General features: G+C 42.3%; 4 protein-coding genes across 23 annotated transcripts; 2 read left to right on the forward strand and 2 right to left on the reverse strand.

The window, feature by feature from the left end:
- Window positions 1–2,000: 2,000 nt before the first annotated feature.
- Window positions 2,001–23,327, reverse strand: LOC310635224 (ankyrin repeat domain-containing protein 40-like). 2 transcript variants are annotated; one of them, XM_083353946.1, is made up of 5 exons: window positions 22,959–23,327; window positions 18,430–18,578; window positions 16,963–17,430; window positions 12,237–12,418; window positions 2,001–4,810 (listed from the first exon to the last, which is right to left on the reverse strand). In XM_083353946.1, the coding sequence occupies exons 1-5, from the start codon at window positions 23,090–23,092 to the stop codon at window positions 4,664–4,666; spliced, it is 1,080 nt and encodes a 359-aa protein (XP_083210072.1). In that variant the 5' UTR covers window positions 23,093–23,327; the 3' UTR covers window positions 2,001–4,663. The 2 variants fall into 2 exon arrangements, with proteins under 2 accessions (XP_083210072.1, XP_083210071.1); XM_083353945.1 differs by having other exon boundaries at window positions 2,001–5,340.
- A 2,058-nt stretch (window positions 23,328–25,385) lies between these two features.
- On the forward strand, window positions 25,386–50,651 carry LUC7L3 (LUC7 like 3 pre-mRNA splicing factor). 19 transcript variants are annotated; one of them, XR_014491362.1, is made up of 14 exons: window positions 25,386–25,616; window positions 33,412–33,478; window positions 34,550–34,589; window positions 34,763–34,928; window positions 35,375–35,452; window positions 35,536–35,640; window positions 37,165–37,326; window positions 38,670–38,744; window positions 40,897–41,174; window positions 41,374–41,534; window positions 48,413–48,553; window positions 48,659–48,764; window positions 49,079–49,234; window positions 50,213–50,651. XR_014491362.1 is itself a non-coding variant. In XM_083353940.1 (13 exons), the coding sequence occupies exons 1-13, from the start codon at window positions 25,518–25,520 to the stop codon at window positions 49,125–49,127; spliced, it is 1,527 nt and encodes a 508-aa protein (XP_083210066.1). In that variant the 5' UTR covers window positions 25,386–25,517; the 3' UTR covers window positions 49,128–50,651. The 19 variants fall into 19 exon arrangements, 16 of the variants coding, with proteins under 16 accessions (XP_083210066.1, XP_083210067.1, XP_083210054.1 ...); XM_083353940.1 differs by having other exon boundaries at window positions 49,079–50,651; XM_083353941.1 differs by lacking the exon at window positions 49,079–49,234.
- Window positions 50,652–58,044: 7,393 nt separating this feature from the next.
- Window positions 58,045–68,080, reverse strand: LOC310634866 (ankyrin repeat domain-containing protein 40-like; the record flags this gene model as incomplete). The annotated part of the gene is made up of 5 exons (XM_083353403.1): window positions 58,045–58,414; window positions 61,340–61,515; window positions 62,507–63,013; window positions 64,049–64,197; window positions 67,962–68,080. The coding sequence occupies 5 exons, from the start codon at window positions 68,078–68,080 to the stop codon at window positions 58,268–58,270; spliced, it is 1,098 nt and encodes a 365-aa protein (XP_083209529.1). The 3' UTR covers window positions 58,045–58,267.
- Window positions 68,081–104,815: 36,735 nt separating this feature from the next.
- On the forward strand, window positions 104,816–115,713 carry WFIKKN2 (WAP, follistatin/kazal, immunoglobulin, kunitz and netrin domain containing 2). Its single transcript, XM_083357237.1, has 2 exons — window positions 104,816–105,206; window positions 114,159–115,713. The coding sequence occupies exons 1-2, from the start codon at window positions 104,997–104,999 to the stop codon at window positions 115,677–115,679; spliced, it is 1,731 nt and encodes a 576-aa protein (XP_083213363.1). The 5' UTR covers window positions 104,816–104,996; the 3' UTR covers window positions 115,680–115,713.
- Window positions 115,714–144,179: the final 28,466 nt, after the last annotated feature.

Here is a 144,179-nt window from a genome sequence, read left to right on the forward strand (position 1 = left end):
GTCATCCCTTGTCTTCCTCCAGCAGCGTTCTAGACATCTTTTAATCCTTTTCAAAACCTGCAGCTCCTCCGTGAAACAGAGGGAGGGGTGGGAGTGAAGGGTTAAAAGAATGTGCACAGGCACGATCCTGTTTAAAGCCTCAGCCACCCTTTGATTCCAGAACATTACCAGAGCTTCGGCAGGACTGTGCAGCAAAGTTCCCATCAGATCCATCAGTCACTGGGGGAAGACCACTTGAATGGATCCAGCCTCCCTGTAGAGGGAGGGTAGCGTAAGAGAATCTCGGGGACACCAAGGCATGACCTGACCATGACAAGGGGGAAACCAACAGGCCTCCCCACCAGGTGATACTGCCATTGCTCCAACATGAAAATCATATCCGCCACGTGGCTGTTAGGACCGAGTCGGAACTGAGATGATCTGGGATAGGGCCATGGCTGCCATGGGAGTCATAAACTCCTGGGCCGCTTCCGAGACCAAAACCAGGGAAAGCAGATTAAAGTTCTCTAGGACCATAAGTCTAGGGTACTCCATCGCCAGCAGCATCAAGCAGGGAGGTTGCTACGCAACAGGGAGGCTGGTACAGTAGCAACAATCGCAACTGATTTTGTGAACCCAGCTTCAGGTACAGTGTCTCACAGCCAGAAACTTGGGGAGCAAGGCTCCTGAAGACTAAGAGACTCCCGGATGATCACTGCCACCCCACCTCCCCTGTCCTGGGGTCTTGGCTTGGGCAAAAACCCTATTTACATGGCTTAGCTGCTAAACATTTTAGTAAAAAAAATGCTTTATATATATATATATATATATATATATATATATATATATATATATATATATATATATATATATATATATATATATATATATATATATATATGGATCTTTGGTTATTCGGGTTTTTCCCCGCGTAGAACTAAAGGTGTAGGTGCAACGTTTCGACGGAATCCCATCCGTCATCATCAGGCTGGTGGCTTTAGCTTCCTTCTTCTGGGAGAAGCAGGAACAAACAGCCACATGCTTCTCCCAGAAGAAGGAAGCTAAAGCCACCAGCCTGATGATGACGGATGGGATTCCGTCGAAACGTTGCGCCTACACCTTTAGTTCTACGCGAATAACCAAAGATTTTATATATATATATATATATATATATATATATATATATATATATATATATATATATATATATATATATATATATGTAAACTGGCATTCCAAATATTGTTAGTTACCTTTAATCTAAGCAAACCTTGTCTTCCTACTTTCTCTAAAAAATGTCTAGCCTACACTTCCATCATTAGAGCAATCCCGAAGGGAATCTCATACTTAAAATCAAAAACTGTTTATATAGACTGTTCATCAACTTTAAGTTGCCTTCATAAAAGACCAGATTTTAAAGATAAAATAAATCATCAAATTTTGTCAATCACTGTGATTTAAGCCATTTTGAAGTTCCATTTTGAGATGGGCAATAATTGGAAAAACTGAAAATTCTGCATCCCCTACTTATAATTTTATCCAGCTTCTTAAGGGTTTGGGGCAGTCTTAAGGATGAAAATGGGCTTCCTTATCTCATCCTGCAGAATATGAAGGAAGAAAAAACTTTGTCACTGAAGCGCAATCAGTTTGCTAAAAAGGCAATGTGATTTCACTGAGGGAGAAAGCAACATTCTGCCTATGGATTTCCTACCTTTTAAAACCCAATCTTAAACAGATCGTGTGACCAACATGGATCGTTGAGGTAAATGATAGTTTTTCATCCATATGTTTGTCAAAGCATGAGAGGAAGCAATGTAAGTGCAGAAATCAAGAACGGGATTCAACTTCTCTAAAAACCCTGCCCATGATAGGGAAAAGTCTTAAGCTACTGCTGGACAAGCTGAATAACAAAGAACCCCTTCATAATGAAATAGCAGACATTAAACACAGAGCACAGAATCATAGGGCTGGAAGGAACTTCAGAGGTCCTTCAAGTCCAAGCCCCTGTTCAAACAGGAGACCTTATACCAGGGGTAGGCAACCTTGGCTCTTTTATGACTCATGGACTTCAGCTCCCAGAATTCCTGAGCCAGCATGGCTGGCTTAGGAATTCTGGGAGTTGAAGTCCACGAGTCATAAAAGAGGCAAGGTTGCCTACCCCTGCCTTATACCATCCTGGTCAAATGGTTATCCTGTCTAATTTTGGAAACCTCCAGTGATGGAGCACCCATATATAAATTAGCTGCTTGAGAAAACATTGTACCTAAGTACACAGAAGAGCTCTTCTTTCCAGACTGTTCCTTATAGGATCCAAAAGGGGAAAAAACTGAATACACTGAATACATTTTGACCCTGCAGGTTCCAAGAACTGATTCCATAAAATATGTTCAATCAGTTTTACTAGCAGGTTAAATTCACGCAGAGGTAAACGAAAGCAATGACCACAGAACGGAGGGCTGTGGTTCCTATAGACCAGAGGTCTTCAAACTTGGCCCTTTTGTGACTTATGGACTTCAACTCCCAGAATTCCTCAGCCAGGCATGCCTGGCTGAGGAATTCTGGGAGTTGAAGTCCACAAGTCATAAAAGGGCCAAGTTTGAAGACCCCTGCTATAGACCATCCAGCTCTCCACTTAATGGAAGAAACGTACAGCCTCAAAGTTCTTTCTGGCTCCACTTCCCAAAAGCAATGGGGAGAGGATAGACGAGACATAAGAATCTCTACCTTCTCCCATCCAAGGCACTCTTTCTCCCCGCTCCTCTTTAAGGTAGCATGGAGAGGATAGAAACTGGAAGACTGAGCAGAAGCAGACGACCAAATTTAATCCTGCAGACCATACAGTCTAACTCTTCTTACTATGAAGACACGGATGGAATCAATTTTCCAACTTCATTGTTTAAAGCCTGGTAAATATAATCACAACTCAAGACTTGGATTGGCAAGTCTGGCATTTGTTGTTTGTTTTTTTCCCCACTGGGTATTCTAAAAGCCTGTACATGTTACTTCTTTCAGGTCTGTCTTAATTCTCTAGTACTAGGTCAGCCTTTTTTTTTTCCAGAAAGGAAGGGCTCAAATTTAGGTTCACGGCACTTGTACATACATTCCTGAATCTGTAAACAAGGAACACTGACATCTGGTAAATGAAATGAGCAACTACATACACTGGTTAAATCTAACTGCCCAGGCAGCTATATAGACCATCTATATTATAGCATGTAGTTGTTGGACTACAAATAAATGAATTGATATCAATCCACTAGCTACACAGAATCCTAAAACTAGGTTAATAACTTATTCTTAATTGTAGTACTGTATCCCATGCTTTTTCATACTGTTTATTCTGGGATTTGGCATCAGAACATTGTTACAGAGCTTGAAACAGCAAGATGGTGAAAAGTTTAGACATGCCTATATGAAATGCAAGCAACCCTGAAAAATGCATAGAAATTCCAAGATGTAATATTATTTATCTTGATATTAAAATACTTCTGCTATCTAAGATGCTACAAGCTTTCCTTTAAATAAATAACAGTTCTAAAGAACCTGAGGATAAACAGGATAAAAATTAGAAGCAGAAGAAACTTGTGCTAATGTCATCTCTGGGATCTGGCTACTAAGTAGACATCCTGATTGCTCCACAGGAAAACTCTCCAGGTTAAATAGACAAAAGAAGAGCAAAGAAGGGAAATCAGTCCAAACAGTACCAAACATTCTGCATTATTTACTGCTAAGCAATTCTTGGTTAGACTCACACACACAGGGTTTTGGTTAGCACTATCTTTAAAGTCTGGATTAATACAGTAAAGTATATTTTCTAACATTTTATCTGAGCACCATTTCAAAGAAATCACAGCTGATTTAGCTCCTTGGCTAGATTTTTAAACCAGTCAATGTGCTTCTTTCTGAAATACAAATTTTCCTAAGAACATTGGCAGCATCCCTTGTTGCAGTACATCAACAAATGGAAGGAACCACTTCTTTAATTTCCAGATTGTACAGCCTCTGTCTCTTACAGAAGCTCTTTGATGCTTTATCCCAGGCAGGAACAGTAAAGGTAGCAAAATTTCACAAACTCTGGGATCACAAAATTAGCTGCTCCTCTTGCAATCAGCAATGGCAGAACACATCCCACTCACATATTTGCAAGGCTCTGCTGCCAAAAATGTGTAAATGTGCATTAGTGTGATTACCGTAAAATTTATCTTGATTCACTAGGCCAGTGTCCCAAAGTTCACATCTCTCCTTCCTGTAAAAGTATCCCAGTTTCTCAAGCTGCAAATTCAGATCTACTGAGACAACTGCATTTGAAACATCCTTTTACCAACATTAAATGCATTACTTATTTAGTCTTTCAATGTACTGTGCCTCATTTTTACTAGTTAGCAATTATTAGAACAATTAATTTATTTCCCTGAGAACTTTTATTTTGTTGTACTCCAAGAAGAAACAATTTCATGGGTTAGGATATTCCACTTGTCAGTTTATGAAATGCAAGTATGATATTATCACCTTTAGCATTTTAAATTAAAAACAAGTCCAACTGTTTTAACTGAGCTTGTTTTCAAAGATATACGCTCAGTTGATTAATTATAGTTTCCAAGGTAGAGTAGAAGTTAATAATATAGCCCTTAAAGAATTCTAGGTTTAATAGTTAAAGGATAGAATGAAACCTTTAATTCAATATTTAGTAAGTTAGTTTTGATGCCTTCTTGTTATAACAAGGCCTTTCAGTCAGTGTTGGTGCTGCATTTTTAAACATAAAGTCATTATTACTCATCATTAGAACAAGCTCCAGTTCTTGGAAATCTTGAAGTCTTGAGATGTCTTTGTCCTTAAAGAAATTAACATTGAAAATTAGAAGCAGTGCTTAGAGTCAGCAGAAGGAACACAGTACCAAAACATTTGACCATTTTTTTCACGATCTGCTTGGCTGGAACAGACATTTTGCCCCTCTTTAAACTCTTTTAATTCCACAGTTGTTCCTAGTTATATTTTTAAATATACTTCTGTGTATTGAAGAGGATTAAATTTAATTGGAAAATTATAAATCTCTGGTGCAGCAATCTAGAGCAGTAGTTCTCAATCTTTTCTTCACCATGGACCCCCTTTAAATACCACAAATCCCAAAGACTTAAGATTGAAATCATAACATTTCTTCAGGCCTTTGTGGACTCTCTGTGACAAGATTGTGGGCCCCCAGGGAGCCACGGACCACAGGTTGAGAACCACTGATCTAGAAGAATATGAAATAAAATAATTAGAAAAACATTGCCTGTTACTTTCTTCTTTCTGTCCCCTTCTCCTTCTGCAAGTCTGAACTAGGTTTTTCCAATTTTTCCAGTTTGTAATATGTTTTAGATTCTTTATAAAAAGATTAGGTTGTTAGGTATTTGCACTTAGATCCTCCTGAAATCAATCTGAAAATGTTAGTTGTGATTGAATGAATTTCTGTGAAGTTTTCACCAAACTTAATTTGGAGTCAAACAAATGGCAAACTTAATCTATGAGTTGGAAAGAAATAATTGAAGCAAGATTTTGGTGGTAAAGCATTGGAATGTAACAAAAAAAGGATAGTTATGCAGATATGCACTAGTTATCGTGAATGCCTTTGGGGCTCAGTTTCAACTCTTTGATATGTTGTTCTTACAAGTTATGAGCTTTATCTAGAAGCGAATGCTTGCAAAATCTAAAAACAGCCCTGTAAGTATCACCATGTAAAATAACTACTGAAGGACAAAATTTCTTTAAAAGGTGGGTTATTATTCACATGACAATACTTCTCCCATGTCTGCTAATTTTTGTAGCATTTGCACGTGTCAGTCTATTTCTCTGGAAATAATTGCTCAAAATTTTCCTGCATACAGGTTGCATCATTTAGCGCAGGGGTGTCAAAACTCAATTTCATTGAGGGCCGCATCAGCATTGCGGTTGCCCTCAGGGGACCGGGTGGGTATGGCCAGGTTGGGCGTGGCCTACTGGGTGGGCGTGGCTAGAGTGCGTATGGCCTACTGGGTGGGCGTGGCCAGCTCCACATCGTTCGCATCAAGGGTTCCTATGGGGGCCTGGGCAGGAGTGGGACAGATCTGGGGGTCTCTGGCAGAAGGAGGGTCTCTGGGCCAGGGCCAAGGCAGTGGGGGCCGTTCCCTCCCTGTTTCCAGGATGGCTTCGCGGGCCACATGAAACCACTTCGTGGGCCGGATCTGGCCCCCGGGCCTTGTGTTTGACATGTCTGATTTAGCATATCCACAAATCCCTTATAGAGTTCACTGAAAATAAAACACGAGCTTGAGCAAAATAATGTAATGTTTATGCATAACAAATCCACTCATAAAAAAGGAATGTTTACTGAGACTGCATCCAAATCTTTCATTTTTAGTCACTTTTATGGCAGAATTCCAGTTCCAGACTTTATAAACTGAGGTACTACGTATATCACAGTATTTTGGACACTGATATTTGGTATTATTACCGAAACCTGGTTGGGCCCAGAGGGTGGGGTCCCTTTGGTTGATCTTTGCCCACCAGGTTTCCGAGCGTTACACCAGCCTCGGGCTCAAGGTAGGGGCGGGGGAGTGGCGGTAGTTATCAGGGAGACCTTATGTCCGCGGGAGACCACCGTTCCTCAGATAGTCGGGTGTGAGTCTCTCTTTTTGAGGTTTGGTTCGGGGGCGCAGTTGGGCTTGCTGCTGGTGTACATTTCGCCTAGTCACACAGCGGCAGCCCTGCCTGAGCTACTCGATGTCCTCTCCGGTTTGGTGATTGAGTTCCCCAAACTGTTAGTTTTGGGTGACTTCAATCTACCATCCCTGGGAGGGTCATCTGAGTTGGCTCGGGAGTTCATGGCTTCCATGACGGCCATGGACCTGACGCAGGTAATTTCTGAACCGACTCATGAGGGAGGCCACACCCTGGACCTAGTTTTTTTATCTGGACGATGGTTGGATGATCTTGGTGGGGGCTCTCCATTTATCATGCCCCTGTCATGGACCGATCATCACCTCCTGCGGCTGGTCTTCCGTTTTACCACCCCCCGCCGTGGGGATACGGAACCAATTAGATGGTACCGTCCCAGGCGCTTAATGGACCCTGATGGGTTCCAGGCGGCGCTGGGATCCCCACCTGCCTCCGTCGCTCACAACTCGGCGGATGCCTTAGTGGAAGCCTGGGAAAGGGCAGCCACTGGGGCACTGGACCGAGTTGTACCCTTGCGGCCCCTGACCCGGTGCAGATCCCAACGAGCTCCATGGTTCTCCGCGGAGCTCCGGGAGATGAAGCGTCGGAAACGGGGCCTAGAGAGCTGCTGGAGGTCCAGCCGATCCGAATCCGACCGGTTGCGGTTAAGAACCTATATTAGGTCTTATCTCGCTGCGATGAGGGTGGCGAGGTGTAATTACTACTCCACCCTCATCGCGTCCGCAGATAATCGCCCGGCCGCCCTGTTTAGGGTGACTCGCTCGCTCCTTAATCAGGAGGTGAGGGAGGATCCCTTGCAGGGTCGTGCCGAGGAGTTTGGTCAGCATCTGTCGGATAAAATCGCTCGGATTCGGACCGGTTTGGACTCCAGCTGGGCAGAGTCTGGCGATCAGGACACGGGCGGTCTTGTCAATGTTACCTGGGAGGAGTTTGATTCTGTGACCCCTGATGAAGTGGACAGGATTATGGGGAGGCTGAGCTCCACCACATGTTTATTGGACCCGTGCCCTTCCTGGCTGGTTTATGCAGCTAGGGAGAGGACACGAGGCTGGTTCCAGGCGGTGATATCTGCTTCCTTGAGTGAGGGTAACTTCCCCTCCGTCTTGAAGGAGGCGGTGGTGAGACCCCTCCTCAAGAAGCCTGCCTTGGACCCAGCTGTGTTGAACAACTTTCGTCCAGTCTCCAACCTTCGCTTTCTTGCGAAGGTTGTTGAGAGTGTGGTGGCGCATCAGCTCCCTTTGGCCCTGGATGAAGCGGATTATCTGGATCCGTACCAATCGGGTTTCAGGCCCGGGTACAGCACAGAGACGGCATTGGTCGCGCTGGTGAATGATCTCTGGAGGGCTCGGGATAGGGGATGTTCCTCTGTCCTAGTCCTATTAGACCTCTCAGCGGCTTTCGATACCATCGACCATGGTATCTTGCTGCGGCGTCTCAGGGGATTGGGAGTGGGAGGCACGGTCCTTCGGTGGTTCTCCTCCTATCTCCTGGGACGCTCGCAGTCGGTGTTGGCAGGGGGGCAGAGATCGGCCCCTAGGTCTCTCGTTTGTGGAGTTCCTCAGGGGTCGGTTCTCTCGCCTCTCCTGTTCAACATCTATATGAAACCGCTGGGTGAGATCATTCGTGGTTTTGGAGTTGGGTATCATCAATATGCTGATGATACCCAACTTTTCTTTTCGACCCCAAACCACCCCAGTGATGCCCTCGCTGTGATGTCCCGTTGCCTGGAGGCGGTTCGGGTCTGGATGGGGAGGAACAGACTTCAACTCAACCCTGACAAGACTGAGTGGCTGTACATTCCGGCATCCCGGGACATTCAAAATGTTCCATCTCTTTCTATGGGGGGTGAGTTGTTACCCCCCGTGGATAGGGCTCGCAACTTGGGAGTCCTCCTAGACTCACGACTTACCTTGGAAGAACATGTAGCAGCTGTGACTAGGGGGGCTTTCGCCCAGGTTCGCCTGGTGCGCCAGTTGCGGCCCTATCTGGACCGGGATGCCCTGTGTACGGTCACTCATGCGCTCGTGGCCTCTCGCCTTGACTACTGTAATGCTCTCTACATGGGGCTTCCCTTGAAGACCACTCGGAGGCTCCAACTGGTACAGAATGCGGCCGCGAGAGTTGTCTTGGGAGTTTCCCGGTACTCCCATGTTACACCTTTGCTCCGTGAGCTGCATTGGCTACCAGTTGTCTTCCGGGTGAGGTTCAAGGTCTTAGTGATGGTTTTTAAGTCCTTACATGGCATGGGTCCGGAATACCTCGGGGATCACCTGCTGCCGGCGTCAACTCCCCTCCGCCCAGTGCGTTCCCACAGAGAGGGCCTCCTCAGGGTGCCTCCGGTCAGAGAATGTCGGCTGGTGGCCCCCAGGGGGAGGGCCTTCTCTGTGGGCGCCCCGGCTTTGTGGAATCAGCTGCCGGTGGAGCTCCGGATGGCACCGGATCTCCGCTCCTTCCGGCGTGGGTTAAAGACCCACCTATTTGAACAAGCTGGCCTGGCCTGATGGGGAATTAATTTGGGTTTTAAATATTGCTATATTTTATTGTTTTATCGTGGGCATTAATTTAATTCTATTTTAACTTTTGTAGTTTTGTATTTTTATTATATGCCCTGTACACCGCCCTGAGTCCCTTGGGAGAAGGGCGGTATAAAAATTTAATTAAATAAATAAATAAATAAATATTATCACCAAATATTATGAACTCCAAAATGACCAGTAATCACTAAAGAAGAAATGAGGTTTATGAGTAATCCATTACATTAGTATTTAATTAATCCATTTTTGTGCAGGAAATGCCTCACTATATGCAATTAATTATGCAATCTTTGACATACTGATTTGTTTCCCATGGCAACAACTATATATAAAATTAACCTTAGGTTCCTTATAATGACAAAGTGCAATATTATCTATTATTAAGACTGACAAAAAGACCAATAGAGCAGTCCCATACAATAGTTATTGGCTCATGATCAGTTGTTTAATGATGATTCAGTCATACCAGCTTCAGGACAGGTGTTTTGCCGTCCATTAAAGCATTCAGAATGGGTCCTTCACAGCTCGTAATACTTCTAGTCATTGTAAAATGTCATGCCAGCCCCTCATCTCCATTACATAACCACATTTTTGGTTCTCCACAACCTATTCACATTTACAACCAGTTGCCAAATGACCTGCAATCGTGATTGTCATTTGCAATCTTCTCTGCCAAAAAAACAACGGGGAAGCCAGCAGGAAAGATTGCGAGCAGAGGGGAGAGTGGATTTGGGGTTCATTTCCCCAGCACGCCAAATGATTAACACACCATTCGGTGCAGGGGGGAAGGTTCTTCTCAGGCACTGGAGGAACAGAGCTCAAATCTGGTGAAAATGTTAGCTAATGCCATTATTCTGGAAGACTCAGAATGCTGGGGTTCACTACCATTTTATTTATTTATTTATTTAGTTATATTTAGATACCGCCCTATTCCCTGAGGACTCAGGGCGGTTTACAGGGAATTAAAAATCCAAAATACAAAAATTAAGAACCAAATTAAAAAATATTAAATTGACCCTGTACTCAATTAAAAAGAACCCCAAATTAAAAATTTCTCCTCAGTCTGGGCCCAAGAGCTCGAAGAGCCAGGTCTTCAGGCCCCGGCGGAATGATCGGAGGTCGGGGGCAGTTCTCAGCTCCACCGGCAGCTGGTTCCAGAGGGCAGGCGCTCCCACCGAGAAGGCCCTATCCCTGGGTGTCACCCGCCGGCAATCTCTTACCGGCGGGACCCTGAGCAGACCCTCCCTGTGGGAGCGCACTGGGCGAAGGGCGTTTGATGCCGGCAGTAGGTCTTCCCTCAGATATCCCGGACCCAGGCCATGTAGGGCTTTATAGGTGATAACCAGCACCTTGAATTTCACCCGGAGGGCAACCGGAAGCCAATGCAGCTCACGGAGTAGAGGTGTTACATGGGAGTATCGGGAAACCCCCATTACAACTCGCGCGGCCGCATTCTGCACCAGTTGAAGCCTCCGAGTGGTCTTCAAGGGTAGCCCCATGTAGAGAGTGTTACAGTAGTCCAGACGGGAGGTCACAAGCGCGTGAGTAACTGTGCGTAGGGCGTCTCGGTCCAGATAGGGACGCAACTGGCGCACCAGGCGAACCTGAGCAAAAGCCCCCCTGGTCACGGCTCCTATATGGTTTTCGAAATTGAGCCGTGAATCCAGGAGGACGCCCAAGTTGCGAGCCCTATCGACGGGGGGGTAACACCTCACCCCCCATCATTAAGGATGGAATAACTTGGTTAACCCGAGATGCCGATATGCACAGCCACTCAGTCTTGGCGGGATTGAGACGAAGCCTGTTTCTCCCCATCCAGACCTGAACCGCCTCCAGGCACCGGGACATCACGGAGAGGGCATCACTGGGTTGGTTCGGGGTGGAAAGAAAAAGTTGGGTATCATCAGCGTACTGATGATACCCCACCCCAAAACCACGAATGATCTCGCCCAGCGGCCTCATATAAATGTTGAACAGGAGAGGCGAGAGAACCGACCCCTGAGGAACTCCACAAATGAGAGACCTCGGGGCGGATCTCTGCCCTCCTGTCAACACCGACTGCGAGCGGCCCTGGAGGTAGGAGGAGAACCACCGTAGAACGGTGCCTTCTGGAGGGGTGAGAAGACCATTCACCAAAGCACTAGTAAATGCCAGCATTCTGAGCCTTCCCTAACAATGGCGGTCACCAGCATTTTTGCCAGATTTGAGATCCATTCCTCCAGCAGACTGAGATTTCCTCAGGGAGGGGAGGGGAAGCCCTTCATTCCAATGAAAGAATGGACCTTAAATCTGACAAAAATGCTAGTGAATGTGTTTCCCTCCGAAGGCTCGGAATGCTGGCTTTCACCAGTCTTTTCTCTAGCAGAGGGGAAAATATTAGCAAACGCCTTTGTTTGAAAAGCTCAGAAGGCTAACATTTGCTAGCATCTTAGCAAATGCCACCATCTTCACCCTTATGAATTTCTCATGGCCATTCCCCCTGTGGAGCAGGAAGAGAGCCCAGGCATGAATGCCAGGGAGGCTCTCTCCTGGGCACTCTGCTTAACAACCTGCATGGTCACTTAATGACCGCAACTGGGAGAGTCGGGATTGTGTTCGCTGAACGAAGTGATCGTATAGCATCCTACTCAACAGTCAAATTCTGGGCCCAACTGTGGTCGTACGTGGAGGACTACTTGTTCGTGATTACTGGAAAGATCATCATAAATTATTTAGAGGGGTTTCCCCTCACATAAAGGAGGGATCAAAATACCATATGGACATTCAGACCCACATATATATTCATTGTAGCCCTTAAATAGATAACGAAGACTGCCAAACGGGATTCACTAAGTGAAATGCAGTCCTCCATTTTGGCTGGCCTGGCCAAATGCTTCTAGGTCTGTGCAATCCTCTTGAGATTTCAAAACCCACAGAGTCGTGAAACACTAAACAGACCACAACGCATACCTGCTGGACTGGACTGCATTTGACTTAGAAAGTCATAAATTCTCCCAAGCCACTCATAACTAACTTGAAATAAAAACGTACCTTTCTTAATACAGTATTTGGAAGCTTCCTGATTTTCTCCACATGTTCGGGGTTAACTCCCAATTCACAGCAGCTCACCCGAAGCAGTTCTTTGTACGTCAATTCTTGTCGATCCAATTCAATTTCAATGAAGTCATTCTCCTTCAGGGCACGGTTTTGAATTCTGACCTTAAGTACCAGTTCTAATTAAAATAAACCCAAATAAAGACAGTCATTAGTAGACATGTAGCAGTTTTTTCAATCTTAATTCCATTTTAACAATTTGCCCTATTTATTCTGACAAGGACATGCCAATGAGATTCCCAAAACAATCCTACACCATAGAAAGCAGGCAGAGGAAATTTGTGACGCTCTAAGGACCCCGCCATCCTGCACTCTGGGTTACGTTGTGGATCAGCGAATCTGGAAAAAATCAGTTTCCCCACCTCGGAGGGGGCAGAGGTTATATTTGTAGTACAGATAATCCTCGACTTACAACAGTTCATTTAGTGAGTGTTCAGTTACAACGGCACTGAAAAAGCAACTTATGACCACTTTTCACACTTACAACAGTTGCAGCATCCCCCGTGGTCACGTGATCAAAATTTGGATACGTGGCAACTGACTAAATATTTAGGACGGCTGCAGTATCCTGAGATCATTCATTTATTTATTTATTTATTTATTTATTTATTTATTTATTTATTTAATTGCATTTATATACCGCCCTTTCCCTGAGGACTCAGGGCGGTTTACAGGGAGTTAAAAATCAAACATACAAAAGTTAAAAACCAAGTTAAAAAATATTAAATCAACCCTGTACTCTTAAAAACTCCAGTTAAAAAATTTCTCCTCAGCCTGGGCCCGAGAGCTCAAAGAGCCAGGTCTTCAGGCCCCGGCGGAATGATCGGAGGTCGGGGGCGGTCCTCAGCTCCACCGGCAGCTGGTTACAGAGGGCAGGCGCTCCCACTGAGAAGGCCCTATCCCTGGGTGTCACCCGCCGGCAATCTCTTACCGGCGGAACCCTGAGCAGACCCTCCCTGTGGGAGCGCACTGGGCGAAGGGCGTTTGATGCCGGCAGCAGGTGTTCCCTCAAATACCCCGGACCCAGGCCATGTAGGGCTTTATAGGTAATAACCAGCACCTTGAATTTCACCCGGAGGGCAACCGGAAGCCAATGCAGCTCGCGGAGTAGAGGTGTTACATGGGAGTATCGGGAGACCCCCATTACAACTCGCGTGGCCGCATTCTGCACCAGTTGAAGCCTCCGAGTGGTCTTCAAGGGCAGCCCCATGTAGAGAGCGTTACAGTAGTCCAAACGGGAGGTCACAAGCGCATGAGTAACTGTGCGTAGGGCGTCTCGGTCCAGATAGGGACGCAACTGGCGCACCAGGCGAACCTGTGCAAAAGCCCCCCTGGTCACGGCTCCTATGTGGTCTTCAAAATTGAGCCGTGAGTCCAGGAGGACGCCCAGGTTGCGAGCCCTATCAACGGGGGGTAACACCTCACCCCCCATCGTTAGAGATGGAATAACTTGGTTAACCCGAGATGCCGATATGCACAGCCACTCAGTCTTGGCGGGATTGAGACGAAGCCTGTTTCTCCCCATCCAGACCTGCACCGCCTCCAGGCACCGGGACATCACGGAGAGGGCATCACTGGGTTGGTTCGGGGTGGAAAGAAAAAGTTGGGTATCATCAGCGTACTGGTGATACCCCACCCCAAAACCACAAATGATCTCGCCCAGCGGCTTCATATAGATGTTGAACAGGAGAGGCGAGAGGACCGACCCCTGAGGGACTCCACAAATGAGAGACCTCGGGGCGGATCTCTGCCCTCCTGTCAACACCGACTGTGAGCGGCCCTTGAAAAGCTTTTACGACCTCCTGACAGGCAAAGTCAATGGGGAAGCCAGATTCACTTAACAACTGTGTTATTAACTTAACAATTGCAATGATTCACTTAATAACCGTGGCTGTAAGAGTCGTAAAATGGGGCAAAACTCACTTAACAAATGTCTCAATTAACAACATAAATTTTGGGCTTAGTTGTGGTCATAAGTCGAGGACTACCTGTAATAATATCCATGGTGAAAAAGCAAGCATTGACCATGTTGTAAAAGTAAATCTGATTCTTTCAGTTGGCCCATTTCATGGATTAATGTTTGATGGCTTGTCATGGGGGCAATGGGAGCCCACAACTCACAGAAGGAAATGTAGGTCTTAAGACTTACAAGGTAGTGCCTGACAAGCATAGGACCCTAATTCCTGTGGGGTGGGAATGGGGGTAAATCATTCCTTTGTTAGACTAACTCTCTTCTTAGTAGGAAAAAGGCTGCATGTCAGCAACGAGACCCAGATTTAAACAACAGTAATAAAGACTTATGAGCTTTGCTCTTTGGAGAAATGGAAATTTATTGCAATGAATCACTGGCACACTGACAGCCTTCAGTTTAGAAGTTGGCCATAAATGCTTTATTAAAAGCCCTGAAAATTCAGTTCCCACAAAGGATGATATCTATCTTAAATGTACAGCATTTAATACCAACATCTTATCTATCAAATACACAATAAAGGTAAAGGTAAAGGTTCCCCCGCACATGCGTGCTAGTTGTTTCCAACTCTAGGGGCCGGTGCTCATCTCCGTTTCTAAGCTGAAGAGCCAGCGCTTGTCCGAGGACGTCTCCGTGGTCATGTGGCCGGCATGACTAGATGCCAAAGGCACACAGAAGGCTGTTACCTTTCCACCGTAGTGGTCCCTATTTTTCTACTTGCATTTTTATGTGCTTTCAAACTGCTAGGTTGGCAGAAGCTGGGACGAGTAAGAGGCGCTCACTCTGTTACGCAGCACTCGGGATTCGACCCACCAAACTGCCGACCTTCTGATCGACAAGCTCAGCGTCCTAACCCACTGAGCCACCGCGTCCCTCAAATACACAATAGTATAAGTAATTACCAACGATAACAAAAATCATGTCACGTTTGTGCTCAGATTTTAGAATGGGCTTCTCAAAGAGGTTTAATTTTAGCTAAAACTTTTTCCAGTACCAGCTTTTTACAATGTTGTATTGCTTGTGTTATTTTTCTTTTTTAAAAAAAAAAAAACCTGGATTTTAATCTTAGATTTTTAAATATTTTAATTACCGTAAACCTTGAAGCACACACACAAAAAAAGCAAGCTGAAATATTTTATAGACTAGATTCGATTTCCCCCCTTTGTCCCTGGCTACCTGTCAGGAGAAGATTTTAGATTAAGGATATTTAAAAGCAGTGAGCTGGATTCCTGGTTTCCTTTCTGCTATGGCAGGGGTCGGCAACCTCGGCTCTTTTATGACTCGTGGACTTCAACTCCCAGAATTCCTGAGCCAGCTATGCTGGCTCAGGAATTCTGGGAGTTGAAGTCCACGAGTCATAAAAGAGCCGAGGTTGCCGACCCCTGTGCTATGGGATTCATAGATAACCTGTAGTGCAGCAATTAAAGAATTTCATTGTGACTGGGAAGACCCAGGTTCAAATTACCCTTAGTGATTATATATTCAATCGATGACTTGGGGTTAATCACTCCCTCTCAGTCCAAACTGCCTCCCAAAATTGCTATTATAGGAATAAAATGCAGGGAGCTCCCCACAGTAGCTGCTATGACCTTTTGTAGGAGGTAAATGAAAAAATAAACTTTAAATAAATATAACCAAATATATTTCTACCTTCTATCAGGAATGCTTCCAGCAAAAATCACTGCTGCCATTTTGTTTTAAAGAAAAGCATGGTTCTTTTTTTTTTTATCAAAAACCTGTGGCATGCATTGAAATGACAAAAGCAATAAAATACAGAAAATAACACCCCATAAATACACTGATTAATTTGGGAGGTCCAGGACCAATTCTGATTAGTAGCTGAAAAGTAACTTCTCATGCTAAAAGATTACATTAAAATGCCAAAGTGTCTGAAAAAAATATATTTCACAACACTAAGCAGCTGGTTTCCTGTGCACCAACCAAGCACACCTCTCAAAGCAACCTGGCTAGGTTTGCAAAAAAAAATATAGATCCTCTTTGAAAAGAAATGCTTATTAATACTTATATGTGTTATAAAGCCTTTCTTTTGAAGGTTTCCCACAGCCCTCTTATATAGAGCTGCTTAGCTAACAAAAGATACAAGTTCCGCAACTCTAAAGTAGCCATATCGCTCTCTGTGGACACACATACACACACTTGAGCTAGTAGTATCAGATGTTAGTAGCTAGATCTTCTGAGGGAGAGCCTGTGATCAATTCCCATGTACATTTAATATAACCCCTGTAAAAAATCTGAATGACAGATTCTGCTCACGTTTGCCTGTTCAACGGGTTCCCAATCATGCCTCAGACCTCACATACATAAACCTTTTTTTTAAACTTTTTTACTTCCTAAACTCTTTCAAGCATCAAACTGAATATACACAGAAATGAGAAATAGAAGTTGTGCATATCACAATCCTTTTGCCTGCACATTCAGATCTATGTAGGAATGTATGAATAATTTTGAAGTGACTGTTCTCTCAGCATATCACCAAAAAAAAAGGAACCAGAAACTCTACTGGATTTTACTTACAGTTACCTAAAAAATCTTATCCCGACTACAACAGCAGGCAAAAAGTGGCAAAAGTTCCAAGTGAAGAAATAAATTTTTTGTAGAGTTTTGTGAAATGGTGGTAATGATGCATGTACTTAAGTTGTCTGGAAACCGCACAATTTCTCTACATGAGGTTACCTTGCATATTATTAAAGGGAATTGCTCCGGTAAAGAAGAAGGGCTGAAATGTTGGGACAGCTCCTGTGTAAGGGCCACTGGGTTTCTGGGTTTCTGGCTGTGTAGATCCAGCTGGGGAACAGTGTGTCCTGCTTGGAGGAACAGAGAGCTGATGAGCATGACCATTCTGAACAACGGGCTCCAGGCATTCTACAGCGATTGCTTTTGTCACGTCTCCATCACATCCTACAGAAGCTTTTCCATGCTGCAATACTGCTGTGGCAGATGTCTGTGCTGGAGGCAAAGAAACTGGAGGGTCCATGTTGTGTTTTTCTAAAGGAGAAAGTCTTCCATTCAAAGAGGAAGCTGAGGTGCTGCTAGTGCTACTATTCATGGAGTTGTACACATAAGGAAAAGGCGGGTTAGATAAATAATTTGGGATAATTGGCAAGTCTTTCTTCACATCCAAAAGCTCATCAACATCTTCCACTACAGAAGAAAAAAAAGAGGGGGGTTGGTTACAATATGTACATAATAATAGATGTTATTTATGTTTAACCACAAAGGTTATGCTACAATAAAATCCTTTTGAGAAAATAGGTATTAAATATACAGCACATATAATATATTTATTTTTATTTATTTTATTTTAATCCCATTTATATCCCGCCCTTCTCCGAAGACTCAGGGCGGCTTACAATCTAAAGCACAAATCAATGTGCTTAGCAATAGCCTTCATTCTATGTATATGCCTGCTTATATGTGTATCTACTACTAGCCTGGTTTTAGCAAATTAAAATTCAGCAGTCCATATCTGATTTTTTTTTAATAAAACTGTGAGAGGTTCACATACAGGAAGTCCTTGACTTATGATCACAATTGAGCCCAAAATTTCCGTTGCTAAGCAAGATAGTTGTTAAGTGAATTTTGCCTTATTTTATAACCTTTCTTGCCACAGTTAAGTGAATCACTGCAGTTAAGTTGTTAAGGGAATGTGACTTCCCCATTGACTTTGTCAGAAGGTCACAAAAGGTGATCATATCACCTCATTGTGAATACCTATCAGTTGCCATACATCAGAGATCTTCAAACTTGGCCCTTTTATGACTTGTGGACTTCAACTCCCAGAATTCCTCAGCCAGTGTGCCTGGCTGAGGAATTCTGGGAATTGAAGTCCACATGTCATAAAAGGGCCAGGTTTGAAGATTCTTGCCATAATCATATGATAGTGGGGAGGCTACAATGGACGTATGAAAACAATCATAAGTTACTTTTTTCAGTGCTGTTATAACTTTGAACAGTCACTAAATGAATGGTTGTAAGTTGAGGTCTACCTGTAGTCACATTACTAATAATTCTAATTCAAGGTCACAAAATAAAAAGTCCACAAGAGAACCCATAGAGAATCTCGGTAGAGATTCAAACCATCTCCTTGGCATTCTGATTTTCTATGATATATTTGAACTGTCAAATTATACGGTATTTTACCTCCCAGCATCTTCCTAATTTCCCTTTTGGATGTTAACTGGAGTGCTTTTTCTTCTTTAACAGTGAGGATGTCTTTATCTGCGCCAGCCTCTAGAAGGTATGCCACCACCAGGGCATGGTTTCGTTTACAGGCCCAGTGCAAGCAAGTCCTGTACAAGAAAAAGATAGAGACTTATTGAGTTTTATTAAGGGAAAAGGGAAGGATGACCCCTTCCCTTCCACTACTAAGCCATTGTGTCATAATTTAGATATCCTTATGGTGACACCTACTGGACAACTCTCAAAAAACAAAAAAAGATGGTGCTAGAAATGTCATGCTTGCATCTTAGCTCTTCAAGCAGCAAGAATAATGTATTTAAAGTTTTCCCATATCTGAGGCACGCACTCCTCATTTTCATTCCATCCCAAATGAAAATTAAAAGCACACTTCACCCCAGAAGGTTTGTTTGTATCAAACAGTTCAGTTCAGAATGTGAAACTTTCACATGTAAAGTTATATTTTGCCAATAAAACTCTTTAATTGATCAAGATGCATTTTTTTCCAGAATAGATATTTTCCCCACTGCAAATCAATCATTCTCAGTTCAACAATCTCAAATTATGTTGGATAGCAAAATGTTATACTGCTGGGGGAAATTCCCTTTCCCAATTTAAATCCTCAATGTTTGAGCTAACTGCTAATACATATGTTAGTCTTATATCAAAATGTTTTGAAGTAAAATGACTTTCTTTCGGCATTCTCTTTCCTTAATCTTTTTTCTAATAGTATTTGGATTTAGAGGTTCTTCCATGAAAACCAGTACCTTACTGGTGGACACAGAGTCTACTTTAGCTAGACCACGGGTAGGGAACCTTGGCTCTTTTATGACTTGCGGACTTCAATACCCAGAATTCCTGAAGCAGCCATGCTCACTCAGCAATTCTGGAAATCCACAAGTCATAAAAGAGCCAAGGTTCCCTACCCCTGAGCTAGACAACAGTTTGGAAACAAAAGGACTGAAGAAATTACAATTTCTGTCAGCCTAATGCAACAATCCCTCCAGCAACTTTGTTCCCTTTCAATCAGCCTCCAAATACAAATACAAATAATTCTAACAGAAGAAAATATCTGTAGCTCAGGACTGGATTGTGGGATCCTTGGTGCTCTCTGAGCTTAGTTGTTTGCTTGCAGACATTTCATTACCCAACCAGGTAACATCATCAGTGCTGGCGTCTGTGAGGTTTGCACCCTGTTTATGTGCAGCACATATAGTACATATAGCCTTGGGGTTCTAATACTATTTTGGTTGTTTCTGATCTGCTCTTGATGTACGGTAGTGTTATCCTTTTCATAGTTGGTGTTAATTGCACTATAGCAGGTTGGGTGGTCAGGCACTTTTTGTTTGGATATCCATTTGGTTGGAAGATTTGCTTGCAGTCTGTTTCCTTTTTGTTGTTGTTGTTGTTATGGGGTGCTGCAGTGCATTTGTACTAATTTAAATAATGTTCTTTACACAGCTCCTGTGTGAAATTTGGCTGTTACTTTGGCAAGGGAGCATTTGGTTAGTGTGGGTTGGTTTTTTTTTATAGTCTTGCATTTCTAATTTGCCATTATTTCCTCTGCTGATGACAATACCCAGAAAGGTAGAGTGTTATTGTTTTTTTTCTTCTGAATATTATTCCCCTGAAGATGTTTTTTCATGTGTCTTCTCTAGTTGTTCCTTTATTATATGACAAAGGTGTTATTTACACACCTGAGCCATACTTTTGGTTGTATGCGTGAGAGTGCTAGAATTTCTAGATGTGGCATTGCAGTCTTCGCTATAAGTCCTGAGATTAGTGATTCCAAGGGTGTTCTTCTGATTTGTTGGTATATTTTTCTATCAAATTGAAATTAAATTAGTGAGGTCCATGATTCTAGGTATTTAACTATTACTGTATTTGTCTAGGTTAGGTGTGTTGTGTAGTAGTGCTGCCATGAATATTTTCTCTAATTATGGAACTGAGTGTAAAGAGTGCTGTGACATAAAAAACGTAACTTCAACTTCTATTTTTAGGTCTCTGATTTTCTAGAGGCACTTTAATGAGGAGTTAATAGAACAGGGGTGTTAAACTGCCAGCCGGCGGATTGGATCCATCACACTGAAACCATGCCCACCCCATTGCTGGCAATGGGGAAAAAGTCATGATACATCACAACATGTAATGTGACATTGCAAGTTTGACACCGCTGTAATAGAATATCTGTTCCCCTCTATGGGATGTCTAAGCTCTTTAGTAAGTTCCTTGGCTATTATTATTATTATTATTAATAATAATAATAATTTCATTTGTATACCGCCCTTCTCCCGAAGGACTCAGGGCGGTGAACAGGGCAATACATATTAAAAAAACAAGATACAAAAATTAAAAACGATTAAACAAAATGCCCACGAATAAGTTAAAACACATTAAAAAGTAGGTTAAAACAGATTAGTAAAACCCAACGCCATCCCATCAGGCCAGGCCAGCTTGTTTGAAAAGGTAGGTTTTGAGATCGCGCCGGAAGGAGCGGAGGTCAGGCGCCATCTGGAGCTCGACCGGAAGATGGTTCCATAAATCCGGCGCGCCCACAGAGAACGCCCTCCCCCTGGGGGCTATGGTGTATGTTGGGGAGCCTGGTAACAATACAACTGGGCAAAGAGGCATGTCAGTCTTTTTGTGTGTCCACAAAAGAGCAGAAGGACAGGTCCTACATAAGCAGAAATTAACACAAGACAAACAAGCAAACAGAAAATAATACTCTAATCAAAGAAGTACCAAACAGAAAATCACACCCCCGTCAAAACTGGCAGAGCAAGTTTACTGTGTATAAACAGAGAGCAAACCCACATTCAGTTGCACAGATGATGTTATCCAGTTGGTTTATGAAATGTCTGCAAGCATACAACCAAGCTCAGACAGCACAAATAATTATGCTAGAGCTGCCTGATGTAGATGGTGAAATGGAACCACTGAGCTGAGACACAACAGAATGATCTTCTCTAATGTTATCACCCTGCTATCCTGAAAAATTATTTCTTTCTGTACTATTTGCACCCTTCCTCTCCTCTGAAAGCTATGCCACATATATTCAATTCAACAAAATTAATAGATAGTGCTAAATGTCAGCCAGGTAGTGAACTTGCTAAACAAACAGGTATTTGAATGTAATTATTTCTGCTTAAAACTGAATCCTTTTTCTTGTTTACAATTACTATATCTAGAAAGGTTTTTTCCTCTTCAGCAAGAAAATGGTAAAATTTAACTAACACTGTATATAAAAAGTTACAAATATAAAGCTACTGTTATTACTGTTGTTATTGTTTAATAGCAATAGGGTTTCCTTTGAGACTACCAAAAAATTACATCAACTTTCTTAAAACACTAGATAAAACCATAAATGTCTAACCAATTCTGTGTTTTGTAAGGAATGTGCAGTGTTATCCTATAAATTATTAACAATTTCATATCAGAATTATTGTGCAAGGATCTCACTAGCTAATAACAGAACAGTACAAGGGAAGAAAATGATTAGCAGCAAAATGGATGAACTTGATTGCAGTGGCCATGGGTATACTGTTGGAACATCTAAAGGGCCAAATTGGGAACAGATCATCCTGGAAGACTATTGATACAGTTGCTTAAAGTTGATTTGATGGCACATAATCAATTTATAAACAATTACTTAATCTCTCAATTTTTTCCAAAACGTTTGATGTGATCAAAATTATCTCAGAATGTTTTATAACATGTACAAATCTTTTTATTTATTCCTTCCATTTCTACAACTATTTGGCAATACATTACTAACAGAGAATATTCTGAAATTAGCTCTCCATATAACATTACAAAACTGTCACAACTTTTGCAATGTATTAATTATATAAAGGACACACTGACTGAATATATACAGCAAAAATAGATATTATCTTTACATTTTCTAGCATCAAGATATTATTAAAATCACCAGAATATCAGATTCACCCATAAAACCTAACAACAGAAATCCTGACAGATTTATCTTTTAAAGTTTAGATTTGTTTTGTAATTCTAGATCTTCTGAAACATATCAGGCACTTCTAAAAAGCTTGAAAATAATTTTAAAAGAAATAAACCAGAAAATATATTTTAAAATTTCCAATAATTACTGCATATTTTCCTTAACTATGAAAATATATAAATGATTAGCTCTTTGGTATTACTCTTATTTGTATTATTATTAATAATACCACATTATTCTTATATTGTAATATAGGATTACAACCAAATGTAAGAAACCAACTTAAATAGATTTAAAAAATACTTAAATATAATATGCCAAGTTTATAAACCAGCAAAGGGCTTAATCATTTTTTTCCAAGTTATGTATATTTAACATGGCAAAGCTGAGAAATAATAAAAAATAATTAATTTATTTTTAACAACCGAAACTAATTGAACAAAAATACTGCCGAAATGCGTTTTCTAAAGCAAGATTACCATAAGATGAACCGGAAACTTGTGAAGTAATTTACTTGCCAAATACTTACCAGCCGTTGATTTCATTCTGAGAGTTCACATTCACTCCAAAATCCACCAATCGCTGAACTTCCTCAATATCCCCCAAAGCAGCAGCTTCTCTCAGTCTCTCTTGTAGCTCTTTTTCCTCTATTGCAGAAGTCATGTTATGAAATTCTCTCCACAGTCAACTTTAGGGTTATCAAATGCCTGCCTGCCTGCCTACCTACCTACTGTAGATGATGGATCATTTTATCACGCTAGTCAGAGGCCGACAGAATCTATCAGTTCCCTAAAAAAGAAGATCCACGTTTTCTTCTTTTAATCATAAGCGCGTCGGCAATTCTTTTCTATCTACTGCTCATAAATCAGTCTGACACTTCTGAAGGCCATTTTCCCTAATTGCATAGTTAGAGTAAATCTCGGTCGTTTCTGCTTCCGTTTTCTCTGGGGGACTCTATTAAATGAGACAACAGCGACCTGCACATTTCGTTCCCACCAGTCGTCCGACGCATAGACCGTCGACGCACAGCAAAAGGGGGGAAAAAGGGGAATAAATAGTTTCATTCTCCGTTTGATAAACCGAATGGCTGTTTAAAACATATCTACTTTACCACAATCAATTCTCTATACTATTGGCAAAGGAGCTTTTGCAATCTGCATTTGGGCTTTTACTGAGACAGTAAATTGCTCGGCAGCTTCCATTTGATCTGCCTCAAACTGCTTCCAGCAGTCTGAAATGTAAAATAGACTGAGTAAATTAACAGAAAGCCGCCTGTTTTGAAACAGTGTGGTAAGCTTAAAAATACGTTTCCACCAACGTATTGTACTGTAGTGAGTCTTTCCAGGATTGTTTCATTTTGGTGCTTCTTATTGCAATCAATAGAAAGAAGGATGCTGCAGCTCACAAAAGTTTATGCTTTTGTTAGTCTAAAAGGGTGCTACCGTGTTTCTTTGGACTTTTGCAAGCAGCACAATGTCTAATTCCCCTCTTTATATAGATCTCTTAATGTTTTTGTTAACTGCTAATTGTAGATACTCCAATCTAATTTTAAATATGTATCTCCACAATTAGCATTTTGCACATTCGGTTTTTCAGAAAAGGATCTCCCAATTTTATTGCCATTGCAACTTCAGAGCAGGATAATTTTAGTTCTTAATAACCTTTTCAAGAAATTATGTGAAAGAAGTACAAGGAGTACAAGTGACTGAGGTGTAATGATAGATTTTAGTCTTTTGGTACAACATTTAACACAGTGCTTCCCAAACCTGGGTAAATTACCCAAAATTGCAAAAAATAAGTTTTTCTTTGGATTATAACGCACAAACCAATTACCCAGTCACAACATAGGTATTTAAATAATGACTTTATGATAACAAGTTTTGAGTAATGAAGGAAAGTTTGAGAAGCATTAAGCTAACATTTACTGTATAGTGAAGATGCAGTTTTCATAGCATTCCCAAGCAATACAGGGATAGGACAAGAAGCATTTTCTTGACAAAGTAGAGGGATGGCCATTAAAATCTTCTGTTTTTGAAAAGTATTTTCCCTATTATGGAAAATTAAGTGTACTTACTGCCATATTTACTCAAAAGTAAATTCTATGGAATTCAGTGACACTAGCATCATGGTATTTAGAACTTACAGCTGCATCTAAAATGTACTTCTCTTGAGACAATTTCTAGCAGTTCCAAACCAAAAACAAATTGCAAATTTTATTATTTCCTTCTTAATAAGGGAAAACACAAGACAAAAGCCTCGAAAATGGTAGGCAGTGAAATCTGTACCACTGTAAAGAATCACGAACAAGACTGGGCAATAACACACTTTAGAAGTGAGGATCATTAGTTTTATTATTTAAAAAGCTGAATTAAAGTTAATAGTTAATAAATGTGTTCAGATTCTGACTTACAGTTATTTCTTTTCAAACTTTTTCTTTAATATTTATGGGGTGGTGCCTCTCTTATTTTGAACTCTTCTGGATTGAACCTTGGTGTCCGTAGGAAGCAAATTATTTAAGTTTTATGTGAAGCAATGTAGGATTTTTCTATAAAGGTCTGAAGAACGTGCGATGCAAAGAATGAAAGCTACACTGTGTATTTTTTAAGATCCTGGTGAAGTTTTGAAATGCAAGATTTTGATTTTTCTAAATAATCCCGAATCGACAAATAAAGGCGAGTCGTAAAGAAGGGTATGAGTATTCTGCATGAAAACCTTGTCTGCAATGTTCAAACTTCTTGTGGGGCAATCTGTGTTACAAGACTCTGCAGAGAACGTGTTTGGGCAAATCTGTGATATGGTAAATAGCTGCCGGTTTCGTCTTGTCCCGCAGATGAGAAGGGAAAGTAATAGATCAGCCGCGCCCGTTCCATAGCGACGCGGACAGCTGTACAGACGCCTCGCGAGCCCTTGACAACAAGCCCTGGGGGGCGATTATGCGAGGGAAGCGCAGTGCACTGTGGGAAACGCCCGGGCTCGACGTTGCCGCCATTTTGTCTCTGTCACTCTCGGAGTGGCGCGGCTGCAGCGTTTTGTCGGCGAGTGGAAATAGTCGAGGCGGTAATAATTGGGTCGGTGGCGGAGAGGCACCATGATTTCGGCAGCCCAGCTTTTGGACGAGCTTATGGGCCGAGACAGAAACCTCGCCCCTGATGAAAAGCGCAGTAACGTGCGGTGGGACCATGAAAGCGTGAGTGTTGCTGAGCTTGGGCCTTCGCTGCCCTTTTAGGCCTCCTTGCTCTCGGTCGTTTTCGGATGTTGGGGTAGGAAGAAGGAAACGCGGCATAGTCCTAAATTTGCCTGGGCGAGCCTAAGGTAGGAGGAAAGAGAACCCGCACCCGTTTTAACTGAGAAGTATAGCGTGGCAGAAGGCGATTGCGCGGGTTGGAGGGCGTTAGGCCTCTCGAGGGGAGAAAGAAGTAATGGGGTGGGGGGGGAGAAACTCGGAAGGGCTGTCTTCTAGCGAGCGGCCCTGAAGATGGAGGACGAGCCAGGCAACGAGGCCCATCGCGCACCATATATTGAATCGCCGTATATTGAGACACTGTACATTGAATTATTTGTACTTTGGAAATGTGGCGCCTAAGAACGCGGGGTGGAGAAGTAGGTGCGCGCGAAAAAAAGGAGAGTGAAGGTTTTGAAGCGTGCGAGTCAGTTTCAACCGCAACCCTTTTCTTCTGTTGGGGAGGGAAGGTTATTTCACAACCGTAAATCTTTTTATCCTTCTGCGTGTAAAAATATGAAAGATAAAATAAGTCAATAATCAAACAGATACCAGAATTTTACATCGAGGAACATTTTCTCCTACCCGTTATGCCACTGTGAGGGTTACCTCAGAAAATTCTCAGATGACTCCCTTGAATTAGGGAAAATGTTTCTGAATTTGAGATGTTCGTACAACTAGGTTCTAACCTACCATAGAATAAGTGTATTGAAGTCTTTAGGATAATAGAAAAAAGATAACACGTTTCACTTATGAAATAATAACCCATGCATTTATTTCAGTATATATTGAAAAAATGAGATACCATGCCTTGGAGTGATTTATAGTACTAAACACTGGAAGATAAATTATATTGAATTCATTGAGAATTTTTTCCAAGCAAGTGTATGGAATCCTAACCTTCATTGTCTCAAACAAATGAACCCAATTTGAAGTATGACAGCATTTGCCTTTATTTGTTGTTCAAGGAAGTAGAAATCTTAATAGGCAGTGAAATACTTGCATAAACTCTTGTAGTAGCACTTCTCTGATTCAGAGTGTTGATTAAATTAGACTAATTAAATTTAAATGGGGGGCCCTGAAAGCCCTAATAAGCAGGCATATACATAGATTGAAGGCTATTGCTAAGCACATTGATTTGTGCTTCTTAGATTGTAAGCCGCCCTGAGTCTTCGGAGAAGGGCGGGATATAAATGGGATTTTTAAAAAAATTATCTAACCCTAGTAGTTTTAAAAGAAATTTACATGGTTTTAAGTCCCCATTTTTAGACTAGATAAATGGGTTTTTTAAATAAATAAATAAATAAATCAGTACCTGGAATTAGTTCTACTATTTGCACAGTGAATAAAAAAGTCACATTGCTTGTAACTGCTTTACTGTACTACCTATCTCATCATCTTTTTGTCCATCAAGTAAGAGGGAATGTGCATGTTTATTTTAAATCTTAAATGCTTGTTGAAGGTGTCATTTTATAAGGCTTTGACTTTAAAACTATGCTATTCAAGTTTATCACTACATCAACAAATAATAAACTCTAAAAATATGGAAATATTACAGCTTCTTCACAGAATTATATAATTGGAGGGTACTTTAGGTCAACTCTGGGAATCTAGATAAGGTTCAGCGAACTTCAATTCAACTGTACCAAGATGAAGTTACTTTGGTTCTTGATTGGACTGATGGCTCCTCATCAAAGTGCATACTATACCTTCATGTGGTGTACCAGTTTTGCCCTTTTCCTGGATCAGGAGGCACTGTGCTCAGTCATGCTTTGGTCACCTCCTGAGTGAGTTCAGGTAATTCATTCTACATGGGACTGCCCCCAAAGAACATCTAAAAGCTTGAATTAGTTCAGAATGCTGTAGCATAAGCAATTGTAAATATGTCTTCACTTTTTTCACATTATACCTTTGCTTCTCAAGCTGCACTGGCTTCCAGTTTGCTTCTGGTGCAATTTAAGGTGCTGGCTGTTACCTCTAAAGCCCCAATGGCATGGTACCAGGGTATTTGAAAGACTGCCTCACTTCCATCATTTGTACCTATCCCATTAGGTTGGGCAGGAAGGACATAGATAAATGCATATGGGTTGCCAAGTGCCCAGATCGCAATCACATGACTGCAGGGGTGCTGCAATAGTCACAAGTTCAGGCAAGGGTTGTAAGTCCATTCAGCACTGTTGCGATTTTGAACAGTTACTAAATGAATGCTTGTTAATCAAGGACTACCTGTGTGATAGCACTGAATAATTTAATTTAATTTAATAATATTTATATACCGCCCTTCTCCCTGAGGACTCAGGGCGGTTCACAGGGCAGAATAAAATACTAAATACAAACGTTAAAACAAGATTAAATAATTGCCCATATTAAAACAGTTGGAATCAAATTCTAAAACACCAAGATTAAAATTAAAGCACAAGAATAAAAACCCCACCAATCCCCATCAGGCTAGGCCGGCTTGAACAAACAGAAACGTCTTGAGATCGCGACGAAAGGAGCGAAGATCGGGCGCCATCCGGAGCTCTACCGGTAGCTGGTTCCACAGCTCCGGAGCGCCCACAGAGAAGGATCTCCCCCTGGGGACCACCAATCGACATTCTCTGATCGGTGGCACCCTGAGGAGGCCCTCTCTGTGGGAACGCACAGGGCGCAGGGAGCTTGATGCCGGCAGCAGATGTTCCCTAAGGTACTCCGGCCCCATGCCATGAAGGGCTTTAAACACTGTTACCAGTACCTTGAATCTCACCCGGAAGACAACTGGCAACCAATGCAGCTCACGGAGCAGCGGTGTAACGTGGGAGTATCGGGAGACTCCCAACACAACTCTCGCGGCTGCATTCTGTACCAGTTGGAGCTTCCGGGTGGTCCTCAAGGGCAGCCCCATGTAGAGAGCGTTGCAGTAGTCTAGACGAGAGGACACGAGCGCATGAGTGACCGTGCACAGATCATCCCGGCTAAGATAGGGCCGCAACTGGCGCACCAGGCGAACCTGGGCGAAGGCCCCCCTAGTCACAGCTCCTATATGGTCTTCCAAGGTGAGCCGTGAATCTAGGAGGACTCCCAAGTTGCGAGCCCTATCCACGGGGGGTAATAGTTCACCCCCCATAGCCAAAGGTGGAACATCCGAATAAACCCGGGATGAAGGTATGCAAAGCCACTCAGTCTTGTCGGGGTTGAGCTGGAGTCTGTTCCTCCCCATCCAGACCCGAACCGCCTCCAGGCACCGGGACATCACGTTGAGGGCATCACTGGGGTGGTTTGGGGTCGAAAGGAAAAGTTGGGTATCATCAGCGTACTGATGATACCCAACTCCAAAGCCACGAATGATCTCACCCAGCGGTTTCATGTAGATGTTGAACAGGAGAGGCGAGAGGACCGACCCCTGAGGAACTCCACAAATGAGAGACCTCGCGGTCGACCTCTGTCCTCCTGCCAACACCGACTGCGAACGTCCCTGGAGATAGGAGGAGAACCACTGTAAAACTTTGCCTCCCACTCCCAATCCCCTGAGACGTCGCAGCAAGATACCATGGTCGATGGTATCGAAAGCCGCCGAGAGGTCTAATAGGACTAGAACAGAGGAATATCCCCTGTCCCGAGCCCTCCAGAGATCATTCACCAGCGCGACCAATGCCGTCTCCGTGCTGTGCCCGGGCCTGAAACCCGATTGGTACGGGTCTAGATAATCCGCTTCATCCAGGACCAGAGGGAGCTGATGCGCCACCACACTCTCAACAACCTTCGCAAGAAAGCGAAGGTTGGAGACCGGACGAAAGTTGTTTAATACAGCTGGGTCCAAGGCAGGCTTCTTGAGGAGAGGCCTCACCACCGCCTCTTTCAAGACGGCGGGGAAGCAACCCTCACTCAAAGAAGCCGATATAACTGCCTGGAACCAGCTGCGTGTCCTCTCCCGGGCTGCATAAACCAGCCAGGAAGGGCACGGGTCCAATAAACACGTGATGGTGCTCAGCCTCCCCATGATCCTGTCCACTTCCTCCGGAGTCACAGAATCAAACTCCTCCCAGATGATATCGACAAGACCGCCAGTGTCCTGATCGTCAGACTCTGCCCAGTCAGAGTCCAGACCGGTCCGAATCCGAGCGATTTTGTCCGACAGATGTTGGTTAAACTCCTCGGCACGACCCTGCAAGGGATCCTCCCTCACCTCCTGATTTAGGAGGGAGCGAGTCACCCTAAACAGGGCGGCCGGGCGATTATCTGCGGACGCGATAAGGGTGGCGAAGTGGTTAGACCTCGCCTCCCTTATCGCAGCGAGATAAGACCTAATGTAGGCTCTTAGTCGCAATCGGTCGGATTCGGATCGGCTGGACCTCCAACCGCTCTCTAGGCCCCGTCTCCGACGCTTCATCTCCCAAAGCTCCGCAGAAAACCATGGAGCTCGACGGGATCTGCACCGGGTCAGGGGCCGCAGGGGTACAACTCGGTCAAGAGCCTCAGTGGCCGTCCTTTCCCAGGCTTCCACTAAGGCATCTGCCGAGCTGTGAGCAAGGGAGACAGGTGGGGACCCCAGCGCTGCCTGGAACCTCTGGGGATCCATTAAGCGTCTGGGGCGGTACCATTTAATTGGTTCCAAACACCCACGGCGGGGGGTGGCAAAACGGAAGACCAGCCGCAGGAGATGATGATCGGTCCATGACAGGGGCATAATAATTGGAGAGCCCCCACCAAGATCATCTAACCACCGTCCAGATAAAAAAACTAGGTCAAGGGTGTGGCCTCCCTCATGAGTCGGTCCCGAAATTACTTGCGTCAGGTCCATGGCCGTCATGGAAGCCATGAACTCCCGAGCCAACTCAGATGATCCTCCCAGCGATGGTAGATTGAAGTCCCCCAAAACTATAAGTTTCGGGAACTCAACCACCAGCCCAGAGAGGACATCGAGCAGCTCAGGCAGGGCTGCTGCTGCGTGACTAGGCGAAAGGTACACCAGCAGCAAGCCCAACTTCATTGAAGTTACAGCAGTTGCAACACCAACATGAACAAAATTCAGGCACTGGGCAGCCCGCCCACTCTTACGACTGCAGATGGACTTCAGCTCCCCACCACCACCATTTCTCTCCATTTGGTGCCTTGCACAGCAGCACTCTTTGACAGCACTGGGGCTGAAGTAGAGGCCTGGGCCTTCAATAGTTTCAGCCATCCACTGTCCCTGAGCCTTTACTTTAGCCCCAGTGCCACCGCCTGGAGATTCTGTTCTCAGTGCAGTGGCTTTTTTGAGCAGCTGTCCTGCACTGTGTGTTCATGTTAAACTTGTGGTTGATAAACACACCCAGATTCCTTTCTCAGCTGCTGCATCTAAGCCAGATCTCCCTTATCCAATATTAAGGCTTTACATCTTTCCTTATTCAATACTTAGGCCTTATATTTCTCCCTGTCAAATTTCATCTTAGTGATTTAGCCCATGTGAAACTTCACTGATTTATCTACATTTTTGTTGGTCTACCTATTTATTTAACATGATTAATTGGCTTTTATAACATTAGTCATACTTAGAGATGTAAAATTTCCAGAAATTTTGAAGCCCATGAGAAAAAACCATTTCCCCTGTTTTTTTCTGGGAAAAATAGAAATTTTGGAAAAATTGGAAAGTTCAGTGTGGAGTAGTTTTACAAATTGCCTGAAATGCAGTGTATATAAAAATATGCTTGCAAAAGAATAGATAACCACCCCCCTTTCCCTCAAAAGCAACAAAAAAAGCAAGAAAGCATGAACATGGAAACCAAACTGGAGCCTTTCCCCTGCAGTGCCCTCTAGTGGCACAAATGCGTATTTCTCTTGTATGAGAACTGCATAGAGAAGTAGAGTGTTACTTGAATTGTATTTCAGGATTTGCTTGTCTTCAGCTGAGAGAACTTGCAATATTTTAAGACTTTACAAAATGTCTCAGAAATCTTCATTAAGGTCTTCATGTTACATAGTTTGAATACCATGTCATAATAGATATATTATTTATCATTGGAAAAGAACATATTCCACATTCCTTTTTTTCCAATTTTTCCGGGGGGGGGAATGGCTTTGGGGGAAAACTGATTTTTCCTCAATACATAGTGTGTTAACTCATTTAACACCATCAAACAACATCTGCCTATCCCTAGTCTTTTGTAAGGGCTTAGTAGGTGGATAAAAATGTCAAGTTCAGTCTAAACATCTGGCTGAATAAATTAAAAAAATACATACAATCCAGAATTGAGAAGACAGCAATAGATAGCAAATGCTGTCTCTGCAAAAAAAAAAAGCTAAAGAAACAGTGGACCCCACCTAGTTAGCTGTTGCAGGAATATTGCACAGACTGACTACAAAGAACATGACAAAGTAGCAATTGGAATATCTGAAAGAGATACCATTTGCTTACAAGCAGGAACCGGTGGGAGCATAAAATAGACAAAGTAATAGAAATTAAAGACACTAAAGTGCTCTGGGACTTTAAAATTCAAACAGACAAGCATTGCTCACATAATACCCCTGACTTGACAATTGTTGATAAAAAAGACAAAAATCTTAGTAAACATGGCAGTACCAAGAAGAAAAGAGAAAAAAATGGGAAAAATCACAAAATAAAAGACCTGTGAATAGAAGTAAAACAGCTTTGGCAAAAGAAAGCAAAGATAGTGCCAATAGTGACAGGTGTCTTGGGTGCAGTTTCAAAACAAGTGGAACACTGCTTGAACTCCATTGGCATTGATAAAATCACCGTTGCAAAAGGCAGCTTTACTTGTAACTGCTTGCACCCTGCAATGATACCATCAAACAACAACATCCTTGGGAAGGATTCAGTAAGTGGGAAGAATGTCAAATCTAGTCTAAACATCTATCCAGCTGAGTATGCGGCAAAATTCACTCCATGTCAAACAGTAGAAGAATTATTAGCACAGGTATAGTAATGGAAGTTGGCCTAGAGAAATGCACTAAAGTTGCAATAAACCAGGGTAAAATCACAGATAGTAATAAAATTGAAATGCTGAATGGCCAAATCATCAGGAGCCATCAGGATGAAGTTTACAAATATCTGGGCATTTTACAGTTGGATAACATCAAGTATGGACGAATTAAAAATGTGTGTAGTAAAGAATATATCCAAAGTGGGAAAATTACTAGAGATGAAATTAAACTATGGAAATACTATCAAAGCCCATCAATAAATGAATCATACCCGTGACACAATACACTGCTGGAATTATTAACTGGACATAAGCTAAAATGGACAATTTGGATTGAAAAGCAAGATAATCTGTGATTATGCATTACATCCCCATAATTGTATTGATGGATTATACTTGTACCTCAAATAGATGCAGAGGTTTACTTTAAGTCATACAAACTGTTAAAGAAGAAAGTATGAATTGGCTGATAAAGACAGCCAAGAACAAGCACCAATGCAAGTTAAAAATTAGAACTTACTGAATGTACAGAACACAAACATGAATATCGAGAGTTATGTAATAAAATCACAAATAGAATGTAGGCAAGGAAAAGCATTAATTTCTACAAAAGGTCAAGGGTAAAATTGATAAAGATAAAACCAGTGGGTTACAAGTGAATAATACCTTCCATTTCCAGTAGATGCAGAGCCCAGTAGATGCTGCTATTCAGTAACATGAGCTACTCTATAGAATAGTGTCTTAGAAATGAGACCAACTCTCAGTGCAAAGGGGGCGGGGATGGCAGTGGTACATTGGTGATTTTATTTGAGTAAATCTAATATTGGCAAAAAAGTAATTATAATCTTGTTCTTACATTTCAGGTTTGTAAATATTACCTCTGTGGATTTTGTCCAGCTGAATTATTCACAAATACTCGTTCTGACTTAGGTGAGTGTGTGTTTTCTCTTTATGCAGTAATTGATTTAAAATTTAATGATAGGTATAACTTCTCTATGTCTTTAAATTATTTTAAAATTGATTAAAATCTAATTATGCAAATGTTCTTAATAGATTACATTCTAAGAACATTCTAGAAGTTTGTTTATTTTTAATATGCATATTAGGTTTAAAGCAACAAAATGTAGTTTTTGTTTTGTTTTGGAAATACCATTTAGCATTAGCTTTTCAATCTATCTTTCACAACCTTTCTCCATGTACACTATGTTCTGATGGATTGTCCTAGTCTTTGAATCATGCTTTAGATCTAATAGCCACAAAATTATATCCCAGACTTAAGGTTTGATTCATCAGTATACTAATTCATGATATGGAGATTGCACTAAATACTATTGCACACAGCTGTTTTATTAATTAATTGGTTGATTAATAAATGTATTTAAGCTTTTGTATAACAATAAAATATTAACTATAAAATGTAATAAATGTCTCAGTATAATATTAGAATCAAGACACTGAAAAATATATTTGTGTATATATATCTATTCATAACTATAGCTTTATATCATTCTCATAGTGTAGCAAGAGACTATTATAGGTAGTCCTCGCCCTGCAACAGTTCATTTAATGACTGTTTGAAATTACAGAGGCACTGAAAAAAGTGACGTAAGATCATTTTTCACTCTTAGGACTTTTACAGCATCCCCATGGTCGCATGATCAAAATTCAGACTCTTGGCAACTGACTCATATTTACAACAGTTGCAGTGTCCCAGGTCATATGATCTTTTGTGACCTGACAAAGTCAGTGGGAAACCAGATTTGCTTAACAACTGTAGTGATTCACTTAACTGTGGCAGGTTGTAAAATGAAGCAAATTCACTTAACTGTCTTGCTTAGCAACAAAGATTTTGGGCTCAATTGTGATCATAAGTTGAGGATTAGCTGTATTGTTTAAACATTGTGTTGCCAAAAAATTAACTTGCTTAAGGAAAAAGTTTTTGAAATTTTGTGGTCTTTGTTTTGCACAGTATTATTAATTATATTAATAATATTTTTTCAGGTCCATGTGAAAAGATTCATGATGAAAACCTAAGAAAACAGTAAGTATATGTGTAATTTTGCTTTAAAAGTTTCTAATAGGTATAGCTAAAAAGAATAATCTCAGTACAAAATCCCCACCTAATATTAATTGAAATTGAATCGCTCATAGTTTCTTTATGTATTTGCCATGTATTTTGGTTAAACATACACTGTCTTTATTATTAACCTTCAGATACATTTTGGACATTGATAGGTATGAGAAGAGTTCTCGATTCATGAAAGTAGGCTATGAAAGAGAGTTCCTTCGCTATTTACAGAGCTTGCTTGCTGAAGTTGAACGTCGAATTAGAAGAGGCCATGCCCGTTTAGCATTATCTCAAACCCAGCAGTCCTCTGGTGTAAGTATAAAAATGATAACTAACCATTTTGCATTTTTGAATTCACATTTTTTCACAAGTTTAAAGTAGCATGATGTCACATACTATACAGTACAGTATAGACTTGCCTGGGGCTGTAGCATAATTATGAAAAACCATTTAATTTATTTAGAAAACTCCATTTTACTTATTACATGGGTAATAGAGTAGTACCTCAGATTTACTGCATTACACATGACTTCCTTCTAATTGTGTTGAATTTATGGGAAACAGATCAATATGAATTTTTCAATTGCTCACCTAGAATCATTGTCCCCAGCACCTCTCATTTCTGAATAGATACAAATAGAACTATTTTTTCCAGTTTATGCCAGCTTTGTATTTAAAATGAGTAGTGTGATAGACATAATAACGATTAGTAAAGCAAAGGACTTTTATTTGGATAATAATTACCTTTTTATATTTAGCAGGCAGCAGGACCTACTGGCAAAAATGAAGAAAAGATTCAAGTCTTAACTGATAAAATTGATGTACTTCTGCAACAGGTAGAATTATCTTAACTATATTTTTAAATAAAAATTATATAGAACCTAAATTAAAGCTTAAAAGCTTTTTTCCTTTCTAATAGATTGAAGAACTAGGTTCTGAAGGAAAAGTAGAGGAGGCTCAAGGCATGATGAAACTTGTTGAACAGTTAAAAGAGGAGAGAGAACTGCTCAGATCTACAACTTCAGTAAGTAAGCGTCACAAAGAACTATTTTACTTTAAGATTAAAAACCGTTATCAAATGAAATCAAATCTTAGCTATTTAGTAAAAATGTTTTTTCCTAAGTTTATGTAAAATGTTTATGTGTGTGTTTCATATAAATATTTTTATTCTTCACAAATCAGACAGTTTTTATATAAGCTCCAGCAAAATAATCTGGTAGGTATTCTGTAATGGATGGGCATGAGATGAAAAGACCGTATATGTATGTATGTATGTGCTAATCTAACTGGAGTCAAATGCCGGCAATGTATAAACTTTCACTGCAGTTCTTGAAGCTGAAGTAAATTTATGTGATTTCCATAATTCCAAACAATTTGTCTTCTGAAAGGATTTACTATGATCAGAATTCCATGATTCCTTTAAACCATGGTGTGGATCTCTTATTTCTAATTGTAATAATAAAAATGCATTTTTGAGATTGTTCCATTTGGTTGTTCTAATTAATTAAGTATTAAATTCTCAAAATTGGAATAAGGCCAATGAAGTAGAATTCATGCAAATTGCAGGTACAGCATGTCAGGTTTTTCACAACACTAGCATACAAAGTGTATCTTTCCTTCAATTATTGTCTCATAAGTGGGTTTTCTGTGGCATCTTTTTAGGAACCTAGCCCTATTTGCTATGATTGAACTTGGATTGTTTCAAACCATAGTGCTTTTCACAAAAATCCTGAAAACAGCAATAATAGCACCGAAAGAGATGGGATCTCTTGTTCCCATCTCTTTCGATGCTGCTATTGCTGTGTATTCTTCTTTCCAAATCTCCCGACAGTCTGCTAAAATTGTTCGCCCTCATTATTGCTGATCTTGAACTTAGCTGGTATAGTCCCCCCCCCCTTTTTTTTTTTTTTGAAATTTTAAGCATATGGAGATACTAATGTCTAGCTTTTGGTTACCATATTTTGGAATCCCTGAATTTTAAAATACTTGAATTGGTATATACTTATATTATGGAGATTGACTCTTGAATGAAGAGTCAAATGCTTAACTGCTGTTGTGTGGCTCTTCAAATTAATGCCTGCGAGTTTCTGATTTCATGAAACTAAAAGAAATGTATGTTCTATATTGTGTTAGGAACTGCTGAAAATGCTTATGAGCAAAATTTCCATGTCCTTTGTTCTTCTGGACATCTTCAAATGGTCTATAATATATCTTCAAAAATGCTTTCAAATTGGCTCACACAGTAGAATTGAACATAAAGATAACTTCTTCATAGTTAAATATCTATTGTAAGGGAGAATTATCATGTAATGAAAGTTCTTATGTTTGGGGCCAGCAAGCCCCAATATTATGCTAGTTGTGTTCTTAGGGAAATTATTTTGAATAACTTACATTTTTAATGTAAAATTTTAATTTTTCAATTCAAATATCAATTCATAAATAGGACATCTCTTTTGTTGTAATTCTAGAGCAAATTGAGAATTTTAGAGCACAGAAATGAAAAAACTGAATTCAATGCTTAAGAGAATTTAATATATTTATTTTCCAGACCATTGAAAGTTTTGCAGCCCAGGAAAAGCAAATGGAAGTTTGTGAAGTCTGTGGAGCCTTTTTAATTGTAGGAGATGCACAGTCCAGAGTCGATGATCACTTGATGGGGAAACAGCATATGGGCTATGCTAAAATTAAAGCTACAGTAGAAGAATTAAAAGTATGTTGTGCTATTTTTTCATATATATATAAAGATTTGTCCCATGTTTGGGGCCTAGCAAGGTAATCTAAATAGTTAACAAGCATTTAACATACACACACACAACAGAATGTGTGTATGTATGAAACAGAATGTGTTGCTCATTGAATATTCTGTTTGGACTAGTGATTATTGCTAATATCTAATATTTCCAGTATATAAAGGTAATCCTCAATACCAGTTGGGACTAGAATTTCTGTTACTAAATAATGCATTTGTAAAGGGCATCACTTAGTGATGCTAATCTCTGCAGGCCTTTGTTGCCTTTGTTAATTGGAAGTCACTGTTAGGCAAGGAACTTCCTGCCAGCTTCCCACAACCAAAGTCAGTGGGGAAGGCAGTAGGAAGCTGCAAGTTCCAGTCCCACAAGCGGGTAATTGGCTTCAGTTGGATGGGGGTGGGGGGGGAGAGCATGGGGATGCAGGGGAGGGCCAGGGAGGATGTAAAGGGGTGTGAAGATGGCCAGCACTACATGAGTGCAGAAGGGTTGAGGTAGGATGCATGGGTGTAGGAGACATAACCCTGCAACCTTCCCTGCTAGCATCCCTATTGATTTTCTTGGGAATTCAGCAGGGAAGTTTGTAAATGATGATCATGCTTGGCAACCAGTCATAAGTCCAAATGGATTGCCAAGTACCCAGGTCACAAATCAGATTGGCTGCAGGGTGCAAAGATAGCTGAGGACTGGTTGTAATCACCATTCATTCAATACCTCAGTCATGGTCTGAATGGGTATAGGTCGAGGACTACCTGTGGGGGGAATGCCATTAGGAAAATTGTTTTCGCATACGCTACTTTGAATATTGAACCTCGGGCCCTTGTATATAGGTGAATTCTATATACTGTGCTATACATAGAAAATTTGTTATTCTATTTTAATCATATTCCAGAAAAGCTGAAATATTCAGTATTTTGAACATAAAAATAATTTGTACGCTGCATAAGTTGTGAAGACTAGTCCAATAGAAATAATTGGGCATATATATATTATATATATTATATACATATACATATACATATACATATACATATACATATACATATACATATACATATACATATACATATACATATATATATATATATATATATATATATATATATATATATATATATATATATATATATATATTATGCCCAGTTTATTGTGTGATTAATTAACAGGATTCCAACATCTTATTTGGTTGACTGACTGCTGTATGCAGAGTTTGTGAATATAACACAAGCAGGAATTAAATAATTCTTATTTCTTAAGACTTTGATTATGAAATCTAATACAAATTTTATCTTTGTATTATTATTAGAGTTGCAAATCTGATAATGGAATATGCTGGGTTTGTATTTCATATACAATTTTGCACAATGGCAGAATTATGAAGGTGTGTCTCTGAAAACTAGAAAGATTTTCCTTGTTAAATTTAAATTCAAAAATTTTAGCTTTGTAAGCAGTGTTGTTGTTGTTAGCTGCGAAGTCGTGTCTGACCCATCGCGACCCTATGGACAATGTTCCTCCAGGCTTGCCTGTCCTCTACCATCTTCTGGAGTCCACTTAAGCTCACGCGTAGTGCTTCAGTGACTCCATCCAGCCACCTCGTTCTCTGTCGTCCCTTTCTTCTATTGCCCTCAATCTTTCCCAGCATTAGGCTCTTCCCCAGTGAGTCCTTCCTTCTCATTAGGTGGCCAAAGTATTTAGCTTCAGGATCTGGCCTTCTAAAGAACAGGCAGGGTTGATCTCCTCTAGGACTGACCGGTTTGATCGCCTTGCAGTCCAAGGGACTCGCGGGAGTCTTCTCCAGCACCATAGTTCAAAGGCCTCCATTCTTTGGCGCTCAGCCTTTTTTATGGTCCAACTTTCACTGCCATACATTGCAACTGGGAAGACCATAGCCTTGACTATACACACTTTTGTTGACAGGGTGATGTCTCTGCTTTTTAGTGTGCTGTCTAGATTTGTCATGGGTTTCCTCCCGAGGAGCAAGCGTCTTTTAATTTCTTGGCTACAGTCCCCATCTGCAGTGATCTTGGAGCCCAGGAAAATAAAATCTGTCACTACCTCCATTTCTTCCCCATCTATTTGCCAGGAATTGAGAGGGCCGGATGCCATGATCTTGGTTTTCTTAATGTTAAGTTTCAATCCAAGTTTTACACTCTCCTTCTTCACCCGCAACAAGAGGCTCTTTAGTTCTTCTTCACTTTCTGCCATTAGTGTGGTATCATCTGCATATCTTAGGTTGTTGATATTTCTCCCTGCAATCTTAATTCCAACTTTTGATTCATCTAGCCCTGCCTTTCTCATGATGTGCTCTGCATATAAGTTAAATAGGCAGGGCGGCAGTATACAGCCTTGCCGGACTCCTTTCCCAATTTTGAACCAATCAGTGGTTCCATGTCCAGTTCTCACTGTTGCTTCTTGGCCCACATATAGGTTTCTCAAGAGACAAATAAGATGGTCTGGTATGCCCATTTCTTTAAGAACTTGCCACAGTTTGTTATGATCCACACAATCAAAGGCTTTAGCATAGTCAATGAAGCAGAAGTAGATGTTTTTCTGGAACTCTAGCTTTCTCCATGATCCAGTGTATGTTGGCGATTTGATCTCTAGTTCCTCTGCCTCTTTGAAATCCTGCCTGTACTTCTGGTAGTTCTCGATCCACATACTGCTGGAGTCTAGCTTGTAGGATTTTAAGCATAACTTTACTAGCATGAGAAATGAGTGCAATGGTGCGATAGTTTGAACACTCTGGCACTGCCTTTCTTTGGAATTGGAATGTAAACTGATCTTTTCCAATCCTGTGGCCACTGTTGAGTTTTCCAAATTTGCTGGCAAATTGAGTGTAGCACTTTTACTGCATCGTCTTTTAAGATTTTGAATAGCTCAACTGGAATACTGTCACCTCCACTAGCTGTGTTGTTGCTCAGCTTTTCTAAGGCCCACTTCACATTCTAGGACAGGGGTGTCAAACTCAATTTCATTGAGGGCCGCATCAGCATTGCGGTTGCCCTCAGGGGGCCGGGTGGGTATGGCTAGGGTGGGCGTGGCCTACTGGGTGGGCGTGGCTAGAGTGCGTATGGCCTACTGGGTGGGCATGGCCAGCTCTACATCATTCGCATCAAGGGTGCCTATGGGGGCCTGGGCAGGTGTGGGACAGATCTGAGGGTCTCTGGCAGAAGGAGGGTCTCTGGGCCAGGGCCAAGGCAGTGGGGGCCATTCCCTCACTGTTTCCAGGATGGCTTCGCGGGCCACATGAAACCACTTTGCGGGCCGGATCTGGCCCCCGGGCCTTGTGTTTGACATGTCTGTTCTAGGATGTCTGGCTCGAGGTCAGTGACCACCTCATTGTGATTATCAGGAACGTTAAGCTCATTCTTGTATAGTTCTGTGTAATTTTTGCCACCTCTTCTTAATCTCTTGCCCTTTTCAACTTCTTTAAAATTAAAGATAAAGACATTATCTTTAATATACTGTAGTCAAATTCTGTACAGTAGTCAAATTTTGTTCTAGTAATATTTTGGGGAAATTTCTTTTTCAAGGAAAAATTAAGAAAAAGAACTGAAGAGCCTGAACGCGATGATCGATTAAAAAAAGAGAAATTAGAACGAGAAGAGAGAGAGAGGGAACGTGAAAGGGAAGAAAAAGAAAGAAAGCGACGACGTGAGGAAGAAGAAAAGGAAAAAGAGAGGGCTCGTGACAGAGAAAGACGAAAAAGAAGTAGATCACGAAGCAGACATTCAAGCAGAACTTCTGACAGGAGAGGTAGTCGGTCAAGGGATCATAAACGGTCAAGAAGCAAGGACAGAAGACGAAGCAGGTAAGTATCTAGGAAGCGGCTAAAAACATTACAGTGATAGAAAATGAGGAAATACTGAAGTTTAATGCTAAATGTTTGGATGAAAACTGGCCTAAGAAATAGAATCCAGTTTTCTGAGGACTTTCTAAACCCTCTTTAGATGACAAGTTTTTAAATTCTTGTGGTAGATATTTAAATACAATTACATTTTTATTAATAGAAGTCGGGATCGACGCAGAAGCAGAAGCCATGACAGGTCAGATAGAAAACACAGATCACGCAGCAGAGATAGAAGACGGTCAAAAAGCCGGGATCGGAAATCATACAAGCACAGAAGCAAAAGCAGAGACCGAGAACAAGAAAGGAAATCCAAGGAAAAAGGTTAGTTCATCTCAATGCTATTAAAATTGGCTGCAGAACTATGCCACCTCTAGGTGGACACAGGTGCTCATTTTCTCATAACTTTCTGAACTGTTGTAGCAAACTCTTGAAACAATTTTAACCTTATTCCTAAGCACTGCCACATATTGCACAAGACTTAGATTGCAAGTAGATAGGTTTAAGTAACGGTGTCATATGTTATAGCCTCTTAGTTAGCCAACAGCTAGCTTTTACAACGCCTCTCAACTTTTATATTCATCAGTATGTATATTTACTCAGTTGAACATTGTGTTGCTATTTGTCCTCTATACAAATTTCATAGTACTGAAATCTATTGAGGTATGGGGATTTATGTTTTTTTTTGTTTGCTTATTGGCAACCACCTACAGCTATTTATCTTTTCATGCAGTTTCACTTTTCTTCCCAGCACATCACTTTTTCCATCCTTGTCCGTGGCATTCTAAAAAAAAATTACAATAGACTGAAGATTCTCTTGTTAAATCTTTATAAAAATTAACAAAGCTAGTAGCTTTCCTTATGGTGAAGACTACATTTCATTCATTTCTTGAAGGTGTGCTGTTCATACTTTTTCCAAACAAAAAACCATTAACTTTTCAGTTGTCAGCATATAGTATAATTTAAAAGAATACAAGTATAACTGCTTTTTTAAAAAGAGGTACTTTCCTCCACCAATGAACTTTTTAATGTTTCTTCTCCAAGGTAGTTCTCTTAGTCTTGAGGTTAGGTATGCTTACAATTTGCAAGTTTTTATTTTTTTCAAAATAATTTAGAAATAGCCTCCTGCTTTGCTAAGTCTTGATTATATATTCACTGTTAGCCCTGAGCTTCTTTTTTCATTAGGTTCTGTCTTGATATTTTGGTCATTTGCAATGCAATTCTGTACATTACTTGTAAATAGACCCCACTAAATAAAATTGGGTAGACTTCAACTCTATAGATTGCAGCCTTTAATTGTGAGCAGTTTCATTTACTCATTGTGTAAATTGCTTTGTAATTGTTACATTAAACGTATACAAATTTTGGTTATTTTCCTGTCATGTGGAATTTTCATCTTAAGTTTTTTTCTTCAGTTTGGGTAATAGTTAACAGAAACGTAGCAGGTTACTTCATTGGATATAATTCTGTCTTTGCATTGCCTTCTGATTAAGCCAAAAAATTAATTATTGTAATAATATTTTAATAATGGCTATAATTTGATAGAATTGTCTGCTATTGGTCTCCGGAATCACTGTGTTTGAAATTGGAGTTGCCTATTCCTTTGTATTAATCTCTATCTTGCAAAGAAATCAATAGCAACATTCTCAAATCTATAATGAACCAAAGCAACAGCCACATGTTCAATTGGTAATAGAGCCTTGTCTGCATGTGGAGCTTGTACTAGAAGACTTTGCAACATGATACCAACACAATTGGTAAAATGTTTAGCAGTTGATTCCCTTAGTAAAGATACTGCTGAGTTGAAACAATAAATGAGGCTTATGAGAAAGTTCTACTAGTATTATTTACTGTAGAAATAGTAATCCTGATTGCATTTTTACAGCTTCATTCCCTGTAAGTGAATTTTTGTTCAGAATTTGGAAGCATTCTCAACTACTTGAATTTGAACTATTTCACACTTAATAAAGCAGTTCACAGTATTAATTGAACAAAACATTAGGTATCTAAATAAGCTAATAAAGGGGGTTAAGTGTTTCAATTAGTTTCTTTTACTTGAGTTACTATAACTAATTGGCTACTCTTAAATATGAATAGGGTGACCAACCCTTCTGCATATGTGTGACTTCTCACTTCTGTTTTTCCACACCAGCTTACTGTTGTGGGGACATTTCCTAATTGATTTCCTTCCATGATTTTGTTGAAGCGCTTGTTAGTCATTGCTATGCTAAGTTGTTTGAATTTATGTCCTTATTGCACATAACATTATGTACGTCTAGCAGTAGATTTTAGTAAATGTCATTGAATGCAGCTTTCTGTGGAACATTTTAATGAAGAAAAAAGAACACAGAAATATTCCCTTAGTTTTGAATAGGAGAACTGAAACATTAAGCAGAATTCTCTTCATTGGCTTGCCTAAAAATGTAACCCCACCACCACTATTCCTGCAATTTGAAATCCCACTTTATCAGAACAGCTAATAGAAGAAGAAAAATAAAGTCACATGTTGATGAATGGGCATATTTATCTACTACTAAAATTGATGTCTAAACTTTAACTAGGAAAAACTGTGCATTATAGGACAAAACCTTCTGAACCAAAATAATCTCAAATGGGTGAACCTAGAGAATGTGTCCAAAATCTGGGACCCATGACTCCTGTGGAATTGAAATTTGGCAAATTTTATAAAACATTTTATGACATAAAAATGATTATAACGCATTAATGAAATATAAAATGTCACAAAACATTTCCTGTGGTCAACTCCTGATGTTTAACTGTGCTATACAGTTCAACATGGGCTACTTTCAAGACAGATACATCTCTGAATATGTCCCTGAATTTTTAAGAACTTTTCAAGTACTTTAGAAGCTCTGCCATTGTTGAAGGCATTGAAGAATCTGGTAAGGAAATATTTCTGAAATGATGGCACAAAGGGATCATGCATTGTCTAGTATGTATATACAGTGGGACAAAAAAGTATTTAGTCAGCCACCAATTGTGCAAGTTCTCCCACTTAAAAAGATGAGAGAGGCCTGTAATTTTCATCATAGGTATACCTCAACTATGAGAGACAAAATGGGGGGAAAGAATCCAGGAAATCACATTGTAGGATTTCTAATGAATTAATTTGTACATTCCTCGGTAAAATAAGTATTTGGTCACCTACAAACAAGCAAGATTTCTGGCTCTCACAGACCTGTAACTTCTTCTTTAAGAGGCTCCTCTGTCCTCTACTCGTTACCTGTATGAATGGCACCTGGTTGAACTTATCAGTATAAAAGACACCAGTCCACAACCTCAAACAGTCACACTCCAAACTCCACTATGGCCAAGACCAAAGAGCTGTCGAAGGACACCAGAAACAAAATTGTAGACCTGCACCATGCTGGGAAGACTGAATTTGCAATAGGCAAGCAGCTTGGCGTGAAGAAATCAACGGTGGGAGCAATAATTAGAAAATGGAAGACATACAAGACCACTGATAATCTCCCTCGTTCTGAGGCTCCACGCAAGATCTCACCCCGTGGGGTCAAAATGATCACAAGAACGGTGAGCAAAAATCCCAGAACCACACACGGGGACCTAGTGAATGACCCGCAGAGAGCTGGGACCAAAGTAATAAAGGCTACCATCAGTAACACACTACGCCGCCAGGGACTCAAATCCTGCAGTGCCAGACGTGTCCCCCTGCTTAAGCCAGTACATGTCCGGGCCTGTCTGAAGTTTGCTAGAGAGCATTTGGATGATCCAGAACAGGATTGGGAGAATGTCATATGGTCAGATGAAACCAAAGTAGAACTTTTCGGTAAAAACTCAACTCGTCGTGTTTGGAGGAGAAAGAATGCTGAGTTGCATCCAAAGAACACCATACCTACTGTGAAGCATGGGGGTGGAAACATCATGCTTTGGGGCTGTTTTTCTGCAAAGGGACCAGGACGACTGATCCGTGTAAAGCAGACATGTCAAACACAAGGCCCGGGGGCCGGATCCGGCCCGCGAAGTGGTTTCATGCGGCCCACGAAGCCATCCTGGAAACAGTGAGGGAACGGCCCCCACTGCCTTGGCCCTGGCCCAGAGACCCTCCTTTTGCCAGACACCCTCAGATCTGCCCCACTCCTGCCCAGGCCCCCATAGGCACCCTTGATGCGAACGATGTAGAGCTGGCCACGCCCACCCAGTAGGCCATACGCACTCTAGCCACGCCCACCCAGTAGGCCACGCCCACCCTGGCCATACCCACCCGGCCCCCTGAGGGCAACCGCAATGCTGATGCGGCCCTCAATGAAATTGAGTTTGACACCCCTGGTGTAAAGGAAAGAATGAATGGGGCCATGTATTGTGAGATGTTGAGTGAAAACCTCCTTCCATCAGCAAGGGCATTGAAGATGAAACGTGGCTGGGTCTTTCAGCATGACAATGATCCCAAACACACCACCCGGGCAACAAAGGAGTGGCTTAGTAAGAAGCATTTCAAGGTCCTGGAGTGGCCTAGCCAGTCTCCAGATCTCAACCCCATAGAAAACCTTTGGAGGGAGTTGAAAGTCCGTGTTGCCCAGCGACAGCCCCAAAACATCACTGCTCTAGAGGAGATCTGCATGGAGGAATGGGCCAAAATACCAGCAACAGTGTGTGCAAACCTTGTGAAGACTTACAGAAAACATTTGACGTCTGTCATTGCCAACAAAGGGTATATAACAAAGTATTGAGATGAACTTTTGTTATTGACCAAATATTTATTTTCCACCATAATTTGCAAATAAATTCGTTAGAAATCCTACAATGTGATTTCCTGGATTCTTTCCCCCCATTTTGTCTCTCCTAGTTGAGGTATACCTATGATGAAAATTACAGGCCTCTCTCGTCTTTTTAAGTGGGAGAACTTGCACAATTGGTTGCTGACTAAATACTTTTTTGTCCCACTGTATGAATATGCATTTTTTTTAAGTTTGATTAATTTGATACTAGGATTTGCATTCCTGTCTCTCAATTTGAACACCTCCAAAGAAATATGGTACTGGCATTTCTCTTACTTCATCAGATAGCTTTGACACATATAAGTTCTCATAAGCATAAATTTATCTTCAAGGAATAATGTAAAATAATGTAGATGCTATTTGAGAAAAGTAATGCAGTTAGTAGTCTGCAATTCTAAACTAGCTACTATAGATGCACAGTTTTCTTATTCTAGATTTATCTTCAGCCCTGAGGTTATTCATTCATATACTGAACAAAGGATCCTTTTCCATGTGTCCAAGCTCAAAGCAACCCTAAAACAGCTCCAGGAGACTTGTTCTATCTATTTTTGAAGGGCTGTTAAACACTATTTAATCTAAAAGATAGGATCATTGAACTGGCTGGACAAGGCTGCTTTTCTGCACTGGATCTATATTTGACTGCTATTAAAGCAAAAATGGATCCATTAATACAACCTACCTCATACAATTATCACTACAAAGCAAACGAGTTTCAGTGATAATTGGACTTCTGAGGCTGTTTTTCCTTGAGGTTTCTGTTATTCCTCCTTTCTCTTAAGATTTTTTGAAAGTTACCTATGTAATAAAGTTGCTTTAAGTTTTTTTTTTTAGCAACAGGAATTGAAGCTTTCTTAAGATTTTTTTTTGTTCCTTTGTGAAACCAAAATGTTTAATTTTTCTTGAAGCTTTACTCAAAGAATAGCTTTTGCCTCCAGATCTCAAGCAACTGCATATTCCATTTGGCCATTTCAACACTTATGAGTGCCATGCTTGTAGAAAAAGGTGATCTAAAAAATTACAGTGTAGTCCAGATATATCACATGCATTCTTACAGAAATATTTATTTAAAGGGATAACAATCTAATAATAATTTCTCATATGAAAATTTTCTTGCGGGTCTGTGTACTGAGCCTAATAAGAATGCACTTTATAATAAGAAACAGCTAAATTTTATTGCCATTGTTTAGCCAGAGTACATGCTTGCTTCTGGCTTTACTAATTTACTGATGATTTAACAACACTCCATTGCTAAGAGTGTCTCCTATTACTTCCTAACAATTTGACAACTGCTTGAAATTGTTTTTTAAGGACCCTATTTGAGTTCAAATTTCGGTTCAAATATGTGCTGAGCCATAACTTGTACATGTTTTGCATGTGAAAATTAGGGACAAGTTTGCAAATAAGATGAAAATAGCAAACATATTGCTGCTTTGAAGGTTACTTTTTTTGCTCCCCACAGTCATGGATTATTAAAATATCAGCCTGATGGTGCATCTACACAGACTACTTTCTCTCTTCCTGGCAATGGTGCACATAGGGAGATACTCCTCAGCTGTTGGTGAGGTGATGGGGCATAGCAGGCAAATAAAGGTAAAACAGATGTGGGCTGGGCTGTGGAAGATAGTGAAGAGGAAGCAGTCACTAACAGTTGGGGGCTATACATGAACCTAGGGCTACTTCTGGGAAAGCTTGTCACCAAAATTACTGATTATTAAAACAATTAGCAATCTACTTGTTATTGCTCTATAAAAATAACGTTAAGCCTAAGACCAGGGGTCTTCAAACTTTGCCCTTTTATGCCTGACTGAGGAATTCTGGGAGTTCCACAAAAGGGCCAAAAGTTTGAAGACCCCTACCTAAGACAGTAATATGCATGGCTGATTTAAATAGCCAGATTGAAAACTTAACATCCATACGCTCCTAAGATTTACCTACATGTTAAGCTGTGCCAAACTGTTTTTGGCATTTCTTAACATTTTAGAATTTCTAAACTTTTTAGAAAAATGGTCATTCTGTTCACAGATTATTGGTGTTGTTTCTTAGAAGCAAATCTCAGGTAATACTTTGTTCTGAACTAAATCTAAGTGATTAAGTGTAAGACTTGGTTCACATATATTTTTATGCTAGCTATCTTGAAAGTCGACTGTTTGGATTTGATAGCATATACATAGCCCATGACTTTGATACAAACAAATCACTGCTTCCTGCAGTGTAATTGAAACAGTACTATCTCGCCTCCTTGTTATCCTGTCCACTTTTCCTGAGCTCAGCATTTGCTCTTTCTGAAGGAATGACTCTTTTAACATTTGCACTAAATTTTACAGCTAGCTGATATCTCAGCATGTACTTTTGCAACTATAGTTGATATCTCAGCATATACTTCACACCAAAAGAAATGTGTGTGATTACTGTGAAGTCCATAGTCAATGTCTTCTTTCATGGCAGAAAAGAGGGGATCTGATGATAAAAAAAGTAGTGTGAAGTCCAGTAGTCGAGAAAAACAGAGTGAAGACACAAGCATGGACTCCAAGGAAGGCGATGCTAAGAATGAGGTCAATGGGACCAGTGAAGACATTAAATCTGAAGGTGACACTCAGTCCAATTAAAACTGATCTGATATGACCTCAGATCAGACAGAGGTAAGTGCATTATTTCAAACTTTGATTAGGGCTTTTTGTTACTGTTTAACAGTGCAGCGTAAGTATGTACAGATGAAGATGGATCTAAGACAAGTAAGAAGAGATACTAAAGCAACCTCTGAAGGAAAACACAGTGTAGTCCTGCAAAATCTTTTGAGGTACATTGTTTTGTATCGGCTATTTTGTAGCAGATTCATATCCCCTTTAGTGTGCCTCTTGGGAACCTATTTGTAATTATAGTCACCATAGAATTTAATTATCCTATTTTTATTTTTAGGGGATTTGTTATCTTTTTTAACACTTGATCTGATTTTGTAATTAAGTCCATATTGTGTTCGTGCATCAGAAACATTTATTTTAATACTTAATATTTGAGGCACATATTGGACTATTTTGTTTTTATATAAACTGCTAGTATTTCTTTGTCAAGGATGTTTCTAGTTTTTTTGCTTTGCCTTGCATTCTAATGCAGTTTGTTCTGTAACTCGAGAGCCAGTAGCATTGGATTGATGGAAGTGTAGGGTTTATGAATAATTGCAGCTGACTACCATACCTCACACAGCGTTGGTGTTGTGAGCGGCCCATGAAAAGCCAAATTAAAAATCAAGGATTCAGTCAAACTAAGCAGGTACTCATGCCAGGTACTCCTTTCTCTACCCACATCCATGTTTGAATGCTGTTGCCTGTAATCTTTACGCTTACTGTTGTGTGTTTTATTTACAAAAAGTGAAAAGGAATCTTTGTGAATATTTTGTGAAAATTGTTAACCTGATATTAACTTGATTGGCATTTTCTTTCAACTGTGTGTAGGGATGCAGTGCTGCCCAGAATTAGATATCTTTAAAGAGTATTAAATGCAATAAATACTACCTAATAACCGCCTTGTTACATTCAATGCATTTCAAGTCTTTAAGAGGTATGTGTTTATAATTTCCTACTGCGTAGGAGAATTGCCAGGCAGCCATGGCACACAACAATATATTATTGGCTGATACCAGACTTGGGAGGCAAATGAAATAAAGGCCAATGTTAGGAACACTCAGTAGGTATATATAACTGCCAAGAATATTCACATTGCTTTGTTAAATGGAACTCAATTTAAATATAAAACACCTATTTTTGACTTAGGAAGGATTTTTCAGGGTCATTCCTTTTAAAGAATAGACCCAAATAAAAGAAGCAGTCAAGCATTCACATCCCTTACAACATAGCTTCAACACATCTCAGAACTGCTAATCAGTTACAAAGCAGTCCTGTGCATGTTTACACAGAAGTAAATTCCAGTGTGTTTTTATGGGCCTTACTCCTAGATAAGTTGTGCATAGGTCTGTAAACTTAAAGAGGTACAGTCCTCCAAGCACTGATGTTCAGTCTCTAATCATTCTTGCACCTGAACCTCCATGGAATTACATGAAGCTTCCCAACAGCACTGATTGGTGAACTATGCTATCATTTTTTCCTTATCGCCACATAGGGGCTTTAAGTGTATTACTTACGAGATTTTTGAAGGTAGAGCGGGCAGCAAGCAGGCAGTAGGAGTGACACAACAAAAGTCACCTCTGTTCACATGATCTGACTCTTTCTTCCCAACATTTTTGCATTATAGGACAACCATGTGACAAGCCTGCGAAGAATCCTGAAGACTGCTTAATATGAAGATCTCCTTTAAAATGAGGTGAAAGAAAGCTGTAGTGGCATAGAAAAAAATTAAAGTTCTGTTAGATTTTTTTAATTAAAAAAATAATAATTCAGGACTGTTATGACATCTCAAAATACAAAGAAGTTAATAAGCAAGCTACTGAAAATTTAAGTCTTTTTATCATTTTTTTTCCTATAAGACTTTTAAGATGATAAACAACACAACCTGAACACGAGGCTTGCTCAGTGTTTAATTGCGAGTTTTCATTCTTGAACTACGAAATACAAAAGTAAATGTTTAGTATTCGTGTGACTGAGATTAAAACAAATCCCATTTTTACAGGCAAGCTATATATTAGCTTCTTGATATATTCTAATGGAAATAAAGTATCTGAATTTCTGTTACACATTTGATTGTCATTGAGTGTTTAATATTAAATAGACTTCTTTCCATATAAGTGTGTTCTAGCTCATTCTTCTCTATTCCCTATCCTCTGATTAGGAGAATTTAGGAATTTTCTTAGAACTATTCAGTGGAATATTTTTTTAAGATCTTACATAAAACCATCCCTCTTTATCAACAAAAAATTACAATTAACAGTCATTAATTAAAAAATAGAAAAGCAAAATTATATACCAATAAAGAAGAATATTTGTAGCTCAGGGTTGAGATATGGGGTCCTCGCAGACATTTCATTACCCAGGTAACATCATCAGTGATGACGATAATGATGATAATAATAATAATAGTAGAATTGGAAGGGACCTGGAGGTCTTCTAGTCCAGCCCCCTGCTCAGACAAATGTCTGTCCAGTCTCCTCTTAAAAACTTCCAGTGTTGGAGCATTTACAACTTCTGGAGGCAGGTTGTCAGGGAATTTCTCCTTAGTTCTACAGTAGATTGCTTCTCTCTTTGGTTAGTTTCCATCTGTTGCTTCTTGTCCTGCCTTCAGGTGCTTTGGAGAATAGCTTGACTCCCTCTTCTTTGTGGCAACCCCTGAGATACTGGAACACAGCTATCATGGCACCCCTAGTCCTTCTTTTCATTAAACTAGACATAGCCAATTCCAGCAACCGTTCCTCGTAAGTTTTAGCCTCCAGTCCCCTAATCATCTTTGTTGCTCTTCTCTCTACTCTTTCTAGAGCCTCAACATCTATTTTATTTTGTGGTGACCAAAACTGGATGCAGTATTCCAAGTGTAGCCTTACCAAGGCATTATAAAGTTGTATTAACACTTCACATGATATTGATTTTATCACTCTGTTAATGCAGCCTAGCACTGTGTTGGCTTTTTTGGCAGCTGCAGCACACTGCTGGCTCATATTTAAGTGATTGTCCACTAGGACTCCCAAGATCCCTCTCACAGTTGCTACTATTGACCAAGGTACCACCTATACTATACCTGTGCATTTGATTTTTCTTGCCTAAATGTAGAACCTTACCTTTTTCACCATTGAATTTCATTTTGTTATATAGCGCCCAGTGTTCAAGTCTGTCAAGATCCTTCTGTATCTTAAGCCTATCTTCTGGAGTATTGGCTATTCCTGCCAGCTTGGTGTCATCTGTAAATTTGATGAGTTCCCCATCTAAGGTCCCTTTGAACTTTACTATTATGATTATGATCTATCCCTTCATCCAAATCATTGATGAAGATGTTGAAGAGCACTGGACCCAGAACAGAGCCCTGGGGCACCCCACTACACATTTCCCTCCATGTAGATGCAGTTCCATTGAAAAAACTGCAACAAAACAAGCACTAAGGATCCCTCAGTATTATACACACTTTAGTTCTAGAATAGTCCTTAGTTTACAAATGCCTGACTGTAAAGGTTCTTTTTTCTTAACTAAACAGAACAACCACTAGTGGACCATGAGGGGTTTCTCTAACTAATCTTAATACCCAAGTTGGAGGAAGGCAATATTCATAATCTAGGTTCTAAGTTGTTAGGGGCTTTGTGAATACATGCCAGTACATTCCCAGAAACCTGTAGGTTGTATGACACAGGGAAAGTTAAGGGGTGTATCCCTCCTTTCCCACTTCCCTCTGGCCCCTGTGTCCAGTTGGCTGGTAGCAAAGGCACAACAGGTGAACAGCAGTTGGCTGCTTTGGAACCAAGGCTGCAATTATAAATAAATTCCATACAATCAGCCCAATATTAAAATGAAAGTTTAACATTTGAAATAGTCAACTTTATTATGGAATGGAAAATGGAAAAGATTTTAATTTTTCAGCAACTATTGAAGAAAAGAAGTAATATCTGAATTTCTAAGGAAGAGTAATTAAACAAAACTAAGGATTTCTCCACTACGTTTTCTCTTTTGTTATTCACTTAGTCATTTAAGTTCAAATTCAAATTAATTAAATTAATATTTTAAATTAAAATTAAGTGTTAAATTACTTCCCCACCCTTATTGCATCTGCAGGGACCCCGGTGGTAGTCCTGTTTCAGGTAACCAGGTTCCTCCTGGGTAAGGAGTAAGCAGGGGAACCCTTGCAGGGTCATTGTGAGGAATAATCTTAATATCTATATCAGATAAAGTCACTTGAGTTTGCTCATACTCTGGCTGAGCAAACCCCTTGGAAGTGACAAAGACATATTTGAGCCTTGTTATCTGGGAAAAGTTTGAGCTAATTGCTCTTGAGGAAGGGGACACGGTCCTTGGAGCTGTGATTCCGGCCATTTGTGTTCACAATCCATGCCCCTCCTGGCTGGTTAAGACCTCCCAGAAAGTAACATAGTTGGATCCAAGCAGTGATTAATGCCTGTGCAGGAGGGGATGGTACTGCCTGCCCTGAAGGAGACAGTGGTCCCCTTGTGGCCATCTTTGGAACCCACAGTATTAGATAACCTTCATCTAGTCTCCAATCTTCCCTTTATACAAAAGTTTACTGAAGGATATTAGCAGGTAGCTACAGAGGGCCCTGGATGAAGTGGATTATCTGGACCCTTTTCAGTCTGGATTCGGACTAGGGCACAACTCTGAAACCATATTGGTCACACTTGTTGATGACCTTTGGAGGGCTTGAAATGGAGGTAGCAGTGTAACCTTTCTGGCTTTTGGTACCATTGACAATAATGTTCATTTGGACTGGCTTTGAGGGGTTGGCAGTAGGACACAATGGTTTACAGTGTTTCTTCTTCCTCACCTGCAGTGAGGTGCCTGAGTGCTCGGTCCTCTTGATCCTTTTTAGTATTCATCTATTGGTATGTATTATGTACCATTGGTATGCTGATGATAATTACATATTTCCACCCCTAGCCAAATAAGTGATGCAGTTGCAATGGTGGCTGAGTGCCTGAAGGCTGTAAGGGTCTGCGTCTGGAGGAACTGGCTTTGGCTCATCCCTGGCAAGTTGGGTGGGGTTGGGTTTTTGGCACCTCCTGGACCAGATGATTCTTCATCTTTGACTCTGCCTTGGTCACCTTCCATCTGGATTACATTCTATACCCTTCAAGACCACCCAGAAACAGAATGCAGCAATGCATAGAGTAATAGGGGCCCTGAGTTTTGTCAATGTAACGCCTATTGTACAAACTGCACTGGTTCCAACTTCATTCTGGATGCAATTCAAGGTGCTAGTCATCACCTTTAAAGCCTATATGGCCCAGGGCCAGGCTACCTGTGGAATCATTTGTCTGAGTTACCAGATAGATAGGGTAGGCACGCTTAATCCCTTTTCCCAAGTATTGTCATCTGAGAAGGAATAGGAAGCATGACTTTTCCATGGCAGTTCCTGCCCTATGGAACACCTTGCCCCATGAGGTTTGGCAAGTTGGGAGATTAGATGATTGATTTATTCTATTTCTATAGCCACCCATCTCAATTGCTCAATTTTTACAAATAAGGCAGCAAATACAACACATTTTCCTCCTTTTTCCTTTACAACCACCACCCTGAGATGGGTTGGGCTGAGAGTGAGTGACTGGCCAAGGTCACCCACCTGGCTTTCATGGCTAAAGTGGGACTGCCTACTTTCTAGCTTGATGCCTCATTAGTCCAAATATATTTGTGTGTGTGTACATATACACACAGTACAATTAAAACATTTTAAAACAATAAACATCCAAAATAAAATAGCCAAAATATTTGGCCAATAAAGCCAGAAAACAGGGACCTTAGGACATTCAGAACCCTAGGTTCAAGGACACTGCCAGGTTTTTAGAGCTTTACTAAAGGCTAACAGGGCTGGGGCCATTCTAATCTCCAAGGGGAGGATATTCCATAAAGCAAGGACTATTGCAAGGAAGGCCCATGATGAAGGGCCAGTGCTGATCTGCATGATGGGCTGGTGCCAGTTTTTTCTTCTCATGTTTTAACAGTTTTATAATTTTTACATTTTTATAAGTTAACTTTTGATTTGGACTTACCCAGAGTTGGTTGAAAGATGGGCTAGAATTATTTTTAACACTATAGACCAGGGGTGTCCAAACTTTTTTCAAAGAGGGCCAGATTGGATGAAGTGAACATGGTGGAGGGCCGAACATTTTTCCAAACATTCTTTGAACAATTGCAATTAAATGCAAATGAATTATTTTATGCCAAGTTAATTGCAAATGGCATACTTTTCATTTTATAACATTAAGATCAACTGTCAGAACCAGCGCCGCACGCCCACCCCTTGCCTGGCCTTGAGGCTGCTGAAGGGTAGAGGGTGCCCAGGTAGATGGTCACAACCAATTGTTTCTGGCTGACAAAAGAACCATTGCACAAAGGGGCTCTGAAAGGCAATTTTCTCGGCTGCCACATACCAAGGGCTTCACCTGCATTCCTGGTTAGCACTTGAGAGGGGACCAACCAGAAACATCCGGGAAGAATTCAAGCCGAGCCCTTTCCGCAGCGGACAAGAAAATTGCCACTCGGAGCCCGCCTGGCAACCGAGCGGTGCTCGCAGCGCAGAGAGAATCCGAGGGCGCGGCAGGCCCTTTTTCCCTGGCCACCGGGGCGTCTCCGGGGGCGGGAAGGCCGTTGGGGTCTTCCTGCCACCAGCTCAGAGACTCCGCCTGCCAGGCCCTTCTCCCGCTCGGCCAGGCCAGGCGCGCACCGTCAGCCTCGCTGCACCGGCTAAGACGCCGCGCCAAGCCCGGGGTGGGGGGAGGAGCGTGGCGGTTTGGCCAGCCAGGAAAAGGTGCGGGAAGCGGAGGCTAACCCTGTCACTGCCCTCCCTCGTGTGGCAGGCCCTTTTTCCCTAACCCTCTCACCACCCTCCCTTGTGTGGCAGGCCCTTTTTCCCTAACCCTCTCACCGCCCTCCCTCGTGTGGCAGGCCCTTTTTCCCGGGCCCTCTCACCGCCCTGCCTCGTGTGGCCGGCCGCTCCCTCGGCGCTCTTCCCTCACCGGTCCACGGCCGCCTCGCCCTGAGCGCTCGCTCGCTGCCTCCGCTTCCCGCACGTTTTCCTGGCTGGCTGAACCGCCACGCTCCGCCCCGGGCTTGGCGCGGCGGTGCAGCCAAGCCCGGGGCAGGGGGAGGAGCGTGGCGGTTCGGCCAGCCAGGAAAAAGTGCGGGAAGCGGAGGCAGCGAGCGAGCGTGCGCTCAGGGCAAGGCGGCCGCGGACTGGTAAACTGGTAAAATTATTTAATCAAGATAGGAAAGTCTAATTTGCTACATCAAGTTAAATCAGTTGACAGACTGTCATTTTAAGACACGTTGGCTTAATGTTTCACTGCCATTTTGGTAGGGTATATTAGTGTAAGAGGCACTATTTTGTGGCTTGTTTTGATGTTAATGCCGTCAACAAGTCACAAAGGCATTTCTATTAAAATATGGGCAATCTTTAACTTTCTCCAGTTCTTCCCTTTTGCTTCTGACAAATTCCCAGGAGTGCCGTCTATTTTACTTCCTCAGGCTTCAGTCCCAACATTTGCTTTCACACCAACCCAAATTATATTCAATGCAAATAAATTAAAATGCAACTGAAGTGAAGTGTTTTAACTGCATTTTCCCCCAACTCTGGAAATGAGAACCTGGAAGAGAAAATTATCACTTCAAAAGACCATGTCTCTAAAACAGAGTAGACTCAATTTTTATCTTTTCCAGGCTGGGCTTCCTCCGCTAACATCTAGCTTCTGTAAACAGATATGTTTTCTGAACTTCTGCTTTTCCAGGCAAACCTGCCTCCTCCTCCTCCTTAAAAAGGAGTTTCACTTAAAACAGTGAAAATTCTCATTATCTAATCACAGAGCCAGTTGGTAAACAGGCCCAAAGGATTCACTATTTTTTCCCCTTCAGAACCCACTCCTTCCTAACTACTCCCGGGGCGCCCGCTCCACTCTGCTTGCCGGCGGCAAGCGAGCGCGCGCTCAGGGCAAGGCGGCCGCGGAACGGTGAGTGAAGAGCGCCGAGGGAGCGGCCGGCCGGGCAGCGCTGTTGCCAAGCGGAGCTCGCCTGGGGCACCCGCTCCACTCTGCTTGCCGGCGGCGAGTGAGCGCGCGCTCAGGGCAAGGCGGCCGCAGAACGGTGAGTGAAGAGCGCCGAGGGAGCGGCCGGCCGGGCAGCGCTGTTGCCGAGCGGAGCTCGCCCGGGGCGCCCGCTCCACTCTGCTTGCCGGCAGCGAGCGAGCGCGCGCTCAGGGCAAGGCGGCCGCGGACCGGTGAGTGAAGAGCGCCGAGGGAGCGGCCGGCCGGGCAGCGCTGTTGCCGAGCAGAGTTCGCTCGGGGCGCCCGCTCCACTCTGCTTGCCGGCCGGCTAGCGCGTCCAGGGAAGTGGCATACCTACCGAGAACAGGGTGGAGGATGCCGAGAGCACGAACTGGATGCAGTTGTAGCAGCGAGTCCTCCCAGGCCGGCCCCGCACCTGCGCTGCTCGTCTTCCAGGTTTGGGCGGGAGGGCTTCCTGCCCAAACCTGGAAGACGAGCAGCGCAGGCGCGGGGCCGGCCTGGGAGGACTCGCTGCTACAACTGCGTCCAGTTCGTGCTCTCGGCGTCCTCCACCCTGTTCTCGGTAGAGCTGTCCGAGGGCCATATTAATCTGCCCCGCGGGCCGCAAATGGCCCGCGGGCCGGACTTTGGACATGCCTGCTATAGAATATTGTTAATAAAAAGGATCAATAATGGCAAGAACACATATATTTTCTATGGATCTTTTCCTGGGTATATTCATACCTCGGTACTTGACTGCTTTGAAACTCATGGAATTTGGTTCTCAACACATTTTGATGTGAAAATTTTGCCCCAGTACTCGTATGTTTGGTTTTGGATGCACAAGCTAGAACGTGTTGGTGTTGGCTGCCTTGCGACTCTCTACCCTTTCCACCCGAAACAAATGATGCCACATTAGTCATATGATTTGTTTGATACTTGTTTTTAGTATTCGTCGCACCACCCAGAACCAAGTAATGATGACTACTGGGGTACTACTATATAATGGATTCAATTTATGTCAACAGGATCAGAGTAATTGACTAACACAGACATGTCAAACACAAGACCCGGGCCCGGGGGCCAGATCCGGCCCGTGAAGTGGTTTCATGTGGACCGCGAAGCCATCATGGAAACAGTGAGGGAACGGCCCCCACTGCCTTGGCCCTGGCCCAGAGACCCTCCTTCTGCCAGAGACCCTCAGATCTGTCCCACTCCTGCCCAGGCCCCCATAGGCACCCTTGATGAGAACGATGTAGAGCTGGCCATGCCCACCCAGTAGGCCATATGCACTCTAGCCACGCCCACCCAGTAGGCCACGGCCACCCTGGCCATACCCACCCGGCCCCCTGAGGGCAACCGCAATGCTGATGCGGCCCTCAATGAAATTGAGTTTGACACCCCTGGACTAAGGGAACAAGAACCTGCTAAATAACTGATTTTAATTATAAAGGAAGATTTTTTTGTTTGTACATGGGGAAGTAGTTAGGACAGATTACACATAAGACTTCTGGTGTGCTTACACTGATTAGGAATTTGGTGGCAACTCCAACAATATTAAGTACAACACAAAGAATTGCATCAACTGAAAAGATATGAAACTTTAAACTAGCTTTAATAATAGCTTAAAATAGAATATTCACTATCCTTCCTGTAAATCCTAAACTTCAATATGTAAGGTTGGCTGCTTTGATGTTGTAGCAAGTTTTTTCTACCAGAGTTGTTACTGTAGCATTTCTCTGAGAAGATGTGATGCTTCTTGCTAAAACTAACTCCAGCTCTTGAAAATTCTGAAGCCTGGCCACATCTTCATCCTTGGAGGAGAAAGGAAATGGTATTTTTAAAATAATTAAAGCAGTTTCAAACTGTGAAACCTAATAATAAAACAGGTAATAGAGACTGCATTAAGATGATGGATTACTTTAATACTACCTTAAGAATTTTAGTTAATGAAAAAAATTCTTTTAAGCTTCAGGAACTGTTCAAGCATTCCATATTTATTATACTAATCCATACTGCAGACTAAACCCAAAGAGCTTTTATGAAGCCCCTTCCCATCACGTCCTTGGAACCATTATATGTTTAGTGTGGAGGTCTACAGAGGGATGCAAAATGCTCTCATCTGAATGTACTTAAGCTCAATGGAATATCCCAGTTACCACAGCTATTCTGAGAGCACTGGATCTGTCTAGACTTGTCATTGCTTGTTTACACCTTGTCAACCAATGTAAGTTTTTTGTTAGAAGTGGAACATTAAAGGCTAGAGTTATATGTGCTACCTTTTATATAAACTACTGAAGTACTGAAGACACACACTGCACTGATAAATTATGCAGTTTGCTCAGTTTTGAGTTTAGCATCTAGGAACTTGGTTCTGATTCAGAGACCAAAAATGTAGATTTTGGCAACCTTTCTGTTCTCTGGTAGCAAATTTTGTGAAAATCTCAAATCTTTATAGCATTTGAGCATTTTCACATAAAAATCTCAACGGATTTGTTTCATAGTAAGTTTCAGGTTTGGGAAGGGTAATATGCAGGCAACTCGTAAGTTATTAACTGCAATACTAGATGAACCTGGATAATTGAGTCAATGCTGCTTAAGCAAATCAGCTCAATGCAGAAACATAGCCAATTATTAGTATCATTTAAATAAGGAATTAAGAAATCCTATTTGAGAAGTTTGCTTGCATACAACTCTTACTTTTATTGAGTCTGCAAATCCTTGGAAGAGAAGATAAAATCTTACAAAACGATAGTTTAGCTCCTTGGCTTATGGCATGAGTTAACTAAGTTAAGTATAAAAAGTAACCAAAAATATTTAGGTATACATATTATATAAGACGTGAGCCACCCAATTTTATTTTGGGTATCCTTATATATATAAACCGATGCAATCCTGTAGATATAAGAAGGTTGCAGACCTGTCAGTAGATTAAGGAGGAGGTCAAACTTTGCCACAGTGCTTCAACAGGAAAAAGGGCTAAGGGCATTGTAAGATCAGACAAATAATCTACATTATCCTGGTGCAAAGGTCCTTTTCCTGATCAGAGATATAATAAGGGTAGGGGGAGAGGCAGACCAGCTCCCCACATTTCACTCTGCTGAAACAAGCCTAGCAGTTTCTGTTTAGGCAGTTTGATTTTCCATCCCCTATAGTTACAAAGCTCTACATCACGGGTGTCAAAACTTGATTGCATCACACAATGTATCACCACGGGTTTTTTTGCCTTTGTGGAACCAGGGTGTGCGTGGCCTGCACATGACTCATCTGCTTCGCGGGCTGCCAGTTTGACACCCCTGCTCTACATAGTTACAAAGTACTACACTTAACACTTTCTGAGAGCTGAAGTGTGACTGAAGATGGAGCACGGGATAGTAGAATTAGAAGAGCATTGGCAGAATCTCAAAGACGGAGACCAACGGGATTTGCTCATCTTAAACTCTATGATTCAAACTTTGGCTAGTTACACTTTTTGAACTCTGTGACCAAAATATTTTCCAACATGAATTTCAAACTACTAATTAAACCCATAATGTTAAAAACAATGAACCAATTGTTCAGAAATGATTGTTTTTGCAAGAATCCTTAACTGAATCTTACCTCAACTACTACTTGTACATACCAAATAGAAAGTCTGTGAACAGCAGATGGCACACAGGCCTTTCCCCCCTCCCCCCTTTTTTGGCATGAAAAAATAATGGATGTTTTTTTTCCTGGCCCTTGCTAATACAGATCAGCCAATTGCTTTAAATAAATGCTGATTATGCTCCTAGCAACTTACTGGTGGAACACTCTTGAGGTGCTCATTAGGGATAAACCTGTACTCCTCATTATGCTGGCCAACAGCAAGAAGCATTTGGTACAATGCTTATCAAAAACTTGATTCATTACATGTTTCAATCCTCTATAGCAGACATGTCAAACTCGCGATGTCACATGGCATCGCGCGACGTATTGGAACTTTTTCCCCATTGCCAGCAATGGGGTAGGCACGGTTTCTTTGTGAAGCGTCCGGCCCGTGGGCTGGCAGTTTGACACCCCTGCTCTATAAAAACTTTACATACAATAATAGCAGGGGGGGGAGCTCTAACAGTATTCAGGGCAGTAAACTGCAACAAGTGCTTAAATCTTAAAAGCCCATATAAACCAACATTTAAATGGTCAGCTCTTGCTTCTGTCACAATTAAGTACCATCCAGGTTCTCCATGGTATGGAACTCTTAACTGGCCTGTCTCTGGACTGACACTCCAGCCAGAATTGTGCTACATGATTCTGTGAATTGCACTAATTTTAAGCTACAATTTATGCTCACTTCCTGAAAGTAAATTATTCTCTGCTGAGAACTTCGAAGGCTTTCATGCTGAAAAGCAGAGGTTGATGGAACATTTAAAATATTTTTCACTGATTCACAAACATGCTCATGCACATACAGCAAAAGATTCTATCTCTAGATGTTGTTTGAAGAGTTTCTTGTATTATTATCTTGGGAAGGAATGTTCTTGCACAGTAGCTGTTGGCATGCATGAGGAATTCTGAACTGATCCTAAAGCCTTTTTAGAAAGCAACACGTTAAAATGTAAGATGTTAATTCTTTCTGTACTAATTAATAAAAAATATCAATTGTATGTTACAATAATAACTACTAGTTTCATGTCTCTTATGTACTATTTTGGATAGTGAGTCATTTTTAACAGCTAATGTCACCAAATGTATGTTTAAAAGAAAATCTTTGTGTTTACCTTTCTCAGTAACGTATTAGGTAACTTTCTAATCTTTTCCACTTGTTCAGAATTAATTCCCAGCTCACAGCAACACACTTTGAGCAGATCCTGGTAATTCAGTTGTTTTCTGTCCAGTTCAACTTCAATGAAGTCATATTCTTTAGGATTCTGAACTCTTACTTTAAGCACCAATTCTATATATTTATATGGGGGGAACATATATATTCACATGAAATAAATGCTCATTAGCAAGAACAGAAACAAAAATGATACATTCTCTGGAATCCCCAAATCAATTTTCTTTAAACTATGTCCTTCATTAACAGAAGAGAGACATGGTTCCAGACAATTAGGATTATTAGAAGAAATTAACTGTAGACTAAATTAGGAATTTGGAGGTACTGGGGTGTGGCATCCCAAAACAGGGAAATGGCAAATCACTGCTGTATTCTTGCCAAGTGGTCACATCTATCATTGGGGGTCAAACTTGACTTAAGACAGACTTTTTACCTTAGGATGTAATGGGAAAATGAAGACCAAAATGCAGTGCTAGTGGTTATTGCAAACGGATAATAAGGTTGCGGACAAAGGAAAAAGGCATTCACCACCTATACAGGTAGTCCTTGAATTACAACCATAATCGAGTCCAAAATTTCTATAAAAATACTAAGCAAGACAGTTGAGTGAATTTTGTCCCATTTTATGATCTTTCTTTCCACAGTTGTTAAGTGAATCACTATAGTTATGTTAGTAAAATGGCTGTTAACTGAATCTGGCTTCACAATTGATTTTCCTTGTCAGAGGGTCACAAAAGGTGACCACATGACTTCACGACATTGCAACCATCATAAATACATGCCACTTGCCAAGTATCTGAATTTTGATCATGTAACTGTGGGGATGTTGCAACGGTCATAAGTGTGGAAAATAGTCATAAGTTACTTTTGTCAGTGCTGTTGTAACTTCAAACAGTCATTAAATAAGTGGTTGTAAGTCAAAGACTACCTTTAACTCCAAAGGCTTCCTGGGCTCCTAGAGTTTATTGCTGCCTCTCCTATTGGTAGTGCCCATCCAACCCCACCCCCACCCCCGCTTTATCATGGGTGCTTGCCCATTGGATGAAGAGCAAACCTAAACAACCTGTCAAGAAAAATAAAGAAACATCATTTGAAGGGTTTTCAGTACCATCAATATTGCCTGGAAAAGTTCTATTGAAAAGCAGTGGCTGTAACGCAAACTCTGCATCCACTGTGGCACCATTTGTTTGGTTAGTCATATGTTGTCTAGATGGACAGGAAGTCAAGTGATCTCTGTTGTGATGTGCAGATGAAAAAAATGAGGGACTAGAACTTTGAACGCTAGACTTTGTATCTTTGGATGCTTCTGCAACCACGGATGAAATGAGTTCTTCAACCCAAAGGTGTTTCCCAGAGAGTTCTGTTTCTTTGTGCAAAGAAATCGCTACATCATTGTTTTCTGCTTGAACTGTTGATAAACAAAGGCTAGTTTCACCAGCAGATAAATGAGGTGTGGCAGAATTACTTTCTTTGGGTGGAGCACCCATAAGAGCAGCACCATCCCCTTTTTGATGGTAAGTCCCTGGAAATGATTCATTGGTGAGACAGTTTGCTATACCACTCAGCAGCTTTAAGTTATTTACTTCTTGATTATCACCGCCTTCCACTTCAGGAGCTATTAGGAGAAAATGAAATAAAAATTAGAATATTTTAACCATTCTCTCCTATGAGAATAGTTACTCCCATGCATTTCAGAATCAGCAGAAATAACTATACCTCAACTTTGGGAATCACTTTTTAACGGCAAAGGAACAGCAAACAGATTTAACAGGCAAACAGTTTTAAGTAGAAGAGAAATACAGACCCACACATGAAACTACAGTGGCTAATGGTTAAGAATAGGAATCTTGCACAGTTATATTTTATTTGGAAGCAGAAGATAAAGTAGAGAAATATGCTCATGTATACCATACAATAGTCCAGTGGCACAAAATGTACATAAAATGTCATATAATGCAATCCAGGAAGCAGATCTTTACTGTCACAATGCCTGGCCTATGGAACATCATCTCTTTTCTGCTGGTGTTTAGAAATATTTTGGTTATTCCCTCTGGCATTGTGCTGAGGCTTTAAATGAACCAATTATAAAACTGAAGCATGTTACATTGAAAACCTCTGATCATTGTATTAATATTCTTGTGGTTATTTTTATCTTCAGGGGAAAGGGTTGATTATTATGGCTTTAATTAACGTTTTCCACCCAGAGTCACAGAAGTGAGACAGGGAGCCATGTACAAATAAATAAAATAAATGGAAAAATGAAAGCACTTTCCAAGGTAGGTTAACTTCCAAAGTAATATCTAGATTAAAGTTCCAAGTTTGCACAAAATGTCAAAAGCATGTTTGGAGTACTTTGTTGCACCTGTGGAATAATAATGGCCAAACATGCCAGGCTGGTAATTTAGTCTACAACCTTTCTATCTTACTGAAAAGAGGAATAGTCATAGGGAAAAAAAGAATCATAGTGATCACAGGGGTCTTAATGAAGTTTAACAATAACATCAGCAAACTCTTTTACTTGAACATAAAACAATAAAATAAATTCTTTCTCCTTATCTTACCCCATTAGGAACTTCATTGTTACCTCAATGTAAGAGTTATGCTCTTAAGAACAAATCCATTGAATATTTTTTTAAAAAAATAAGCATACCTCCAAGAAGTTTTCTGATTTCTTTTTTTGAAGTCAGATGGGCTGCCAGGTCTCTGTTCTTTGTAAAAATCCCCTTATTGGCTCCATGGTCTAGCAGGTACTTAACTATATGAGTTTGGTTACGCTTGCATGCCCAATGCAAGCTTGTCCTATATAAGATAAATGTGAATTATCAAGCATTTCTATCATTATTGTGACACAGCAGATATTACCAAACTACAGGTCCCAGCAATTCTGGATATGAACAGAATTCTGCCTGGCTCCGAGGGCCAAGGGCCATAATAGAGGCTTTCTTACCAGAAATAATTCTTTTCCTATCTATATATTACTAAAATTCTCATGTCTTTAACCTTTAACTGAGCATCATAAGGCCAAGGTACTTCAAATAGGCTAACTCAGGGGTCCCCAACCCCCAGTCCGTGGACCAGTACCGGGCCATGGCATGCCAGCAACCAGTCCACACAAACAAGCAAAGCCCCATCCATGGAATGCAAGCAGCACACAAAACAGCGCACCCTCCGATCCACGGAAAAACCTCTCTCCATGGAACCAGTCCCTGGTGCCCAAAAGGTTGGGGACCTCTGGGCTAACTTACAGAATGCTGAGATCCATTATTCAATAAAATTCAAATTCAAATTATTCAAATTACTTCTTGTGGGAATGAAATTTTGGAAAATTCTTGCCATTTCACTGCCCCACACTGCTGCTGTTTGGTGCCACAGCTGCACAATGTTCCCTGACACCTTCCCACAAGTCGATAGGGAAGCCTGAGCAGCTTGCAGGGAGAAAATAAGTAAGGATCACATAACCATGACTGATGGCGGGAATGTGGCAGCATGCTTGGGACTTGCAACTTCCTTCCTGGGAAGCTAGCAGGGAGAAAGTCACTGGGGAAACCTTGCAGGGAAAGTTACAAGTTGCTCAGTTAAGGAAATTATGTGAAAGGATGAACCAAGAGGTCACGGGTTCTGCGTAGTACTATTTACATATAAACAGCGAAGGTTCAATCTCTAATGTTTGTGCTTAGGTAGAACCTGACTAAGGTCTCTGAGATCTCAGCTGGCTGAAGTGACAATAAATGAATTTGATGGTCTCTGACCAACATACCGTAGTTTATATCCCAGTTTGTGAGGTAATATCAGTTTCATTGGGAGAAGTATGGAGGTTTAAGAAAGCTATCTATTTTGAATTTTCCCACGATTCTTAAAGGTGGCAGGGTGTCCAATCTATCCAGCGTTCATATTACCTTGTGAATGAATTTTATTAGGATTTCATAGATGCAAACCATGCCACATCATTTGCAGGAAAGAAGACTGTATCATAGAATATTATCCCTTATTCTTTTGTAAATGCTTTAGATCAGTGCTCTGTATTTGTGCTACAGGTAGCTTACCGAGCACTCATTCAGTGACTGAAGTTACGACAACTCTGAAAAAGAAAACTTGCAATTGGTCCTCAAACTGTGGCCGCCGTAGCCTCCCTATGATGACATAATCATGATTTGGATGCTTGAGAACTGGCATGCATTCACAACAGTCACAGTGTCCTGCAATCACTTAATCGCCATTTGTGATCTTCACAGCCGGCTTCTGACAATCAGTCAATGGCGGGGGGGGGGGGGAGCAAGAAGTCACGGTCACACTACATTTCACTTTATAACCATGTTGTTTAGCTACTGGTGCCAACAGTGGTTGGTAAGTAAGGACAACAAGCAGTCCTCAGATTACAAAAGCAATTTGAATCAGAATGTCTGTCACTTAGTGTAATGTCACATGACCATATTACTTAGTGATGGCAATCCTGGCAGGCCCTGACACTATGCAAGTGCCCATGGGTTAGGTGAGCAATGGAGGGAAGAGGCAGGAATCCAGGCAAGCAGGCCAGTAGACGAGCGCTATGGGCAGGCAGAAGCCACAGGTGGATGCTATGGAATGTGGGCAGGTGCCAAAAGGACACTCCTCATAGGGCAAGTACTATGGGGTACAGATGGACATGCCAGAAAGCAGCTGGAGTAAGATGATGTTGACTTCCAGTCAGCTTCCTCACTGACTGACAGCAGGTAAGATTGCAAATGGTAAAACCCGTAATCACTGTAATTTTGAGCCAGTTGTCAAGTTCCAGAATCAAGTTCATGTGGGGTGCTGCAATAGTCACAACACTAGGAACCACTCCTAAGCACCCTCATTCAGCCCTATCATGACTTTGAATGGTCATAAAAAAGTAGTTGTAACCTGAGCACTAACTCTTTCTGTATGATATACTCTTGGCATTGTCGGGGAATATAACATATAACGATCCACATTGGAGCCATAAAGCACTCTAAATAAGACAGAATGGCATTATTGTTAATAGTTGAGATAGGTGGCAACCATATAGGTATGATTAGGGTGAGTAACCACTGTACAGGTAGTCCTCCACTTACGGCCATAATTGAGCCCAAAATTTTTGTTGCTAAGCAATACAGTTAAGTGAATTTTGCCCCATCTTTCGACCTTTGTTGCCACATTTGTTAAGTGAATCACTGCAGTTGTTACGTTAGTAATATGGGTAAGTGAATCCGGGTTCCCCATTGACTCTGCTTATCAGAAGGTGGCAGAATGTGATCACATGATCCCAGAACACTGAAACCATCATAAATACATGCCTGTTGCAAAATGTCTGAATTCTGATCATGTGACTATGGGGATGCTACAATGGTTGTGTGAAAAACGGTCACAAATCACTTTTTTCAGTGCTGTTGTAACTTTGGATGGTCACTAAATGAACTATTTTTAAGTTGAGGATGACCTGTAAGATATTCGCTGCAAATTATCTTCCAGGTGTCCCTAAATTAAACTTGTAAGAGTCTTGTTGTTGCTTAATATCCCAGAAACCAATTGTTATCCCCAAAGTGTAGGCGATGATTCTGTGGTTGGTGTATCGTTATTGCTAAATGAGGTAAGTGACTGTTCCCCATTCTACCTCACGTGAGGAACCATAATTAAAACAACTAAGTCTAAGGGGAAAAAAACCTCTATTAGTCTCGCCTAATTTTAAGAGAAGGTCGGCGAGACCAAGAGAATGTGAGCCAAGAAAGAAGCTGTGAGGGTGTTCTGGAGGAGGCCACACTCCCATCAATTCGTTATACAGGTAGTCCTCGAATTATGACAATTGAGCCCAAAATTTCTGTTGCTAAGTGAAACATTTGTTGAGTGAATTTTGCCCCATTTTACGACCTTTCAAGCCACAGTTGTTAAGTAAACCATTGCGGTTGTTAAATTAGTATCCCGGTTGTTAAGTGAAACCAGCTTCTTTCCCCCCCCCCCATCCTGGGACACAGCAAAAGGTCATAAATAGAAATCAGCTGCCAAAGATCTGAATTTTTGTCACATGACCATAGGGATGCTGCAAAGGTAGTAACTGTGAAAACTGGTCATAAGTCCCTTTTTTCACTGCCCTGGTAGCTTTGAACGGTCACTAAGGAACTGTTGTCAGTCGAGGACTACCTGTAGTTCAAGGGCGAATAAAGGCGCGTGCTGTTGCTGCATGCATGGAAGCTACATGGATTTTGGATTTTAATAATGTTTTAGTGTATTTTAACTTATTGTTGTTAGTTTTGGGCACTTTGTTTAATCTTTTTTAATATTTGTAGTTTTGTATTTTTATATGTTTGCCCTGTTCACCGCCCTGAGTCCTTCGGGAGAAGGGCGGTATACAAATAAAATTATTATTAATTATTATTATTATTATTATTATTATTATTATTATTATTATTATTATTATTATTATTATTATTATTATTATTATTATTATCTTGCAAGGTGGGGAGAGGGAAGCAGTGAAGCCGTCTGCCCCAGCCCACCCCCGTTGGAGAAACGAAGGCACCCGGCCCGGAGGCAGATGGGAGAAAGGAAGAGGGGGGGGGGCCTCTTACCAGCCATTGACCTCATTCTGAGCATTCACGGCTACCCCGTTTCGGACCAGTATCCGCACCTCCTCGAGATTGCCTAGGGCAGCAGCTTCCCGGAGCCTCTCCTCCAAGTAGCTGCTCATCCTCCCTGTCTCTTTTTTCCCCCTTCCCCTCCGAGCTCTTAGCGCGCCCGCCGGCAGGCCCAGAAATGCTCCATCCACGGGCGTCCCCTCGCAGGGAGACGGAGGCGGAGACGGAGCGAGGGAGCGAAAGGAGAAGCTACTGCTGCTCCCCCTCGCAGCTGGCTCCTCCGCTCAGCTCCAACCCCGGGACGCGCGAGACTCTCCCGCCGGCTGGAGAGGCGGCGCGCGCGCGGGAGGGGGGGGGGAGTCGACCCACAGCAATTTTCATTCACTCAGCGAGGCCAGAGCGCAGAAACTGGCCGCGAAGGGAGGGGGGGGGGCAGATCGCAGGGCAAATTCGAGAGGAGGGAATCGAAGCTCCGTTTCCAGGGCAACCAAGCCTTCGGGGGCGGACCTAAATGCTTGTAGAACCCGAGCCGAACGGCAAACGGCGACGGTTGCTCCAGCGAAACGCTGAAGCTTCACGCGCAGGGCGAATGTTTCTCTGTCTGTCTGTCTGTCTGTGTCTGGTTCGGAGATTTCCACAAGCGTGCACACCATCCGTAAAAATCCAAGATTGGGTAGTTGAAAAGTCAACTAAAATTTTGCCCTCTGTTTAATTTGTTAAAGTCTATATACTGGAAGGTGTATATAAATATGCATGTTACATATGTGTGTATAAATATATGTATGTTTTGTGAGGTTTTTGCCGGTGTTTGAATGGGATTCCGTCGAAACGTTGCTCCTACACCTTTAATTCTACCGGGGAAAAAACCCGAATGACCAAAGATCCATATATGTATGTATATGTATATATGTATTCAGGGCTTTTTTTCTCATAGAATGCTCAGAACGGAGTTCCGGCACCTTTTTTGGATGGAACATTGTAGGGTAGGCAAGGCGGGTTGTATGACGTGTGAGTTCCGGCACCTTTTTCTTTTACAAAAAAAGCACTGTATGTATTTATATGTAGTATATGAAAAACAAAAGGACTGAGAAATCTGCTCTTTTACGTGTTGGCCTTCATTGGAAGCCTGTTGAAACTGCTTGAATCCTGCAGATAGTGTAGGGTTGATTTTGACCACAGTTGAGGAACTTCTGTTGCTAAGCAAAACAGTTGTTATGTGAGTTTTGCCTCATTTTATGACCTTTCTTGCCACAGTTAAGTGAATCACTGCTGTTGTTTAAGTTAATAACACAGTTATTAAGTAAATCTGGCTTCCCCATTTGACTTTGCTTGTCAGAAGGTAGCAAAAGTTAACCAAATGACTTCAGAACATTGCAACTATCATAAATGTATGCCAGTTGTCTGAATTTAATCACGTGACCATGGGAATGGTGCAAAAGTTGTAAGTGAAAAAAAAATATAAGTCACTTTTTTTCAGGGCAATTGTAACTTTGAACAGTCAGTAAATGAATAGTGGTAAGTCAAGGGCTACCCATATTGATTTCATGCCATTTAAGCAGTGATCTTTGATTTGTTTTTTCCAAATAAATCCCTCTTCTAGTTCAAGGAGTCAGTTTCTGTTGACTTGGGAGTAAGTCTTATTAAACCAGGAGAGGGCTTAATGCAGTGATGGCAAACCTTTTAGAGACCAAGTGCCCAAACCGCAACCCAAAACCCACTTATTTATCGCAGAGTGCCAGGGCCGCATCAGCGTTGTGGTGCCTTGGGGGGGGCAGGGTGGCGCTGCTGAGTGCTGCCTCTGGCATGCAAAAACTGGGGGCGCAAAAATGGGCCACCGTGCTGCAAGGCACAAAAACAGCCATCGCCGTACCACAGGGTGCAGATACAAGGCACTGCACCATGCAAGAATGGAGCAGGGCTAGTGAGTATTATGCAGGCACTAGCCCCACCCCATTTGCAGCATGTGCATGCTCGCTGCCCGGTTCATTGCATGCAGGCATGTAAAATGCTTCCCCCTCCCTTTTCTTCCAGTCCACCAATCAACAATGGTTGGTGACCTCTGCTCTACTACCTCTACTCAAGTCAGCCGCTTTGCCTCCTTTGTGCTGGGCAGGGCTCCTGCTCCAGGCGGTGGTGGTGGCCTGATGGACCTGCTGCTGGTGGCGGTGGCGTATGTGCCAACAGAGAGGGCTCTGAGTGCCGCCTCTGGCATGCGTGCCATAGGTTCGCCACCACTGGCTTAATGCATATGGTCAGATACAGATACAGCTTTGGGCAGTAAAGCACGAAAGCAGGCCAGACCAGCAATACTTTAGGAAAGAAAATTTCTTTTTAAAATAAAGAGGGTAACAACAATCCTGTAGTTTAAAAAAATCCAAAAAATACAAATAATCCCATTTTTATGCTTTGAATTTCATTAGTCCATTTCCAGCCATGGTAATTCTGTCAAATACTGTTAACTCCTCTGCAGAGTTCCTGATGTAGGGATAAAATTAAGGCAGATGCTTATGTAAAGTACTTTGAGCTCTCAATGAAAAAATACAATATAAATCTTAACAAATTTAACAAAACAAACATTTCAAGAGGAAAAGAAATCTTCACTTCAACAGTCATGCGTGTACTCTAGTGCTACAAAGCACAGATTCATCCAGTCCCAAACCTGTTCCAGGCTAGCTTAAGGAGTTGAAAAGCTGTGCAGAATTTCTTACAAATATCACATAATAGGAAGAAGAAGAAGCAGATTTGGGTGAGGTGTTTATTGTTGTTGTGCACCATATCATCAATATGAGTGCATGCCCTATGGAACAGGGACCCATTTATCCTTATGTTAAACTGCAATGTAAACTAAAGGGTTGCTATAAAAAAAAACAATAGGAGCCGAAATGATGTTGTGGAAGAGGCATATACATAGAATGAAGGCTACTGCTAAGCTTGTAAGCCGCCCTGAGTCTTCGGAGAAGGGCGGGATATAAATGGAATTAATATAAAAAAAATAAAATAAATGTAAGAAATTGTTTTCTACATCTGGCATAATTGCAAAGCTTGGTGTCATGCCACTAGAGGTCACAGCAGAACAATGAAAAGAGTGTTTAAAATAGTTTCTGCTAAAATGCTCTGTTCTGCTTGTTTATGCCTTTTTTGAGGTGAGCTAGTGCTGCAAACACTTTGCAAATGTAATCATTATGGTGCTATATATTGTAAAACTGATGTCAAGATGATTAGAGATTTAGAGAGGTCAAGGAGGCTTAGATGAGGCCTGAGAGGTAGGCTGGGCTGAGTGCATATCTGGCCCAAACTCACCAAGCTGTGGCCCCCAGTATTATTTTTATCTTCATGGCAGGTACATTGATGGCAGGTGATGCTGAGACTCTTCTTCAGAACAATCTGCCATATTCCTGCCTTCTTTGTTTTAACATTGTGTTTAGAAAAATGTACACACGTATACACATGTGTACATATCCCTGAAATACAAGTAGGGTTTCTGCCTTTGGGTTGTTTGGCAACTTCAGCTCGACAAACAGAAAATTAGTGAGCAAGCATTTTTTATTATTTATTTGAGTTAGTAAAAGATTACTGTACAACATTTATGAATGTGAGATTGACACTATAAAATTATAGCAATAATGTAATCCTCTTTTTTATTGGATTTATATACCACCCTTCTCCCGAAGGACTCGGGGCGGTGTACAGGGCAGTTAAAACACAATATACAAGGTTAAAAATAAATTAAATTAAATTAGCCCCAACAAGTAAATCACATTCTAAAAATTTTAAAATCCCAAACCCTCAGTCCAGGCCAGCAAGCTCAAATAACCAAGTTTTCAGGTCACACCTTGAATCTCACCCGGAGGGCAACTGGAAGCCAATGCAGCTCGCGGAGCAGAGGTGTTGTATGGGAGTATCGGGAGACCCCCATCACAACTCACGCGGCCGCATTCTGCACCAGTTGGAGCCTCCGAGTGGTCCTCAAGGGCAGCCCCATGTAGAGAGCATTGCAGTATATCCGAGAGGTCATGAGTGCATGAGTGACTGTACGTAGGGCATCTCGGTCCAAATAGGGCCGCAACTGGCGCACCAGGCGAACCTGGGCAAAAGCCCTCCTGGTCACAGCTCCTATTTGATCTTCTAAACTGAGCTGTGAATCAAGGAGGATGCCCAAGTTGCAAGCCCTATCTACGGGGGGTAACACCTCACCCCCCATAGTTAAAGATGGAATAAACTGGGTAACCCGAGATGCCAGTATGCACAGCCACTCGGTCTTGTCGGGATTAAGACGAAGCCTGTTCCTCCCCATCCAGACCCTCACCACCTCCAGGCAACGGGACATCACGGCAAGGGCATCACTGGGTTGATTTGGGGTGGAAATAAAAAGTTGGGTATCATCAGCATACTGATGATACCCCACCCCAAAATAACAAATGATCTCACCCAGTGGCTTCATATAGATGTTGAACAGGAGGGGAGAAAGGACCGACCCCTGAGGGACTCCACAAATGAGAGGCCTTGAGGCCGACCTCTGCCCCCCTACCAACACCGACTGTGAACGACCTAGGACAGGGGTGTCAAAATCAATTTCATTGAGGGCCACATCAGCATTGCAGTTGCCCTCAGGGGGCTGGGTGGGCATGGCCTACTGGGTGGGTGTGGCTAGAGTGTGTGTGGCCTACTGGGTGGGCGTGGCCAGCTCTACATCGTTCGCATCAAGGGTGCCTATGGGGGCCTGGGCAGGAGTGGGACAGATCTGAGGGTCTCTGGGCCAGGGCCAAGGCAGTGGGGGCCGTTCCCTCACTGTTTCCAGGATGGCTTCACGGGCCGCATGAAACCACTTCGCAGGCCGGATCCGGCCCCCGGGCCTTGTGTTTGACATGTCTGACCTAGGAGGTAGGAGGAGAACCACTGTAAAACAGTGCCACCCACTCCCAACCCCCTGAGGCGCCACAGTAAGATACCATGGTCGATGGTATCAAAAGCCGCTGAGAGGTCTAATAGGACTAGGACAGAGGAACAACCCCTGTCCCGAGCCCGCCAGAGATCATTCACCAGCGCGACCAATGCCATCTCCATGCTGTACCTGGGCCTAAAACCCGATTGGTAGGGGTTCAGATAAACCGCTTCCTCCAGGAACAGAAGGAGCTGATGTGCCACCACACTCTCAACAACCTTCGCTAGAAAGCGAAGGTTGGAGACCGGACAATAGTTGTTCAAAATAGCTGGGTCCAGGGCAGGCTTCTTGAGGAGGGGCCTCACCACTGCCTCCTTCAAGGCGACAGGGAAGCTACCCTCCCTCAAAGAAGCAGTTATTACTGCCTGGAGCCAGCCTTGTGTCCCCTCCCGAGCTGCATATACCAGCCAGGAGGGGCATGGGTCCAATAAACACGTGGTGGAACTCAGCCTCCTCATGATCCTGTCCACCTCTTCTGGAGTCACAGGGTCAAATTCTTCCCAGATAACGTTCCCAAGACCACTCGTTTCCCCCCCCCTGTCAGACTCTGCCCAGTCGGAGTCCAGACCGGCCCGAATCTGAGCGATTTTGTCCACCAGATGTTGACTAAACTCCTTGGCATGACCCTGCAAGGGCTCCTCCCTCACCTCCTGATTAAGGAGGGAGCGAGTCACCCTAAACAGGGCGGCCGAGCAATTATCTGCGGACGCGATGAAGGCAGCAAAGTAGTTGAACTTTGCTGCCTCCATCACTGCGAGATAAGACCTCGTAAAGGTTCTTAACCGCAATCAGTCAGATTCAGACCGGCTGGATCTCCAACAGCTCTCTAGGCTCTGTCTCTGACGCTTCATCTCCCGGAGCTCCACGGAAAACCATGGAGCCCGCCAGGATCTGTGCCGGGACAGGGGCCGCATGGGCACAACGCAGTCAAGTGCCTCCGTGGCTGCCCTTTCCCAGGCTTCCACTAAGGCATCGACCAGGCTGTGAGCGAAGATGGCGGGCACAGGTCCAAGCACCACCTGGAACCGTTCAGGGTCCATTAGGCGCCTGGGGCGGAACCACCTGGTCAGTTCCGCAACCCAGCGACGAGGGGTGGCGAAACGGAAGGCCAGCCGCAGGAGGTGATGATCGGTCCATGACAGGGGAGTAATAACTGGAAATCCCCCTCCCAGATCATCAAGCCTTTGTCTTTTCTTTTGTTTCTGATGTGCCTGAGGAATCTTTGTTGTTTTGGACATTTCTTGCAAGGAGGATTCAGTTTATTCTGGACTTTAGATTTTCTGACAAAATCTCTTCTGTGTCTAGTAATAGTCTTCTGTCTTTCTTTAGCTATATGTTCCTCCTTTACATAGCACTTTTTCTTTCAGCAGTTTAGAAGGCACTGTGCGTGTCTCTGTTTATTTATTTACAGTATGTGATTTAGAAGTTGCCTGGCTCCTAATGACTCTGAGAAGCTTAGAGTTTATAAAGCAAGAACAACAACAAAAGATTCCTACTGTAGATGGCCCAGAGACAGACCTACTGTAGAGATTAGATAACCATTTGTTTGAAATAGTATAGGGTTTCTTGCTTGAGGAGGAGATTGATCTAGAAGACCTCCAAGGTCCCTTCCAACTCTGTTATTCTCTTGTTCTCTAGAAACAAAGTTCCATCCAAAACCATCAATCTATCCCAAGACCAGGGAAAATAGCCAGGACTTTATAGCTTCCTGAATGTCAGCAGGTTGGGAGCCATGATCCACACATTTTTTGTGTTCCCCATTTTTCCTCCTAGTTAGAATTGGTTGCGGTTGTGCCTTTGGGGCCTCATTTTGTTGGACACTCTTCTCCATCAGGATTTCAGGTTGTTGGATCTGAAATAGTATGGTTTGAGTTCATCAACATTTATCTTGAAATGCAACATACAACTCTGACTCTTCTGTTTTCCTCTTTCCTTAACATAATGACTTCAGTGATATGATGGGTTCCAAATGCCTTTACTTCTTCAACCAAGACCTTGGATTAGGTCCAAGATAGCTGATGTCTCTTGTTCTGTCTTTCACCTTCTGACATAAAATTGTCAGCAAGAGAAGTCAGAAAAGCGGTTGGAAGAGTTAAACTCCCAATAGATATCAAGGTAATTGAAATCTCCCATTTTCAGATCGTGTGTGTCATTGAAATTTTAGTCATCTAATAGAGAAAGCACTTATCCATGCCTTCTGTCTATAAAAGCAATTTGTAATTAAACTCCCCCAGCAATATCACATGTGTTTCATTTTCCTCTTATTCTTACCAACTCTCTTAACAAAATTTTTGCGCAGGCATACAATATGTCTTTTTATGTGCAATGTAACATTTCCTCCCTTTCTCTAGAGTGTTTCTTTTAAATAAGTTGTGACCTTCCAGGGCTATGTTCCAATCATGTATTGCCACTCCAAATTTCAGTGATGCCTTTGCTATGTAATATTTGTTCTCCTGTGTTAGGATTTCAGGTTCTGTTTGTTTCTCACATTGGCGTAGATATATCTGGGATTGTGAGTGGAACCTCTTACTAGCTTCGCTATTGTAATTTTATGCTGATCTCTAAAATCCTTCTCAATCCACTGGCTCCACCCTTGGTTGCCTGAATTTTTGGCTTCAGGCCTTGACAGTATATTTTACTCTGGACATTCCCCCCTTTAGTGTAGCTTACTCTTCTCTTGATAAGCCCTGCAGGACACTTCCTAGTCTATGTGAGTCTGTTTTTCTGGCAGGACTTCTTCATACTGAGACTCTAGAAAGAGTGCAGAGAAGAGCAAAAAGATGATTAGAGGACTGGAGGCTAAAACATATAAAGAATGGTTGCTGGAATTGGGTATGTCTAGTTTAATGAAAAGAAGGACTAGGGGGTGACATGATAGCAGGACAAGAAGCAATGGATGGAGACCAGTCAAGGAGAGGAGCAACCTAGAACTGAGAAATTTTCTGACAGTTACCGGTAGAACAAGTAATCAGTGGAACAGCTTGCCTCCAGAAGTTGTGAATGCTCCAACACTGGAGGTTTTTAAGAAGAGATTGGACAACCATTTGTCTGAAATGATATAGGGCTTTCTGCCTGAGCAGGGGGTTGGACTAGAAGACCTCCAAGGTCCCTTCCAACTCTGTTATTCTGTTATGTAGAAAATGCAGCTCATGGTCAAGAAATCAAAATCTCACCATATACAGAACTAGTTGTTCACTTCCAGGAGCCTGTTTTCTCTTCTTAGGCTGTAATGCTCAACTGGAAGGATCAATTAAAACACTACTTAAGTTCCCAGTTTCTTTACATCCTACCAGGGGCCTTATAGTGATCCACTCAAGCTCTTTCTTCTAGCATTCAATCCCATATGAATCAGTAGGAACAGATAGTTACTGGTAGATTTGGAAAATCTGTTCGTTGCATCCTGTATATGTGCAACTAGAAGGCAATACAGCTCCCACAATATCTCATTAGATCTGCATGCTATGGCCTCTGTTTCTGTTAGTAGGGGATTACCTATCACCACAATGCAGAATGCCCTTAATGAGTTCCTATAATATTCACATTAGTGCTATGCAGAAATGCCTTTTCAATGGAGGAATGGGTGATTTCGAGTATGCAAATGAAGTACACATGCACCATGTTTCTCGACAACTTTATGCATCAGTGTGATGTAAGATACCAACAGTTTAACCCCCATGTCCACATAGCTCCAAATCACCTCTCCCCCTGTGAATGCAGATCTCTGCACAGCCTTCAAATATATACTTGCTGGGCTAAGTGCAGGTAAAAGGAAACCAACACTCTGGAGGGACAGTTACCACATTGATTAATTTTCCCTTGTCCTTTTCTTAGATAATGATTTCCCACTCATGTGAGAGAATAACAGCAGGTTTACTTAATTTCAGGCACCCACCTGTTACTCTATTTTTCTGGCTCTGATCCTCTGACACTATATTCCCCCAAATTTAGAACCCATAGTACATTTGAAAAGTAAACAAACCATATCACACTTTTATTTTTTCTTTGGTGTGTTCTGTCCCTCATCCTTTCTGTTTTCTGCTCAGTGTACAGTCAAGTCTGTAGTCCTATTCTTTATACCGTATATTCCCCTCCTATTTGTACTTCTGAGTATGGTTTACCCCAATGAAAACAAAAAAATATTCTTGCAGTGTATGCCTCTCAGCATACACAAAGGACAGCACAGCAGGAGGCTGATGGTGCAGATCAGCAGGGGGGTTGGACAGCTCCGGGCGATAACCGATAAGCCTAATGAGTTAAGCTGTTGACAGCCCCAGGCATGGTCAGCCTGGCAGGAAGCCAGGATTTAAACCCATTGGTCACCTGCACTGGCGGGAAGCCCAGGTTTGAACTGATTGGATGCCATCCACCTGGGCAGGTACAAATAGACGCCAGGTTCCCCTGTTTCCCCAGTTCGTTCTGTTCTGAAGAAACTCATCATTACCCAGCTCTGTGTCCGCCTCTCTGTGAAGCACGTGACTTTACAATTCTCCTTTACTATGAATGTAGAACCCAATTTGTTTTTATTAATCTAAGCTAAAAGCATCAGCAATGTAAAGTTTATTCTTTGGAAGATCTGTATTAAAATAAAACTTGAGTAAGAACTGTGAAAAGGAAAATTGCTAGACTTCAATCTAGTTCGTATCTATTATCTGCAATATCATCGTCGTCGTCATCATCATCATTAAATACCAAAAAAAGCAGATACTATAAAATGCCTTCTTAATCTAAATCTGACAACCAGTTGCATTAGTGTTTTAGTTTTTAATTTGCTTAAGAAGACTCTTGCTGTCTTCTAGTGATTGTCTGGATCTTTGCAGTCCTCCAGCACTTGCTTTTTATGGCATTTTTTCATCCAGCGCTGTCCTTTCCGATAGCTGAGATCCTCCTAGAATGTGCATTTACTCATATTATTTCCCATTCAGCAAAGTTGTTCCAGCAAAACGAACTTTTGTCTTTGCAAATTCATCTGGCATTATTGTTTTCAGATTAATAAGCATGGGAGAATAAAAATCAATTGCTTGAATAACCTCACTCAATTGTCCCAGCATCCTTATATATATTCTAAAGTGAAATGGGGATAATTCAGAAAGAAAGAAGTATCTTCTATATAACTCACGTCCTGCTTCTGGTAAGCTGAAGGAGATACCTGGGAATCAAAGAAAAATGTGTAGCAGCTCTAACACATAAGTTTGGGCACTCAGTTTTGTTGATAAAGGGTTCCTGTTCCCAGAAGTCTTCAATTCTACATGTGCCGTTTTTTTAAAAAAAAAACACTACAGATTTTATTCACTATTCTTTGACTTTTATGATGAAAAAATTCTGTCTGGAGATGTCATGGATTGTATCAACAGCCTACCCATTTTCCAACAAATCTAGTGGCATCAAAGGCATTTATAAGAAATCCTTTGATTAAGCATTTTACTTATTTACTACCAAATCATGCTTTGAGCAATAAGTATAGGGCCAGGACATGGTTCAGAAAGATGACTGAGAACAGTTGATTTGGCTTGGATGTCTCTGTGCTTTACTTGTAGTTGATGGGTCTCATGACCCAGTTCTCTGACCAAAAACTCCACTGCATGATGCAGGAGGCCCTAAAGAAACATGGTCACAGCCAGTGCTTTTTTTGTAAAAGAAAAAGGTGCCGGAACTCACACGTCATACAACCCGCCTTGCCTACCCTACAAGGTTCCGTCCAAAAAAGGTGCCGGAACTCCGTTCTGAGCGTTCTATGAGAAAAAAAGCCCTGGTCACAGCTGGGAGTTCTGCAGCCAGTTATTAATATAAGGAGGATACAAACACAACCTTTCACAGGGCCCCCCTGGCATTTGGTACCGAGAGGCCTGCTTCCCTCTTCTGTTTTGTAGCCATTATAATTGTTTTGGCAGCAACCTGGCAAGCCATCATAAAATCTCAGCCTTTAATTAAACCTCGTCTTTAAGAGCTATACAAAATAGCTTTCTGTCACTTAGAAATGTGTATATTTGAATGCCAAAAGGGGATCCTTTCTCCTTAGGCACCTAAAAGGATATTCTATTTTAATCAGGGTACATTTCTTTCATAATAAACATTTTCAAAGGTCGGCAGGTAAAAACAAGACGTCTGTTATCAAGAAGCATGTACTAAGTTCAGAAATTAGTTTAACTATTTTTAGTATGGTGGGTTAAGTATGTTGGAAATCTGAGTTGCCTATTTCTCTTTGTTGCTAATCTTAAGCTAGCACCTAAAATCAAATGTTGAAATCCAGCAGTTTGATAATTGTGACATGGGGAACTTGTAGAATTGGGATTGGGGAGAGGGGTGCAGAAGGGGTCAAAAAAGTCAAGATGGTGGCCACAACCACACAGTTAAATGGCTACCATTTTGACTTTTTTGATAACCTCTGCCAATGCTTCTAAACAGATCTCAGGAGTCAGTTGAAGCCCCAGTTGCAAGATATCCATTCCATCCTAATGAGATATCCTGGACATATTTCAATGTCTTCACTCCCAAAACACTTGTCAGAACTAAGTTATCCATACCAGAGGCAAGGAGTAGATCACCACAAAAGGCAGGAGGCATATTAAGTCTTGTGTTTGGCATGAAAGTCCTAAAACAATATTTTGAGTGAGGAACTAGGTATTCCCTGTGTTTTGGTTCCTTTAATTAATTTCTAACTTTTGTGTTTAAGAGATAAGCTACCCAGTATGTAAGTAACTAAGTTCAGAAAATAAATTCTTCACTTTTTTTCAGTCTTATTATTTTAAGTCTATTTTAAAGGGCTGACTCAGATTTCATACCACAGAGTTTAGCAAATGGAATCTGTTCAATGGTTCTCGCTTGCCATATTTGGGATTTGGCTTTGCACACTTGCAGAATTTGGGATCAGAAAGAATCTTGAATTTTGTTAACATTGCTCCCCGTTGCACAGACTTCACTAAGCCAGCTCAAAGCTCTTAAAACATATTAATCAATTACCATTCTCAAGATCCCTAAACCTGAGCCTGACAAATAGTTTTCTTCTCTCAACATATCTTCTGGAGACATAGCTCTCCATTATGTCAAGTTCAGAAGCAAGGAGTAAGACATTAAATTTTACCTATGCCAGGCTTGCTGGAGGCTGTGCTTAAGGCAAAATGTGAAGAGCTTCCAAACTAAGTGGAATTGCATTGCTGCTTTGCCAGTTGCTCTACTCAAGAGCCCAGTTAGTTAGTTAATTGTTCATTCATCATAATTATATACTGCCCATCTCACAAACATTCTAGACTATATACAATAAAAAGCCATAATTAAAGAAATCTGTATTATTAAGAAGACTGGAAAGAGCATATTTGAACTTACAGGCAGTGTAGCCATTTCACCAGTTTGCCATTTCCACGAATGCTTGAAGCAACATCTTTAAAGAAGCATGGTGTCTTGGGTCCTTTTCCACCAAGTTGTAGGCTGCTTCTTGAAACTTCTGAATTCTTTCTACCAACTCTGACAATTATGGGCAGCTGTTTATCTTTTCATCCCTTGCTATCCACTTTTGGCACACCTTGCAATACAGGCTGATTTTGATTCTAATTCTAAACCTTTTTATAACATGGAACAAAAGCTAGTACCTGCAAAATGGGTGTGAGAAGAGCTTGGGACTAAAAACATATTTCTGGAGCTTGATGATGTATGTGAGTATCCTCACTTTGCCATTAAGAATCATTTGGCTGGAATGATAGAAAACAGATTTCTTTTGTAGTGTGTAAGCTGAGACAAATATAGAAATTGTCCCAAGAAAACTGATCTGACATTTGAAGTTCCTGGCCTTGCTAATTGTCTTAATCTGTTTATAACATTAGTTTATAGTGTCTTAATTTAAATGCACAATTTATATATTTTACCTAGCTTCCACTTGTAGCCATTCAAAGCATAGTATGCAACTCAACAAGATTCACTTGTTGATGCATCTTTCTGGAGAATTCAAACATACATAACTGAGAACTTCAAATAACTTTTGCCTAATCACACCCACTTATGCATTATATTAAACATAAATTGTTGCTAGAAATTTATAATACAAATAATTTTAATCCAGCTTCAAATCTATCATGTGGATTCTCTATAACCAAATATCACATAAACACCCATCAGTTAAAACAACACCCTAATAAACATATTTTTCCTCTCCAAATTCCAAGGCTGAATGATGTTTGTATATAATACCCTTATAGTTTTCTTTGGTGAATGTTGGTTGTACCAAGGACAGGATAGAAATATCCCACCAGTTAACAGTAGATACTTTCATAACATCTAATCCGGATGATAAAATTACTTTTGTGCCACCAATATATAGCATGTAAAATCTTGTGATTTTGATTATGTTTCTATAATGCAAATAAATCTGAGTGTTTGGTGCTAACCCTTATAAGCTTTTAAACAACAGTAGGTATTTGCATGTGACAAAGAGATGCAATTCTTTCTAGTCTGAACCCATGAACCACAATCATGTAGCTTCAGAAACAGTTTAGGACTGTTTCATGGCTTATTTATTTCCTCTTTTGGTCCTACTGCGATCTCCTTTGATCTTTAACAGGGTAACAGGGTTTGTGCCTATAATTTACCAGTCTGTTAAATCCCTACCCTAGCAGGCAGTCAATACTGGGGACTGAATTCTTGTGCCATGTGATAAACATATCAAATGGTAAATAGATGATAGACAGAATCATGCTTCATCATTTGAAGATGCCAATTGCTTTATCACTCTTCCCAACAACTGTTGCCCTGATACATTTTTACTGCAAGTTTCTGGCAATGCTTTGGGCCATCTTTAATTCTAATGACAGTAATAAGTGAGATCCCCGGAAACACAACTGTTCTCTTGTACAGATATGGCAAGCAGGTTTTAACTGCAGAATTTTATAATCAGCTGCATGAATAGTGTCTATGTAAAATTAATAATGATGGATTCATGCTTGGTTCATGCAAGCCTCTATCGTGGTCCCCCAACCATATCCTATGATATTTAATTTTGAATTCCTTCAGACACATAAATGTCACCCATAAAATGGAGAGAAAAGTATAGTTTCATGTGATATTTGACTGATGCACCAGGACACTTGCTTGTTTATTTGTAAAAGGTAAAGGTAAAGGTAAAGGTTCCCCCGCACATGCGTGCTAGTCGTTTCCGACTCTAGGGGCCGGTGCTCATCTCCGTTTCAAAGCCAAAGAGCCAGCGCTTGTCCGAGGACGTCTCCGTGGTCATGTGGCCGGCATGACTAGACACCAAAGGCGCACGGAACGCTGTTACCTTCCCACCATAGCGGTCCCTATTTTTCTACTTGCATTTTTACGTGCTTTTGAACTGCTAGGTTGGCAGAAGCTGGGACGAGTAACAGGCACTGTTACACGGCACTCGGGATTCGACCCGCCAAAGCTCAGCATCCTAACCCACTGAGCCACCGCGTCCCTCTAATTTGTATCCAACCCTTATTACTCTATAAGTAACACAAGGTGGCATACTTACCTAATACTCCTTCCTCCTCCTATTTTCCCACAAAACAACCCTTCAAGGTGAGTTGGGCTGAGAGAGAGTGGCTGGCCCAAAGTCACTCAACTAAAGTCACTTCTGGGAGGAGGCTCCATGGTATCTGAAGCAGAACATTCAGATTCAGTCACAGTTTTGTTCCATACAGTATTAACCTTGTGAACTCTTTCCGCTAGGTATTCAAGATGGACAGTGATTAATATTTATATGTTATTTATATGTAAGGGTGTAGGTTTATACATTTGTTGTATATAGCATGGTTAAATGTATGTTATGTATGTGTACACTTCGGAGAGCAAGCAACAAAATTTCATTTTTAATATGTGCTAATGTGCTTACAGTAAAAAAAAATGACAATAAAGGCTATTTATCTATCTATCAACTCTCATACTTAAGGCAGGAGTAGAACAGGTTTCCTGGTTTCTGGTGAAAGGGAAAACTATTTTGTGCCGTTACAAGTAGTCCTTATGACTGTTTTTCACACTTACGACCATTGCAGCATCCCCAAATTCAGATGCTTGGCAACTGGTTCATATTTGTCCCAGGGTCACGTGATCACTTTTGTGACCTTCGGATAAGCAAAGTCAATGGGGCAAGAAAGGTCATAACATAGGGCAAAACTCACTTAACTGTCTCGCTTAGAAACAGAAATTTTGGGCTCAGTTTTGGTCATAAGTCGACAACTACCTGTAATTTATTTAGGATTGAACTTGCAGTATGGATCGGCAATGCACTTACAGACTTCTGGTGAAGCTAGTGCCAAATAAAATCTGTATGGATTGGTGGGAGTGGTGGGAATGCATCAGCTATGATGCTCATCTAGGAAATGTTTCTGCCTTTTATGATTGCATAACATTATGGTAATATGGTGGTACAGACCAGTGATGGCGAACCTTTTAGAGGCCGAGTGCCCAAACTGCAACCCAAAACTCATTTATCTCCGGGTGCCAGGTGGGACGTGGCCCTCTGGGTGGGTGTGGCTGTGGTGGTCATGGCAGACTGAGTGGGTGTGGCCAAAGTGGGCATGGTCACCTCAATGTTGCTCATGGGGAGGGATGCTTGTGGGGGCTGGGCAGGGTTGGGAGAGATCCCAGGGAGTCTCTGGCAGGTGGGACGGTGGGCAGGAGGCTCATCCTGCAGGGTGAAGCAAGGTGAGGCAGCGCAGGGGTGCCATTGCCACAGGGCAAGGCAAGACAGGGGCTGGGGCAGCTGTTGCCTGACACCATCGCCCCACACACACATAGGCCAAAGAGCTCATAGGGGCCGATGGTGTCTGTCAGCAGCCACAGCCTGCCAGCTCCTTGACTGGCACACTCTAGGGCTCTGCAGCCAGCTGCCAGCAGTTCAGAGAAGCCACCTCTGAGATGGACAGTTGGCCAACAGCTGAGGAGGTGATGCAGTGGGTCATGCTGGGAAAAGGAGAGCATGCGAGTCCAGGAGGAACGGGACGGGGGGGAGGGAAAACAGCCGTGCCAGGATGCATCCAGCCACGTGGGACCTTGGGCGGCTAGCTGAAGAGGGAGGGTTGCCATCTCTGGGACATGGCATGCGTGCCCACAAAGAGGGCTCTGAGTGCCGCCTCTGGCACGTGTGCCATAGGTTCTCCACCACTGGTATAGACAAAGTCAATGCTTCCTTACTTTCCTTGCAATAGGAGGAAACTACAACGCCCATCTTCACTTACACAAGAAATTGTAACACTGGAACTTCTGGTCCTGCGCAGTAGCACAGAAGTCAAGGGGTTCGGGACTCCATGCCCTTCGGCTGAGTTTCTTCCTGTTAGGGGACCCTAAATGGGCCAGAAGCTGCCCCGAAGAGGCGGCAAAGAAGGAAGTCAGTCCCAGGGACCTTGGAAAGATGGCAGTTGACCTGATCGGTCCAGGAGAAGCCTTCCAGAAACCAACAGGAGAAAGGCTAGCCTAACTAGGTTGACTCAGCCTTCCATCCTTCCGAGGTAGGTAAAATGAGGACCCAGATTGTTGGGGGCAATAAGCTGACTTTGTAATAATGCCGCTTGGGGCCCCCGAAAGCCCTAATAAGCAGGCATATACATAGAATGAAGGCTATTGCTTAGCACATTGACTTGTGCTTAGATTGTAAGCCACCCTGAGTCTTCGGAGAAGGGCGGGATATAAATGGGATTTAAAAAAGAAAACAACTTCAGACTCTAGCCCAAGCTGCAAGCAACTGAAGACAAAAGCATTATTTTAAGCTGATTGTATACAGTGCGTTTGAATCTGGGTAAGAACATCGATTTTCTCTATCCTACTTATTAACTTTCAACTTGGGGAAAAAATCCCAAGAAGCAAAAAACCTCCAAAAGTGAAGGAGGGGAATTTTTGCTCCACCCTTTTACTAACGGAAGTGGAAAATTAAACTTTTATGGAGGACCAAAATGTATTGAAATGAAATGAAATGACTATAAAACCTAAATTTGGATAAGTTTGAAGTTACTGAATGGTTGAGATTCTCATTTTAAAGGCAATTTGTTCATTTTGAAAATTTGAAAAATAAACCAGTGCTGACATCTAGTGGTGGATGAAGACCACAACAGCTATGACTTTCATGCAGGACTTGGCAAAATCTGGAAAAAACTAATCTCTACTTGTGACCTTCAAAGCTCTAACAATAGAGAACAGCTGTAACAAAAAAGAAAACAATCTGGGCTGCAGACAAAGTGAGACTTACAAACTTCAGGGAACAAAAAAAAATTTTTTTGAACTTTCTATATTGCAAGTATCTATTTAACTCTGACCCCAAAGCTATTTGCAGAGAAAAGAAAATTTGGATTCTTGGTCATCATGGAAAATCAGAGATTTATAGAAAGAACCTATCAAGAAAAAATAAATACTTTTCAAGATGAGACATGATATGTTGCAACTAATTCAAATAACAATGATTTCAAATCACAAAGAAATCCAAAATAACTTTGAAAATATAAATCAATTTATCTCCAATTTAACTTTACAAAAAAAAATCCCAGGAAACAACAATAGAGAAGGAACAGATAATACAGACAACTGAATAAAAATTTGAGGATAAAGACTTAAAGATGGAACCTAGCAAAAAAAAGAAGTATGATTTAACCCAAGTGTGAAAAAAAATGCAAGAAATACTGGATTTGGAAAAGACAACTTATACTTTAACACCACAAAACAAATTTGAGGATAAGAAAAAAGATTGGATAAAATGGACTGCAGAGATGCCAGGAAAAACACTAGAACTGGAGAGACAAAAATGATAAGAGAAGCAGAAAGAAAAAGAAAAAAAAAGGTTTTTAACAAAAATGAATGGGCAAATGCCTCTCACAAAGATATTGTACTTGACTTACCTTTTATATCTACAGTAACAAGTACAAGAATATGGAAAGATTCTTTGACTCAGCAGAACATATTGATTAAGAAAGATACTGGGCAAAAGAAAAAGGCTAAAGTGAAAATTAAGAAAATAGATGATGGGGCCTATCAGAGAGAATATTTTAAAAAGAAACACCTGTTTGAATATGGTTAAAGAAATAGAAAAATTTTGGATGTGAATTTGACTTTAAGAGAGAAGAGCCCCTCAAGTAACATAGTACTTTCTTTTTTTTCTTTTTTAAAATTTTATTTCTTGATATGAGTAATATAAAAGAGTTGGAATGGCTTATATAAAGAAAATATTTTAGATATCTAAAGGTGATTGATTTTAAGAAAATTACAATGGATTAAAAATGTTTTGAATAAGAGTTAAAAGTCTAGAGGACTAGATTTATTAAATGGAATATTTAAAGATTAAATATATTTTTAATTATGGTAAAAAGGAACAATTTTTTTTTGGAAATATGTTTTAGTTTATAGGAAAGAGGGATATTACCAGACTCCTCGAGTCTGCCTTTCTTTCCACACTGCCCTGTATTCCTGGTTATTTTGGTTTGCTTCTTGGTATTTCAGGTTTCCTTCACCTTCTCCTCTATTTTATGGCTATGTTCGCATGATTAGTTAAACTAAAAAGAGCCATCATTTTGGGTTTCCAGGAACCACAAGATGCAACTTACTAAAAAATATGGCTCTACATCCTGGGTTTCAGAAGTCTCCAAAGAGCAGCATGCTCATTAACAAAGTATTGGTGCTTCACCTGTTGAACAAATGCAGGCTGCAGGCTACGTTCTCTTTAATCTTTTCTGGACAATCATACTCTGGAATGATGCATTGGAAAGATAGTCTGAGTATTGCTCAGTTCAATATGATTGTGTAAGCAGATCCTACTTGGCTACATATGTATGCATATAAGCTTGCAAGGGGTATGTATATACCTGAGCCCCAAGGCAAATTTCTCAGATAGGTTCCCCAGCCATTATTCTCATTAACAAGTTAATAGCTACATTTGAGGGAAGAGATTTGTTGTAAGGCCAGGCCTAGCAAACATAAGACATCCTCAGACAGAAACAGGAGCAGCAATGGCTTGAAGCATTCTCTAGAGCAGGGGTCTTCAAACCTGGCCCTTTTGTGACTTGTGGACTTCAACTCCCAGAGTTCCTCAGCCAGAATTCTGGGAGTTAAAGTCCAGAAGTCATAAAAGGGCCAAATTTGAACAACCCTGCTCTAGAGAAAGAGAGGAATAGTGTTGGCAAGTTACAGTAATACACAATGGTTTCCAGATCTGGACTGCAACACTCTAGGCAACCATTAGATGAGAGCAAAGAATTTTGGTATCACTATTGTTAATTTTGGTATCATCACCTATTGTTTTCTTATTATGCAGGCCTCTCTAGCACGAAGGTGGTGGGTATTCTTCAGAGTCCTTCTATTAAATGTTGTCATCTTATGGGACCAAGAAAGTATGTCTTTTCTGTCACTACCTCCCCCCATCTCCTGAATTTCTGAAAAGCACTTAAGACCTGGCTTTGATTCCACCCTAGGGACAATGTTCTCGTGGATTTTTGTTGTTGTTGTTTTTGCAACTTCATTTACAATTGTTTGATTATTTTAGTCTTGGCTGCCTATGGAGTTGTATGGTTTTATGGTTTTGCATTTGTAAACCATCCAGAGTCTATGAGATGGGGCAGCTATAACAAATTTGAATAAATAACAACAACAATGTACAGCTCCCATCCTGCAACAATATCTGTAGTATCTGTAATACCATCAAACATCCACATCTGTGTAAGGACTCGATATGTAGACAAAAATGCCAAATCCAGTTTGAACATCTGGCTGACTGTGTGAATCATCATCATCATCATCATCATCATCATCATCATCATCTAGTTATTCGCAACTTCTGGAGGCAAGTTGTTCCACTGGTTAATTGTTCTAACTGTCAGGAAATTTCTCCTTAATTCGAGGTTGCTTCTCTCCTTGATTAGTTTCCAACTGTTGCTTCTTGTCCTGCCTTCAGGTACTTTGGAGAATAGCTTGACTCCATCTTCTTTGTGGCAGCCCCTGAGATAGTGGAACACTGCTATCATGTCACCCCTCGTCCTTCTCTTCATTAAACTAGACATGCTTAGTCCCCTAATCATCTTGGTTGCTCTTTTCTGCACTCTTTCTAGAGTCTCAACATCGGTTTTTACAATGTGGTGAACAAAGCTGGATGCAGTATTCCAAGTGTGGCCTTACCAAGGCATTATAAAGTGGTATTAATCAAGTGGTCTTGATTCTATCCCTTTATGCAGCCTAGCACTGTGTTTGCTTTTTTGGCAGCTGCATCACACTGCTGGCTCTTAGTTAAGTGATTGTCCACTAGGACTCCAAGATGCCTCTCATAGTTACTACTATTGAACCAGGTACAACCCTTTGCTGTCATTATTGCTACTTTAAATAATTCATCCCATATTATCTTTGGTAAGAAGGACAGGGCTGGTGAAGACATGTTTCAGGCCACGATGGAAATCCTTGTAGTGGGTTTCATAATATGGACTAGAATTTGGAGCACACAAGCCATCACTAAATTACAACATACTTAGCCAACAGAAATAAATTCAGTATCTTGCTGTGTGTAACCAAATGAATTCTAAATGACTGAACATGGCTTCGTTTATCATGAGACCAGAAGGACAGAAAATGTGACAAAAAAACTGAGCAACAGACTAGAACAGGAGTCCCCAATCCCTGGTCCATGGACCAGCACTGGCCCATGGCTTGCCAGAAACAGGGATGCGCAAACAAGCAAAGCCCCATGAATGGGATGCAGGCAGCACGCGAAACCATACCCCCTTGGGTACACGGAAAAATCTCTCTCCATGGAACCAGTCCCTGGTGCCCAAAAGATTGGGGGCCGCTGGGCTAGAAAATCTAAATTTTACATGTGCTGTGGCTATGCTAAACAACCACAAGCAAGCCAGAGCCTCTCAATCTTATGCCACAGCTACAATATGGGGGTGATAAAACTGACTTGCCCAATAAACCTGTTGTGCCAATTGTACGAGATACTATGTATGAAACACAGCAAATTTCCTCCAGTCCAGTTTGCCAATGTTTAAAAATATTATTTAATTTTTTTTAATGGAAAATTAGAATGCCGCAATGCCAGGGACTAGAAGCAGACTTAAACTAAGTAACATGTTGGATTTGCTGCAGAAAAACTGGAGAAAGGTACTTTGGGGTGGTTAAAGAGCATCTTAGATAGTCAGAGGGGTCAATGGAGAGTAAGGTACATTTTGTAACTGGCCACCTCCTTCCTTTTGTGGGCTTGTAGAAACAATGGTTAACAGTGACTCTTGGAATAGCGTCAGCTTCCAAAGCCATCTCTTGGCTATGCATTGCACATTAACACGTGCTAAAGTGTTGGGCTATTTATATTTAAGAAAAACAGAACGACTATGCAAAGGGCCAGAGGCTGCGGCTGGCTGGCACGCCAACAGCCTCCTGGAGTGTTTGTTTAGGCTCCCTTCATGCATAGCTTTGCTTTGAGAGCAGGAGAAGAGGCATGGAGGAAGCGGGGGGGGGGGTCACCTCACCTGCTCTGTCCTCATGCCAGGGACATGCATGATGTCATGAATATATATCACTCCAGAGCAAGGCAGCAGCAACAGGTGCAGATTCCTCCTCCTCCCCTTCGGCTCAAGCCAGGCGAGGCAGCTTAGCGATCCAGTTTCTTCCAACATGGGGGCTGGGAGGGTTCATCCATAAATGGGTATTTGGTATCAGCTCTGCATCAGTTGGAGTGAGCTGAATGCAAAGTGGCCGTGGTTCTCTCATCAGAGGTATAAGCAAGCTGGCCATTCACCTACTCTGGTGAAGGGATTTAGAAGGGTGGCAAGTTGCAGGACATGGGGAGAACAGGGAGAAAGAGAGCATCAGGGAAGGGCATCATCTGTGACACCATTTGCAACCTAAGGTGGACATTGTCTGCTGCCTAATCACGTTCATTATGCATGGAACTGGTGAAGAGTAACATCTGCGGGCATGAACGCTGGCATAAACATCCTTAATTTGCCTAAGAAAGCCTCATTACAGTATTTGTTTTGACCCAATTCAAACTGGTTTGGAAAGGATTAGTATAGAAAGCAAAAGGAGACACAGACCTGTGGGGAGGGGGGGGGAAGAGAGTTGATTGGGAGAGACTGGTCCCTGCTAGACTGATAAAATAGATCAAACTGATTTTTAATGCAAAGCCTCTAGCACATACCACCCATAGGATAGCAAACTCGTCTTCAAAGCAACGGGGATTAGGAATTTCCTGTTTGAACTAAACATCAGCTGAGAGCACAAGAAGTTGAATGAATTCTCACCCCAAATCCTCAGGGGAATCTGCCTGAAGTTCCACGGAACATGAATGGCTGGGGTCTCTCTTTTCCCTTAAGCCCACCTGAGTGCACAAAGCAGCCTCCTCTAGCAAAGGCCTCCATTTCAACCAGAGAATTCCCCAGCAGGGAGGATCTATTACTCTGCCATACTTGGATGTAATTCCTCATTTTATCACGCTTCATCTTGTAGTTCCTCATTCCACATTTTGCTTCCCTTTGTGATCAGCTCCAGATCTCCTCGGCTTCCCAATATTTAGGGGAGTGGGGTCCATTTACTTTTGACTCAGGTCCACTGTGTTGGAAACTACAGTAAAACTAGGCTTTTCTGTGGAATTGGTGAAGCTCTGCAAACCTTGTGGGTGGTCTGTTTTCTCACTGTGGGGAACTTTGGCCTCCCTCTGGCTCTTGGGCTCAAGCTAGCTCTGACTCTTCCTTCCTCCCCCAACCTTCCCTGCATCCCCTGGCCCTGTAGAGACTCAGCATCCTATTCTGGGAGTTACTCTTTTCCTACAATGTTTAGAATGGCCTCTCCATCCAACCACTGTAACCCAGCTATCATGTCATCTTCCCATCTCACAAGGGCTTTCCAAAGCAACCAAGGAAGGCAGCAGGGTAGCTGGGAAGCCTTGAAGGGACTGTGATGCTTCTGCTTACATTTTTGACTTCTCATCATAGCAAGCTTTCAGACTTGTTTGAAAAACCAGACAGACGTACACAAATTCAGCAACGAAAAGGACAAGTGGAAGACTTAGGGTTAACTCTAACTCTTACCTTTTATTATTTTATTTATTTTATTAATTTATTTTAATTATTTTATTTTTATTTTATATTATTTAGTTTAGTTTTGATTTAATTTAATTTAATTATTTTATTTATTTACAAGGTGGAGTCTGCCATTCTGTTTTTATTTATTATTTTATTTTACAGGTCTTCCAGGCCACTCTAGTCACAAGCTATTCTGAATGGCCAGAGATAGTTTATAGGGCAGGACCACATTGTTTTTCTCCTTTACCCTTTTCTATGGGGAGAGCTATTGGATTCCTGCTGTTTTCTGCTTTACTCCCTACATTTGAGAAAGAAGCGAAAATGGCTGGAAGTTGGTTTCAGACTGATTTGTGAGGATTTGGGGGTAAAACCTCTGGAATTATGATAGTGCCTTTGTAGTCTGTTTTGTGCTATAAAACATCTTTATTTAGTCAACTGAAACACCAGCATAGTACATGAGACTCTGTTGTTAACAGAGCTGTAAGAATTTTAAGTACTCCCTGGGAATGTGTCATACTCAGCTGCTTATTTTTTTATTATTTTTTTAAAATAAGCTTACACAGGATGTAGTAAGTATCTGTGCCAAAACCTAATGAATAAAATACTTGGATTACAAAGTTGTTTTCCACATGCACTGTATGCATTTGTAATCCTCTGGAGAAAAACAAAAGAAAAAAAGAAAGAAAGATGCCAACTAAAACTTTGCCTTATGTTTACAGCCTACTTGTAAACAACTCAAAAGATTTCTGTTTGACTGCATGCATGCTATGGGAGATTTTGTGAGCAAGGGGGAAAGAAACATTGAACAGTGATTGGCTGTCAACAAGATTAGATCTTGCAAACTGGGTTGAACTCGGAATCTAAGTTAGTACTTGGATGGGATGTCTCTAGTGAGTTCTGGGAAGTCCCAAAAACAACCTGGAAGCTGGGGATATTTTTTGACTTCCATAGTGTTGCTGGGGGAAAAAACCTGTACAGTTATGTTCATGGAGTCACCAAGAGTTAAGCCTGACTCTGAAGGGTCTTTCCCTTTTTAAATCAGCCTGGTAGCAAGCCAAGTCCTAACCCTTGAAGCAAGAGACCATGTTAAATGAAGAAAGCTGGGATGCAGGAAAGGGAGGCTGTGTTTGTGACATTGCCTCCAGCCAGGTTTAGGCAGTTCCATGGGGCTTCCGGACTCAGCAAGAGGCCTGATGGTTTTTTAATGGGCCAGACAGGCAGCCATACAGGGAAGGTGGGGGGTTGGGAGGACTGCTGCTTCTACCATCCCAGCTGTACCGCATTCCAGATGTTGTAGAGGAAACAGAAACAAGATATGATTGCAACATGCATTTTTTCCCCTTTGCATTTATTCCTGAACTTGTATATAGGAGCTGGGCTAATCTATGGCATTCATTAATATTTTTTTAGCATTTTCCTGCAAGTGCAGGCTCCGCTTTCTTTGAATCAGCCAAGTATTGGTTGTGACATGAATTGACCACAAGCTTGTTGCCTAATCCTGATATTGTGAGCTGAGACTGACTGGCCCAAAGTCTCCAAGCCAGCTTTCATGCCTACGGTGGACTAGAACTCCCTCTGTCCCGGTTTCTAGCCTGGTGCCTTAACTACTAAGTCAAACTGGGTCTATGGCATAAGATGAATGATTTGACAAAATGGTAATATTACAGTAAAATTATTATAAATAGAGAGAAGGTTACATCCAGTCTGGTGTACAGATGCAGGTAACAGCTTAATGAAATTCCTTCCAAAAGAACCTGGACTGTCAACCAGAGGCTGATTGATGATGCGCCATCAAGTTGTTTTAGGACACTGAACTTGTCAATCAGAAGGTCGGCAGTTTGGCAGGTCGAATCCCGAGTGCCATGTAGCAGAGTGATCGCCTGTTACCAGTGGCGTAACGTGGGGGGTGCAGGGGGGGCCGGGCGCACCGGGCGCAACATCTGGGGGGGGCGCGCTCGATGGCGCCGGGATCCGGCAGGGCAGAGGCACCGGAGCCCCAGCCGGGAAGGGCCTGACGCCCCACGGCGCGCCACACACACACACACACACACAAACATACAACCACACAGTGTGACTCCTCCTTCGGGCCGCTCCGCCTTCGCTCCAGCGCTGGACGGAAGCCTTCTCTCCCTCCTCCCCCCCCGCAAAGGAGAAGGCGGCTCCTGAGCGTGCACAGAGCGCGGCCCTCCTGCAAGCCCGGGGCTCCGCTGCGGAGGCTCTCCCAAGGCGCTCCCGGGGTTGCCAAAGGTGGGGGGGCGCGGCGGGGCTTGAAAGAGGGTGGATTTCCCGCGGGGGGAGGATCGCTGCAGCGTCTCTCCGGCGGTCCCTGCTCTGGAACGAAAACTGCGTCGGCAGGTTGCCGATCCAACCGTGCATGCAGACTTTGGGGGCGAGAGGACGTGGTCGGGTGCGTGTGTGTGTGTGTGTTTGGGCGCGCCCGTGCTGTCTCTGTTCTGCAAAAGGCGCTTTTTTAAAAAAAATAAAATAAAAATAAAAATAAATCCTGTCCTGCTGGAATGCAGAAAAGCAGCCCTCGCCCCCCCCCATTAAAAGCTTGAACTCTTCTTCTGCCTTCAATCTCAGTTTCTGGAGCGCGAACCGGATTAAAAGACAAGGATGCGTTTGATTGGCTCAAGAGTGTGTGAATTTGACCGGACCCGGTGCGGGGAAAACGAGCACTCAGATGCCGCCTTCCCCAAATTGGCCATAAACTGGGATTCGTTTCATGTCATTCAACCGGGGCTTCGTGAACGTCACAGAAACACACATTAACTGTGTCAAAACATTTCTCTCTCCAAACTCCCAAGCTACAGACTTTCCCTTTTATTTAAAGGGGGTTTGTTTGTTTGTTTTTTTAAAAAAACTGTTTTATTTAATAAACAGCGGTTTATTTAAAGACCACATTCACACAGCACCCTAATGGCAAACCAAACGTATCATTGGGGTGACATGACAGCAAAGAATGGTGTGTGTGTGTGTGTGTGTGAAGTTATACATCCAAAGCACCAGAAGGCAGGACAAGAAACAATAGATGGAAACTAATCAAGGAGAGAAACATCCTGGAATTAAGGAGAAACTTCCTGACAGTGAGGACAATTAATTAACCAGTGGAACAGCTTGCCACCAGAAATCGTGGCTGCTCCATCACTGGAATTTTTTAAGAGGAGACTACTCAAATTGTATAGCGTCTCCTGCTTGAGCAGGGGGTTGGACTAGAAGACCTCCAAGGTCCCTTCCAACTCTCTTATTGTTATGGATGTGGATAAAGGTACAAAGAGAAGGAATGATAGTACCTCACTCGGAAACTCAGTTAACGTTCCCAACTTTCTCCCTTCTGTCTGCTCCTAAGTCTTCGGCACCCAGCCTGGTCCGCTGACTTTGAATGACTGAAACTTTTGCTGGCAGGATGCTAAACCAACAGGTAAAGCTCAATTCCCTTACGTCAGACTGACTGGCAGTCAGGTAACAACTGCAGCCACCGCATCTGCGGCTGCTTGCTGCTGCTGCTCCTCCTCCTCCTCCTGCTGTATTGATGCTCTGCGGCCACTCGGTTCCCCCTGCAGGAGGCGATCGGGACCGCCCCCCCCACACGTCGCCAGCAGCGAGAGTTTCCAGCCAGGCCGGCGAATCTTTGGGGTGAGGTGCCAAAGAGAAGGAGGCAGCTTGGCTTGGATAAGCAGCATCTGGGCAGAAAATAGGTCAGGCGCCGCAGCAAGTATGAATTCCTGGGGTTCAGCCTAAGCAGGCAAAGCTGCAGGGTGGGTTGGTTGGCTTTTCCGGCTTTGGAATAACCTTGGGAAGCTGAGGCATTGTAAGTTGGAAGTCATTGTTTGTCGCCTAACATGTTGGGTCAACCCCACGCCACATGCTAAGCCATAAACTGTGGTTGGTATCCAGGGTTTAGGACAAGATGGAGAAAACTAGCCAATTGTGGGATCATAAATCTTGATGAAGCCCATCATCGCTCCATGTGATGTATGCACTCAATCTACAAACGTAGTCCAAGCCTATTCACATCTGTTGTAAGGTCATTCTCTCGTGGGGTTTATCCTGACATCCACTAAGAGTGGAACCAACATGCCCCATTAACCATTTTCAACGCCATGTCCTCTCTTTATCTCATCCTAAATCACAGCTGAGGCACCTTAAAGTTGCCTTGTTTCAGTTTTAAACTAGCATTTTCCCTCTTCTCCAGAGTCCCTTTTTTGCCTTGAACCTAACTCAGGGGTAGGCAACCTTGGCTCTTTTATGACTCATGGACTTCAACTCCCAGAATTCCTGAGCTAGTGGAAGAGACTCGAGTGCTAAAATCCACAGGTTAGGAGGCGCAAATTACTTGCCTTGCCCCGGGTGCTGACAACCCACGCTACGCCACTGCCTGTTACTCGTCTCAGCTTCTGCCAACCTAACAGTTCGAAAGCACGTAAAAATGCAAGTAGAAAAATAGGGACCACTATGGTGGGAAGGTAACAGCGTTCCGTGCACCTTTGGCGTCTAGTCATGCCGGCCACATGATTACGGAGACGTCCTCAGAGAAGCGCTGGCTCTTCGGCTTTGAAACAGAGATGAGCACCGCCCCCTAGAGTGTTTGGCTTTTTCTGGTAAGTGGAAAAACAAAAGAAAAAATGGCCAGGAAAGTGTTATGTATTAAGCTTTATTGCAACACCTAAAGCTGTGTATAAGAGTCACCACCAGGAGGCGTTGAACTGTAACTGTTTTGGCGGGAAGCATTTCAGCGGGAAACAGAGGTTCAAACTGCTTGGTTGGTTGAATACCTGGCCAGGTACTGGCCAGGTATATATAAGAGTGCAGGTAGCCCCTATTCCCCAGTACAGTCCCTTCCACCTAATACAGAGCTGCTATGCTGTACTCATCATCTCAGCGTCCTTCCTGCTCTCTAGAACCCACTACACAACAGAAAGCTTCCTGCTTCCCTTGTTCTAGTGGCTTGACAATTCATATGGCAAATGACATATTAGGTGTGCAGAAATCGAGATGACAACCAGATATCATCATGGAGATACAGGGAGCTCTTGTTTTCTGGTATTTAGGGATTGTCCAGTTTGCAACTGAGATAAGACAGTGGTGGGATTCAGCCAGTTCACACCACTTCAGCAGAACCAGTAGATAATTTTTGTTGCCCAGGCCCAGAATGGACTTCCAGAAGCAGCATCAACACAGATATTTGAATCCCACCATTGAGATAAGGTATATTACGATAGAATATGACAGAGTTCTAGAATTTAGGTGTATGTGTATCAACATGGAAGCCCTCAGGCCTACACTATTAAAATCCAAATTAACCTTTAATTCCAATTTTTCAGCAGTGCGCTAAATATTTGTAACACAGGAAAAGGGTGCATATGCTGCTCTTCTAATTTCAGTTTCATATGACATAGACTTTTGCTTATGGAACAAGCAGGCACATCTGTGCACCCAGAAGCTGGATTTATATACCAGCTGAACCGTAAGCTAGTTTGCTTTCAGCTTTAAGTTGCTTTATGTTTTTCTCATGAATGTTCCAAACTCTATTGCTGGGTTTACCATCCATGTGTTATTGTAGTTTATTTTATTTTTGCTGTAGGCTACCTTGAGTTTGAATGGGTGTTTTGATTTGCAATCAGAGTTTATAGCTAAGAATTGTAGTTAACTATGACTGAAACATGAGGTACAAATCAGATTCTCAATAGCATAGAAAGTGCTCTCTGTATGTAGAGTTCATGTCACTTTTCATGGGGAGAGAAGAAAAATTGCTTTTCTTGGAAATTGTAGAAGAACACCAGGCTGAGCCCGAGGGAGGGGTCAAATGCATCATCAGTCATGAGTCCATGCATGCCCACAAGATATCTAAGTCTAGCCTACCTTGAATTTCTTTGACTCTTATTTATCGCCATATTTATTTATTTATTTATTATTTATTTATTTATTTATTTATTTATTTATTTATTTATTTATTTATTTATTTATTTATTTATGGGATTTGTATGCCGCCCTATCTCCCAAAGGACTCAGGGCGGCTAACAACGATAAAAAAACAGAATACAAACATTAAAAGGTATTAAAATTATCCCATAAATAGTCCAATTAAAAACACAATAAAACAAAATTAAGAAAACCTCCCTTCCATCAGTCCAGGTTGGCCTGTTGAAAAAGCCATGTTTTAAGGTCGCAATGAAAGGAACGGAGATTCGGGGCCATCTGGAGCTCCAAGGGAAGTTGATTCCAAAGGGCAGGTGCCCCCACAGAGAAGGCCCTCCCCCTGGGGGTCGCCAGTCGACATTGTCTGGCCGACGGCACCCTGAGGAGGCCCTCCCCATGTGAGCGCACAGGATGATGGGCGGTCGTTCCTGGCAGCAGACGGTCCTGCAAATATCCCGGACCTAAGCCATGTAGGGCTTTATAGGTAAGAACCCAGAAGGCAACTGGTAACCAATGCAGCTCACGCAGGAGGGGTGTAATATGGGAGTATCGGGACACTCCCATCACGACCCATGCAGCCGCATTCTGCACCAGTTGAAGCCTTCGGGTGGTCTTCAAGGGCAGTCCCATGTAGAGAGCATTGCAGTAGTCTATACGGGAGGTAACGAGCGCATGAGTGACCGTACGTAGGGCATCTCGGTCCAGATAGGGGCGCAACTGGTGCACCAGGCAAACCTGGGCAAATGCCGCCCTGGCTATGGCTCCTATATGATCTAAACTGAGTTGTGCATCCAGGAGGACGCCTAAGTTGTGCGCCTTTTCAACGGGGGGGGGGTAACACCTCTACCCCCATAACCAAAGATGGAATATCCTGGATTACCCAAGATGCCAGTACGTATAGCCACTCGGTCTTGGCCGGGTTGAGTTGGAGCCTGTTCTTCCCCATCCAGACTCGTACCGCTTCCAGGCAATGGGACATCACCTCGAGGGCATCACTGGGTTGGTTCGGGGTAGAGATGAAAAGCTGGGTATCATCAGCATATTAATGGTACCTTACTCCAAACCCACGGATGATCTCACCCAGCGGCTTCATATAGATGTTGAACAGGAGGGGAGAGAGGACTGACCCCTGAGGCACCCCACAAGTGAGGGGCCTTGGGGTCGACCTCTGCCCCCCTGCCAACACTGACTGCGAATGGCCCGAGAAGTAGGAGGAGAACCACCGTAAAATGGTGCCTCCCACTCCCAACCCCTCGAGACGTCGCAGCAGGATACCATGGTCGATGGTATCAAAAGCTGCTGAGAGATCTAATAGGACCAGGACTGAGGAATAACCCCTATCCCGGGCCCGCCAGAGATCATCCACCAGTGCGACCAATGCCATCTCCGTGCTGTACCCGGGCCTGAAACCTGATTGGCACGGGTCCAGATACTCAGTTTCCTCCAGAACCAGCGGGAGCTGCCGCGCCACCATGCTCTCAACAACCTTCGCAATAAAGGGAAGGTTGGAGACAGGACGAAAGTTGTTCAAATTACTTAGGCCTTTAGTAGTTCAGATTCTCATTCTCAAGTGTGCAATAAATCTTTATACAATTTGAACTTCCTGGATCTTCAGATTTCTCTGGTGCTTGTCAGAAATGTCCTAGCCTAAAAGCCTGTGCATTGTATCTAAGAAAGGCAAAAATGTTTTTAGGAATTAGGAATTCTGGTAATTATCTGTTTATAAATTTAACCAATTAATATTTTCAATGACATTTAATATACATTAAGATACGTTCTAAATGCCATTTTGAGATGATGAATATTGGATAAGTGAACAATATGTAAAAGACTCTTGGCAATTTCAAGGGCATCTGAAGCATCTAAAGACTTTCTAAAAATACATCAAGAACCAACCCTCAATGTGCTATTCTTTATAAAATTCATAAGGCTATTCAGCCATTTCCAAGAGTTCTTTAAATAACTGAAAACCCATGGTTTATAACTTGTCAACATTTAGTGAACGACACAAATGCCTTCCTTCACTCCCAACTTATTTGTTCCCTGAACTAAAAGAAGGAAGTACATCAGTACAAATTGATGTACTTCTTTGTTGAGATTCTGTACACCAAAATCCATTGCAAAGCTTGAAGTCATATGTCGATACATGCAAACAAGCCCATTGGTCTTAACCAAAATGTTTTAATGCAGTTGAACCACTTGAATGATAAAGTGAACTCATCTGACATTAATCTGAAGTGCTGCAGGTTTTCTACCATTCTTCTCTGCCCACCTCTACAACCTGTTTGTGTTCCTGGACCAAGGTGAATGGAAGGATTAAAAAGCCTTCCACTCCCTCCTCCACAGAGTCTCCATCTACAATATACAGCCCACACTAAACCTCAATCTATTTTAAAGCCTAAACATACAAGAATTGTAAATGAGTGCATGTTTTGGGGCAGGATATGTACATTGGGGGAGAAACAGGAAATGGACCGGTTTTAATTGTAAAATGCTATTTTCACATAATTGTTATAGTGTAATGTGTTCAAGGAAATTTCTCCAACTGTGGTTAAAAAAAAAAAGGCATGGCTCTTTTTGGAGGCACGCCTTGTGTTCAATAGCTTGCTACTCATATCCTTCTGCAAAGATAGATGCTTTTTCATAGTTGAGCCTTGGTGGAGCAGTGGGCTAATGCCTCCTTAAGTAACACCAGCTGCCTGCAATTAATGCAGGTTCGCATCCCACCAGGCTCAAGGTTGACTCAGCCTTCCATCCTTCCGAGGTAGGTAAAATGAGGACCCAGATTGTTGGGGGCAATAAGCTGACTTTGTAATAATGCCGCTTGGGGTTTGTGTGAAAGCCCTAATAAGCAGGCATATACATAGAATGAAGGCTACTGCTAAGCTTGTAAGCCGCCCTGAGTCTTCGGAGAAGGGCGGGATATAAATGGAATTAAAATAAAAATAAAAAAATAGTTACAAAGAGGTTTTTTTTTTTTAAAAAGTGTTCTCCATGCAGGCATTAAGGAACAGTGGCCTGGAAATCCCAAACTACTGTACAATGTAAGGAATGGACCTAATCCTAGGTCCACTGGCCAGTTTTTAAGAAAAGAAGCCAGGTTTCCACTCTTTGACCTGGCATCACAGGGCGGACTCCATCCAGCCTGCTGGAAAGCAAGAAGCAGCTCTAGTTTCCCAGAAAGGAGGAAAGAATTCTCCACATGGAATTCTGCCCTGCATGGAAGAATGTTTCTTTCTCTGGAGGATGCATTTATTTTGTGAATATATTGTTTCTCATCTGGCGTTACTGGTTTCTAGAGTTCTGATTCGGTGATGTGGTTGCTTTTTTTTTTACCTTGTCTTTATGGTCTTGGCATACCTGTTTAGATGGCCCTGGGGAAAAAAAAAGAAAAAGTAGACTTTACTTCAAAATAAGGTAGGGCATTCTGGGGAGTGGGAAAGTTGGCTTCTGTCCCAAAGTCCTGTACACAGTTTGTTACGGATGATAAATTGGGACCCCAGAAAGCCTAATAGTTTACATAGCGGATTAAAAAGCATAGAATAGATAGAAAGATAAGTGTACTGCATGCCAAGACCTCCTAAGGATGATGATAATGATGTTGTTGTTGATGATGATGATATGATGATGATGATGATGATGATGTTACCAATTCAGTCATGTCCGACTCTTGGCGATTCTATGGGCCAGATCTTGCTATCTTATTTGATAGTTGTTTTCTCTCAAATTTGCATAGGAAGAAAGCAAATGCAGCCAACCAAGGTTTAATCTTTTTAAACAACCACTTGTCAGAATTGCCAGGATATGACAAGACAGCCCAGAAGGAGCATGATGCACGTGATATGAAAATCCCAATATCAAAGTTTGAATATCTTCTTTGAAGCATTGTTAGAGCTCCAGATTTTTATTTTATTTGGAAAATTTATATTGCTGCCTACTCGCTCACGGTGACTCAAGGTGGCTTACAGGAAACAAAAACACAGTGCCGTATAAAAGAAATGAAAATAATAAAAAATAATAATAAAATAATAATAAAATAATAACCCCCATCATCCCACCACTCCGGCGACAACACACATTCATACCAGCCATTTAATTGGCTCCATCCCACTCTGGGTTCCCCAGGCCCTCCAGCAGAACCACATCTTCAGGGTCTTCCAAAAGAATGTCACAGTGGGGGCCAGTCTAATTTCCAGAGAGATGATATTCCAGAGGGAGGGAGCCACCATGGAGAAGGCCCCCCAGATGTACCTCTTTAGGGGATGGGACCCACAACTTTTCTTGCATCCCTGATCTAGTGGGTCAGGTGGATGTGACTAGCAAGAAACGGTCCCTCAGATAATCTGGTCCCAAGCCATGAAGGGCTTTAAAGGTGACAACCAACACCTTGAATTGCACTCAGAAGCAAATCAGCAACCAATACAGTTCCTGCAGAAGAGGTGACACATGTGCACACCAAGGCTGCACAAAACCATGCAGACCACTGCATTTTACACCAACTGGAGATTTACAGATGGGTATCATCAGCAGATTGATGATATCTCAGTTCATGGTGATGGATGATCTCACCCACAAGTTTCATGTAGATGTTGAATAGAAGCAGAGAGAGTATCAAGCCCTGGTGGGCAAGGGTTGGACTTGGATTTGGTGAAAGGGCAGTCACCAACTTAGAGACTGACAGATACATGGGGGGAAAAGATTGCCCATTCTCTTCTTAGTTTTCTTCTCCCTTGATTAAAATAGAGTCCTTCCAAAGTTTCAAACATCCCCCAATGGACCTCTTAATTTTGTCCACCATCCTATTCTACAGAGAAGATATATGTCCCAAACCCTTAATGCAGACATGTCAAACACAAGGCCCGGGGGCCAGATCCGGCCCGCGAAGCGGTTTCATGTGGCCCGCGAAGCCATCCTGGAAGCAGTGAGGGAACGGCCCCCACTGCCTTGGCCCTGGCCCAGAGACCCTCCTCCTGCCAGAGACCCCCAGATCTGTCCCACTCCTGCCCAGGCCCCCATAGGCACGCTTGATGTGAACGATGTAGAGCTGGCCACGCCCACCCAGTAGACCATACGCACTTTAGCCATGCCCACCTAGTAGGCCACGCCCACCCTGTCCATACCCACCCGGCCCCCTGACGGCAACCGCAATGCTGATGCGGCCCTCAATGAAATTGAGTTTGACACCCCTGCCTTAATGTGTTTGAAATTAGAGCAATCTTAATTTTATTTATTTATTGCATCCCTTATTGGGTCTTTCCTCACCTGAGGAATTTTGTATAAGTTGTATAAATATAATTAGGGTTGCTCTAATTTCAAATACATTAGTGTAGAGATAATCCAAGAAGAGCACAAAGTGAGTACACATGTATATTTATTTATTGGCTTACTTGCTTGTTTGCTTGCTTGCTTACTTATTCAATTTATTTAGTCTTTTTCCCAGGTCTTTTTATCTGGTTCATCCATACTTTACTTTGAGGAAAGCAAGATGACTGCAGGGATAGAGGCAGAAGAAGGATGAAAAGAGCCAATAACAACTGCTGGTATAGTTTACTTCCAACTCAAGGATGGGTGGAGACACCTTCAAAGTATCAGTTAGGAAAGGTTCTAGGTGTTGTAGGCAGCCAGGTTTCTAGTAGTTTACTCCTGTTCCTATCATTGCCTCCCATCTTGCAGGTACAAGTGAGCTCTTGCTCTGCTTCCATTGTAGCAGAGTGATGTGAGATTGGTTTCAAAACAGAATGAAAACAGTGTTGTGCAGAATGCCACATGTTGGCTGAACCCATGCAGTAAACTGGCATTAGTCTGTGATACAGAACTTATGATACTGCTTGCATTGGCAAGCAGACTTTGGGTAGCTGTCCCGTAATATGATGCTCCAAAATAAGAATACCCCATGTCTTTGCAGAGCCACCAGAAAGAAAATATGTGCGATTTACCACTTTTAGCACTCTTCTATCATAGTTTATTGAAAAGTAAAATAATCAGCCAGGTCCTGTTAACAGTGACTGAGTTTTAAGGATGAAACAATAATAGTATATGGGTGTGACACAGGGAGGAAAACATCATTTTAATTTATTTATTTATTTATTTATTTATTTATTTATTTATTTATTTATTTATTTAAATCCCATTTATATCCCACCCTTCTCCGAAGACTCAGGGCAGCTTACAATCTAAGCACAAACCAATGTGCTTAGCAGTAGCCTTCATTCTATGTATATGCCTGCTTATTAGGGCTTTCGCCCCCCCCCCCCAAGCGGCATTTTTACAAAGTCAGCTTATTGCCCCCAACAATCTGGGTCCTCATTTTACCTACCTCGGAAGGATGGAAGGCTGAGTCAACCTTGAGCCTGGTGGGATGCGAACCTGCACTAATTGCAGGCAGCTGGTGATACTTAAGGAGGCATTAGCCCACTGCTCCACCAAGGCTCTAACCATTTTAACCATTGCAGTGAGGCAGGAATGCAGTATTTTTTCCCCTCACACATTTCATTGGTCCCTAGAAGTCACAGAACCACTGCAGTTTGCAGGATATGTGAAACTTAAGACTACAGAACCAAAATTTATTTTAGAAGGCTCTCATCCTGTCAAGCCTTTGAACTCAAGTCAGAGAGGGAAACAGAAGGAAAAGCTCAACCAGGATCAAGCATGTGCCACCCATGGCTGCAATCCTGCCATTCTGGAAAGTCTACCCAGAGGGGAACCTCTAGCATCGCTCAGATTAAGAGATGTGCTGTTCATTCTGCTGTGCATGCAGTGGCTGCTGCTGCTTCTCCACATCAGCCACATGTCTAAGAGCATGCACATCATTGCATGCACATGCGCATGTGTGCCTTCTGTTCTCGAGAGTGGATTCAGAAGCAATTTCCGAAGGGTGCAGTTCCAACAGGTTTGATTACTTCAAAGCAAAAGACACTACGGCCATGCGCTAGGTCTCCATCTCACCTAAAGTCTTTTTTGGATCCCAGCCAGCACATGCTTTTCATAGCAGACACAGAGACAGAGCAGTACCTCACGTGTGGAGGGGAGACATTGCTTTCCCTGCCTTCCAGATGTTCACCATCAGCCTTTTCCTCCCATCTTCCAGGCCTTCTCCCTCTGGTCCTCGAAAAGGGGTTTTTCTTCTTGATAGGTCTCAGAAACTCTTCCTGTCACGATTACCCTGGCTGGAAGTCAGTGGTGTTTCCCCCTTTCTCCCCCTCCTCTGCACCAAACATGCAGTACATTCCTTTATGCAGGTTTCCATAGAGTTAAACTGTTCCTATTTTTTTTTTCCTTAAAGAGGTCAGCAAAAAGTCGTACAATAGGGGTCTCATGTTCATGAACTGTGAAGGAATTTTTTAAAATTTCCCATGGTGGGGTTGGAGTGCAGCAAAAAAGAAACTTGGGGGAAAAAAAGAGACAAATAAAGCAGATGAGAGACTTGTGGTGGTGGTGGGGGGTCGTTTGTAAAGACATGTTGCCCTCCTGATCTCCATTTAAAACTTGTTATTTCTCTTCCTCTCCCTCCATGTTTCTTTTATTTCTATTAAAGTTATTTTTTCCCCCAGCTTTAATTGCTTCAATCCCGCTAAGCTGCCCCTTTTAAAATGAACGGTTAACCGTATATATTCCCTTGGCATAGGGAAATCCCTCGGACTGTAGGTTCATATTATCTAGACAAGCAGTCTTTCAGAAGCAAATGCCATTCTTGCATAGGGAAGTACTTTAGGCCTAAAGGGGTTAAGAAGGCCTCCTTCCATTCAGAAACATGCAGGGGTCCCACCGTAGCTGTTCCAGCCTTTAAAAATCTTTCCAGCTTTTTTTTTCTCTCTCTCTCTCTCTCTCTCTCCTTGTAACAAATCTGTACGACTGCCACCAGGACATAAGAAGCGTGTGCCTGTCACAGAAATAGAGTTTACTTTTTCCCAAGTTGTTGTAGAGCGGCAGGGTATAAATACAGCTAACTCTGACTTGGACTAAGAGCCTTTCGCTTAAAATAAGGGGGCGACTTCCCAAGACTTTGAATCCAACAAGGTCCAGATCAGATTGCACCACTGAGCAAGGTAGGAAGGACACCGAGAAAACAGGTGTAGTTTCTTCCATTGTTTCAGCTCGCTCTTTCTTTTTTCCAAGTCAAGCCAGCCACACCCAGATCCCAGTCAATTTGTCAGTATTTTCTCCGGAGTGAACCCCAAGATGTCCTTTTTCAAACTCTTCATGCGATGGATATGGATATGGATGTTGTCCTGGGACCGTCTTATCGTGTTGCTTCTGCAGCTCCTGCTCAAAAGCTCAGCTTTGCCTCCAATCCGATATTCTCATGCTGGGATATGTCCAAATGATATGAATCCCAATCTCTGGGTTGACGCACAGAGTACCTGTGGGAGAGAGTGTGATGCCGACCTGGTGAGTGATGCCCTTTCTCTCTCCTCTTCTTAACGCTGAAAGTCACTTATAAATAGATACCAACTGCTTGTGCTGGGCGGTTGCCTCTGTTTATTGTAGCAAGAAGAGGCTGGGTGGGTGTTTTTCTGGGAACAGAAGAGCAATAGTCAGTAGGAGAAAAAGGACGTCAGGAGCAAAGTAGAACTTGCTAGGGAGAAGGGAGAAGGATTTGAAACCTGCAAGGACTTCTGATCTTGTAGCTCACACCCAGATCCAATGATCCTGCTGGGACCAAGGCAAGGGTCACCAGCTTGCTGTGGTTGCAAACTCATGCATGAATCAGTCCTTTGAATTTCATCTGGAGCAACATCACGAAAGGTCTTCTTTAATCACTGCAAGGGCAGGATGATCAAGGGAGAAAAACCAGCCAGTGCCAAGTGAAGTTCTTAGCATGGGGCTTTGCATGCCGGTCTCTCTGTGCTGCGGAGCTTCCCCTCTGTGCCCATTTTAATTGCCTCAATCTTCCAAGATGCCCCCCCCACACACACACACTCCAGCCCCTGCTGCCTCAGAGCTCTTGAAATAGCCAGTCAATCAGTGTTTACTGCTTTGAGATTTGTGGGTTTCTTCCAGGAGACAGCAATGTGCATTGTCTCCCAGGGCATGACAGCTTGGCATGTGCTGTTGAATGATGATTCCAGAGGCAAATGTACTTGACATGGTAGGTGAAATACTGCTTCTTGAGAAGTTGGCTTTGCTAGGTCAACTTCATCTCTCCATACTCCTTTGTGCTCTCTCTGCCTCCTGGACCAGTCCAAAAGAATAGAGTTTGCTGTCATTGGCGAATAGCTCTTGGAGAAGACTCCTGATGCCACTCCTGATGTGTAGGGCTGATTCAGTGCTAAAAGTAGGCATGGCCTAAGTTGTGTAGTGGGTCCTGGAGAGCAGGAAGGACGCCGAGATGATGAGTACAGCATAGCAGCTCTTTATTAGGTGGAAGGGACTGTACTGGGGAATAGGGGCTACCTGCACTCTTATATATACCTGGCCAGTACCTGGCCAGGTACTCAACCAACCAATTGGTTTGAACCTCTGTTTCCCGCCGAAATGCTTCCCGCCAAAACAGTTACAGTTCAACGCCTCCTGGTGGTGACTCTTATACACAGCTTTAGGTGTTGCAATAAAGCTTAATACATAACAGCCTACTTGGTAGGCAAGTGGCAAACAAATATTGGTGCAGGGTGAACAATTATAACTCAGTGCAATATGGCAATGGGTAAGGAAGGTATAGATCCAAAGGGGGACCCTTTACAAGTGAATGACCAAGGATGTGTTCTAATCAATTAAGGAGTATTGATTTATAGCTGAACCAAGAAAACACAGAACTAAGTTGCCTTTCCAGGAAGAAAAGAAGATTGTTGCAACTTCAGGGTATATACACTGACTTCAAAGGCACTGATGTGGGGAAAAACACTGAATTCTAAAAGTCTAAATCAAGCATTACAGTGTCATGTCATGTCCTCTGCATTTCTGGAAGGTCTGATTATAAAGGATAATAAGAGCATCGACATCTCACCCCAGTATTTGAGGTTGGAACCCAGTGGAACCCAGGATCAAATTCTCAGCCTATTAATGCAAATGTCTCTTGCAGATAAGCAAGTTGTGGCTTCTTTTACTCATTTGTTTTGCTTTGTTCTTCTGATGAAGGGCATTGCTTAACTAGACAGTGGACCAGCTGGACAAAGTAAGAATGAACATGTGACTCTTCTGTGTTTGGTTGACTTGCCTTGGCTACCACCCACCGCTTTCCCAACCTGACGCTAGATACACATCACTTATGTCAGCTGAAACCACTTTTTGCAAAATGACTCCATGATCAGATATCAACAGAAAAGCCACAAAACAGATGGCAGAATGGTGGAGGAAGGGAGGAGTCAAGTTATACCCAGCCAGACAAGCTAGGGAGATGCCACAAGCTTTCCACAAAGTTAGGCTAGGTGAGGAATCTCCTGAGTATTTTCTAGTACGCTGAAATCAAGGGGTGTTCCTAAAGACATTTCCTTTTATGAGCAGGGAAGATCTAGATTTAGTTGTGACTCAACAAGCCTTATACCTGCTGAGCTGGGCCATGATCATTTAGGTACTAACGATCAAGCTGTCAAGCAGTAAGTTGAGCCTATTTTTGGATGCAATCTCAAGGGATTAATTGAGATACTGAAAAAAACCAATAAAGCAGTGCATAATGCAAAAGCTGCATCCAGACATTCACTAGGGTGACCATGCTTGTTGCAGGCCCTGCTGTTTTCCTCCTTTCAAATCATATAGTACACCTTTTGATCGATGAACCAGATTCCCATTAGCTACAAGCAACACATAAATATATTCATAGCTATGTACTTTTCTTTTAGTTCATTACGAGCTTCTTTTTTAAGTAATTTGCTGACCGCAAACTATTTATTAAAACCCAGTTAGGTAATAAAGAAACAGAATAAATGCACCATCAAGACTTCTTTAGAAACTTGAATGTCTTTCGGATATGTTAAGACAGCAGCTCCCAACCTTTTCTATACCCCACACCCCTAGAACGCTTCTGATATATTCTCACGCCCCTTACAAAATTTTGAAATAACAGCAACGAATTAGGCATATACACTATAATTTTGAAAACCCTTCACACCCCCTGGAATATCATCTCGCACCCCCAGGGGGTGAAAGTACCCCCGGTTGGGAACCCCTGCGCTAAGAGATAATTTACTGATGGTTCTAGGTATAATCATTGGAATCTCCAGATAGAACCAGAAAAACCATAAAGATCTTTTATCGGGTTGTTGGGGGCAATTAAGCTGACTTTGTAATAATGCCGCTTGGGGTGTGTGTGTGAAAGCCCTAATAAGCAGGCATATACATAGAATGAAGGCTACTGCTAAGCTTGTAAGCCGCCCTGAGTCTTCGGAGAAGGGCGGGATATAAATGGAATTAAAATAAAAAAATAAAATAAATCAAAAATAAAATAAATCAGCTAAAACAGGCAACTGGTTCTGGTCTGCGAGAATCCAGATAACAATTGGACAGCAGCAAAGAAAAACAGGAATTAACTGCTATATTCTAGTCCTCATCCAGATTTCACAGACAACTTCTAGTATAGTCTATGCTAGGTGAACCAATAGTAGAAAGTAACTTTTTATGACGTTATGTCTCTCATTATTCCTACTGGGTGTCATGAGAATTATATTCAATACATTGGGGGAGGGGGTTTGTTCCAATTTGCAGAAGGCTGAATTCTGCTCCATCAAAACCAGTGCACATTATCCGAGAGTAAAGTGTAGTTTGGAACCTTTGATAAAATGTATCAAAATGAATGCAAACCCAGTTTTCTATAAAGGCGCAGAAATGCAGGTTTGTCTTATGTATTTCAATGGAATGTAATTTCTAAATTTCTGAATTGTACATGCATTACTTTTGGTGCATTTTGAAAACTTGATAGAAATTGTGCCGTGGTCTCCTCTACCAAGATGAAATTGGGGTTCTGCAGAAAACATCCAGAACAGGAGCTAAGAAGTGGCTTTTAATTTCAAGGTTGGCGTATTTTGGCTGGTACATTTATGGACTACTAGCACTGTTCAGTGTGTCCTTCCAGGGTCTTTTCAAAGCTATTTGAATAAGGTAAAAGTTCAACCTGGCACTTTATGCATGTAAAACATGTGCGCTGCCTTCGCAGATTCCTGAGAATGAGGTCAGATTCTTTTAACATCCAACTGAAGAACAACTTAACATCCAACTACAGAACAATTCAGATATTTGAATACTGTTCAGCATTGCTATTCTGCCTTTTAGTCAGATGCAGTGTTGGGATTCAAATATGCGAACAACCAGTTCTCCGTGTGGATGCCGATTCCAGGAGTCCATTCTGGATGTGGGCCACAAAAAATTAGCTACCGGTTCTGCCGAAGTGATGCGAACTAGCTGAATCCCACTACTGGTCAGATGTCCATTGACAGTTAAGTAAAAGGCATGCACACATAGCAAATAGAAAGCAGCAATGGCACATGAAAAGAGTGTTGCAGATAGAGATGTCACAACTGCAAGCTTTAGCTTTTGTGATCCAAGTCAAAGGAAAAGATTAGTTAGTTAACAAAAGGGAGGGAAGTTGATCCATAGTTTAGGTCTACAGAGAAGACCTATGTGATCTGCTGATCTTTAGAGGGTGGCGGGACATGGAATAGAATCTCCTCCTAGCAATTTCGAAGGGTGGGCAAAATACAGGTAGTCCTTGACTTTCGACCACAATCAAGCCCAAAGTTTCTGTTGCTAAGCAAGACAGTTGTTAAGTGCATCTTGCCCCATCTTATGACCTTTCTTCCCACAGTTGTTAAGTGAATCACTGCAGTTGGTAACTTAGTAATATGGTTGTTAAGCAAATCTGGCTTCCCCATTGACCTTGCTTGTAAGAAGGTTGAAAAAGGGGATCACATGACCCCGGGACACTGCGACCGTCATAAATATAAGTCAGTTGCAAAGAGTCTGAATGTTGATGATGTCACCATGGGGTTGCAGCAACAGTCTTAAGTGTGAAAAATGGTCACGTCACTTTTTCCAGTGCCTTTATAACTTTGAACGGTCACTAAATTAACTGTTGTAAGTTGGGGACTAACTACAATAAGGAAGTTAATATTCATTCAGACAGTGAGATCCCAAACTATTTATGGTTTAAAGAGTAGCTTGAATTGGATTTCTGAATAAAACATTTTATTCAATGTGGCTAATTATATTCTGTAGACCAGACATGTCAAACACAAGGCCCGGGGGCCTGATCCGGCCCATGGTTTCATGCGGCCCACGAAGCCATCCTGGAAACAGTGAGGTAAAGGCCCCCACTGCCTTGGCCCTGGCCCAGAGACCCTCCTTCTGCCAGAGACCCTCAGATCTCTCCCACTCCTGCCCAGGCTCCCATAGGCACCCTTGATGCGAACCATGTAGAGCTGGCCACGCCCACCCAGTAGGCCATACGCACTCTAGCCACGCCCACCCAGTAGGCCACGCCCACCCTGGCCACACCCACCTGGCCCCCTGAGGGCAACCGCAATGATGATGTGGCCCTCAGTGAAATTGAGTTTGACACCCCTGCTGTAGACCATTCAGACTGATGACTGATTTATTTTTTGGTCTGGATATGCTTCAAAAGCATTGAGCATGTTGAAGAAGCTGTAAAGATGTGAGCAGCACATGGTGTGACTTGCTTTCTCCAAGGCGAATCACGGTTGGTACAATACACGAAGTTATTTGAAAGCTCTTTGGAACATCACCACCAGTGGTGGGATTCAGCTGGTTTGCATTACTTGGTTGCCCAGGCCCAGAATGGACTTCCGGAAGTGGCATCCACACAGAGAACCGGCTGTTCACATATTTGAATCCCACCACTGCTCACCAACATCTGATTCCTATCCCCCCAAAGCCAAGGTGGCTCCAGAAGTATTCTGGACATCAGAAACTTATGAGCCACTGTCTGAACATTCATTCCTGAATCAGTTTTCCAGCTATCCAAAAGGACTTTTTGATTATTTGGATCTTCTCAGTCAATACCGAGGTGCTTTTTCCCTGACCCTTCCCCACCCCTCTGTCTTTGCCTCTTGATTATTTTTTTTAACAAACTCTCGTTTTGCAATTCCACAGTATTCCACACTTTCCTAGAACTATCCCCGTTGTTGTTGTAAGGCTACATGTAGGGATGGCTATATCTCCCTATTCTGGTCCCACCCCCCTACAATTGGACGGTTTAGAATCTAAGTCTTGCCCTCCCACACTGAATAAATTTGCAAATTTTCATCAGTTCCTATAAAAATGAATCCCATAACATTTTCACTCATCTCAACTTTCTTCAGAGGAAGCCTCTACAGGATTGATGAACATGATTGTTCTAAACTCTGCCATATTTTGAATCAGCATCACATAGGACAAACTAGTCCAGACTCTGGAAAGTGTCTTCATCTTCTTCATGATGGCTACTAGGTAGTTCTGCAGTGTTGAAGGAAGAGGGCAGGCTTCTGAAGGGAAGATGTCAGTACAGGTAGTCCTCAACTTATGATCACAACTGAGCTCAAAATTTCTGTTGTTAAGCGAGGCATTTGTTAAGTGAGTTTTTACCCTATTTTTGACCTTTCTTGCCCCCGTTGTTAAGTGAATCACTATAGTTGTTAAGTCAGTAACCTGGTTGTTAAGTGAATCTGGCTTCCCCTATTAACTTTACTTGTGAGAAAGTTAAAAAATATTAATTTTTGTAGGGAAACCTCCACCAATGGACAAGATTAACTTTTGCTAAGGTTTCTAGAAAATGAATTAAAAAGCATTTCAATAATAACATATGTTGCAAGAGCAGCAGATAAAATGATCCAGGTTTTATAGGCATGACCCGGGGACACAGCAACAGTCATAAAGAAGCACCAGTTGCCGAGCATTTTAATTTTGGTCACATGATTGTGGGGATGCTGTAAAGGTCACAACCGTGAGAAACGATCATAAGTCACTTTTTTCAGTGCGCTGTAACTTTGAACGAACTGTTGTAAGTTGAGGAATACCTGTAGCTACTTATTTGTAGATGTCATTTGGAATGTTGTGGTCTTAAATGGAAGAGATATTATATACTTGAAAATAATTACATATCTGTGTCATATACCTAACAAAGGGAAACGTGCTATCAGCTAACAAGTAATTCTTTAAATATCAATTGAGGCCTCCCTGAAAGATAACAGGAATTCTTACGTTATCAGCTACATTTTTGAGATACAACATTTAAAATATGATATATTGTAAAGGATGTATTTATTTGGACAGTAGGGATGATCCTATTGCATTGCTGACTGAAACAAGTCATCTGCCTTATAAGGAATACTAATATTCATGGCAACCCACAAGTGACAAGTTGGAGAGAGAGGGGCAATTGACATCATATGATGTCACTGCACAAATAACACACATTAGGTCATTTGTGGCAAACCACATCATTTGTGTGATTATGTCATTATACATGTGGCATAACTGTGGTTTTTACCTGATGTCTGTGCTGATATTTTAGTCTTTGTTATACTTTTTTTTAAGAGAACAGAAAGTGCTTTGGGGGCTTTCTATGAATTGTTTTTCTCAGCTTCTTTGTTCTATAGCCAAGGAAAACAAAACATGTAGGTCAGTTCTATTTCTATTACTCAGAAACAAGTATCATCAATTTCAATGGCATTTATTCTTCGGTAAGTGTGGATGGGTGCATATAGAAACTTTAGTGAAGTTACTCAACCAATTTATCACAAATACAAAACATTATTCACGACCATGGTATCTCCCTTTACCTTCCAAGTAAGAATTCAAATGTTTCTCTGCTTGTTCTAGAATGCAGCCACCAGCCAACTCTTAAATATCAAATCAACATTACAAGAAGTTTGTTGTGATTCAGGGTCAGCCTGTGGGTTCGGCAGTTGGGTCGGACGAATCAGAGGAGGAGGGGGGTCTTGAAGACCTTGCTGAGGGGGTTGAAGATCTTGCTGATGATAGCCCTCAGGCAGGCCCCTCCCACTTGGTCACCATGGAGACCCAGCTGTGTGAGCCTGACAGTGTGGATGAAGATGACCCAAAGGACGCCCCACGCAGGAGACAGTCAAGTAGGAGTAAACAGAGGAAGGCTGTGGGGCTTCTCGGAAGGAGGCAGAGAGAGGCCACGCCCTGAACTCTTTATAAAGGGAATGTTTGGGGAGGGCTGGTTTGCTGAAAGCAACCACTCAGATAGTGTTTCAAAGCTCCTGTATCTTGGTACGTGTCTTGTTTGTTTTTTGTAGTAATAAATTTGGCAGACGTCATTCCAGCCTCTTGCCGTTTATAAAGGGGTTGCCTTTTCTGCAAGTCGGTAGCAGGCTGGTACAGAACAAAGTTGTGTGCATGACTAAAGAACAGACAAAATGGTCATCAATTATTTCCATTTGTCATTTCAGTGTAATTGCATTTCATCTAGCTCTAATGATCAGGGAGATGTAGGCAAAGAAAGTCTTACAATTTTTGTAGTTCTTGCACCCATTAGAGAAAAAAAAACACCAGTGTAAATTGCACATAGGAGCTTTCTCCATCCACACAACCCATTTTGGCCCTGACTGTCCCTTTCTCTGCTACATCCTTCATAGTGCTGCCTTCATCTCTTCTGCAATCCTCCAGCGGGAGGATAGGCTTGAGCTGCCCTTGCTACAGCAAAATTAAATGTGCATTTGTCACCTTAATCTGGCACCATCTACAGGAGGCCTCATGGGGTGTAAATCTGTCTTCGACACCCATGGTCTTGGAGGGATGTCAGGTGATTGCTGTGACTGGTGGTGGCTGGGGATGGAGACAACAGAAAGATAGAGATGAGTTATGGGGACAGCAAATGTCATGATGATATTGCTTCCTGTTAGCTCTAGGGTGGATGGAGATTTCTATAAAGAAGAAAGAGCCGTAACCATCCCTGCCAGCCTTCTACCTCTTCAAATATAGAAGTTCCTGTACTGCCTTCTGTCCATAGGCTAGAACAGTGTTTCTCAACTTTAGCAACTTTATGTGTCTGGACTTTAACACCCAGAATATCCCAGCCAGTATGGGGAATTCAGGGAGTTGAGATCCAGACATCTTAAAATTGCAATGTTGAGAAACACTGGAATAGAGCTTACTGGGACAAAATCCACTTTGATTTGTGATGTTCTAACTCCAAAGATCAAACAGCCCAGATATCCCTTGGGGAATTTTAACAAACCATGCTAAAGCACACACATTGACTATCTGTTATTATGAAATAAAAGTTGCCCTTTCAAATATCACGGCCATACCGGCAAAAGTAGGGTGATGCTTATCTTTCACAAAAGTGAGATCTCTGACATTAACAGAGTTCCTGACTTGATGAGAATCCCTATTTATCCACAAACACTTTATCACATGTGGGTTTTTTTGTTTTTGTTTTTGCCTTAGGAGTGTGAGACTTTTGAGAAATGTTGCCCTAACGTTTGTGGAACACGAAGTTGTGTTGCAGCCCGGTACATGGATGTGAGAGGGAAGAAAGGACCGGTCGGGATGCCCAAAGAAGCCACGTGTGACCGATTCATGTGCATCCAGCAAGGTTCAGAGTGTGACATCTGGGATGGGCAGCCAGTCTGCAAATGCAAAGACAGGTGTGAAAAGGAGCCGAGTTTTACATGTGCATCTGATGGCCTCACCTATTACAACAAGTGTTACATGGACGCAGAAGCGTGTACTAAAGGCATCACCCTCAATGTAGTGACTTGTCGCTATCATCTCACCTGGCCAAATACCAGCCCTGTCCCAGCAGAGACTACTGCTCCACCCACAACTGCTTACTTGGAGACTACCATTATAGACATCCTCGCGCCTGTTTTAGTCAACAACCCAACCCATCAGTCTGTCTACGTAGGAGAGACTGTAAGCTTTCATTGTGATGTCACCGGTCGACCTAAACCAGAAATCACTTGGGAGAAGGAGACTGAGAATAAAGAGAAAATAATTATGAGGCCTAACCATGTCCAAGGAAATATCGTTGTCACCAATATTGCCCAGCTGGTAATCTATAACACGCAACTACAAGATGCAGGAATTTACACCTGCACAGCCAAAAACCTTGGTGGTGCTTTAAGGGTAGATTTCCCACTGTCGGTCCTCCAGGGAGAAGCTACTTCTCCAGAAACAGTGCAGAATAAAACTCACTTCCCAACCAACGAGTGCCTGAAGCAACCTGACAGTGAAGACTGTGGAGAAGAGCAAACCAGATGGTATTATGATGCAAAGAAAAACAACTGCTTTACTTTCATTTATGGGAACTGTAATAGCAATCTCAATCATTTTGAGACCTACGAGAGCTGTATGTTGACATGCATGAACGGCCCCATCAACATCTGCAGTTTGCCAGCCCTGCAAGGCCACTGCAAAGCCTATGAGCCCCGGTGGGCATACAACAGCTTGACAAAACAGTGCCAGTCTTTCATTTATGGAGGTTGCGGAGGCAACGAGAATAATTTTGAAAGCCGAGAGGCCTGTGAAGAATTGTGTCCTTTCCCTCTGGATAGACTCTGTAAAGTTTGCAAGGCTTGCAAACCCCGGCAAAAGCTGGTGACCAGCTTCTGCAAAAGCGATTTTGTGATTCTTGGCCATGTCATGGAGCTGACAGAGGACCAAGAGTCTGGCCATGCCCTGGTGACGGTGGAGGAGATTCTGAAGGATGATAAAATGGGGCTTCAGTTCCTGGGAAAGGAGCCTTTAGAGATCACCTTGTTAAACATGAACTGGAGCTGTCCCTGCCCCAACATTACAGCAACGGAAGGCCAGCTCATCATCATGGGTGAGGTCTACAATGGAATGGCTGTTTTACAGCCAGATAGTTTTGTTGGGGCCTCAAGTGTCCGACGCATTCGAAAACTTCGTGAGGTCATCCACAAGAAAACCTGTGAGCTATTAAAAGAGTTCTTAGGACTGCACTAATGCCCCGAGAGTAGCTTGCTGGCTTTTCCTGATTTGTGCATTATATAGTGCTAACAAATGATAGGTTTACCCTGAACACCCTTGTGTAACTCCTGTTTGCTGATATAGGTTATGTATCCCATATGAAGGAATGAATGGCATGTAGCAGAAAGAGAGCTGTTGTTTTTTTTTAACAAGTATTTTAAAATAGCAGCAAACAGCAATTAATATTTAGATTTCGACCTATCTATCCCTCTAGAAGTGCCATCTGGTGTTTATCGCTTCTCAACAATGCAATTTTCATTGTATAAAAAAAAACAATTTTGCAGCATTTGTCCAGAGCTAAAACATGCAAACTCTTACCCTAATAGTTCGTATTTGGAATATAGAGAAGTTTGTGAAAGGCATCTGAAATACATCACACTCTTTAGTATATTGCAAAAGAATATGTAAATTATTACCTATAATCACAATAATTATAGCTGTTATACCAATCTATGGCTGCATCTGTTTGACTGGAAATGATTTCGAGGCAGGGACTTCATCTTTAGTAGACATTTGTGTAGCAGATTTTTTTATACAGTGTGTCCATCTAGTCACATTCCAAATGACCTGTTCTATCAGATGATGAACCTGGAAGCAAAACTACATATTATGATCTCACTGCACTATCTTACCCAAATAAGACATTGTGCACCACATTAAGTATTAAACATTTTTCACTGCACTGAAGAGCAGCATTAGTTTCTCAGCTCTCCAAACCCCTTCCAACCTCTGCTCAGTTGTGATTTTGTGCTACTTTTAGCTGGGAATTAAGGAAAACTATGGTGAAGCTTCAAATAGTCTTAGCAAGTTTCTCTCTCTATAAAAATCCAGAATAAAATAGAAAATAACATTATGCATCCTCATCCCTGTCATTGAACTTTTCCAGTTCTTTCCTTTGTATTCTGCTGTCTCCAATGCCCACTGGCCAGTCTTTTTTGTCTTTCTTGCTGACAATTGGGCATTATGTGTCAAGTAGCTGTCTGTTCAAATACTGAAGTCCCAAAGCACTTTAGTTTCTTCATTTTCTATTATTTTATCTTTTTTGTGCCCCCCCCATCATTTCACGTTTGTGAGCAAGTGGTATTTCTTGCAGATATTCCAATGCAGCATTATTGTACTTTGTCATGCTGTTGTTTGTAGCCAGTCTGTGTGATCTTCTTGCAGCAGCTGAATAGGTGGTCCACGGTTTCTTCAGCTTCTTTGCAGAGGTGGTCTTTGCTTTCTGTTGCTGTCTTCTCAATTCTGGCTTCTTATGCATTTGTTCTTAAGGCTTAGTCTTGTGCAGCCAGAATTTAGCTCTTCAGTCTCTTGTCACAACTTGTTATCTGCTTTGCCTGTTAGGTTTGTTTTTGTATACTGATCATGTAATACTTTGCCTTGCCATGTCTCTTTTCTGTTCTTCATTTAGTCTTTCTTGTCAGTTTGGCCTCTTTGATATTCAGTAAGTCTTTATGGAGTACCAACTTCAGTGCATCTACCTCACTGTCCTTCAGATATTCTTCCAATGACCTTTCTTTCTTTTTCAACTGTCTGCTATAGTTGCTACATTCCATGCCCAACTATACTCCTTGGTAAAAAGAGTCTGTCAATGTTGCTGTGTTGATGGGCTAGATTCATTATCATTATTTTTCTAGTCTTCTTATCCAGGGTTTCTAATACTGCTTGAGCCCATTCCATTATTCCACCTATATTTCTAATGGCTGGAATTGCCCAAGCGTTAATTGCCTTGATGATATTTCCTCCACTGAGTTTGGACTTTATGATCTTCTTCAGTCTCATAATATATTCACTTCTAACCCAAGTGTGCTTGATGTTGTCAGCTTGAAGGATGTGCTCAAGTATTTGTAGTGATCTTCTTCATCCAGACTCTTGATATTATTTCCATAGGGCATCTTGATTCCTTCAGTTTTCATTACTTTTTCCTTTCCTTTATCAGATAAGTTTTGCCAGAGGTTCAATGAGTAGATGTAGACCAGTCAAATGTTTCAACCAAAAACCATGCAGTTCATCTTCATCTGATGCAGACCAGTTCTTGATCTTTCTTATCGTTTTCTCCATGATTTCTACTATTATAACAAGTTCTTTCATTTCAGCTTCTTTTTTATTCTTATCCACCTTCTTTAGCCAAGCTATACTCTTTGGGTATTTTTTGGGTTGTCCATAACTGTGCCCAAAGTGCTCTTTTTTTTCTTTGTTGGCTGGTTTATTGTACTGTCTCCATTGATGGATGGGTAAGAATCTCTCAGATTCAAACTTGAAATTGAAGATAGTCTGCAGTTGAATTTCATACTGTATCTACTTATTTTCTTGCCTATAGCTGTTATTTGCTGCATTATTATTTCCGTTGCTTATTTAATCTTTCTTGTTTCTAGGCTATATTTCTTGATCAAGTATTTTTTGCCCTTATTCTTCAGCCTCTTTCATTTCATCTGGTCTAGTTTACTTGCTTCTAATCTTATCTTGCTGATCTTATTTCCAGCCTGATCTTCCATTTTGGTGGTTGACTGTTTGGCATCTTTTTCTTTTGTCTTGATTTTGCATCCAAAGTATTCAGTTGCAATTGCAGCCATGCTGTACATTAATTATTTCTTTCTTGCAGTGAAGTGGTGTTTGTATTTGATATTACAGAATTGACAACTTTTAATATTTGTGCTTGCTGTTTCTTTGGAACAAGCTTCAATGCATGCAACCTTATTTTGTTGTTTTTGTGCTGTCCTAGATGCTCAGTGATTCTTTGCTTTACTTGATCTTTTTTAGTTAGAGGGCTTTGTTATTTCTGAGAAAGAGGCAGAGGAGAGGATACTTGGTTTGGAACTGAAAACAATTCAATAGCTATGCTGGCTTCCTCTACTGCTGAATGTTGTTGTTGGATGGTATTAAAGATATCACTGGAGGTTGTAAGCTGTTCCAAATAAAACTGCCTCTTGAAATTCAGTAATGGTGGTTTCCCCCCCCCAATACCAATGGTATTCAAGTGGTTCTCTAGATGTTTTGGGATTGCACTCAAGGCACCTATTATTATTGATACTTTGTTTTCTTTTGTCACAATCATTCAACTTATATTTGCAGATCTTTGCATTTTGTGATTTTCTCCAGTTCTTTCTCTTCTATTCTGCTGTTTCTTGGTTCTGCAGCATCCACTATTCAAACTTTTTGGTCCTCCTTATCAACAATTGTTACATCTGGGGTGTTGTTGTTGTTATTATTTATAATATTTTATTAGTTTTCCAATTTTACATTTGAGCATTTAAAAAGCAACGTGGTGACTGGGTTAATCAATAATTCAATAACAAAATCTTTAGTACAAATCTCAGGTTACATCAGATATTTTTTCTCTTTTTCCCTTAACATTCACTATCTCGTGTTCAAACTAGTACATTTTTAATTATATCAACTCAATAAAATACATATCTTAATTACATTCATTCATAAACAATCCATATCCTGTTATTAATTTTTACATAATTTTAAACTTCTCATCCATATTCCAATTTAACCTTTGGTATCCATAATTTTCAGACTTTGGGTAACCAAGATTTCCCTTATCTCATTTCATAACAAACTATAATGTCCAAAATACATATTTTATCTATTTAAATGTAATCTTATTCTATTTCCTAAAAGTTATCTATTTCCCACCATATTAAGTCATCTACTTAATAATACAATATCCCCTTTAATAAATCAAAACCATTATATATATATTGCCTGGGTTAATCAATAAGCCAAACATATTCATGATAATTAATTTTCTTTTCCCTTTTAGACCTAATTTTTCAGTATTAGACAAATCAAATCCTTATTTTCAACTAGTTTCCAGTTATTTTAAATCTAATAACCAAAATTTCCCTTATCTCAACATCTCCTTTTAACCCTCTAATTGACAATATAAAGTCCACTCTAATGAATCAAAACCCCAATTTTTTCAACCTTATTCTAGCTTTCTTCCTTTGCCAACTAGGCTTCCATCTCAGCGCTTTTAGATCATCAAATAAACCTTCATTCTTATATATGTTAGTTGAATTAAAGAAGGCCATTTGATTGCCAGTTTTCTGGAAGGACTAGCCCATTTGTATTCATTTAGTTGTTGCCCTGTTATTCCAGTCCCCCATGTTTGCTCTAATATATTTGTCTTCAATACAGTATATTCTTCTTTTTTCTCAAATTTCTTCTGATTTATATAGAAAGTCATTTCCATTTTCAGTGTTGTCACTTCCTTGTCTGGGTTTTCCATCAGCTGAACTTGTTGGTCAATTGAGTCTTCTGTCTTAATAATTAATTGTTCCACTTCTGTTATCGTCTGCATTGTTGTTTCTTTGGTTGTAGTCAAGGTTTGACTTTGTGCATCTAAGCTGGCATCTTGGTCTTTTATTTTAGCTCTCATTTTATCACAAGCTGAAAGAATAGTTTCATGTATTGTTTTCAACATGGCAATAATTTTTTCTGGTCTTCTTTCACGTATTTGAAAATAATCTTTCTAATAAAGGTTGTTTGTTAAGCAATAGTCAGTAAAAGTTTACATTCACAGTTCAAGAAGACCAATTTTACTGTCCAGCTGTTCTCTTGCAGCTGAATCTCTCACAGATGGAGCCAAGGTTAAGGAGCTTATCTATTTTTGGGGCTTTGAGCAAAGTCTCTTTTTAGGAAATAACAAATTGCCATACCAAGCTTCACCACAAGATGTCACTGGTACCATTTAAGATTTTATTGCTCTTTTTTTAAAAAAAAAACAAAAATGTCCCAATTTTTTCTAATTCTTTTTCCTGTTTTTTTTCTTCTTTTTTGTAGATAAAAACAAAAGTCTCCAGTAAAGATAGGAAAGTTTTTGGTCCCCAAATCTCAGAAACATATGAATCCAATTAGATTGAAAGTGTTCTTTTAAAGCTTGGATTCCCCTGGGTAGTCAGATGCCACCATTCTTTGAGGGTGGGATAGAAATTCCCTTCCCTCTCTCCTCACAGGGGGAAGATACTTCAAAGAGCTTTTACAGGAAGAAGGTACTTAGGGTAAAGAGAAGAGAAGATCTCACCCACTTTCACCCACGTTGCTTTCAAAGTGCTTGGTAGTAAATTTGACTTCAGCTGTCAGCAGCTTAGTGATGAGCCATATTAATATGGCTGGTCTTTTCCCTGTAGGTTTGAAGACCTGCCCCAGATCAAGCGGAAGGGCTGCCGCCCTTCCGCGATCAAGCAGGGGTCTTCTCCTTGCTCGTCACTCCTACAGGTGACTTTCGACCCTTTCCGGGGTCCCCCAGCGGGATAAAACTGGACACCGGAGACAAGGCTCGCCTCCATGTGTCCAGCAGGGCTGCGGTGGCAACCAGAAGTCATTATTATTATTATTTATTCAGTGGAGAGCACTTGAGTGTTGAGTTTGAAAACAATGATTAATCTCGGACACCGCCTGTTTATGGGCATTTGCATTTTTACATTTTCCAAATAACCTCATTACTGAGACCAAGACACAGCAGGGTGGATGCAGTGCAGGGAGAGAGAGTAGAAAGTCAGTTACAGCTGTTTTTCTTGCTGAAGACCAGTCAAGGCAACTCTTTCTTCATTAGTCATTTTCAGCAACTCTGATTTTATTCCCATCCCCAGCAAGTTTCTTTTTCTTGTCTTCATGCCACAGTTTTGGCAGACCCATCCTGCTCTTCTGCAATTCCAGAAACACCATTCAGATGCCCGATGCAGAGGATAGTGAAGTGAGACACCATTATTGCAGCTGGATTTTCCGTACTCAGACCTAAGACTGGTGGTTGCTGTGAAGGTCAGCTACCAGGCCAAGGCTCCAAGTTGCATTCGGATGATCCTTGCATCTAGCAATGGCCCTTGTCTCTTCTTATCTTTATTTCAGGGACACAGATTCATTGTTGGAAGCCAAGGCTGAAATTTACCAAGGAAGGACACTTTGGGGTGATGGACAGGATCTTTTTCCCAGTCAGTAATCTTTAGATTGGGATTGCATGATAGCAAAGCAAAGGCCCAGCCCTAAGCAATTTCTATTTCCCTTCCCAGCTGTCGGATCTCTACCTCAGCTCTGATGGTCTCTTTTAGTCATTAAAAAGCTTTGCTTTTAGGCTAGAAAACCAGTAGAGTTTACCTATCAACATTGTATGATCTGATGAGGGTCAGGTTTTTAGCATGAGCACATGGCTAAGCGCCTTTCCCCTTTTGCAAATTACCACAGCACAGACATGCCTTGACATTGTTGTTGTTGTTTTCTGATAGACCCCTGTGACATTGCCTTGATCTTGTCCTCATCTTCTGAGCAGGGCAACCTTAACTCACCCTTGGCGTTTAGCTGGGATGCTGTTAAAAGAGTGTTTTCCCTGAAGCCAAGAGCATCCAGAGACAGCTGCAAAGAGTGAATGCATTTTGCCGCCAATTCTATCAGAGGCAAAGTCAGATATGGTCAACTGGGTACTCCTTGACTATTTCAGGCCAAAGTAGGGGGTTCTTCTCCTCTGGTTTCTGGATGGTCTCCTCTGCCATTCAGCTCTTCAACTCTCCCCTTTTCCCCCTGCTTCACTTCCAGAAGTCTCAGCCTCCCCTTCCAGCATCTCAGCCCTGAGCCACTGTGAGGAACCCTGTGAGGAACAATTAAATGTGCTCCGGAGAAAAAGCGTGGGGCAGAGAGTTCCATGCAGAGGGAAAGCACACCCAGCCTTGGCTAGTTTGTTTTCTTCAGTGTGACTACCAGCAGAAGTGTTATTGCTGGGAAAGAGGAAAAGGGATAGGATAAGCATGAAAGAAGGAAAGAGATGAGAGGAAGGAAGGAAGGAAGGAAGGAAGGAAGGAAGGAAGGAAGGAAGGAAGGAAGGAAGGAAGGAAGCTATCCGACAGTGTCAAGCAAGCAGGAAGGGGGTTTACCTCCTTACCCCTGCCTCTTAAATGAAATTAAGTGTAGTTGAGTGAGCTTTCATCATCTTAGCTGTGATTGAGTGAGTGAGACCAAGATCCTTGAATGAGAAGAGAACAGAAACTTTGAGCAAAGATGAAATTGTGCAACTGTGGCTTAATGTTCAAAAGGGGCCCTTTCCTCTCTTCTCTGGGGACTATTTTTGTGCTTTCCATGTTAATGGTTACTGTCTCTGTGTGTGGGGGGGCTCAGTTCTCTTCATAGTCATGGACACAAAGCACATTTGAGCATAGCTTTCACCTTTCCAGAGAAAGGGCTTCAGTGTTCAAAGACACCCCATCTGCCCTATTCCAGCTTCACTTCAGTAACTGGCAGAAACTTCCCTGGTAGCATCTGGAGAAGGAAGTGTGGCAAAATCACAGGGTAATCCAATCACACAACCTGCAGCAGCATCATTGGCATGATGGGGATGGACATTGATTCAGAACATTTCATATCAGCACAATTTTCTGCAGAGTCAAAAATGAGGAGAGAGCATTTCAGCCCTATAGGCAAAAAGACCCTGAGATATTCTTAGCGGTTCTGTTTCACATTGGAGGGAAGGGAGTAGCTTGAACCCCAGGCAAGAAAATGGGTTGACTAAGGGACAGACAATTTCGTGCTGATAGCTTTCTGCCTACTGAAGGAGGAATGGAAAACCCAGCCTCTTTTTGGAAAATGGTCCCACACAGTCTACAGCAGGGGTCTACTTGGCAACTTTAAGACTTGTAGACTTCAACTCCCAGAATTCCACAGCCAGCATGAATTAAGACTCCAGTCTTAAAGTTTATGGCATCCTTTCCAGAATTGAGCTGAGGTAAGCAAGAGTAGAAATTTTGAAGGTTGCCTTTGAAAGTCCTGGCTGAAAGAAAACTCAACTGTGGGGGGGGGGGGGGAGAGGAAAAGGGCTCCCTCAGAAAGAAAATGAAAGGAATGGTCAAAAACCTTTGTAATTATTGAGATTTATTGTACATATCACACTGTAATCTGCTCAATAAATGAAGTAAAGCAGTTTGATTTTTTTTGCAAGTGACTTATATTCTTTAGATGGTTTCTAATGAAGCAACTGGAAATGATGATTTTAGCAACACAAACTTGACTAAAGCAACATTTACATGCAAAACGTATATTTTGATATATTATGCATTACATCCAATATAGCTAATGAACCCCTGCAGTTGCTTTACATCTTAACAGAACTGTCCGATATCTTATGAATATAAATCAATAGCGTAATAAGCACATTTTGCATATTTCATTTTGGGAACATTCATGATGGGATGGAAGATACCAAATATATGACTGATTTATCACCTGCCAACTCAGGGTCAAACTGCTTATTTTGCATGGGGAAAGTAAGTTGTTATGTAAGGATGGATAGTTTTACTAAGGATCATTCTCACATTCCCCTAACCTTGGATGGGCGACTATGGCCCCTTTACAAACTATGGACTTCAACTCCCAGAATTCCTGAGCCAGCATGACTCAGCATGGTTGGCTCAGGAATTCTGGGAGTTGAAGTCCACAAGTTGTAAAGGGGGCATAGTTGCTCACCCCTTCCCTAACCAAAGTGTAAACATGTCTTATAATTATCTTCTGTCATGTCCTCATGATGTTGTCTTTATCTCATCTCCAGCCCCAACTGAGGCAGCTTAAAGTCATTTTTATCAGGTCTACATATAAAGGAGTGTTTTCTTGTCCCACCACAATTTATTCTATGAATGTGATCTGAGATCTTTCTCTGACAATGTCGTTAATGACTCAGCCAGGGGTTGGGATCTGCCCAGCTCCTGCAGGCTTTTGGTTGCTATGGTTACACACTTCCTCCCTTCCAAATGCAAGGGCCACCTTCCCCCCCCCCCATGTCAGTTTGGTCTGGGCTACTGGAGAGAGCAGATGCCTGGATTCCACAAAGATACCTGCCTATTTTAATACCTGACTGTTACTTCCAAAAGTACTTGTCGGGTTTGGCACACTAGATCCATGTTCAGGAGCCTGACTGACAGATCCTAGACACAAAGCACTTTGCATCTTGACCTGATATTTAGACAATTTTACAGGCAGCAAAATATGTTGTTCCAAGCACTTACCTACATTCACCCAATTCAATTCAATTCAATTCATGGATTGATAGCTTGGCTTGATATTTCATGGAAAGGGAAGTGAAGCTGAGAGAATCCACCGATTTCTTTCCTTAACTTGTTCTCAATTAAAACAGTAAGATTAGCACCTTTCACCTTGTTCATGTGACAGTACCCAGCCTAGCAATCAAAGTAGCAAAATTTGCATTAGCATAATTTTCTGCTGTTTAAGAACCGGAAATTACCTGTTTCATGCATCCACCTGGTTCTGTGTCCACAGTGGGAAAATAGCTCCAATGGTTAAGCAATTGCTTTTATTATGTGAGCTTTAAAAAAATGCAACTGGGGATTTTTTTTTCCCCTTGAAGTGATCCCAAAACAATATATAAGAATAGATTGATTTGGTCCACTCCAGTGGCAGCAATAGCAATGCTTTATTACAATCATTGACCAGTTTAAAAAAAATTGAGATAGCAAATGAAAATCACAGTAAAATCTAATTATAACATCGGAAAGATCAAAGTACAGCCTAGTTTTAAAATAATTTTTATTTTTATTTATTTTATTTTATTTAGATTTATATACCGCCCTTTCCCGAAGGACTCAGGGCGGTTTACAGGGCATTTAAAAAACAGTCAATACAAACGTTAAAACAAATTAAAAGAGATTAAATAGAACCCTGAGAAAATTAAAACCCAGTTAAAATTAAAATTAAAAATATTCTCAGCCTGGGCCAGAGAGCTCGAAGAGCCAGGTCTTCAGGTCTCGGCGGAATGAACGGAGGTTGGGGGCAGTCCTAAGCTCCGCAGGCAGCTGGTTCCACAGGGCAGGCGCACCCACTGAGAAGGCCCTATCCCTGGGTGTTACCCGCCGGCAGTCTTTAACCGGCAGCACCCTGAGGAGACCCTCCCTGTGGGAGCGCACTGGACGAAGGGAACTTGATGCCGGCAGCAGGTGTTCCCTCAAATATCCCGGACCCTCGCCATTTAGGGCTTTATAGGTCATCACCAGCACCTTGAATCTCACCCGAAGGGCAACTGGAAGCCAATGCAGCTCACGGAGTAGAGGTGTTACATGGGAGTATCGGGAGACCCCCATCACGACTCGCACAGCTGCATTCTGCACCAGTTGAAGCCTCCGGGTGGTCCTCAAGGGCAGCCCCATGTAGAGAGTGTTGCAGTAGTCTAAACGGGAGGTCACGAGCGCATGAGTGACTGTGCGTAGGGCATCTTGGTCCAGGTAGGGTCGCAACTGGCGCACCAGGCGAACCTGGGCAAAAGCCCCCCTGGTCACGGCTCCTATATGGTCTTCAAAAGTGAGCTGCAAATCCAGGAGGACGCCCAAGTTGCGAGCCCTATCAACGGGGGGGTAACACCTCACCTCATTTTTCAAAACTCAGCCACGTTAAGAAAAATAAAGTAACAGCAATCAGATAATAGCAACTGTAAATAAAATGGCTCCAGGTGATCAAGAAATCTGACTAGACGGGGTGAAAAATGATGGCAGAACTGATGGAAAAGAACTTGTTCCTCCTCAGTTAAAATAAGTCATATGGCTGCGGCTGCTGCTACCAAGAAAAGTATAATAATTAAAAAGAAAGCCCCCCCCCTTTAGTTGCACCTATCATTTTTAATAAAGGCCTCCACCCCTAGATTTAAAAAATAAAAAATAAAACATTGCCAAATCCTTTCCCCCCCATTTTCTGGCTTGAGACAGTAATCTCCCTTGGAAACAATTCAGGGGCCAATGTGGGTGCAGAGCCAACCCAGACTAAACACACACACACACACACACACACACACACACACACCCCAACAGCACCTGCCACCCTCCCTGAGCCGGCACCCAGCCACTGGCTGGGAATTACAGGACATTTTTCTGGAGGGATTTTGCTACTTCTTCCTGCTTTCCAGTAAAAAGGTTCCCTCTGTTGCTGGAAGACGGCAATAGCACAGAGGTGCAGAGAGGCCTTTGGTTTTCTCCCCCTTCAATTCATCGGAGAAGGCGGAACCATAATGGACCCCTTCAGATTGCAAAGCCCTCCTCGCCCAGCTGCCTGTCTTGCTGAGCTGTTCCCCTCAGCTGAGCATAAGGGCCCTTTGTCTGACCATTCAGGGGACGAGGAAGGTTTCAACGTCAACTTGCTGATTTAAAGATGGGGGCACAGAAGGGGGAGAAGTCCTTAGAAAAGGAGATGTCTTCCAAGCATTTCAGCTTTCCACAATTTGAAATTCTTCTGATTGTGTTCTGCTTCTTTTTTAAGGGGGGTGTGTGTGTGTGGGAGTCTCGCAGGGCCTCGGGGCAGAATATAATAAGGGGTGTTTTTCCTTCTACTGTGCATTGTTTTCCTTCATTTCTACCCAGTCCTGGAAACATTTAGTAGCACAAAAGTGAAGTTAATTGGAGAAGGCAAACATCAGTGGGAGTTAAACAGAGGACAGACTGCACCAACGAAGCTCAGCACAATTTCACTGGGAGAGCCAGGATGCGAATAACAGAATTGGAAGGGACCTTGGAGGTCTTCTAGTCCAACCCCCTGCACAGGCAGGAAACCTTATACCATTTCAGACAAATGGTTGTCCAAAGTTTGGGAACTCTATTTGACAGATTTCATAGGAACCAAACATTTCCAAATAGGTAAACCTTGGTTTAACCTTACAGAGGAGGTGGCATAGCAATTGTTTTAAGACGGCTGTACTTTCACTGTGCTTCAGACACTGACACGGCTGTACTTGTGCACTTTACTGGGCAAGAAATGCCAGGGTGATTATTGGGAAAACTCAGCCAAGTTGGCCAATCAAATAACTGCTTTTTGTTATGGATCCCTTAGTGTTGAAGATCTCTATGAATATGTATAGGTTCTGCACTGATACAAAGGCCCACATCTTCCCTTCCCCAGAAAGAGAAAAGAAGAACCTCACAGCATTGTTGAAGGAAAATCTTCATCAGGGTCGAGTCCAAGCTGGGAATAAACAAACATGGAGACTGCTTTAGAAAGAAGGTTGTAGTTTATTGAAGAGAAGATCCAGACAGAAAGATGGCTCTGAAAAAACTGACCACATGTGGCAGGGAGTGGTGGGTTTCATACCTTCTGGAGCTCTTAAGGTTGTTTCCTCTTCCTGTTTGAAGCTTTGTATTTCCTGCTTCGTGTACTTTGACCTGAGTCTGAGTGTGCCCTTTTGGTATTGGTGGGTTAATTCTATTATGTTTCATGCCCTTAGAATTTGGGTAAGGGTAGATTTTAGGTGTCTTTGTCTTCCTAATCTCCTCAGTTTCTATCTGGAAGGCTCCAACCTTTCTGAATGGATTATTGAATTTGCATTTCTAAAAGCTGGCCTCTAGGGGCTGGGGCTGATTTCTGGTGGCTGCTTTCTGTCTTTTTAAAAGAATTTCTTCATTATGCCTTTGGGGAAATACATTCTGCCTTTCTAGTATTTCCCAAAATATTTCTTCCTCTGGATTCTTCCCAAAGTGTCTTGAAGCTCATTGAAATGGCTGCTGAGTTCCCACTTGGAAAGTCATCCTACTTCTCATCTTCCTTCATCAAGGAGGGAAGATTATTTTGAAGGTAACCCAATGCCAATCCTTTAAAAGCTGGTCAGGTGTTTTGAAAGCAAGAAACTGCTCTCTAGATGGGAGAGGAGGAAGGCAAGGCGGTTTGCTTTTAGAAATTGCAAACAACAGTGCTTGGCAAGCAGTCATATTCTAGACTTCATACTAAGCAACGAAGAGATGACACAGCAAGAAGTCATGTGGAGCAATGGGGGAATGGTGAGAAATGTCCCTAGGGAAAAAAGATCAGTGAAAGACCACTCTCAGAAGAAGGGGCAAAAATGCTGTGAAATATCCAGTGGAAAAAGTCAGACTTTCTATGTAGGGAAAGGCTCTACAAGGACACATAAATACTGGACAATAGACAACACAGTGGGCTCTTTCTTATGGCCATGTTATCGTGCATTCCTCTGGTCTTGTGCTCCCTCACTGCCAAGCCCTGCTCTGCCTCAGCAACAAGGCCAGTGGCTGGAGCTGGCCTTACAGCTTTAGTGCAAGATTTCAGGGTAGCATTGGGGGGAATCCTCTGCCTTCATCCCCCTGCCACCCAGGAGTGCCAGTCATTGCTCCTTTTGAAATGTGATGGAGCAGGCTTGGTGACCATCAGTGAGGACCTAGAATGAAGACTGCCTCTGTGCTTGTAATGGGTCACTTGGGCTCGATCTGAACATACATCTGCTAATCCACTGGAAGATCAACAAGCAGACAAGTTGATGAGACAGAGTAAAGGATCAAGCAGACTTCTCTGCTCCAGCATATGTTGTTCGGGGACAATTGCATGAGTGTTTCATTTATATTTCTGCAAATGTAACATTCTGGCTAGGGGGCACTAAAACAGCCAAGCACAAAACAGGAAGTCAGCTCAACCAATCAGCGCATGCAGCTGGGATTTGGGAGATGTCCATATTGGCTCATCTGCAGTCATCTGCAACCTATGCTTACCCATCAACCCCTTTGCAGCATAAGTATGTCGTGACACCTACAGGCAACTGCAGGTAGTTCCAAATCAATCCTAAGAGTATGTGATGATGTACTAATGCAGGGGTCTCCAAACTTGGCCACTTTAAGACTTGTGGACTTCAACCCCATGCTGGCTGAGGAATTCTGGGAATTGAAGTCCACAAGTCTTAAAGCAGCCAAGTTTGAAGACCCCTGTACTAATGAGACTGTGCACCCACTTCCAGAGAGTTCTCTCTCTCTTTATCCTGTGTTCCTTCTTCACCTGACCTATCAGCCTGGTGTTTTTGGTAGTGGTAATCCCCATTACCAAAATCAAAACGGCCCCAGAAAAGAGGGACCAAATGGGATGAGTTAGAAGTAGGACCATGTGGTCATTGGGAGTTGGGCAGGAGCCAGCTCCTGGAGCATCAGGATGTTTGTACGGTGCTATTGTGCCAGGAAGAGAGGAAAATACCACTTCTTAACGATGCTTTCATCCTAAACTCCGCATGATGCAAAAGCATCATGCAAATATTTAATATTGCTTTCCAAAGCAGTCTATAGTTGTTAATTAACCATCCTATTTTCCAAATTACCTTATCAGTGTCAGAGGAAAGAGAGGAAACAAAAGGGGGGAAATCCTGAAAAGCCAAATAAATTTTCTAAATAGGAAGAGTTACTATCAAGTCATGCTTTAAAAAGAGGGGGGGAGCCTATTTTAGCTTATGAATATAAATAGTGGTGAGATAAGAAAATAGTCAGGCTACTTGGCTGCCTTAAAATGGCCATCAGAACCAGTCACAGCTGTGACTATATCTACCTCCACATGTGGTGTTTGCTGTGCTCCTGATCCAACCCAACACCTGCATGACCTCATGATCTTCTTTGTCTTCAGCACTTAAGCCTGCTAAGCTCTGCAGTTTACCAGGAAACACACAAATACAGTACACGGTTCTCCAGAAGAAGGACTAGAGGCTGTGGGAGCAGGTCATTTTCCCATTGATGGAAAATCCAGTCTCCTCATACCTGCCAGCTCTATCTTCCCTCTCCAGAAAGGAAGCTTTGAAGTCACATTTTGTGCTTTTGAAATTGCACAGAGGATGGCTTGCTGATTCTGCAGCAACTCCCATTGCAAACATGAAGTTTTCACAAGACCCAAATGAAGCAGTCCACTAATACTAGTTGGATGATTTATCATCATCAATCATCATCACTGTCCTTGTTGTTGTTATTATTATTATTTTGCATTTTCCTAAGCTCAAGTGAAGAGCATCCTGCCTCCCTCTTTGGCTTTTTCTGGGTTTTGAGATAGGTGGTGAGGAGGACAAATGGGGTCAGCTTGAATGCAATGCAGAGAATCAAAGTCAGCACAGCTAATAATGTCAAAACATGGAACAAGGCTGTGCATGTTTTGCAAATGATGCTCAACTTCTGCAAACCTGCGTCCTCTCTGCCATTTGTGAAAATACTCCCCTTTTTTCAGATTTCTACTCAAGCTTGCGAAGAAGAAGAAGAAGAAGAAGAAGAAGAAGAAGAAGAAGAAGAAGAAGAAGAAGAAGAAGAAGAAGAAGAAGCTGCTTTAATAGCTGCATTGTGCATTGCTTCCTTCAGGGAAATGTGCTTTTTGAAATCTTGCACAGAGCCCTATAAAAAAGGGGCTGCATTAATGAGTAGCAGAGAAGTACGGTCAAGTCTGGCAGAGAAACCCATTTAAAAATTGTCTATTACCTATCAAAATGGGAGAACCTAGGGGTGGCTTAATGTTTTTTCAATCAGCAAGTTTAAGTGCAGTAAAGTTTCTTTCCTAATGACTCATAGCCTTTGCGGTGAGACACTTCCAGTTACTAAACCTCTTGGGCAGTTTCCACTGGCCTGGGATAGCTCAGGGGTTCTGTCTGGCTTGGCTAGAAGTCCATCTGAATCCATTAAGGTCAGCCTTTCCAAGGCAGTCAAAGAATGCAAGGTTGGGGAAGGATGAATAGAGCAATCTGGAGGCTGTTGCTAGGTTTGGTTGAGTAAACCTATAGCTGCAAACTAAGCAAGAAGCAGAAGGGGTTATTCACAGGGGTAAAATGCCAGGGGTTAAAAAGATGAAGATTGTGCTTTTATCTGGAGTCATTTCCAGAAGTAACAAGGTTAATCTCCTATCTTGGCAAAAGCTACATGAAATATATTGCCAACAAACACTACTATGCACTCTGTATGAAGACCCAGAACTTTTCAAAGGCAGGCAGGAGAATGTTCTCTAGTTTGTATGCCCTGCATCTTTGAATTAAGAGTGCTTGATGAGTGTAAACTGTTTAAGCACTCCAAACACCAGAGAGATCTTAACCTGCAGCTCTCCTTTGGGGTTTCTGTTTTCTCAAACACTCCACTGTTTTTGCTAAATAGATCTATGCCTTGTACTCAAGCCTCATTCAGATACTGTATATAATGGACACAGTGCTTCCCAGCCACCAATCGGGCCATTCGTTCTGGGCTATTTCTATTCATGTACAAGACAACCCAGCATACTATTGGTGTTGGAACAACCTTTCTTAGCCTGGCAGCTTCCAAGCATGCTAAAACATGACTCTCAAAACCGTATGCCAACCCAGCCTTTGCATATGACTCAAAACGCTTCAAATTTTGACAACCAAAGCAATTGGAGGTCATGTGCCTAAAAGATGTGTGTGTAGTTCCATCACCTTCACCAGTTGGGGCCTGAATACATTATAAAGCAATTATTTCTCAAACTTGACAACTTTAAGATATGTGGACTTCAACTCCCAGAATTCCCCAGCTAGCATTTATCTACCTATTATTTATAGCCCAGGGAGTGTTGCAGGCACTTTGGGAGGAGACACCATTGTAGCTTTTGGCATCATTATTTTTGCTCTTTCTCTTTGGGCGAGGCAGGACATGCAAAGAGCCCAGGAATCCCAACGTTCTCAAGATCAGGATAATTTATTAAAAATATTTCCCCATTCCACAAATGTGCTGTAAACTTTGCTTCCATCAATGGGTGACAAAAAATATTCCTGGGATTATCCCAAATGCATGGCTTTCGCTCTAGCTGAATTCCTTGTTTCCTCCAGACACGCAAGGCAAGTCAACCTGCCATCCAGGAGTGTCGGTTTTTTGCCAACTTTTTTGTTTCTTTGGGCAAAGGGTCTGTGGTTTGAACAGTGGCAGGGTAGCAGAATGTTAACCTGACTTTTTAATTTATTTATTGATGTTACTATTTGGGAAGTTCATTACTGCTGCAACTTGTTTATTTAAATTATTTACTAGCTATTTTTAAAATAAAAGTCCCAAACAGTTCAAGGGGATAAAACAATAACATTCCCATCCAATTAAAAAATATTACATATACACACTGTGTAGATATATAGTGAGAGATACATATCCAGATCAAAATATAAAATTTTTTGTAACAGGCAAGATATCTTAACAGGCATTTAAAGCCATCTTAGCAACAATAAGAAATAAGTGAGCTTATCAGGCCTGATTTCTATACGTTTGTGTGTAAGTGTTCTTCTTACGCTTACATTTGTTCTTCTGTCCAGTTCCTACCTTTGGATCTGCATTTGTTTGAAGAAGTCTACACAATTCTTATATTCTTTGTGTGTCCAATCACATTTGGCTAATAAAGAATTCTCTATTCTATTCTATTCTATTCTATTCTATTCTATTCTATTCTATTCTATTCTATTCTATTCTATTCCTATATTATTCTTCAATATTCTTTCAAGCATTTCCTCTAACATGCACTTTTTTTCTTATTAAATTCTAAAAACCTTTCCTAAACTTGACATCCTCCTTTGATCCATGGAATAAATACTAACCCTGCTTGTTGATTCAGGACTAGAATATAAAGAAGCCTTGCAAAAATTGAGCACAGTGACTTAATATTCCAACACAAGTTCCCTATGAACAAGCTTGGCTGTTAAACATCACTTGGTTTTATGTCTACTTCAAATAAGTCTGCATTGGCCACAATTAAAAGGTAAAGTTGCATAATCAAAGGAGAAATAAAGTTAAATGGTCAACACTTAACGTGCAGCTTTGTAACTGAACTTTGTTCCCTTAGAACTTTGTTCCTTTAGAACGCAGGAGGAAGCACAGATGTTCCTTCTAGGTTTCTTGACTTCAGCTCAGCCAGTAAGGCCAGTGCTACTCCAGATTGCAAGAACTGTAGTCCTAAACAACTGGGGTGCCCTAGGTTGTCTGCCTCAACCTCTAATAAAGGTGAGGATCTTTTGGTCTGACCAGGGCTTATTCTTTAGCTCAACACTAAAAGGTCATCTTAGCCATATCATGTTTGCCTTGGACTACCATCAAAGCTTATTCTACAGTGATGGGTGGCAAAGCCTACCAATCTCTTGGATTGTGCTTCCCATTTGCAGGTAGTTCTTAACTTACAACCATTCATTTAATGACCATTCAAAGTTATAACCGCCCTGAAAAAAGTGAGTTATAGCCAGTTCTCTCTCTTATGACCATTGCAGTATCTCCACAGTCATGTGATCAAACGTCAGGTGCCTGGCAACCGTCATTGTGTTTCCGATGGTTGCCACGTCCCAGGGTCCCAGGGATGGTCCTTTGCAACCTTCTTAGGGGGCTTCCTGTGAGGAAAATCAGTGGGGGGGGGTCGGATCCACTGAACAACTGCACAATTCACTACTGTAGTGATTTGCTTAACAAACCATGGCAAAGAAGGTCGTAAAATGGGAGCTGACTCACTTAACAACCGCCTTGCTTAGCAACAGAAATTTTGGGCTCAGTTGTGGTTCTAAGTCGAGGACTACCTGTAATTGAGGCTTTGGCCAACTTCTTAAAAATGAAAGTAAACCCAAACCTCCAAGCTGGGATAAGCAGAGAGGAATGCCGGACTATCCTTCCATGGTTCAGGCTCACAAGCTGTCCAAGGAATGCATAGCTGGTGTTGGAGCCCTTCCATGAATGAAGCCACAAGCCTCCCACGGATCTCAGACTCAGTTTGTGGACCACTAGACTAGAGTCAAAGCACTTTCCCTTCTGTTCTGCTGCTCAACCACAAAAGCTGCTCTGCTGCCAAAGAAGAAAGAGAAAGCTTTATGGCAGAGTAACTTGCCACAAATGGCTTAAGCTGATACAACTGAGTGTGGCCTTCTCGGGCAGAAATCATTTGTAGAGAGGAAAGATGAGGAGGGCAGTGTCAAGCTGCACTTTAACCCACAATTCATCATCTGGGTAGCGTTGGCTGAGCTAAGCTTCTCTGTTATTTTAGCTGGATGCTTCTTAATCTGATTGTGTGTCCATGTGCATGCACAGCACAATATCCCCTAATTAACAGGAGTGTTGTGAGGCAATAAAGCTCGCTCAAGCATTGCTGTATCACAGTGTTGCAAGCCTTCAAGATCTACTCTGGATCTGATTGAAAAATATCTCATCTCTTATCCAGAGCTGAGTCAATTCGCTTTCCGGTTTACAGAAAACCACAGCAACATTTTTATTCTCCTTGCAGTGTGTGGCTCTGCGGACATAATAGGAAGCTTGTTTTTCCTGTTGGTGGGAATGGTGATTTCATCCCATATCTTGGTTCCAGGGTTTAGTCCAGCTATTACCCCATTCCTACAACCTTCCCAGTCCAAGACCTTCTCTGCTTTTATATGCATTCTTTGGAACTTCTCACTTCTCTCTCCCAGTCAAGCCATATGTAACTACTGCATGTCAGCTCTATTAGGAAAAGCATCTGACACTCTGGAAGCAATGTTGAACTTTGAAGAAGCAGGCTAGGGAGTGTATCAATGCTTTTGAATTTAAGGTTGGAGAGGACTCCTGACAATATCATGGACAGTCAAACAAGCCAATAAGCTCCAAATCAATGGATCCTCGGATCGATCCAGACTTCTCACTCAAAGTGTATTATGCAAAGGCCCAGTTCTCTGGAGAAGGGTTAAATAATTATAAAACTAATTAAATAAATAAATGCTGGGAAAGATGGAAGGAAAGAGAAGAAAGGACAATGACCAGCAGCAAGATGGATGGCCTGTTATACAGCGGCAATGGTTGCCCCATTGAAAGACCCAAAGGACAAGGTCTGGGGATGAATAGTTATGGACAAACTCTAACTATGGGGTCACTAAGAACTGATTCAATTTGTTTGCACATAAGCAAGCCCCGCTGTAGAATGGCCAACATTATTAACATTACCTTTTCTCTTAAGCAGGGAAAAGTCACACGATTTCAGATTTCAGAACTAGGAGTAGACCTTCATGACAGGAAGATTTCAAAACAGCCATGTTTCTATGAGTCCAATTATTTATTTCTTTATCAGATTTATTAGATATTTTACGGTTCAAGGCGAATTTGAAAGGTCTTGTTAAAAGTATAGGAGCAGGTCATTTTTAAAAGCATTTGTCATTCTACAGCTGCGTTCACAGGCCTTAAAAATATATATCTTTCAATTCCAGTTACCTAGTTTAAAGGTATGAACAAAAGGTAAATAGGGAACCAGATAGGCCAGGGGTAGGCAACCTCGGCACTTTTATGACTCATGGACTTCAACTCCCAGAATTCCTGAGTCAGCTGACTCAGGAATTCTGGGAGTTGAAGTCCATGAGTCATAAAAGAGCAGAGGTTGCCTACACCTGAGATAGGCTGTAACAAATACAGAGATGGTGGTGCCTGATAAATTCTCTACGTTGAACACTAGATGGCGCTGGACATACACAAGATGGATATAATAATATATACTGTTTTACTAATGGCTAAGATCAAAGGCTGAGTTACTCCACTCCTTTACTCACAGCTTTTAAATCTCTCCGTGAATGTACGTACTTTATAGTAGTGGGGGAGGCAGTTTTTTACTGTTATGATAAAAAGCATGTAAGACAGATATAAAGCAGGGCATCAGCATTTCTGTACTTTTGTACAGACTATTTTTTGGCATAGTGAGTGACTAAAGTTTAAAAGTTTTGTTTGAAGATGATGTCAGATATCATGCTTGTTTCTATTTCATGGCATGAAAGCTTTGCTACCATCAAGAGGCACCACTGCTGAGCTGTGCTTAGGACATCAGGACGTCTTAATCCAGCCATGCCTGGAGGCATAACTGGAAACTCAAATTATACTTGCAGCTAGTGTTGCGCTTCAGAACATGCTAACTTCCCACAATTTAATTCTTACTTGAAGGAATATGGTAAAAAAAAAATTAGTGTGGAGGAAAAAGTCTAGAGAATGCCAAGTGCAGTGTTGCTGGGTTTCCTGGCATTTGTTGATGCCAGATTTATAACCCAGGGTAGAGGCTTTGGCTCCCAATTAAACTCTGCCAATATTTGCATTTAAGACACTGTTTGTCTACGCAAGAATCTAATTCTTCTTTTGGCTTAATACACAAGCCTTCAGAGGCATGCTTTCCATTCATTGTAAAGCTGCCTAATCAAAGGTGGAGACAGGCTTAGCCTCCCACACCTTCAATTGCTTCCTAGTTCACTCCTCAAACTAAGCCATAAGCAAACTAGGATATAAACCCAGCCTCTGTGTCTTCATTTCCATTTGTAACTATAGGTGCGCATAGGCCGTTCCATTCTCCCAGGTGACTCCATTGGAGCACTGGGAGGACCAAGGGTTCACTCTCAAAGGTCACCAATGCTTTATCTAGCAGGGCTCCTGTACTGTTGGAGTGTCTATGGAGATTCTCAATCATTCAGGTCATGGCTGTCTCAAAAGTGCTTTTTCCAAAAGGCAACTGAGCCTTGGTGGAGCAGTGGGCTAATGCCTCCTTAAGTAACACCAGCTGCCTGCAATTAGTGCAGGTTCGCATCCCACCAGGCTCAAGGTTGACTCAGCCTTCCATCCTTCCGAGGTAGGTAAAATGAGGACCCAGATTGTTGGGGGTAATTAAGCTGACTTTGTAATAATGCCTCTTGGGGTGTGTGTGAAAGCCCTAATAAGCAGGCATATACATAGAATGAAGGCTACTGCTAAGCTTGTAAGCCGCCCTGAGTCTTCAGAGAAGGGCGGGATATAAATGGAATTAAATAAAATAAATAATAAAAATAAATAAAACTGGACTTTCTTGGGTTTTTTTTTCTTTGAAAATGTTTCACTCCTCATCCAAGAAGCTTCTTCAGTTCATTTGAACTGTTCAGCTTCAGCTGAACTGAAGTAGCTTCTTGGATAAGAAGCGAAATGTTTCCAAAGGGGGGGGGGGGAAACCAAGAATGTCCAGTTGCCTTTTGGAAAAAGCACCTGAATGCATATTCTCAGTATACCAGACAGCCTATCTACCTGTTCTGCAACTATCCCAAAGTCTGGCCATGCTACATATTGAGGAACCATTCAGGAGGGCACGATACAGAAATGAAGTTATTGATATAAAACTTCAAGACCATCATTGCCACCACACTTTTTATCATCACAGCTTGGGAAAAGCTAGACTCATGGCTTAAAAAAATTATGCATTGCAGGCCTTTCTTAAAAACTCTTCTCAGTCCAAAGCAAAGTGCTTGGATCCAATCTGGAAAGCCAGAGAGCTGTTCTTCGTTAGTAATGGTGTCATCCCCAAAAGGCCTGGTAATCCCAATGTTGCTTGCTGCCCCATAAGGCTGGCCTCGTCTTGTCCCCAGGCTCTGATTTTTGCGGCCTTGTGCTACTACTGACTAGGCTCCATAACACCTCAAAAATATTCATACTTGAAATGTGTTTCGCTTGCTAACATAATTTGCAGACAAAAGAACCCCCTCTCATTTTTGCCAAGGATCAAGAACTCTATGAAAGCATTTTTTAACTAAAACAGAGTGTCATTCCAAACCAGATTTTTGCTACCAGTCTAAAATCAGACAGCTCTGAATTGATTTCTATAGGCAGAGTTGAAACAGTGGCAAACTATATATTTTTAAGGCATTTGGTCTCTATTTTCCCATTGGCTAGAACTCTTACCTTGCTATTTGGCTAGTTCCTGGGCTTCGGGTCCTGTAAGAAGAATGCTAACTAGAAGGCTCTGTAGCTCCCCTTAGTAGCAGTGAGATAAAAGTAAAATCGAAGAGTGCTGTCAGTTTTCCTCTTCCTGGGGCTGCTTGCTTGTTTTTTTTTACTTTACCTTCCTTCTCTCCATTTTATCTCTATCCTTTCTACACTGAACACTTTTACCTCATAATATAACAAACCCAATTTCCTGTTCACAGTGAATGCCACCCGGACCCTGAGCAACTGGGGGGGGGGGTTAATTGACTTTTAAAGAATTTCCTGGTAAGCTTGTCCTGGGGAAAGTCCATATCTGCGGTTGCCTATCCTGTTCTCACCAGCTTTTCTGGTTCTCCTGGTTCACGAGCGAACCTGAACCTGAGACGCAGATGGGCGGCTTGTCCTTGCTCCCACTGGTATTTGGTCTAGCAGGGCTACTGGAGGAAAGGAAGAGCCTGACACATAGGAATAAGGATGGACAACCCTGAGGGTCAGAGACTAGAGAGACGTGAAGTGAGTCCTACATTATAAATGAGCAGAGATTTGTGGAAGCTCCAAATTGGGGGGAGGGGAGGGGGGAACTTGGTACTTCATCATGAAATAAAGTGTACTACTGATGTCTTGCCCTTTTGGCATACTGTGTCTAGTTCTGGGCAACACAGCTGAAAAACGGCAATGACAAATAGCAACAAGTTTACAGGAGGACAACCAAGTTGATGAAACCAAGCCTTATGAAGAACAGTTCAACAATCTGGGCATGGTTAGACTGCAGATGAAATGACTGGAGATATAACAGTCATCAAACATCTGAAAAGTTACACATAGGAGAGGGAGTGGACTTAGTCTCCATTCCCCCAGATCCCATGAATTAACACTCCAAGGGAGGAGATCTAGCCCGGACATCAGAAAAAACATCCTGGCTTACAACCCTTTGACCAGTGGAACAGGTTGCCAAATAACATGGTAAGTTCTTCCATAGAGGCTGGATGGTCATCTGTCAGAGATCCTCTTGTAGATCCTACACTTGGACCATGGCTTGGATTAAATGACCCAGTTCTATGATTCTATGAAAAGTTCTCTTTCATCTGTAAGACTACTGCTTGCCAAAATGGGGGAGAGTAGGTGTCATTGTAAATAGCCATACACTGGTGTGTTTCTAAATCAGCTACACTTTGCTAGTTTACCAATGAAATAGAAAAGCCGCTATTGTTCAGATATTCTGGGCTACCCTCCCATTAGCTCTACAATTCTGTTTAATGCCTCGGATGAAATAGTTCCTAGTCCAGACAAACTTTTTGCCATTAGCACTCTGTGGTTCTGCTGCAGTAAGCTGAACACAGCTGATCATTCGTGAGATTGCCACAGCTGAGATTTGTGTTAATGGTAAAGCAGGAGGAAAAGGCAAAGCGTCTCTCCTAAAAACCCACCTCTTGCCCAAGTTACTCCATTAATGAGGAATGGAAATGTTTTCATTTCTGTATCGACTGCCAATGCCACAAGCTTAGTTACAAACCGGAAAAATGTTTCTATACTCAGATTTTTTTAAATTCAAATTTTGGCTTCTACAGCAGCCATTGCTAGTGTTTAAAAAAATGAAGAAAGCAAATGCATTTCATTTATCGTCAGTTTGGAGTCATCCTTTTAGGTTTTGGGTAGTGGTTACTGTAACGTATTGGGCTTTGTCTTGTTAAGGGAAATTCACGTGGGTTAATTGCTGGTAAGTTGTTTAAGCAGGGAAGCTGGCTAATGGCTCCCAGCTCCTCAGATAACCCGTCTCCAGTGCTGCCATTGGCTGCCTCTAGGGCAGCAATAGGTTACTTTAAACCTATTGGCCGCTGCCTAGAGGCCAGGGTATAAATTGCTGCATTCGCAGCCCTGTTTCTCAGTTCAGTTCCTGCAAGCAATAAACAATGATCTTTGCTGAACTCATTTGCCTCATCTCGTCATTGAAGCCACGACCCCAGTATCTAACACTGGCGACGAGGATGGGATCCTGCTCCTCCAACTGAGCTGAAGAGTCACTAGAGGAGAGGCCAAGCAGCACCTGGTAGGAAAAGCAATTCCCCCCCCCTACGGTCGGCGTAGCACAGCCATGCTAGCAACCACACGCCCAGAGGACCAGTCCCTGGGCAACGGAGGAGCAGGACACAAAGACATTGAGCACCAGCCATGAAGACCAGCAGAAATGGCCAAGGTCGGAAAGCTGGAAGAATTCGACATAACTCACCCAGAAAGTTGGTCCTCGTATCTATCCAGGATCAAGAACTATCTTCGCGCAAATCAAGTTGCCAAGGATGGCCTGAAGGCCACCACACTCCTGTGTGTGTGTGGCCCATCAACGTTCAACACTGCGGAGAACCTGTTTGTGCCAATGCCATTGGAGTCCGTAATGTTCATGGACTTGAAGAAGAAGCTCGGACACCACTTTCAACCCAAGCTGTCAGTAATCGCTTGGTGCCATGCATTCGAGCAGAGAATTCAGCAGCCAGGTGAAACAGTGTCTGAATTCATTGCGGCCTTAAGGCAGGCCACATGCCTGTGCCAGTTCTCCGACGTCGAGGAAAGGCTACGAGACCGGCTTGTCTGCGATCTCCAGAATCAAGAGTTACAGCAAAAACTCTTCGCTAAAGAGACTCTTTCGTTCCCAGATGCGCTGAAAGAAATCATGGCGGACAAAGCCGCCGGTGAGGCCGTACGAACCATGCGGCCCACCAAAACAGCTCAACTTGGAGAAGTCATCTACCACGAGGATGCCGAACACACAGAAGACCCTGATGACGACACAGAAGTTGACAAGCTACAAAGACACAACAACCAACAGTGTCACAGCAACAAGCAACAAGGGGCAACTTACAAGGCAGATCTCTTCCTTAGGTGCCCAGGGTGCGGCGGCCACCACCAATGCTTGAACTGTAGGTTCCGGACAGCCATGTGCCAGGCCTGCAGAAAGACTGGCCACATCGCATCCGTCTGCAGAGGTCGTCAGAGGGACCGGCCATCGAATCACCAGTCAGACATCCCAACAAGGAGAGGTACTGTGGCCCCATGACAGTATAGTGTGGGGTTTTGCTCCACCCGCAGAAGCATTTGCTGTACAGGAGCTCACCGCCCCATTAAGCCAAAGTTTAGACTTCAGGTGGAGTTGCAAGGGGTCCACTGCAAGATGGAGCTGGACACGGGCTCCGCCATATCTATTATTTCACTAGAGACATTTAATTTCATCTGTAATCGCAGTAAAAGATGGGCCAAGCTGAGGCCTTCTGACATTATACTAACTGATTTCCAGAATGCCAGAGTCGCAGTCAAGGGTGAGGCCATAGTAGCAGTTAAATTTAAGGGGTTTTCTGGGCACCTGGATGTTGTCGTGGTAGGGGGTCAGCAAACAAGCCTGATCGGGCTCAATTGGTTTGATGCACTAGGCATCCAAGTAACCAGAATCAACCGGACGCAAGTCGCGAGTCTAGCGACAATATGCAAGGAATTCGCAGATGTGTTTGATTCAGCTCTGGGGACATACACAGGCCTGCCAATAACATTTAAACTAGATCCTACTGTAGTGCCAGTCAGGATTAAACCTCATAGGGTGCCATTTGCTCTTAAACACAAGATAGAGGCTGAGTTAGATAAACTTGTTGAACAGGGTATACTGCAGCCAGTAGATGGGGGTGAATGGGAGACCCCAATTTTATCACCACTAAAAGCCAACAGGGAGATCAGGATCTGTGCCGATTACAAATGCACAATTAACCGTGCACTCAAACAGCATGCATACCCAGTGCCAGTAGTAAGCCATGTCCTGGCATCTTTGCAAGGTAGTACCATTTTTGCAAAATTAGATTTGGCTCAGACCTACCAACAGCTCCCTGTTGAGGCCACAGCCACGGCACAGACAATTGTAACCCACAGGGGGGCATTTAAAGTAAAGTGCATGCAATTTGGGGTCAGTGTAGCCCCTGGAATTTTTCAGGGCATTATGGAACGGACGCTCAAGGGCATTCCGGGGGTTTGCCCATATTTTGATGACGTGCTCATCACCGGTGAATCCACTGAGGTGCTTGCAAGGAGGCTCAGAGCTGTCCTTCAAAGGCTGTGCGAAGCAGTCCTCAAACTTAAAAAGAATAAGTGCAGTATTGGAGTCCCTTCAACTGAGTTCTTGGGTTTCTGTATAGATACTGACGGCATCCATCTTGCTGAGTCTAAAGAAAAAGCCATTGAGATGGCACCCAGCCCCAAAACGAAGGGAGAGCTGCAGGCATTCCTAGGCCTCCTAAATTTTTACCACGCATTCCTTCCTAACAAGGCTGCAGTGGCAGAGCTGTTACACCGGCTCTTGGACAAAAATGCTGCATGGAAGTGGACTAGTGTTCACAAAAAAAGTTTTCAGGAACTGAAGGCTCTTCTGTCGGTCAGTTCCATGATCACTCATTTCAAGGAATCAATGCCAGTATGCTTAGCGTGTGACGCGTCTCCATATGGGGTGGGGGCAGTCGTAAGTCACTTACAGAGAGATGGAACTCAAGTTCCAATTGCTTTTTATTCGAGGACACTGTCCTCCGTCAAGCGTAATTATGCTCAAATCGACAAAGAGGCACTGGCTATGCTGGAGTAAAAAAATTCCACGACTACTTATACGGCAGGGACTTCACGGTCTTCACAGACTATAAACCGCTATTGGGGTTATTCACTACAGACAGACAGACACCCCACATCTTATCCCCTAGGATGCTAAGATGGTCTATTTTTTATCGGCTTACAGCTTTAAACTAATTCACAAACCCGGCAAGGATATGGGCCATGCAGATGGCCTGAGCAGGCTTCCACTGCCGCAAATCAAACCAGATCTGGCCCCAGCAGCCCGCGTTTTGTGCATTCAGGATTTGCCAGAGTTTCCCCTCCACGCAGGGGACATTGCTGCAGAAATGGCAGCAGATAAGAACCTAAGCAGAGTGCTATCTTGAGTACACACGGGGTGGCTAGATAAAAACCCAGGTCCTGAGTTTCAGAGCTATTTCACAAGGAGACATGAGCTCTCAGCTCATAAGGGTTGTATTCTTTGGGGGAACAGGGTCATAGTTCCCACCTCATTAAGGGACAGGGTTTTGCAATCGCTTCATGAAGGTCATCTGGGTATTGTTCGCATGAAAGCTTTGGCAAGAAGCTATTTATGGTGGCCAGGATTAAATAAAGCCATTGAGGCTCAAGTGCATGGATGTTATACATGCCAGCAATTGAGGCCTGAAATGCCGCACTCTCCCATACACAGGTGGGAGGAGACACAACCCTGGTCAAGGATTCATATAGACTTCGCTGGACCCTTTCAGGGACAGCTTTTCCTGATAGTGGTCGACAGCCACTCTAAATGGCTAGAGGTTATACCAATCACAAACATGACTACTGCTAGGACCATTCAGGTGCTTAGGAAACTCTTTGCAACACACAGGCTGTCGGATGTCATAGTGTCCAATAACGGGGCCCAATTTACTGTGGCAGAATGTCAGGCGTTCCTGAGGGCAAACCTCATTAGGCATGTGACATCGGCTCCATTTCACCCATCTAGTAATGGTCAAGCCCACAGGTCGGCAACCTGCGGCTCCGGAGCCGCATGCGGCTCTTTGAGCCGTCTCTTGCGGCTCCCAGCCGCCCGGTGCGCGCGCACCTCTTCCAACGGGCAGTGGTGCGCGCGCACCTCTCCAAATGGAGAGTGGCACCGCCCGTTTGGAGAGGTGCACGCGCACCTCCCCGAATGGGCGGAGGTGCGCGCGCACCTCCCCAAACCTTTGGAGAGGTGCGCGCGTACCTCCGCGCGAATGGGCAGCGGTGCCGCTCTTTCAGGAAGCCCGCCGCGGCCCGTCTGTGAAGCTGCCGAAAGCGGCAGCTTAGCAAACGGGCTGCGGCAGCTTCCGCAAAGAGCGGCGCCCCTGCCCATTCCGAGAGGTGCGCGCGCACCTCTCCGAACGACCGGAGTTGCGCGCGCACCTCCGGTCGTTCGGAGAGGTGCGCGCGCACCTCTCGGAATGGGCAGGGGCGCCGCTCTTTGCGGAAGCTGCCGCAGCCCGTTTGCTAAGCTGCCGCTTTC

This window comes from Vipera ursinii, assembly GCF_947247035.1.
Source record: "Vipera ursinii genome assembly, chromosome: 2".
Lineage (NCBI taxonomy): Eukaryota > Metazoa > Chordata > Lepidosauria > Squamata > Viperidae > Vipera > Vipera ursinii.

Coding starts and splice junctions, on each gene's coding strand:
- LOC310635224 (XM_083353945.1), bottom strand. CDS start 23,092: ATGACTTCTGCAATAGAGGAAAAAGAGCTACAAGAGAGACTGAGAGAA. Junction 17,431..18,429: donor AATTAGGAAGATGCTGGGAG/GTAAAATACCGT, acceptor TTTCTTCTGTAG/TGGAAGATGTTGATGAGCTT. Junction 5,341..12,236: donor CAAATACTGTATTAAGAAAG/GTACGTTTTTAT, acceptor CTTTTTATAAAG/AATCTAAAACATATTACAAA.
- WFIKKN2 (XM_083357237.1), top strand. CDS start 104,997: ATGTCCTTTTTCAAACTCTTCATGCGATGGATATGGATATGGATGTTG. Junction 105,207..114,158: donor GAGAGTGTGATGCCGACCTG/GTGAGTGATGCC, acceptor TTTTTGCCTTAG/GAGTGTGAGACTTTTGAGAA.
- LUC7L3 (XM_083353928.1), top strand. CDS start 25,518: ATGATTTCGGCAGCCCAGCTTTTGGACGAGCTTATGGGCCGAGACAGA. Junction 34,929..35,374: donor AAACCCAGCAGTCCTCTGGT/GTAAGTATAAAA, acceptor TTTTATATTTAG/CAGGCAGCAGGACCTACTGG. Junction 37,327..38,669: donor CTACAGTAGAAGAATTAAAA/GTATGTTGTGCT, acceptor TATTATTATTAG/AGTTGCAAATCTGATAATGG.